Raw genomic sequence first — 144,179 nt, forward strand, 5'->3', positions numbered from 1 at the left:
CTTGAATCATTATCAACCTTCGGTAAACTGGAAATAATAAAAAATAAAAGCTGACGATTTTACTTAGTCTAAGAGAACACTGGATTCGTGACAATCTCCGAAAGCCGGCATCAAACTGTTAAAATTGAAATTTTATCGCAGATGCCAGCTTATTTTAAAATATTTCATTTGACTTTCTAATGAACACAGTTTTGTAGCTTTTGTCTCGCCGCTCAGACAGATGAGTTATTTCCAAACAATGATACAAAAGTTTGGACCGCTGATGGAAGGAAGATCCCTTGTGTACGGCAACAAGAATAAGGGAATTTCCAAGAAATGCTGTTGTTGAAGCCCACTCACTAAAGAGAGGGAGCGTAGGAGTTCTTGTATTGTTTTCGTCTACGTTCCACCTCTAGTGAGATTTGTTGTCGACATTATCCGTTTCCTTTTTCTTCTCGTGTATCTGTGATTCCAACGAGAAATATTTGTCTAAACTGCTCACACCAAGCCACGATCACTGAAACCCCACTTCTTTAAAATTAGTCACATAAATACCAATTAACCAGCGTTTATTCATTTAAAAATGCCTTGAGAAATTTTCTGTTGTTTCAAAAACTGATTTTTTTATCTGAAACCTATTTGGTGCCTCACGTATGAAATAGCAAGAAAATGAAATTGTATAGACACCTGCTTCAGTTTTTACAGAGCACTGAACAAAGAGTCTCTTTACCTGGATCATTTCATCCGGATAATTTCAAGCGAATATTTTGGTATGAAGGTTTTCTTTTATGTAGTAAGTGATTGAGGTCTTCTTGTTGCGATTCTCTTGAACGATTGAAAATTCTCTTCTCGCAATGAAAGTTGTTATCCAATATTGAAGTAAACATGATAATTTATTGATGGAGATGGAAATGAAGGGATGGGTGGTCAAAACCTGTCAAGACTCGATGAACAATTCTTTTCATTCTAGTTTTTTTAGCATCACTTGTGAACATTAAGTTGCGCACTGCTCTTCCTCTAACCAACTCTAACCAATCTTTCAAGCTCCACTGTAAAACTTTGCTTTAAATCTGTTATTATATTGATCGACGGGGAACCAGCTGATGGACAAACCAAACGAGTGACTATTACTTAAGAGATGCAAAAATTTATGCAATTCTCTGATACGGTTTAGGAGTTTATCCAGGAAATTTTCAATTTGCCCTTTAAATTCTCCTTGATTATTCCGAACAGCAACTGCAGCTGAACCTCTAAACAGTTACGAGTGGGCCGAAACCAGTTTTTTTATCTCAATTAGTAGAGATTAGTTTAAAAAAAATTAGTACTTAAAGGTAATATTGTTGGCAAAACAAAGACATCGGCAATGTTTCTGTTTGACAATGCGATAAGGGAACTCTTTCTTGCCACCCTTTATAAAAGATGAATTAAGTAGTACATAATATACATTGTCATTTAAGGGCCGATTATTAAGTGAAGATGTTCTTCCTTTATTGTATTCAATACTAAACTAAAGATCTGTGTAAAGTTCAGACTTGACACATAATCAGCCTCAGCAAACTGAAAATAAAAAGTTCAAGCTAGCGACTTTATTTGGCCTAAGCAAGAAATCGTCTAAGGAAAGAAATTCGTGACAATCTCCGAATGTCTCAAATGATTGAGATTCTAATTTTTGTCACAGATGCCAGCTTATTTCAAAATATTTGAGTTAAATTTGCCATGAACAAAGTTTTGGAGGCTATTTTTCTTGTTTTTGTATCCCCGGACTAAAATCTCAAATAAAAACCGTGACAGGATGTTAAGCTTCTAAACCATGTTTTTTCAATTTTACGGAATTTGTTCTCTTGCTTTCTTCAGAATATTCAAAATGATCGTCGTTTGTAATATTTTTAATGGCGCAATGTTCTAGACTCTCCTCTGATCACGACGGTTACTCCTTAAAACTGAAGGGAACAAAATAATTTATCAATTGCGGCTGGAAATCAATGGATATATATGTACAAATTGTTAAGGCGCCTCACGAGGATTGAATCTAATTTACCTCAAGATGACGAGGATAAAAATTAAGCAGCACGTTGAGCAATAAAGCGTCAACATCAAGCAATTTCCCTAAAGAAGCAAACAAAGGTGGAAATTGCTTAACATAACATAAAAATATGTCGAGAACTCTCTGTAACTACTCCAATGTTCCTGAACCACAAACATCATGATCCAAAAAGTAGCATAGAGAGGCTGGCTAACAAGACCAACCAACAGATCAAGTTGTTGCCAGACAACGACACAAGAGTTTCGACATCGGATGAGGGAAGATTCTTTGTGAAGAGCAACGAAGATAACAGAATCGCCAAGAAATGCTATTATGGAGATCAGTACTGTAGATTGTTAGGAGAGGATTTTTAAATTAAGGTCGAAGTACACCAACCAGGGAGGGACAGAGATGTAGTTCTTAAAATGTTTTGGTCAGTGTTCCACCTCTACTGGTATTTGTTGTCGACTTCATTCTGTTTTCGTTTCCTATTTCTTGGAGTAGGGTATCCGTGATTGCAACGAGAAATATTTCGTTTAAACAGCAACACAACAACGATCACTAAAACCTTACTCAGTTCCTACATAATATTCAGATAGACTTTCTCATCATCTTTTACTCGTTTGCGGAAAACATCACAGAGAAAACTGTCTGTTGTGTCAAAAAGCCTATATTTGTCGCTTTAACTTGTCACGTACACCTCATATGAAATTGGAATAAGGGGCAAATATATGAAAACACCTGTCACATTAATATTGTTTTCTCTGTGCGACAAACTACCCCTCTTTACTCAGCCTACGGGCAGGCACTCATTATTAACGCTTCAGTACGAGTTACTTGGCTCGTGAATAAGTTTGAGGCCTTGAGCAACACGTGGGCAGAGGAGCGACGTGCCGCTATGCTAATAACGAGGAACAGCTCGTAAGCTGGCCTAGTTTTATTGATAGGGTGTTAATCAAATGTCTATATAATTTGTTAAGTTGAGGCCTGACTTGTCATCAGCCTCAGTGATTTAAAAATAAAGAAACTAAATCAGCCGGTTATAGTCTATTTTATTTCATACGGATTCTTAAAATTTGTTAACATACACAAGCAAGGGAACCATCTTTACATATTCATAAGCATTACGGAAAATTTTCTGATAACAAGACAAATTCGAGACTAAACGTCGACCAATGCAACTCGTTTCGCAATATGGCGTCGATAACAAACCTCTTTCTTTAAGTTTATAAAAAAACGTTGACTTTAAAAAACTCTTTTAACTACTCTTTGAAGTTTTATCCAGTACTTTTATATTGCTAAAAGAAGATTAAACATGAAATTAAAATGCATGCATATCTTTCTTTAATTATGCCTTGCCTTATTCAAGTTGATTGGCAGCAAGCTAACACGAAAAATACTTAACGTATATGCACGATCCTTCGCAGTAAAGCACTATTTGAGCAATAGTGAAAATCAGACCTGAAAAAAATTTCAGGCCTGTACGGGATTCGAACCACTGACCTCTGCGATACTAGTGCAGCGCTCTACCAATTGAGCTAACAAGCCAACTGGGAGCAGGCCATCAAATTAATTCGACATAAACCCGTAGATGATAAATCAAACAACAACAAACATATGAAACATATGTATGAACTGCGGTTATGAAACGTATATGCACGATCCTTCGCAGTAAAGCACTATTTGAGCAATAGTGAAAATCAGACCTGAAAAAAATTTCAGGCCTGAAAAAAATTTCAGGCCTGCTCCCAGTTGGCTTGTTAGCTCAATTGGTAGAGCGCTGCACTAGTATCGCAGAGGTCAGTGGTTCGAATCCCGTACAGGCCTGAAATTTTTTTCAGGTCTGATTTTCACTATTGCTCAAATAGTGCTTTACTGCGAAGGATCGTGCATATACGTTTCATAACCGCAGTTCATACATATGTTTCATATGTTTGTTGTTGTTTGATTTATCATCTACGGGTTTATGTCGAATTAATTTGATGGCCTGCTCCCAGTTGGCTTGTTAGCTCAATTGGTAGAGCGCTGCACTAGTATCGCAGGGGTCAGTGGTTCGAATCCCGTACAGGCCTGAAATTTTTTTCAGGTCTGATTTTCACTATTGCTCAAATAGTGCTTTACTGCGAAGGATCGTGCATATACGTTTCATAACCGCAGTTCATACATATGTTTCATATGTTTGTTGTTGTTTGATTTATCATCTACGGGTTTATGTCGAATTAATTTGATGGCCTGCTCCCAGTTGGCTTGTTAGCTCAATTGGTAGAGCGCTGCACTAGTATCGCAGAGGTCAGTGGTCCGAATCCCGTACAGGCCTGAAATTTTTTTCAGGTCTGATTTTCACTATTGCTCAAATAGTGCTTTACTGCGAAGGATCGTGTATATACGTTTCATAACCGCAATTCATACATATGTTTCATATGTTTGTTGTTGTACGAAAAATACTCTTGAAAAGAGATGGTTGGTATTTCTATTGCCTTTCTTTCAGTTTTTTCCGTAAGAAAAGCTATTTAGTGCACACAACAAGCAATTTTTTTAATGAATACTCGATTAAAAGTGAGAGCCTCACAGGGCTTTGCGTTACAGAAATCAATAGCATTGTTCAATGATTGACATTAATCAATATATAAAACATAAATTAACAGGGAAAATATTCAAACACAAAAAACATAAATTAACGGATAAAATGTCCACAACAGACTATGTACAAACTTCGAACAACAATATTATTTGAGCTTTTTATTTCTTTCTATCTAATAACATATTTGACGGGCGTTTTCATATAATAATTGTGTAATCACTTTCAGCTTTAAAAATACTATATATAAGTCGAAGATGACCTAACTCCATGGACAGCAAAGTGCTTGTCTGATTGTCTGCTTCACTGCTTGTCTTACTTCACTTATCTTCCAGCAGTAAAGGAACGGGTTTACCGTCGAGTTAAAGTAAACTAAGAAAAATGCTGCCCCCTCAATATTACTAAGTGTGATGAATATGTTTTACTGTAAGTGATTACAGTTTCCATGATAAAGTATGGTACATAACAAACTACCAATGCTAACTGCACCCACAGTGCACTGTACACTGCCTTTTTGTATCGCGCCATGTTCAGTGCATTTGTTTGGCTCGGCTGTTGTTGGACATGATCTTGTACTTGAGCCTGATGATGACTGAGACCCCGAAAAATTTTTATATACGAGGCGACTGAAATAACAAGGCAAGATGGTACAACTATATGGCCAGACCAACTGATTATACGGTAATCTAATGTGTAGCATAAAGCAGCGACACTAGATACAATCCAAAAGGCAGTTACAATGATGTATGTGCGCTTCAAAGTTACAATTTGTCTGTATCTCAGCCCCAACAGCAGGGCGAGAAGTCTGTCCGCGCTTATGGCCGTCATCGTCATCAACGAAACTCCACATAATGCGATGCCTGTGATGGCGGCGGCGTCAATTGCGTATCGACAGAGATTCCATTGTTCGTGAACCACAGACATTAAAAGAATAGTACTCAGAGGCTGGGTAACAAGACCAACCAACAGATCAGTTGTTGCCAGACAACGATACAAGAGTTTGGACGGCGGATGAAGGGAAGATTCTTTGTGAAGGGCAACGAGGATAAGAGAATTGCCAAGAAATGCTGTGATGGAGAGGAGAATGCCAACTGCTGCGAAAAGTAAGTATACTGATTCTTTTTGGCGCCCAGTAACCAGAGAGGGGGAGCAATGTACTTCTTGAAATGTCTTGGTCTGTAATCCAACTCCAGTGAAATCTGTTGTTGACATTATTCTGTAATCGTTTCCTTTTTCTTGGACTACGGTTATCTGTGATTGTAACGAGAAATATTTAATCTAAACAGCTACACAACGACGAAGTACATCCTAGATAATAATCATATAAAGACCTACTCATAACTGTTCACTCGTTTTAAAGTCGTCAGAGAAATTGTCGCTTTAACTTGTCAGGTACACCCCGTATGAAATAAGAATAATAGGCAAATATATAAAAACACCTGCAACATTATCTGTGTTTTCTTTGTGGGACAAACAATCCCACTTAACTTAGCCTACATGCAGGCATTCATTATTAACGCTTCAATGCGAGTTACTTGACCAGTGAATAAGGTTGAGGCCTTGAGCAACACGACTCGTGGGCGAAGGAACGACGTGCCATAGTGCTAATAACCGAGGAGCTGCTCGCAAGCTGGCTTGGTTTCATTGATAGAGTGTCAATCAAATGTCCATATCATTTGTGTAAAGTTGGAGGCTTGAATCATTATTAGCCTCAGCAATCGAATAAAAAGAAGATTCAAGCTAAGGATGTCCAACCCATGTTAATCATTCCAGAAAATTCGAATGCATACATCGATTACAAAGTTGACGTATGGCCACACATGCAAACTTATTTAAAATATTTTAATTCAACCGTGTAATTAGTAACATTTTGTGGCTCTTTTACCTCCCTTTCGTATCCGACAAAAACTAGAGCAAAGAATAAGAAGAGCAAAAAATTACGAGAACAAACAACTTTCTGTCGTTTCTTTCACAGATCTGTTGTTGCCACATAACGATACACGAGTTTCGTTGGCGGATGAAGGGAAGATTTTAAGTAAAGGGCAAAAAGGATAACAAAATTGCTAATAAATGCTGTGATGGAAAGGAAAATTTGGACTGCTGAGAAAGAAATGAATTGCCTTTGTCGTCCATCCATCGAAATAGGGTTGCATAGAAATGAGGCTATGTTCACGCGGTGCTGAACGAGTTTTCGACCGGCTGAAAAACTCGACCGGACATTCTGTTCACACGGAATTGTGCGAAAGTTTCCTTTTTTAAGATGGAACTGATAACCGGATGAAGTTTGCGACACCCGTTACACAAATTATATGGACATTTGATTGACACCCTATCAATAAAACTAGGCCAGTTTACGAGCTGGTCCTCGTTATTAGCATAGCAGCACGTCGCTGTACGTGACAAGTTAAAGCGACAAAAATAGGCTTTTTGACACAACAGACAATTTTCTCTGTGATGTTTTCAAACGAGTGAAAGATGATGAGAAAGTCTATCTGATTATTATGTAGGAACTCAGTAAGGTTTTGGTGATCGTTGTTGTGTTGCTGTTTAGACGAAATATTTCTCGTTGCAATCACGGATACCCTACTCCAAGAGATAGGAAACGAAAACAGAATGAAGTCGACAACAAATACCAGTAGAGGTGGAACACTGACCAAAACATTTTAAGAACTACATCTCTTTCCCGACAATAATTTAAAAATCCTCTCCTAACAATCTACAGTACTGATCTCCATAATAGCATTTCTTGGTGATTCTGTTATCTTCGTTGCTCTTCACAAAGAATCTTCCCTCCATCCGATGTCGAAACTCTTGCGTCGTTGTCTGGCAACAACTGATCTGTTGGTTGGTCTTGCTAGCCAGCCTCTCTATGCTACTTTTTGGATAATGATGTTTGTGGTTCAGGAACATTAGAGTAGTTACAGAGAATTCTCGACATATTTTTATCTTATGTTAAACAATTTCCACCTTTGTTTGCTTCTTTAGGGAAATTGCTTGATGTTGACGCTTTATTGCTCAACGTGCAGCTTAATTTTTATCCTTGTCATCTTGAGGCAAATTAGATTCAATCATCCTGAGGCGCTGAAACAATTCGTACATATATATCCATTGATTTCCAGCCGCAATTGATAAATTCCCTTCAGTTTTAACAAGAAACCGTCGTGATCAGAGGAGAGTTTAGAGCATTGCGCCATTAAAAATATTACAAACGACGATCATTTTGAATATTCTGAAGAAAGCAAGAGAACCAATTCCGTAAAATTGAAAAAACATGGTTTAGAAGCTTAACATCCTGTCACGGTTTTTATTTAAGATTTTAGTCCGGGGATACAAAAACAAGAAAAATAGCCTCCAAAACTTTGTTCATGGAAGATGCATTCGGAGATTGTCACGAATTTGTTTCCTTAGACGATCTCTTGCTTAGGCCAAATAAAGTCGCTAGCTTGAACTTTTCATTTTCAGTTTACTGAGGCTGATTATGTGTCAAGTCTGAACTTTATACAGATCTTTAGTTTAGTATTGAATACAATAAAGGAAGAACATCTCCACTTAATAATCGGCCCTTAAATGACAATGTATCTTATGTACTACTTAATTCATATTTTATAAAGGGTGGCAAGAAAGAGTTCCCTTATCGCGTTGTCAAACAGAAACATTGCCGATGTCTTTGTTTTGCCAACAATATTACCTTTTAGTACTATTTTTTTTAAACTAATCTCTACTAATTGGGATAGAAAAACTGGTTTCGGCCCACTCGTAACTGTTTAGAGGTTCAGCTGCAGTTGCTGTTCGGAATAATCAAGGAGAATTTAAAGGGGAAATTGAAAATTTCCTGGATAAACTCCTAAACCGTATCAGAGAATTGCATAAATTTTTGCATCTCTTAAGCAATAGTCACTCGTTTGGTTTGTCCATCAGCTAGTTCCCCGTCGATCAATATAATAACAGATTTAAAGCAAAGTTTTACAGTCGAGCGTAAAAGATTGGTTAGAGTTGGTTAGAGGCAGAGCAGTGCGCAACTTAATGTTCACAAGTGATGCTAAAAAAACTAGAATGAAAGGAATTGTTCATCGAGTCTTGACAGGTTTTGACCACCCATCCCTTCATTTCCATCTCCATCAATAAATTATCATGTTTACTTCAATATTGGATAACAACTTTCATTGCGAGAAGAGAATTTTCAATCGTTCAAGAGAATCGCAACAAGAAGACTTCAATCACTTACTACATAAATGAAAACCTTCTTCATACCAAAATATTCGCTTGAAATTATCCGGATGCAATGATCCAGGTAAAGAGAGACTCTTTGTTCAGTGCTCGGTAAAAACCGAAGCAGGTGTCTATATATTTTCATTTTCTTGCTATTTCATACGTGAGGCACCAAATAGGTTTTAGAAAAAAGTCAGTTTTTGAAACAACAGAAAATTTCCCAAGGCATTTTTAAATGAATAAACGCTGGTTATTTGGTCTTTATGTGACTAATTTTAAAGAAGTGGGGTTTCAGCGATCGTGGCTTGGTGTGAGCAGTTTAGACAAATATTTCTCGTTGTAATCACAGATACACGAGAAGAAAAAGGAAACGGATAATGTCGACAACAAATCTCACTAGAGGTGGAACGTAGACGAAAACAATACAAGAACTCCTATGCTCCCTCTCTTTAGTGAGTGGGCTTCAACAACAGCATTTCTTGGAAATTCCCTTATTCTTGTTGCCGTACACAAGGGATCTTCCTTCCATCAGCGGTCCAAACTTTTGTATCGTTGTTTGGAAATAACTGATCTGTCTGAGCGGCGAGACAAAAGCTACAAAACTGTGTTCATTAGAAAGTCAAATGAAATATTTTAAAATAAGCGGGCATCTGTGATAAAATTTCAATATCAACGGTTTGATGCCGGCTTTCGGAGATTGTCACGAATCCAGTGTTCTCTTAGACTGAGTAAAATCGTCAGCTTTTATTTTTTATTATTTCCAGTTTACCGAAGGTTGATAATGATTCAAGTTTGAACTTCATGCAGATCATGATAAGGACATTTGAAAAGCACCCTATCAAACAAAGAGAGATTGTTTGCCGCACTTTCAAAAATGATACGATAGATGTCTCCATATTTGGCGTCCCTTTTATTAACATTTCATACCATTTGAGACACTTCACAAGTTCCGAAAAAGAGTAACTTTTTAGACACAATAGACAACTGATGTCTCATAAACTTTGACAAAGTTTTGACAACTAATTCGTTCGTCAGTACACTACATGAAGAACGCGGTAATTTTACGGTCGAGCTTGAAAGATGATATGATGGCAGAGTATCGATGATCATCGATACTCTGCCATTGGTCGCCACCTGAGAGATGCCCATGGAACATTGACTTACTCAATGAGAGCCAGTTTAGAATGCTTAAAAAATGCAGCACGAAATGGGATTGTCTTGTTTATGAAATGTTGTACATAAGAACAATAAGGCCCAATTTAAACACCCAGAGCGATTCCATTAGGGCTAAACTCTTTGTTTAGCTTTTAACGTTTTGTAATTTATTCACCGCTTCATTATATGTATGCTCGATTTTATTATTTTAGTTTACTTGATAATGACGTTCTGGAAACGTCGAAACGTCGTGTCATGCTTTATAATATTTTATCGCAGTTTTTCATTGTCAAATGTTTTACCAAATCTTTACTTATTCGGATCAATAAATTGTCAGTAAATTTCCTTTTACATGAAAGTTTACCTAACACGAAAGTATTTTCTTGGTATTCTTGTGAACCAGACATTGGAAGAAAACAAATTCGATCTAGGGTCCGGTAAACTACCTTCGGTTCTTCATTATCAGGGATGGTCACTATGAATTCGCTGGCTAAATGAGGAGAACCAACGGACAAAGGTAAAAAAAACGTAGAAAATGGTTTGCTCGCGTAATATTCTGCTTTTGTTTACAATTTCGGTTCAAGTACTTGTCAGATACGTAAAGAAGAGAGAAAAACTGCAAAGCGCAATTAACTACATGGATAAAATTCAAACATTTTACAAAAAGTTCGCAGCTGGGACCAAAATTTGATTTTGAATAGTTTGGTGCGTTTCGGAGATTGTTAAAAATTCAATTTTTTCAAAGATCGATTAAAATCACTAGTTTAAACTATTTATTACGCTTGGTGAGGCTGCAGGTAATGATGCAAGTTTCATCCCCACAAATAATTATATGACAGGAACACTTAATTAGCATCCTCTCAGTGGAGGTTCAGTGACAAATGTCTCCAAATTTGCCTTTCAGTGTTATTTCTTAACTGAGGTACCTCGCAGGTTCCAGGCATTTTTTGACACACAAAGAATTAAACACTGGTGAGGAATTTTGGTTTACGGTAGACTATCTTTAGGAAGTAGGATTTCAGTGATCGTCGTTGTGTTGCTGTTAAGAAAAAATATTTCTCGTTGCAATCACAGATAATCTCACCCTAAGAAAAAGGAAACAGAGAATGAAATAGCAAAAGTAGAGAATGAAATAGGAAAAGCGGTTTGATAGCAAAACATCTTGTTACGGTTTTTTTTTAATTTTAGTCCGGGATGCAAAAGGAAGAGAAAAAGAAGCTGGAAATCTATTTAATAACAAATTTAATTTAAACATTTTAAAAGAAGTTGCTCCTGCGACCAAAACTTGAATTTGAATAATATAATGCATTCGGAAATTGTCACGAATCCAATTTTTTCCTAGACCAACTAAATCGTTATCTTGAACTTTTATTTCCAGTTTTTCTTGGTTGAAAATGATTCAAGTCTTAACTTCATGCAAATGATATGGACACTTGGTTTGCACCTTTTCAGAGATATTTGATGCTGGTGAAGAAGGATTGTTTGTCGACTTGTTAAAAAAAAAATGACAACACAGATGTCTTCTCATTTTCTTCTTATTGCTTTTTCATACCTGAGGCACTTCATAGATTCCAGAAAAAAAAAAACTTATAATACCTTTATACACTATAATCACTAAAAGTACAAACGACAAAATGCTTTAAAATCGATGAAAAATACGTCAAAATGTTTAGTAAAAGTCTAAGAAAAACTCATGGATACACACTTCGTTTAATGACTAATTCAAGATTATTTACAAAGAATATAATTGATAAAATTTGTATAAGAAAATTCCATAGAAATATAATATTATGTATATAACAAAAGGCATTCAGCTTGAAAATTGCCCTAAAAAAATTAAAAAAAAATTAATTAAAAAGACTCATTTTTTGGACACAAAAGACAATTTTTCTGACGCATCATCAATGAGTAAACGCTGCTGAGGAAGTCTTCAAGTGAATTACAGAAGCAATGTTTCATTGATCGAGGCTGGGTGTGTACTGTTCAGACGAAATACCAACAACAAATTTCACTGGAGGTGGAACACAAACGAAAACATTTGAAGAACTGCTATACTCCCCTTCTTCGGTTGGAACGCTTCAACAAGGATCAATTCCTTTCTCAGCAGTCGCATGTCTTCTCAATTTTATACGATAAAGCAACATTAAGCAGTATTGGTGTTCCACCTCTACTGGTATTTGTTGTCGACTTCATTCTGTTTTCGTTTCCTATTTCTTGGAGTAGGGTATCCGTGATTGCAACGAGAAATATTTCGTTTAAACAGCAACACAACAACGATCACTAAAACCTTACTCAGTTCCTACATAATAATCAGATAGACTTTCTCATCATCTTTTACTCGTTTGAAAACATCACAGAGAAAATTGTCTGTTGTGTCAAAAAGCCTATTTTTGTCGCTTTAACTTGTCACGTACAGCGACGTGCTGCTATGCTAATAACGAGGACCAGCTCGTAAACTGGCCTAGTTTTATTGATAGGGTGTCAATCAAATGTCCATATAATTTGTGTAAAGTTGAGGCCTGACTTGTCATCAGCCTGAGCAAGCTAAAAATAAAGAAACAAAAACAACCGGTTATAGTCAATTTTATTTCATACGAATTCTTAAAGTTTGTTAACATACACAAGCAAGGGAACCATCTTTACATATTCATAAGCATTACGGAAAATTTTCTGATAACAAGACAAATTCGAGACTAAACGTCGACCAATGCAACTCGATTCGCAATATGAAGTCAATAACAAGCCTCTCTCTTTAAGTTAGTAAAAAACGTTGACTTTAAAAAACTCTTTTAACTACCCTTTGAAGTTTTATCCAGTACTTTTATATTGCTAAAAGAAGATTAAACATGAGATTAAAATGCATGCATACCTTTCTTTAATTATACCTTGCCGTATTCAAGATCATTGGTGGTTAGCTAACACGAAAAATACTTTTGAAAAGAGATGGTGGGTGTTTCTATTGCCTTTCTTTCAGTTTTTTCTGTAAAATAGCTATTAAGTGCACACAACAAGCAATTTTTTTTAATGAATACTCGATAAAAAGTGAGAGCCTCACAGGGCTTTGCGTTACAGAAATCAATAGTATTGTTCAATGATTGACATTAATCAATATATAAAACATAAATTAACGGGGAAAATATTCAGAACACAAAAAACATAAATTAACGGATAAAATGTCCCCAACAGACTATGTACAAACTTCGAACAACAATATTATTTGAGCCTTTTATTTCTTTCTATCTAATAACATATTTGACGGGCGTTTTCATACAATAATTGTGTAATCACTTTCAGCTTTAGAAATACTATATATTAGTCGAGGATGACCTAACTCCATGGACAGCAAAGTGCTTGTCTGATTGTCTGCTTCACTGCTTGTCTTACTTCAGTTATCTTCCAGCAGTACAGGAACGGGTTTACCGTCCAGTTAAAGTAAACTAATATAACTGCTGCAAACCTCAATATTACTAACTGTGATGAATGTTTTACTGTAAGCGATTACAATGTCCACTATAAAATATGGTGCATAACAAACAACTAATGCTAACTGCACCCACAGTGCACTGTACACTGCCTTTTTGTATCGCGCCATGTTCAGTACATTTGGTTGGCTCGGCTGTTGTTGGACATGATCTTGTACTTGAGCCTGATGATGACTGAGACCCCGAAATATTTTTATATACGAGGCTACTGAAATAACAAGGCAAGATGGTACAACTATATGGGTAGACCAACGGATTATACGGTAATCTAATGTGTAGCACAAAGCAGTGACACTAGATACAATCCAAAAGGTAGTTACAATGATGCATGTGCGCTTCAAAGTTACAATTTGTCTGTATCTTAGCCCCAACAGCAGGGCGAGAAGTCTGTCCACGCTTATGGCCGTCATCGTCATCAACGAAACTCCACATGATGCATAGCCTGTGAGGCCGGTGGCGTCAAGTGCGTATCGACAGAGATTCCATTGTTCGTAAACCACAGACATATTGTGAATAGTATTCAGAGGCTGGGCAACAAGACCAATCAACAGATCAGTTATTGCCAGACAACGATACAAGAGTTTGGACGGCGGATGAAGGGAAGATTCTTTGTGAAGGGCAACGAGGATTGAGAATTGCCAAGCAATGCTGTGATGGAGAGGAGAATTCCAACTGCTGCGAAAAGTACGTATACCGATTCTTTTTGGAGCCCACTAACCAGAGAGGGGGAGCAATATAGTTCTTTAAATGTCTTGGTCTGTAATCTAACTCCAGCGAAATTTGTTGTTGACATTATTCTGTGATCGTTTCCTTTTTCTTGAACTGCGGTTATCTGTGATTGCAACGAGAAATATTTAATCTAAACAGCTACACAACCACGACGTACAACCTACATAATAATCATATAAAGATTTACTCATAACTGTTCACTCGTTTTAAAATCATCAGAGAAATTGTCGCTTTAACTTGTCAGGTACACCCCGTATGAAATGGGAATAATAGGCATATATATAAAAACACCTGTAACATTATCTTTGTTTTCTTTGTGAGACAAAAAATCCCACTTAACTTAGCCTACATGCAGGCATTCATTATTAACGCTTCAATACGAGTTACTTGACCCGTGAATAAGTTTGAGGCCTTGAGCAACACGACTTGTAGGCGAAGGAACGACGTGCCATGATAGTGCCAATAACCGCGTAGGACCTGCTCGCAAGCTGGCTTGGTTTCATTAATAGAGTGTCAATCAAATGTCCATATCATTTGTGTACAGTTGAGGCTTGAATCATTATTAGCCTCAGCAATCGAATAAAAAGAAGATTCAAGCTAAGGATGTTCAACCCATGTTGATCAGTCCAGAAAATTCGAATGCATACATCGATTACGAAGTTGATGTATGGCCACACATGCAAACCTATTTAAAATAGTTTAATTCAACCGTGTAATTAGTAACATTTTGTGGCTCTTTTACCTCCCTTTCGTATCCGACAAAAGCTAGAGCAAAGAATGAGAAGAGCAAAGAATTACGAGAACAAACAACTGTCGTTTCTTTCACAGATCTGTTGTTGCCACATAACGATACACGAGTTTCGTTGGCGGATGAAGGGAAGATTTTAAGTGAAGGGCAAAAAGGATAAGAAAACTGCTAATAAATGCTATGATGGAAAGGAAAATTTGGACTGCTGAGAAAGAAATAAATTGCCTTTCTCGTCCATCCATCGAAATAGGGTTGCATAGAAATGAGGCTATGTTCACGCCGTGCTGAACGAATTTTCGACCGGCTGAAAAACTCGACCGGACATTCTGTTCACACGGAATTGTGCGAAAGTTTCCTTCTGTTAAGATGGAACTGATAACCGGATGAAGTTTGTGACACCCATCAGTGATTTTACCATCTCCTCCTGCGCACACCGTTTCTTTAACCAAGTGCAAAATGACGTCTAGAACTGAAGAGAAAAGCCAATTCGCATAGTAGCACGGATAACGAATATTTCACTTGGACGGATGAGGAGACAGCACTACTGCTTAATGTTGCTTTATCGTATAAAATTGAGAAAACGTGCGAGGGGAAATAATGGGAATCGATACTAACAAGGTATGAGGAATTACAAGAACTTTTCATTGAAAGATATCCAAACAACGATGAATTCGAAGTAGACCCAGCACAGTTTCCAAACTGTAAGGATACTAGCATATTCTCCAAGAAGAAATAGTCGTGAAGTTGAAGAGGATACAGTTCGGTTATCGAAAAGCGGTAGATCCTGTAAGAGTGGCAACAATACTATTTGACGAATACGCTGAACTATGGTCTGGATGTCCGGCTGTTGAAGCTATGGATAATGGCATTGAGACCGCAGAAGAGATACTCGGTAATGATAATCCTGACGAAAGTGAATCGGGTCTACTACTTTTCGCAGTGAATGACCCTGCAAGGGAGAATAACACTGGTGAGACAACCTCGGATGATAATGCAAATGATACAGTTAAAAAACTGTTGATGCAAGAAGAAACTTAATTTCTAAGCTAAAAGAGAAAAAAATTCCAAGCTAAGGAGAAGACCACAACAACAGAACAGAATGTTAGCCCTTGGACACGAAGAACTTCAGTTGAGAAAGAGAATAATCGATAAGCTTGAAAATTCAAGAGAAAAATACATGATTTATGATTTTTTTTTTTATTCTTAAGATTCGCTGACAGGCAGGGACACCACAACAGCTTGCGCCAATCACTACGGGCCCGGTAAACCCACCCATCCCACCCAGGGGAGGACATCCATCACACAGTAATCTCGTTTGTGGGAAATTAACGTCTCCTACCCCCAACCCTGCAGGAGACGGGACCTCCATTCATTCGTCCCTATCCGAGAAGACTAGAATATCTAACCATTTCTTGATGTTATAGAAAGGTAGCAATTTCTTCTCAATTATTTTAAGACCCTGAGTGTTGGTCCGGCCGGGGCTCGAACTCTCGACCTCCCTCACAACAGTCCAGCGCTCTATCCATTAAGCTAACCGGGAAAGTGTGCCAAGTTTTGCCGTTAATTTACATTCTTTAAGCACCACATTGCAGAATGGATTCAACATGCTGGGGATGATGATGCAGCAGAATCATCAGCAGAACCAGCATCTCCAGTACAATCATCCCCAACATCAGCAACAGCAAAGCAACATGTCAGGTGTTTGGCATTTACAAGATCCTTCTCATTTTAATAAGTGTTAACATTAACATTCACAGTGTCTACGCTAACTGTTGGATTGTGCGCTGTTTTAGCACTCTGTTAACAAATTTGAGTTGCGTTTATTATATGCACTGCCAGTTTGCCTGCTCACAAGGCAGAGAGACATTGGTTGGCTTACCTTGTTATCGCACTATTTACCCCAAAGATTTTCTGTTTTTGTATGCATTATACTGTACCAGGAACGATTTCTTCAATATAATTAGTTAAATTTCGTCTATGTTACTTGTCATTAATAGTTGTTGAGTTTCATGTTTGTAAGCTAGCACTCCCTTTCTAGCTTCATAAGGTTCATGCTTGTTGAATAATATTAAACCACAAGAATGTTTTTCATCTTTATTTTATTAACTAGTAAGATCAACACAAGTATCTTGGAATAAAAACATGTCCAAGCTGGACAGAGCTGATATCTTGCTGTACTGGTATGAACAGGAAACTATCTGACAATATCAAAGGCAAGGATAGAAGTAATTTTGAATGTTTTAAAACTACAACAGAGTGTCAAATGGGGTCGGTTAGGTGTAATCTCTGAAACATGTGATCTCTGTAATGTGAGTATATTGCGGAAGTGTGGCAAGACATTCCCGCATACCTCTCTGAGGCTATTGAATCCATACAAAAAAGAGCCTTAAAAATCATATTCCCAAAGTTTAGTTATCAATAAGCCCTAGACCAAGCAAAATTGTCATTGTTGGTAGATCGTAGGATATTCGTTTGTAAAAAGTTGATGGCGGAAATGAGGAATAAAGACCAACCCATATCTTTCTTAGCTCCACAAGCTATAACAAGTTCTACACCTCAACAGCTCCTATGCATTGTGGAAAGCCATGAGCATCATAAAAATTGGCAACTGCGTCACACACTTCTTGTTCTGATTTTGGTAATCTAATGTAATCAGGCCCAAGGACGATTGAAATGCATCTGCAAACTGTTCGAGCAGTTTCAGACACAGTTGATTTTCCAATGCCGAATGCATTAGCAATCTTGCAGTATCTCCCCTCGTCCGATAAATAGTACAAAGTTACAGCTAACTGCTTCTCAACATCAACTGCAGATCTCACATTTGTAGACTGCTTCTGCAAAAAAAAGGTTTGACCTTATCACAGAGTTTCATGAAACTCTCCTTGGACATTCGAAAGTTTTCACGCCACTCATCCGACACGACAGTATTGTTGACAAAATTGTCTCACCAAAGTGATGTTCTCCCAGGTCTAATCCAGTGTTTTCGCTGCTTCGACGTCTTCGATTTACAGATAGATGAGCAACGATTAACTTGATTTTCTGACATTAACAAGATACCAACACAACGTCGCCTACGTGCGTGGTAAGCTCGGCATGTCCTACACATTTGCAAGATAATATTACGTAACAAAGCTGTAACATTGCCGAGTACCGCAATCACGTTCGATCGAGTACCATCTTCGTATAAAATTGTAAAACATATTATTTAACTTATAACGAATATATGAAGTTCATATATTTTGAACTGCGGTTGTAGATACATATGATGCAGTAGAGAGCGTTATTTACGCAATAGCGAAAATCAGACCTGAAAAAAATCAGGCCCGTACGGGATTCGAACCACTGACCTCTGCGATACTAGTGCAGCGCTCTACCAATTGAGCTAACAAGCCAACTAGGAGCAGGCCGTTAAGTTGATTCGTAATAAACCCGTGAAGATAAATCAGATACAACGAATATATGAAGTTCATTTATTTTGAAGTATAGTTTTGTCAAATAGAAACGATCACCGAACTCTTCCTTTTTTCAACCATATTCACGGAGAGACCTCCTCATTCAAAATGCGTCTGTTGTATTAAAAAAGTCATTTTATTCCTTGAGCTTGTCATTACATTAGGTATGCAATAACATTAAGAGACAGCTTTAATATTACTTTTCTCAGAGTGTGACAAACAAACCCTCTTTATTTGGATCAACTTTAGATGCAAGGGAACTTATTAAGTGCCATATTATTTGTGAGAGGTTCACAGTGTAATCATTATCAGCCTCGGCAAACTGAAAATGGAAAAAGTTCTCAACTCAACATTAAATACATTATGTCATTCATCAGCATGGAATCGAAATTTACATAATTCTTAATAATAGAGTATTATCGTTTGTCTCACGATATAGTCACTTATGATGTGGATCGCGACGTTTTGACTGCACACTATTAGCCTTCATCAGGCGATAAGGTCGACTGGTTTTGGGTCTTCTTATAAAGCACAATGCTCCCCTGTGATTGGTTGGTATTCCACCGCTGTGATTGGCGTGTTTCGGTCACTGATATTAGTAGGTTGTTTTCTCGGCAGTCCGCTGTCGTGCGGCTATCCTGTCGTTGTGTTTTTTGATCGTGGCCATCCACACTTCAGGAATTTCCATTCCACTGTGCCTATTGATGTTGTAAAGGTGAAGTCTTATGTGAATAGCCTTTGACCCTGCAGTGTACCAGTGAGGATCAAAATCAATAAACTTAACCTCATTCCAAAGCGGCGGTGCGCGGTGTTGTGGGCGTGCTCTGAAACGTGCTCTGAAGAGCTGTCGACAACGTCCTTCAACAGGCTAAGTTACCAGAGTATATCATTACGAAGGAACTGTCAGACGCCCTTAAAAGCTTAAAAGAGGTCGATTCCATCATGTTTCTCCCAGCTGACAAAGGGCGTGCTAGCATAGTCATGGATTCCAACACCTACCAAGTTAAGATGTCCAACCTTATCGAGAACGGACCATACCAGCTCCTAAACAAAGACCCGACTGACCGCTTGACCAGGAAGTTGTCCGAGAGCCTTGAAACGCAGTGGAAATCTATCGGAGGCCTTTTATAACAAGATCAGACCTCGCAACAAACAGCCGCCTAGAATCTACGGTTTACTGAAGATCCACAAGGCCGACGAACCGTTTAGAGCTATTGTGTCATGCGTTAGCACCTTCGCAGATGACCTGTCCGCCCACCTATTTAATATCTTGTCTCCTTCAACAAGTAACTCGAATTTCAAAGTGACCAATTCAGCTCACTCTGCATCCCCCATCAGCAGTGAGACTATCCTAGACTGACCGTTAACATGTAATTTCAGGAAATCGATCGATCTGAAGCTGAAGATAACTCTGAAATAACCGGTTATGGTCAAATTTATTTCGTACACATTCGTTAAAGGATGTATTATATTTGGAAACAGATTTATCATAAAGAATGAAGCCCGTATGCCTCAAAATAATAATAATAATAATAATAATGCATGTATATTTGAAATATTTGCTCCTTTGCTTTTATTTTATTTAATTTTTTTTCCGGCTTGAGCAAATCAGCTTCAAGGAAGCGATTGAACATCAAAAGACAAAACAATGAAAAAGGAAATTTTAACTGAACTTAATCTAGGACAATTACACCTCTTGAAAGCGAGAGACAGTATCAGTAGTGTTCCATGGTCAGTGAAACATTCGGATTCAACCAAATTACACGCACACAAAACAGATACAACTCGACACTCGACCATGTGCTTTTTTAATTCCCCTAATTCCTTTCGGCCGTACACGATTACAACAGTATCTATACCACAAAATATTCTCAGACATTTCGTTACTTAAACACTCATTTTCTTGTTTCTTTTCTAAAGGCTTTTTGTTACTGTAAGCGACGAGAGATGTTTTCGTTTGACAGCACCTGCCAGCCCACGATCACGCAAACTTCGCTTTCTAAACTTCATTTACTTAAAAAGTTCCTCAGTTAGTGCACTCATTTAAAATGCGAATTCGCAATACTTCTTCTGTCGCAAGAGATGCCAATTTCTTCCCAGGAGTTGCATTAAATGCAAGACTCTTTACAAATTTCTCTGTAACACGTAATTCTGTCATGTCATTCCGTCGATATATCGTAAACGTTCTCTCTATAGATACAAAAGTTTAACGTTACAGCATCATGAAGGATAGAAAAATCCCGCAGGAAAATTTTCCCGCAAATTATCTTCGATAATAAATGATGGAACAGAGAATTAACTCTGAAGCGTAAATTAAAGTGCTAAGGGTTCCCGTATACCCTTTACTAGGGCTAACACTCAGTGGGTTTTTCATGGGTTTCACTTAGCACTTTAATTAGTTCTTAGACTTTAGTTACACTTTGGTTAATTCTCTGTTCCATCATTTGTGTTCTTAGTGCTATGCGGCACAATATTTATATATGTACCCTTACATTTATATCTTTGACAATAAGTGAGGCAGGATGTTTTTTTTTTCCAAATTCTTATAATAATATACCAGTAATGGGGAGCATCGAAGATCTACAAATGTTTTTGTCTGTGCTTCACCTTCGGTTAGATTTGTTGTGGCCATCAATCTTCACTTGTTTTGTCTTTTTTCCTTCAGGTTACGTATAATTGCAACGGATATGTTTAGTATTGAGAGTCCCTTCCCATCCTAGATCACCTAAAATTTACTTTCATCCGATTGCAAAAGCCAAGTGCATGATGGGTTTTATTAAAGGTGGGTGTAGAAGAGAGCTCAAAAGGGACCTTGTGAAGACCCTATGTCTATAGCTATCACTGGTAAGATCACATGTCTGCTATGCGTCTTAAATGTGGGCTCCCCAATCTCCCACACTAATAGCGTCGAGATTTAAAACATCCAGCGCAGAGCCACACGATTCATAAGCAAAGATCCTGGCCTCTCTTGCAAGGAACGTCTATTAGAACTGAACTTACTTCCCCTGAACTATTGTCTGGAATATCTAGACACTGTCTTTTTCTTTAAAGGCAAATGAGGTTTAATTGATCCGAAAAGAAACGACCTCCTCGAGTTTTGTAGTGAGTGCTCGCGCAGTGGCGTCTCTGGTCTTTTTCTCAAAAATATGAAAACTAAAACCTCACTCTATAGAGATTCCTTTTTTGTCAGAATCTGTAACATATGGAACGCCTTTCCAGATAACAAAAGAGTGGAAAAGGAACTACCGTCTTTCGTCAAAAAACAAAAATTCTTCTATAACCTAAGACTTAGCAAAGTTGTCAATGAAGACGACATCCATTCCTTTAAATTAGTTCGTGTAAAATGTCGTCGTTTCAATGCTCTTAATTCTTGTACATGTTAACCAACTGAGTGTTTATTTATGTTTAACCAACTTTTTTTTTTTTTTTCTTTTTTTTTTTTAGCGTGGGGGGCTTGTAAGTGGGTTGGGTTTCAATTTTGTCTGTTTGTAGGTTATAGGGGAAGGTAATTTACCTAGTAGGGGACAACCTTGTCCTATTGTAAATTTACCCGCCTTTGGAAAATTGTTACATAAATGAAAACAATTAAATAAATAAACAAATTTGTTACTTAATAAATATTCGTTTTGTTGTTCCTCATGATTATTTGTAATTGCATGTAACGAGATATATTTTTGTCTCAATTATAATCTATAGTCCAATTTTGGTTTCAAGATGATGTCCGTCTTGCATAAGCTTGACCTGCTATCGGCGTTGTTGGTTCGTGTTCTTGTTTGTATCCATTTGTTTTCATAATCAATCCTAACCTGAACTGAAAAATTCAGCGTTGAAGACACTGGAAGCTTTTTCAATACTAATGTATTTCAAAGGATGTCTGTATAAGTTACACATTCCAGTTATACACCTCAGGACCTTTCACTTGACTTCCTAGAGCTTTTTCTTTCAACTTTTTGAAGTTGGTAAGAAGTAGCAAATTTACAAAATGTAACTGATATATTTTTAATTCGAAACTGGGCGCTCGAGGAGCTTCGTATCGAGCGTTTTACTTGAGCATTCACAATGCGTAAAATTTATACGAAACGACATCCGGGACCAGGGTGGGTAATTTTCGATATCGCTCCCTCTAGTGCCACTATTTGAGATATTTCTTCCTATGTTTATCTCTACTTGAATTGCAGACATTTCTCCTTGAAGAGTTTACGTTTCTTGTTCTAAAATTGGTTTCCTTCTCATTTTTTGTACAGACCTGACTCTTGTTTTACGTGTACTTTTCTTTCGTGTTGCATTATTTTTAATAAGATCATGGACTTTCGATAACGTTGGTACGTTTTTACTTAAATGGCTCCGTACATAACTCTGCTGTTTTCTACTTTTCTGAGAGGAACGTTTTAACATCTTCACTGGTACTCTGCTTGGTTCACGATCACGTTTATAGCCATGGCATTCACACAAAACACGAGTACAATTATAATATACATACTTCGCATGACGAGATCTCAATTGTTGTACTTTTTATTGACACTGTAACATCATTATGTTCATGTACATTAGTCATACTGACAACTTTTTCAAGTAGATCACAGTCATCAAGAGTATTCATCATGTCTTCTTCTAAGTACATACAACTTCATGAGAAGAGCAAACCAACGTTCACGATCGCTTGTACAATAATAGTGATGATGTACGAAATACCAAATCGTACTTTACAAGTATTGAACCCAATAAAAACCAGCAACAGAAACAGGATATATAAGGGAAGAGCTAAGCTTAAATGTTTAACCTTGTTATTCAAATTGCTTCAGTCAGTATTATCCAACTCGCTGTTGTTAGCGCCACCTTCGAAGTTGTGTTCACGAACATTCTTGATTTTTTCAGCAAGTTAGGTGTTCGTCTAAGCATCATAGTTTGTTGTTGAATCGGCTGTCACAGTTATGCCAGCATTTTCGTAGTTTGAACTCACATATAGCTCATTCGTTACCTCGTGAGAACTTGTAAAGAACATTGTACATTTAGCTAGCTCTCAAGCTCTAGAATTTGTGGATCGGCCCATTCCGTAAACGCTCGAGATCATTTGGTGTGGCCTTACCACGAACGTGTGCGTTTGTATGTGAGATGAGCGTACAAGACAGGAATCTTTGTCAAGCGGTCTTAACAAAACACAGCATTCTGTAAATTATGCTCTTTACGAAGAGCGAGCACATGACAACGCAAGTTGTCGCACTCTCACCCCCAGTTTCCGCGGTTTACGCAAGGAACCCCTGGGACCATGACCTCCCGCTTAGCTCAATGGATAGAGCGCTGGACTGTTGTGCGGGAGGTCGAGGGTTCGAGCCCCGGCCGGACCAACACTCAGGGCCTTAAAATAATTGAGAAGAATTTGCTACTTTTTTATAACATCAAGAAATGGTTAGATGTTCTAGTCTTCTCGGATAGGGACGAATAAATGGAGGTCCCGTCTCCTGCAGGGTTGGGGTAGGAGACGCTAATAAAAAAAATAAAAATAATAATAAAACAGTTTTTAACGTGGAGAAACACTTAGCTAGAAGCTAGTTTACAGGTTTTCCACCAAACAACCGAAACAAATAATTCAAATTGAAAATAACATAAATAAGAATCCCAACTGACCGGAGGCAAACCAGTTGGCTATATTACAAGCATGAACGAGGATTTAAAACTCGGGGCTACTGAGAAACAAATCCAGGTAGTGGCCAGGGTGGGACTTTAACCCGGGAGCGGCGGATCGCAAGTCCGACACGCTGACCACTCGACCACGCTGCCTTCGTTAATTTCCCACACACGAGATTACTGTGTGAGGGATGTCCTCCCCTGGGGTGGGATGGGTGGGATGGGTGGGATATTGGGCGCACTTAATTTGGAGCCTCGCTCTGTTGTGTGATCCTCACCACACTCTGATGAAAGTGATTAAAATAAATAAAAAGCCCGAGTAATGAAATCCAGAGAGGTCTTTACCATAGAAGTTCAACCTGGTATCGTCTCGGTTGATTTTATTTCTGATAAATGTATACTACACTCTTCGTGGTAAAATAATGGATAAAAGAACTCTTCGCAAACTAAATATCTCGTAACTAACCCTCACATCTCGTAAATATTTCTCTGGGAGAAGTATTTTGGTTAAATAAATCAGAACAAGGCAAAAACTAATACTTTCTATAAACTAAATTATTCAAAGATGACCTTCATTTTTCGTAAACATATAATGTTACTCACACTTCCCCGTCCAAGAGTGTCGGTTACAAAATAAAGCTTTTTCAAAGGGTTTCACGAAAGCTCGGTGATGTCTGCTTTTCTTATATAATTACCCTTTAACTACAACCAATCGATTTAAACGCATTTGATATTGCGTTTTGCTATTAGATCTGACTGGCCACTTCTATGTCCTCTCACTTCGTTTTCAGTGACCCTTCTTTTGGTTTCCTTGCGAAAACAATTCAAAAAACAAAAGAAAAAAATCTCAGAGCCTTCAACCCACACTATGGCGTCAACGTGGTCGTATGAAAATTACGACTGAGTTAAATGACTAAAGAAACCGGTGCACAAAAAACGGAGACTGGGGACATATTCCCACCGTAGTCACGTGGGTACATAGAGCTTCCTTCATCCGCTTCCAGGCCTCATCTGTTTCACCATCTTCCTCATCATATTCCTGTTCAAAAATGACAACAAAAGAGTTCGAGTGAAACTGCTGAAACAGATGAGGATGAGTGCAAGTAAGTAGGTCTTTTCCAAAGCCTATCTGTTGTTTATAGGAGACGGGCTGATAGCAGGAAAGAAAGGGAATTTATAAAAGAAATAATTGTTACCGGATCGCATTGAGTTTCTCTTCCACCGACTCCCACGGATTGCGTTCTTCACTGAATTCAAGAAGCTCTAGAGACAAAGCTAAGATTAAGTCTAAGAACATAAAGAACCTTACCAGCTGTTAAGGTATCAGAATGCAAAATTAACGATGTTTCCTTTTTCAACTGAGTATCAAACTGAGAGAAAGGCCTACTTCAGCTCTAGAGAGTAAAAAATAACAAACAAGACTACAATAAAAAAACCCTGAATTTTCAGATTGCTACATATTAAAATACAGGTGGAAGCAGTCCTACTCGAATACTTCACACAGACCTTGCGCGAGTTTCATTTCACTGATCCAGTCTCCCTCTTTGTAATACTTTATACGCAAATTCTGCATAAAAAAGGAAAGATATAAAAATAAATCAACCATTCAGCTCATTCCTCAGTTGCAGAGGAATGCAAGTATTCATAAGCTCCTACTTTCTCTGCCAGTTTGTTTTTCCATGACGGCCACACTCACATGTAACAGTAACGCATACTGCCACTTAGCGCTGGTCACGCACGCTGGCGCACACCAACAGTGTTATGCTTACTTACCAGGAAAGGAAACCTTTCCATGCGAGTTAGCTGTAAAATACGATCCGCATCATATTCTAAACGAGCGACTTTCTTGGCCTGTGTGTAGGTTGTACTCATCTGAGCAATGAGAATGTTGAAGAGAATCACAATCACAGTCCCCATGTAGGTCATCGTCAACAGAATAGAGAGCCAACTGCAAAATAAAAAAATAAAAAGTTATAGGTACTCATGTCGTTAAATCCACTTTTACTTTAAGTGTAATTAAGTCTTCCGACGGTCATGAAATCCAGACAAATCAAAAGTGGGGAAACATTTCCCACTTATTAAAGAAATTTCAACTTACTTGAGATTTGAGTAGTCGGCAGCTATTGGTGTCTGATCAGGCAGTGCGCGAAAGCCACTCAATAACACATCTCCGAAGTCACTTATGTTAAGAGAAAAATATTTTTAGGTTAGATTGCAACACATAAACCGTGTTGAAGCTGAATTAAAATTTTAGGCATTTCGTTAAGCTTCCTTTAACAGTAATAGTTTTCTTAAAGAGCGCACTATGAAGGTCAAACAATCAAATAACTCAACAGTAGTGTTAAATAAACATAATTCACCCAGAAAGTATAGGACACACCTAAACTGTTGGTTTTCAGTGGAGTAACTTAGTGATAAAGACAAAGCACCACAGAAGGAAAGAAAGATCACAATAAAAACTGCCATGGATCTCGTGACGTCGTGTAAAATGGTCTTCGCCAGGGTCTGTGTGTATAATCCTGTTGTCCTAGTAAAGATCAACGGCTTTATTAGATCAAAGAAAAATATTACGAGGCAGTGAAATAATAAAATCCTTCAAAAACCTTACTCAAATAACAATAGTTTTCGAAAATCTTTAGAGAACTTTTAAAGGGGGGATAGACGCGAGGTCCTGCATCTCCATGCCAACTAAGAGGCCATTTAAACCAAGTAATTTGAATAAATTATATCAACAAACTTGAAATGGTAAATTGGCCACCGTTACGATTATAAAAGCTGACGTTTCGAACGTTAGCCCTTCGTCGAACCAAGCTTTCCGTGAGCTTTAAATGTTTCGATATTATAATCTACCTCTTCCTGGACTGCTGATAAAGAATAACATAATTTATTAATGATAATAATCGAACTTTCTTCTCTTGGCAGTTTTTTTTTTCGTTTTCTGAAACATTTTTTTGTGAAACTTCTGAAAGCCATCATTAGGTTTTCAAATTGTAGATGTGGCATTTCTTTGCAAATTTAATTTTTGAGTCTCGTTTAACAAAAACTAAAACCTCAGCCAACTATACGAGTGAGATTCACCAATAAGATTCCCACTATAAACTTTCCTCATTCTAATTTGCAAACTTTGAAGTTTACGTTGTCAGGCAAGAAAGCTTAAAGATCCTTAGGAAGTTGAACAAGAAAGCTAAAGAAGCCACCAGCCACTGAGCTTTATTTTGTGTGTACCGTAAGGTTATTATACACAGGATCAGCAGTAGGCCTAACCAGTCAAACAGGGTCATCCACTCTGTGAAGTACGAGTTCCCCTCTCTAAAGGAAACCAGACAAAAAATTTTTTTCATTCAACTACTTAAATTCTTGTATTTTTCACCTTTCACTCAGGTCCCACCAATTTTCTATATTTGAATCACACACCACCTACAATTACTCTACTTACTTTGACAGAAGGACAAAAGGCTTATGTTCGGAATTGATTGTGTGCTAATTAACTCAACCTCTAAACTACTATGAAGTCTTCCCTTCCTAATCTATAACAACTTTTTGCAAGGAGAAAATGTCCTTAAATTTAATAAAACATCATCATTGTGTCTTAGTCTGATTTCAGCTCTCACTAAAATTGCATACTTACATTCTCATTCGATTAATTTCTTCACATATGTAAAAGACCACCATAATAAGGGTGAAAATCTCACAAAATCCCCGCAGTGAGTCTGCTTCACCCCCATATTGCAAGGGGTCCACTGTCGTGGAAGCATGCAGCAGAGAATATGACAAACACAACAAGAAAATCACATACAATGCTGCTTGAAGGCTGTGGAAAAAAATGCGGTTACAGATTTTATATTAAGTACTAGTATGTCTTACATGATATTAAAACATTATTTTCCTTTTATTTGTGTTCTTTTTTAACTGCTAATAATAAAAGCTAAACTGGCCATATCATGCTATCTAGCTAAATCACAAAATAATCAAGTTCCTCCTTGGCAAAGAGAAAGGTAACTACTTTTAATAAACACCCTGATAGATGATTTTTCTTATTTTATACTTCATATATTTTTCTTCCCTTATAAATCCACTCTAGCAACTTTAGTCATCAGTGAGACAATTTGTCTGTTTAAGTGAATTAAATGATATTGACAAGCAAACTATTCAATTTTTTCACTGTGATTGCATGATATGCATCTAAATTTCAACAATTACCTCAGAAACAAATGTCCATAACTTTTCCATTTTGTTTTAACCAGCATTCTGACCACGGGATGTTGCAGAGCTTCCTGAAAAAACTTAAATGTCTAGGCAAGAATATAAATGTTCCAAAACTGGAACAACAAGAAATTTTCTTGCTTGTAGCATACCAAAATATTCTTATTGTAGGTGTCGGTTGTTCTTCAACTCTTAAGTGCATTTGTTGAAACAAACATGGCAGGACAACTAAACAAAGAATAATAATTTTTTTAAAATTTTATCCTTGCCTTATTTCTGTTCTTTGCAATGACATGTAAACAAGACTTGTCCCTACAGTTGAAATATTTGTTTTCTGTCTGTCCTTGCCCATCTGGCAAGCTGACTTTTGGTGGCCGTCCTCCCTCATCACCATCCAACACTTCATAATAAAAATGATAGTCCAAAGGATCATCTGTGATTGTACGCCAGGCACCCTCAACTACCTCCTTCTCTTTTTCATTTTCATAGCTATCTTTGCGTTTTGGAAGATGTGGCCAGTGAGGCAGCATCATCTGATCCAGTACAGCTACTAATGTTTTCTGTGGAAAGTACATAGTTACATAGAGTGTATACCAGCTGTACATTTCTGAATTGTTACTTAAATGTAAAATATTACAGCTGATAGATTGAGGTCTTTGTTGATGACATGAAGAATTCAGGATGAAGGAAACAATTTACAGAAAGAGATCTGTTCATAACCAATGATCATGAAGTACTTTAATCATGTGCTGTTTAAAGGAACAGTCCTGCATTTTTAGTTGATAAATACACAAATTTAAAATACGTACCTTCATTTTAGGGTTCTCAATAATGGACTTAAAGCTAAAGAAAGATGGGTGAGGATTTGCCACATCAAATGGTCTCCAAACAAATAATCTCTGTACCCTGATGACAACAAGATAGTACTATAACATGTCAAAAAATGTAAATTCCACAACACTTAGACTTTGAAAATATATATAATTCCAATTTTTCAGCCTCTTTCATAATTTCATTTCTTCCTTGGAAAATGCTTTGTAAATTAAACAGCATTAGAAGAAACCTGAAACTGAACTTAACCCTTGTGGGGTTGTAGTAATTGAATAATGTAGCTTAGTGTTGGACTTTTCCAGGTGAGCAAGTGAGCAGAAAAAGTTGACTGACTGTCTACCTTGCTTGAAAGCTCTATTTTGAGAACATTCCCCCGCAATTTAACAAGTGGGAACAATCTCTTTAAAGTTTCAGTAAGCATGCACTTACTTATTGTGCCACATCATCCTGATTAAATATGCAGCCACCTCATCATTTTCAGCTAATAAAGTCAACTCAATTGGTAACATAGTTCTCTTTTTCCTAACTACTTCTGTCTGCATGGTTAAAAGCACAGGATACTTCTTCACAAGTGTTTTGGTGACATGTAAAAATCCCAGTTCTGAGGTGTAGTGCAGCAATGTTTTCCTTGCTTTGTCTTCTTCATCTCTGAATGTCTGATATTTGTTATTTGCATTTAGCTCACTTTCTAAAATAATCTCCAAAAGACTATTTATCTGCAAGACAACAACATTCTAGGTGTAATTATGAATGAATAATGGATTTCATCATCTCAATGTTATCATCACACTTAAGTTGGAAAGAAATTCAATTGTTTCATAGCTTTGTAGCTTTGTAGAAGGCAACATGGTCAAGTGGTCAGCGTGTCGGACTTGCAATCCGCTGCTCCCGGGTTCAAGTCCCACCCTGGCCACTATTTGGATTTGTTTCACGGTAGCCCCGAGTTTCAAATCCTCGGCCATGCTTGTAATATAGCCAACTGGTTTGCCTTCGGCCAGTTGGGATTCTTAACAGCGTTACTTTCAATTTGAATTATTTGTTTAAGTTGTTCTGTGGAAAACCTGTAAACTAGCTTCTAGCTATGTGTTTCTCCATGTTAAACTGTTTATTATTATTTTATATTTAACCTTATAGGCTCAATCATGTATACATGTGAAGTTCTAATTTTCTAACTGGTACTGCACACTGAGTACATGATCACTATGTCTAATGCCACCTGATTTTCTTCAGTGTTCATACACCCTTCAGTGCCAAATAATTATAAAATTACTTTACATATAATCCCCACATATAAATTATATATTTTTACCTTCTGTTCAAGGCCTAACAATCTATCAGGATTATCTTTGTACTGTTTAGATGCTGGCCACTCTCTAAGCATCACAAGTGCTGGATCTGCACTGTCCAATTCTCCATTATCTCTGTACTTCTGGGCCAGTCTTTCAACAGTAACTATATCCATGGCTCTACTCCATGACAGTCCGTGACTCTGCCTTAAACGAACCTACACACAAACAGATGACAGGTGTTTTTCTTTTACATTGGATTAGTAGGACAGCCGCAAATGGTAAACAAGAAAAGCCTGGTTAGCATTTCGTTGCAAAATCTTTCTCCACTACCTTGTCATTTACCTGTTTAAAAAATATCAGAGGAACCAAGAATAGTTTTCAAGAGAAAGCTCTGTGTTCTACAGTTATCCATTACAAGTGATCACATCTGCAAATACCAAAGACAGGTTCCCATATGTACTTTCGATTCGCCATTGTTGTTCACAAAGGTGCAACGCTCAATTATGAGCCAAAGTTTAAAATTCTTCGGACTTTATGGTTCAAAATGTTGTTAAGATCTAACTGATAAAGATTTACCTTTTTGGATTTATTTATCTAAGCTTACCTTTCGCCAGAACTCCTGATCGTATTCATTTTGAAAACCATCTTCTTGATGATGATTAATGTCAACTTCAGGCTGAGGTTCGTGTTTATTGTTAACAATTTTTCCGTTACGCTCTAACAGGTCTTGGTCTTCTTTACTCATATTTGAATCACTAAGAGTCAGCCGTAGCTCTTCATTTAAATGCAGCTCTTGCAGCCTCTGGTGGTTTCTCGGTGACAGAGCTAAATAATGTATACGCATGCGCTAGGTTTTGCCAGGGAAAGGCGGAAACACGGATTTTGAGTCGTTCACATGGTATTCTGTTGCTTCGAGGCGTCGTTTTCTTTTACAGAACAACCTCCAAAAACTTGGTACACCCCCTAAAAACTTTCCAAAATCAATTATCTTCTTAAAACCTCTGGAAATAGGAAAATGCCTCCGACGAAAACAGAGTTCCTCGGCTTTAAAAGTCAGCTCTTATCATTTTCCCGCTAATTTCGCTAAATGTTAGACCTAGGACACTGGAGCCCGCGTTGTTGACCGCATACCCTCTGACATATCGTTTCATTATTCAGCTCTGTCACCACTGTCACAGACGGTACAGACAGTACGGGCAACACAGCGGTCGCTCATTAAGCATACGCAAATGGATCAGTCAGGGGGATTTCTGCTGGCCATTTTCCACTCAAAATAATCAAGGCACCTGCACTGGTCGCAGTCGTGGAGAGATTTGTAGATAGTTGTTACTTTCAAATGTTTTGCGATTGAGCAAGAGAAGGATATGGACTTACGAACATCTAACTGAACAGGGGCGTAGCTAGGGGGCAGGGGGTGATCTTGAAGTGCCCATCTACCCCCCTTTTCAACTTTGTAGGCCTTTTTTAAATCAAACACAGCGTGGTGGTCGACATGAAAATCTGGCGAGTACCCTCTGTTTGACAAAGCGTGACCCCCCCCCCCCTTTGAAAATCCCGGCTACGCCCCCGCTGAATCAATAATTTGTCATTAGCACAAGGGAAATATTTGGATGCTAGGGTGTAGGTTACCTTTGATTGTCTTAGAATGGTAGGAGATTATACGAATTATTTCTTTCCCAAATTTGGAACAGTTGCAACTTCATAGTCCGTCCATACGCCTCTTGCCTATAGTTTACAGGGAATTGCACACGCCACAGATTCACCCGATTCATTTGGTTGCACCTTCTTGCATCAAACCCTGCCGACCAATGCAAACCAAGCAGCGCCAAGCGTTACAAAAACTATACACGCACAGAATTTCGACATAAACAAGAATGCACGCTTTAACTGTTACCCACTGCCAGCAGATCAGATCATGGCATCAACACGATCATGCGCGCTTTGGAGAATACGCTTTGTGTGCGTGGTCATCTCAGTCTTTCGCGCATCTTAAATCAAAACAATAAAATAATCTCTCGCATTTGCTTTTGTTCTAGGCAAATTCAGAGGTGAAATAAAATTCTCACGTCACATTTTTTTACAGGCATCCAACTCATGATCATTTCGCACGTCTTCCCCGGCTTGGTAGATATCATAGCTTATATCCGAAAGTGCTCTCTTGTACTTGTTGTAAACGGTTGGCTGTTGCACTTTAGGTTACATATCTCAAGGGTAGAGTCAAACCAGTCAGTTTCAGTCACACTTGCAATTGTATAATTCGAGTTCAACGACGAACCTTAGTAGGTAGGGCTTGTTTGTTCGTCTCTCTGTATCCTCACCCATCCGAATTCAAGAAGTCAGAAATGAAGTACGTCATGTTTCTGCACACTGAAGGCGAAAAGATCAAAGCTAGAAAATTAAGAGATTACTTGCAGGGTAGGCTGTGGAACATAGCAGATTTGAGAACTATCGCCCAAATATCGGCAGAGGAACAGGATTTCAGATGTGAACTTCGCTGCCATGGGGACTGCGTCGTTTTGGTAGCATCACACCACACCTCTTCCCTTATCAAAGGAAGACAACAAGAAGCTGACGACGATTCGCTCACTTTTGATGGAAAGGTAATAAACGAAGAGTTCACGGGAAACAAAGAATTTATTGACAAACTGATAATTGTATACTTGACAGACGAAAGGGCCAGTGATGATTGGATCCCAGACGATCTTGATGAAAAGAGAATCTTTAATCTGCAGGGCGAAAAAATTGTGGAAAGTCCGTTGCTGTACCAGCTTGAATATTCCATAAGGAAAATATTGCTTGGAGATTCCTTTGTGATGTAAAAAAAGAACCGTTTCATAGAATACGAGACAGTGAAGCTGAAAGACGTTTAGTAAGAACTCCGATTTGATCTACTTTTGTGCTGTTGGGGAGAATTTGCTCCAGTGCTTTGTGTTACAAATTGCATATTTTAAGGTCATATCATGGGTGTGCAATCAGAAATAGTTACTGCCGAAACACGTATAAGTAAAAAGTTCGAAAACTAATTTTCTTGACATTGGATTAGAATGTAATTACGTAATAATTAACTACTAAGAGATATGTAATCTATCTTACGGATGGAACGAAATGCCACGGAAACTACAATCGAAAGATGGATAAAACGTTACATTCATGATCAATATGTGTGAGAAAATGACACAATAGTTGAGTAAATCAGTGATCAACACGACAGACTGACAACGCTACATTTGTGCAATCAATTCACGATTGTAAAAGTACTGCTTAATTTACAAACTTGCGTGAAAAATAAAATGTCACTGTCATAAACTTATGCAAACAAAAAAAAAAACAAACAAAAAAAGGTGTTAATTGCTTAAACATATTAAGGAGAAGGCGAGAATTACACAGTAATGAATATTTCCTATGAAGGCTCTATGACTAGGTTTACACTAGAGGAGAGTTTTCCGGATTCGTAAATGTTTCCGGATTTATCAATTTTGGAGTATTCGGATTCGTAGGCGTTTACACTGAAACGATATCCGGATTCCTGACCGTTTACACACAACGACAACTCCGGGAACATTCGAAATAGAATGGTTACCAAGCCCAGTGGTGTTTCGTCGTTCGATCGACAAAGTGAAAATGCCTCCCCCAAAAAAGGCTAGAGTAGATCCAGATGCCACTGAGCCAAATTTGAGTTGGACAGATGCCAAGCAGTCTAAGTCGACGGCGATTAAGTGTGGCTGGCGTTAAACTTCCTTGCAATAATAATTTTCGTTTCTTCAGAAATACTACGGTACACATGATAAAATTTATCGCCTGAACCTGCAACAAGATTAGGCAACCGGAGACCGCCAGCAATGTTAGCACCAGATCCATTTTGGTTTCACCGCAAGCTCAAAAGATTGCAGGTGGAAATAATATCCGGATTCGAGAAAAAAAGCGGTTAGACGACAAAACTTTCCGGATTCAAAAGTTATCGGATTCAAAGTTCCCACTTTAAATTCCGGATTCAAAATCTCCGGAGACACGACCAAACCGGGAAGTTTTTATTTCGGATTCGTCCACTTTCGTGTAAACGGCAGAATGAATCCGGTACTAACACGTTTCGGATTCATTACGAATCCGGAACAATTTCCTCTAGTGTAAACCTAGACTATATCTCTATGAGATCTTTACCAGGCTCGAGAAATGTTTGGATCTTCAGAGAATACTCCAGTTTCGCGTTCTGTGCTGATAACCGCTGTTCGAATGTTTGCAGATACTGCCAAGCGTGAAAACGAGGCTAACCCTGTATCATATCATTGTAGTATACAAACAAACCAAGTGCGAGCGTGTAAAAATCTTGATTTTTCTAACTTATAAGAGCTCTTTGTAGTAAACATTTACGTCGAAAAATGCGGCGAAGGCTGCCTGATGGACACAATTCAGAAGATAGAGGACTTTCAAAAGCTTACACTGAAATATTTGAGAGAAATATTGAAAGTAGAAAACCAGCCGTGTGGCGGCAAGAAGGCTGATCTTGTCCTAAGATGTCAAGCTATTTATCAAAGAAAAGTGGTCTGCGTCGAGCTGGCAACGTTTCAAAACAAGAACAGCCATTGATATCGTTGATTTCGAACACCAAAAGTGACCACGAAATAACGTACGAAGTTTTGTCTAGAGATCAAGCCCCTCGGAGATGTGAGTGGAGCAAGGACTTGCGAAATATACCGTCGTTCAACCTCGTAAACTCTACGACTATGGAATATGGATGGCTCTGCTCCTGAAAAATATAAACACCAAAGTTTAAAGTAATCTTGAGTTCAACTTGATACTTTGATAGTCTTATATTAATAAAGAAATATTCCAAATCTTCAAAGCTAAGTGAATCGCACGAAAAGAAACATTGCAATTTGCTCAACTTAAGTTATAACTTATATAGCTTACATAAAACTCAAGAGCTCACTAAAAGCTCACATTTTACGGGCAGTCTTATGGGCATACTTTATTTATTTATTTATTTATTTATTTATAATAACTTCATTTGCCTAAATAATAAGATAATAATAATAATAATAATAATACAGACAGATAACAATAGAAATAACATCGAGATGCAAAAAGGCAAAAAGGGTCAAGCCAGAGAGGAACTCTTTCTGATAAGCTTGAAAGAGTGCAAAGGAATGCTTCCAGGTGGATCCTTGGTAGTTCTATCGACTATAGTGAACGTTTGAAGTATCTTGGCTGGCCAACACTCAACTCGCGTCGTGAATTTCTTAGTTTAGTGCAATTATTCAAATTCATTAATGGTTTTTCAAGAGTAGACTTATGTAATTACTTAACTTTCTCCAATAGTCGGACGAGATCTACCAACAATGTCAAAATCTGGACGCCTTATGCTCGAACAAATATCCTCAAGAACTCTTTTTGGTATAAATATATAAAAATCTGGAATGACTTGCCAAGTGACATAGTTAGCTCTAGCTCTGCTAGTAAGTTTAAAAAAAAACTGAAAGAACACATTTTTAAATAATATCAATAATATTGCACCAATACAAAAACATGCCTAGTCGTAGCCTGTACCGCGTTCTTCCTGGAGGTTTACATAGGTCATTTTCCTTAAAATGATGGCCGCATACGACCGTTGAAGGTTTCACGTAAAAGCCGTCTCTGCCGTGCTGCCGCTTGATTAAGTTGCACCATCGATTTCGAAGCGATGGCTTGGTTGGAAACTTTAAAAAGTGAATTTTCGATGGTGTTCCGTCGCTTAGATATTCAAAATTATTACAAGCTACAACTGAACACTGCTTCCCTCGGCTTCTATGTTTTCTGTGGAGCTTTGGTTCGTTCATAGTGCTTAGAGAGCCAACAACAAATCTAAAACGAAACTTTCGCGCTGTTTTTTTTCAAGTGTTATACAGGGATAGCCTCGATTTCAGGTTTAAATTTGCGCCTGCAGTGCATGTACAGCGGCATTTCGCGGAACGAGCAAAGGGAGTATTCGAAACTTACGCCTGGTTGCACATGAACAGAACTTTAAAACAGTAGCGAGTGAGGGTGGCATTTCACGTTGAAGCAAGATAACTTGGAAAGCGAACTCTAGTATTTTTGATAAAGGCTGATAGTTTCGAAAGAAACTGTTTGGGGCTGCGTCGGTGGGAGAAACGAAATAATTTGGATATATCACAGGCGGCCCAAGCTCTCTTTGAAAACCCCATATAGATATATCAACAAAGTTGAAATGGTAAATTGGCCACCAAAACCACAGGCAGCCCAAGCTCTCTTTGAGAACCACACAAGGAACACAATTTACATATCGATTTATAAGGATTTGTATGGGATTTTCGACAAGATAGCCATAGAGATAGTTAAAAGTGAGAATATTAAATAAAAATGGCTTACCTTATTCCATACGTGTCTTGCTTGCTCCTGGTGTCGTTATTTTACCGATTTCACTTGATTTAATCGATTTTTTTTTTAAATCCTGGTTTAAGAAGAGAAAACCAGGATCAAAAGTAACCCGCTTAAATCAAGTGAAATCGGTAAAATAAAGACACCAGGAGCAAGGAACACTCGTATAGAATAAGTTAAGCCAAATTTATTTAATATTTTCACTTTTAACTATCTCTATAGCTATCTTGTAGAAAATCCCATACAAATCCTTATAAATCGATATGCAAATTGTGTGGTTCTCAACGAGAGCTTGGGCCGCCTGTGCCGTAACGATTACAAAAGCTGACGTTTCGAGCGTTAGCCCTTCGTCGGAGCGAATAGAGGAATTGTGGGTTGCGTGTGCTTTTAAAGGCAGAAAATGGAGCTACGTTATTGGTGGGAACATGGCAACGAGAAAAACACGAATAAATTAGTGGAATGAAAAGCGTTCGTTGATCCCTGTGGGATTTAGACTGCCGGTTTGAAAGATGAGCTTTTGTTCAAGAGTTTTACGGCTTTCCGTGCTACCTAGTGTAAGGAAAGACCGCAGATTGCCATATGTTGCTTAGAATGATTAGGTAAATTAAAATGTCTAGCGACTGGTTTCGATGTGTCCTTGTCATTCCTTTCCACGTCTCGAAAGTGTTCTCGGAATCGGTCACCTAGTCTTCTGCCTGTTTCACCGATGTATATCTTTTTGCAATAAGTGCAAGTTATGCAATAGATTACATTGGCGGAGGTGCACGTGAAGTGATCGGTGATCTAAATGGATCGTTTAGGTCCCGACCGCGCCCAACTTATTGGGCCGTTTAGGCCCAACTTGTTGGATTGTTTAGGTCCCCACCGCGCCCAAGTTATTGATCGACATTCAGCAATACAAACGTCGCATAAGGAAGATTCCGACCGCATTCCATTCACTCTCACGTTTCACCCTCACAAGCACTCAGTTAATTCCATCATTCTTAAAAACTTAAAATTACTTCAAAACGATCCAGAGACAAGCACTATCTTTTCGCAGCCTCCGCTCATTTCATTCAAACGCGACAAAAACGTTGGCAATTTTTTGGTCAGAAGTTCTTTTCAGACTAATGACCAACCAGGCAATTTTAAATGAGCTCGTGCACGATGCAAAACGTGTCCTTTCATTCAAGACACTGATAAAATATCGGGACCTAAACGATCTATTAAGATCACCGATCACTTCACGTGCACCTCTGCCAATGTAATCTATTGCATAACTTGCACTTATTGCAAAAAGATTTACTTCGGCGAAACAGGCAGAAGACTAGGTGACCGATTCCGGGAACACCTTCGCGACGTGGAGAGGAATGACAAGGACACATCGAAACCAGTCGCTAGAAATTTCAATTTACCTAGTCATTCTAAGCAACATATAGAAATCTGCGGTCTTTCCTTCCACTTAGGTAGCACGGAAAGCCGTAAAACTCTTGAACAAAAGCTCATCTTTCAAACCGGCAGTCTAAATCCCACAGGTATCAACGAACGCTTTTCATTCCACTAATTTATTCGTGTTTTTCTTGTTGCCATGTTCCTGCCAATAAAGTAGCTCCATTTTCTGCCTTTAAAAGCAAACAAAACCCCTAATTCCTCTATTCGCTCAGACGAAGGGCTAACGCTCGAAACGTCAGCTTTTATAATCGTAACGGTGGCCAATTTACCATTTCAACTTTGTTGATATATTCAAATTATTTCGTTACCCCCACCGACGCAGCCCCGAACAGTTTCTTTAGAAACTATCAGCCTTTATTCATTTGTAAGAATCTGTAACATATGGAACGCCTTACTGTTATAGTATGGAGATGTTCTGTATTGAGTGTCGGTTTGTTGTGAGCCCGCGTAGTATGCAGCGGTAATGTTACCATGTGCTCTTATTAATATAATCTTGCTGTTGACCCGCCTCTTGTGTGCGTACTCTTCTGCAACTCCAAAAACATAGCACTTACCAGATAAAAAAAGAGCAGAAAAGGAAATACCGTCTTTCGTCAAAAAACTAAAATCTTTCTTTGATCTAAGACTTAGCAAAGTTTTCAATCAAGACGACATCCGTTCCTTTAAATTAGTTTGTGTAAAATGTGGTCATTTCAATGCTCTTAATTCTTGTACATGTTAACCAACTGTTTTTTTTTTTTTTTTCTTAGCATTGAGGCTTTGGGTTGGGTTTCAATTTTGACTGTTTGTAGAGGATAGGGAAAGGTAATTTACCTAGTAGGGGACAACCTTGTCCTGTTGTAAATTTACCTGCCTTTAGCAATTTATTACATAAATGAAAAATAATTAAATAAATAAACAGATTTGTTACCTAATAAACATTTGCTTTGTTGTTCCTCATGGTTATTTGTAACTGCATGTAACGAGATATATAATTGTCTCAATTATAATCTGTAGTCCAGTTTTGGTTTCAAGATGATGTCCTTTTGCATAAGCTTGACCTGCTATCGACGTTGTTTGTTCGTGTTCTTGTTTGTATCCATTTGTTTTCATAATCAATCCTAACCTGAACTAAAGATATAAAAAACTTAACGTTGAAGACACTGGAGGCTTATACAATACTTATGTATTTCAAAGGATGTCTGTATAACTCACATATTCCAGTTATACACCTTAGGACCTTTCACTTGACTTCCTAGAGCTTTTTCTTTCAGCTTTCTGAAGTCGGTAAAAAGTAGCAAATTTGCAATATATAACTGGTATATTTTTAATTCGAAACTGGGCGCTCGAGGAGCGTTCACCCGGCCTTCGTATCGAGCGTTCTACTAGAGCATTCACCATGCGTAAAATTTATACGAAACGACATCCGGGACCAGGGTGGGAAATTTTCGATATCGCTCCCTCCAGTGCCACTATTTGAGATATTTCTTCCTATGTTTTTCTCTACTTGAATTGTAGACATTTCTCCTTGAAGAGTTTACGTTTCTTGTTCTAAAATTGGCTTCCGTCTTATTTTTTGTAGACCTGACTCTTGTTTTACGTGTACTTTTCTTTCGTGCCGCATTATTTTTAATAAGATCATGGACTTTCGATAACGTCTGTACGTTTTTACTTAAACGGCTCCGTACATAACTCTGCTATTGTCTACTTTTCTGAGAGGAACGTTTAAACATCGTCACTGGTACTCTGCTTGGTTCAAGATCACGTTTATAGCCATGGCATTCACACAAAACACGAGTACAATTATAATATACATACTTCGCATGACGAGATCTGAATTGTACTTTTTATTCACACTGTAACATCATTATGTTCAAGTACATTAGTCATACTGACAACTTTTTCAAGTAGATCACAGTCATCAAGAATTCGCTACCTTTCTATAACATCAAGAAATGGTAAGATGTTCTAGTCCTCTCGGATAGGGACGAATAAAAAAAAAATAATAAAAATAATAATAAAGAGTTTTTAACGTGGGGAAACACTTAGCAGGTTTTCCACCAAACAACTGAAACAAATAATTCAAATTGAAAATAACATTATTAAGAATCCCAACTGACCGAAGGCAAACCAGTTGGCTATATTACAAGCATGGCCGAGGATTTGAAACTCGGGGCTACTGAGAAACAAATCCAGGTAGTGGCCAGGGTGGGACTTGAACCCGGGAGCGGCGGATCGCAAGTCTGACACGCTGACCACTCGACCACGCTGCCTTCGTTCATTTTCCACACACGAGATTACTGTGTGATGGATGTCCTCCCCTGGGGTGGGATGGGTGGGATGGGTGGGATATTGGGCGCACTTAATTTGGACCCTCGCTCTGTTGTGCGACCCTCACCACAGTCTGGTGAAAGTGATTAAATAAATAAAAAGCCCGAGTAATGAAATCCAGAGTGGTCTTTACCGTAGAAGTTCAACCTGGTATCGTCTCGGTTGAATTTATTTCAGTTCCATGTATACTACACTCTTGAATAAAAGTATCCGTGGTAAAATAATGGATAAAAGAACTCTTTGCAAACTAAATATCTCGTAATTAACCCTCACATGTCGCTAATATTTCTTTGGGAGAAGTATTTTGGTTAAATAAATCAGAACAAGGCAAAAACTAATACTTTCTATAAACTAAATTATTCAAAGATGACCTTCATTTTTCGCAAACATATAATGTTACTCACACTTCCCTGTCCAAGAGTCTCGGCTACAAAATAAAGCTTTTTCTAACGGTTTCACGAAAGCTCGGTGATGCCTGCTTTTCTTATATAATTACCCTTTAACTACAACCAATCCATTTAAACGCATTTGATATTGCGTTTTGCTATTAGATCTGACTGGCCACTTCTATGTCCTCTCACTTCGTTTTCAGTGACCCTCCTTTTGGTTTCCTTGCGAAAACAATTAAAAAACAAAAGAAAAAAATCTCAGAGCCTTCAACCCATACTATGGCGTCAACGTGGTCGTATGAAAATTACGACTGAGTTAAATGACTAAAGAAACCGGCGCACAAAAATGGAGACTGGGGACATATTCCCATCGTAGTCACGTGGGTACGTAGAGCTTCCTTCATCCGCTTCCAGGCCTCATCTGTTTCACCATCTTCCTCATCATATTCCTGAACAAAAATTACAACAAAAGAGTTCGAGTGAAACTGCTGAAACAGATGAGGGTGAGCGCAGGTAAGTAGGTCTTTTCGAAAGCCTATCTGTTGTTTATATGAGACAGGCTGATGGCAGGAAAGAGAGGGAATTTTTAAAAGAGTAATTTTTACCGGATCGCATTGAGTTTCTCTTCCACCGACTCCCACAGATTGCGTTCTTCACTGAATTCAAGAAGCTCTAGAGACAAAGCTAAGATGAAGTCTAAGAACATAAAGAACCTTACCAGCTGTTAAGGCATAAGAATGCAAAATTATGATGTTTCCTTTTTCAATTGTGTATCAAACTGAGTGGATGGCCTACCTCAGCTCCAGAGGGTTAGAAAATAAGAAACAAGATTACAATAAAAAAAATTGAGCTTTAATTTCAGGTTGCTACATATTTAAATACAAGTGGCCGGGAGGCAGTCCTATTCAAATACCTCACACATACCTTGCGCGAGTTTCATTTCGCTGATCCAGTCACCCTCTTTGTAATACTTTACACGCAAATTCTGCATATAAAAGAAAAATATAAAACTAAATCAACCATTTGGCTCATTCCTCAGTTGCAGAGGAATGCAAGTATTCATGAGCTCCTACTTTCTCTGCCAGTTTGTTTTTCCCTGACGGTCACACTTACATGTAACACTAACGCATGCTGCCATTTAGCGTTAACCACGCACGCTGGCGCGCACTAATAGTATTATGCTTACTTACCAGGAAAGGAAACCTTTCCATGCGAGTTAGCTGTAAAATACGATCCACATCATATTCTAAACGAGCGACTTTCTTAGCCTGTGTGTAGGTTGTACTCATCTGCGCAATGAGAATGTTGAAGAGAATCACAATCACAGTCCCCATGTAGGTCATCATCAACAAAATAGAGAGCCAGCTGCCAAAAGAAAAAAAAATGATAGGTACTCATGTCGTTAAATTCACTTTTACGTTTAGTGCAATAAAGTCTTCCGACGGCAATGAAATCCAAACAAATCAAAGGAGAGGAAACATTTTCGACTTGTTAGAGAAATTTCAACTTACTTGAGATTTGAGTAGTCGGCAGCTATTGGTCGCTGTTCAAACAGTGCGCGAAAGCCTCTCAATAACACATCTCCGAGGTCACTAATGTTAAGAGAAAAATATCTTTAGGCTAGGCTAGACTGCAACACATAAACCGTACTGCCACACAACCTGGAGTCTGCGCTCGACAGCCGGGCGTGTAAAAGCTACAAAAAAGTGAACGGTTTATAAGGGCTAGAATCAACGTGACTGAGGTTGAATTAAAATTTAAGACATTTCGTTAAGCTTCCTTTAGCAGTAACGCTTTTGCGGTGTTACCATATACATTTGATTCAACCGAAAGAACGCACTACGAAGGTTAAACAATCAAATGACTCAACAGTAGTGTTAAATAAACATATTTCACAAAAAAAGTATAGGACACACCTAAACTGTTGGTTTTCAGTGGAGTAACAGAGTGATAAAGACAAAGCACCACAGAAGGAAAGAAAGATCACAATAAAAACTGCCATGGATCTCGTGACGTCATGTAAAATTATCTTAGGCAGGGTATGTGTGTATATTCCTGTTGTCCTAGAAAAGATCAATGGCTTTGTTAGATCAAAGAAACAGATTTACGAGGCACTGAAAAATCAAAAGCCTTCGCAAATAACAATAATTTTCGATAGTCTTCCAAAAACTTTTAAGGGGGGATAGACGCGAGGTTATCCATCTCCATGGCAACCAAGAGGCCGTTTACACCAAGCTTTCCATGAGCTTAAAATGTTTCAACATTACATTCTACCTCTTCTTGAACTGCTGATGAAGAATAACATAATAAATTAATGATGATTATAGGACTTTCTTCTCTCGACAATTTTTTCGTTCATTGAGAAATTAATTGAGAAAAACTTCTGAGAGCCGTCATCATGTTTCCAAAATGGTAGATGTGGTAATGCTGCTGCATTTCTTTGTAAATTTAACCTTTGAGGCTCGATCACCAAAAACTAAAATCAAAACCAATTACGTGAGTACAATTCACAGAAATGATTCCCATAATTAACATTCCTTATTCTAATCTGGAAACGTTCCGAAGACACCTTTCAGTTTACCTTGTCAGGCAAGAAAACTTAAAGATCCTCAGGAAGTTGAACAAGAAAGCTAAAGATGCCACCAGCCACTGAGCTTTACTTTGTGTGTACCGTAAGGGTATTATACACAGGATCAGCAGCAGGCCTAACCAGTCAAACAGGGTCATCCACTCTGTGAAGTACGAGTTCCCCTCTCTAAAGGAAGTCAGACAAAATAAACGTTTTCATTCAACTGATTAATACCTGTGTTTTTCACCCTCACCAAGGTCTCACCAATTTTCTATAATCGAACCACACACCACCTACAATTCTTCCACTTAATTTGACATAAGGACGAAAGGCTTATGCTCGGAATTGATTGTGTGCTAATTAACTCCACCTCCAACCTACTATGAAGTCTTCCTTCCTAATCTATATGAACTATTCCGAGGAGTAAAATGTCCTGATATTTGATGAAACATTATGGTGTCTTAGTCTGATTTCACACTCACTTGCATTGCATACTTACATTCTCATTTCATTAATTTCTTCACACATGTAAAAGACCACCATCATAAGGGTGAAAATCTCACAAAACCCACGGAGTGAATCTGCATCACCCCCATACTGAGTGGGGTCCACTATTGTGGAAGCATGCAGCAGAGAATGTGTTTAAATTGAAGGCTGTGGAAAGACTGCTTGAAGGCTGTGGAAAAAACGTGGAAAGAAGGTGTAGGGAGTAAACTTCAAATTGTATTTGTAAATTTTTATGTCATACATCACTTTCATAAATGGCTGCCGGATTGATATTCTTTTGTTTAAATTCAAATTAGCCTCACTATAGCCTTGCTTGAGATAATGCATTCTTTGGAATTTTGAACAGGAGAACAAGGCCAGAAAGGCCTCAAATTAGCCTCACTAAAGCCTCGCTTGAGATAATGCATTCTTTAGAATTTTGAACTGGAGAACAAGGCCACAAAGGCTAATTTAAATTTAAACAAAAGAATATCAATCTGACAGCCATTTATGAAAGTGGTCAATTACTTGATTTTAACTCCAATTATTTTTCATGGAGTATAGCACTACCTATCCTGACATCTAGCTTTATCAAAATCTATAATTTTTTTCTTGGTAGAGATAAGAGATGGGGAGTACATCATTGATTTCCCATTTCTCTAAAAGTCCACAGTGGAGACAACTTCTTCGAGGATAAGATACTAAGATTCATCTGGTAACTTGGTTAATTGTTGTGATAACTTGTCTAATCTACCAGATGCATCTCACCCACCCCTCTCCCCCCCACTTTATCTAACTCAATGCCTAATGTCACTGAGTGTTCACCCCTGTGATTTCCTATGCATAAACATGCACAGAGTGTACCTCAGAAAAAAGCGTCCATAACTTTTCCATTTTGTTTTCACCAACATTCTAACCACAGGATGTTGTAAGGCCTCCTATAAATGAAAACCAAGCATGTTTTGTTTTAGAAAAAAAAATGTGAATGTGATACAAGTACACCTCAGAGATAACTTTTGATATGATAATTTACTTTGGTTCATCCCATGCTCACATTTTTTATGAGAAATAGTTTCAATACACTATTGATCAAAATGAAAATTTAATGTTGCTGTTAACTGTGTCCCATTTCCCATCACCTAAAGCTAAGAAAAGGTAAGCCAGTAAATTTGCAGGCTTGTAACCTTACCTTGTTTTTGCTCTTTGCAATCACATGTAAACAAGAGCTGTCTCTCCAGCTGAAATGGTTGTTGTCTGTCTGCTTTTCTCTGCCAGGGGTTGTATTGAGCTTGGCAGGGCGTCCTCCCTCGTCGCCATCCAAGATATGATAATAAAAGTGATAATCTATGGGATCATCTGTGAATGTCCTCCAAGCTCCTTCAATTCCTTCTTTCTCATGTTCATTTTTGTAACTATCTTTGCGTTTTGGAAGATGCGGCCAGTGAGGATTCTCCATTTGGTCTAGCAGAGCCAAAGTTGTTTTCTGCACAAAACGACATACATGACTTGTATAACACACAAAATATAACAATAAAATTTATACATTAGGATGTAGAGGGATTAAACTTGGTGTCCGCGAAACAGTGCTCGATACAAATAGTAGAGCGGGTACAATGTGTGGTATGCAGAAAAGAACAACTACATATACATCCCTACACAGACCTGTTTCGTGGTTGCCCACTGATGAGTGAGCAACCACGAAGAGTGGGCAACCACGAAACAGGTCTGTATAGGGATGTATATGTAGTTGTTTTTTTCTGCCTACCACAGAGTACATTAGGATGTATGTAGAACAATGAATTCCACAAAAGTGATACTGACTATTAGCCCCCTCTATATTGGATTTCTCTCAATAAATCTCCAATAAGAGCTGCTGCTCAATAAGTCTTTCTCCCCCTTCTTTATCACCTGTCTAACTGAAAGCCTCAGAAATTTGTTGTAGTCTCAAAAGGACAATTTCTTATCATACAACTAGGTCTCCCACATAACTATTTAGCAAACCTGCACAAAATGCCTACATACCTGTCCATGCAGGTTCATTAGGGTACTAGCTAATTTTGGAAATTACTTATTTGTATATAGCGGTAAAATATATAGACTATTCTTAAGTACTACCACAGATATAACACTACCTTATAGACAGAGTGCTTAAGTTAAACTTTCCTATTAAAATGATATTATATGTTAAAACAAAAATTATACATTTCCCACCTTCATTTTAGGATTTTCAATGACAAACTTAAAACTGAAGAAAGATGGTTGAGGTTCTGTCATATCATCTGGTTTCCAAGAAAATAAGCTTTGGACTCTGGGATTGAAATGCAAAGAGATTGTCAGCTAGTGCAATGTACCCATTTTCTGCATTATAATCTGAGGTTTGCCACAAAAATGTTTGGTAAGGTTTCAAACAACGACTGCATGTAATTGTTGAAGATTCATTGAATTTAGACATAACATACACTAGTACACACACATTATTTTGCTCAATATACAACCATCTTAGATTGAACAATCATTGAACTTTACAAGACTAGTATAATTGCAAATTCAGGTCCTTGTGACATTATTTCAAATCATGTTGCCTTACTCAAAGTGACACGTCTGGCTGGTACCATTTTCTCTCTATACCTTTCATACCACGTCATTCGTATCAAATATGCTGCCACCTCATCTTTCTCTGCCAATAGAGCCATTTCAACAGGAAACATGGGTTTTGTTGTCCAAGGTTGTTTTGTCTCCATAGAGAGCAACAATGGACACTTCTTCACAAGTGTTTTGGCGACTTTTAAAAATCCAAGTTCTGCAGCATAGTGTAATAATGTCTTCTTAGTCTTGTCGTTCACATCTCTGAACGTCTCGTATCTGTTGCCCTCATTCAGTTCACTCCTCAACAAAATTTCCAGCAACCGATTTATCTGCAATAAATATATCTTATTAACCAAGCGTGAGGGACGTACTGGGAGAATATCGGCCCGAGGTCTGTACAAAAAAGACCGAGGGCCAATATTCTTCCAGTACGGTCCCAAGCAAGCTTGGTTAATAAGAGATTCATTATACGACTGAAGTTCAAAGGGACACAAGTGCGATATCATTCGGGACCATTCGGGACAGTGCCCGGTCCAATACTGAGAGAATATTGACCAGAAATAGAGCATTTTGATTGGTTGATTTTAGTTATTGGCCCTCTGAGTGCCCAAGTCATGTAATAAGACATCATACTTGTTTTCAAATCTTGCTTTGAAATCAGTAAGATATCACTTTGTTCATTCCATTCCATCAGTCTAGTTATACATTAGTATTCCATTACATTTATCATAGAATCATGTATTATATAGAGGATATTACATGGCCGCGCGGAGATACAAATTTTATCTTTGAGTGCTGAAAGTATCTCTCAATCGTTCGCTGCGCTCACTTGTGAGAGATACTTTCAGCATGAGAAGATAAAATTCGTATCCCCAAGCAGCCATGTAATGTTCTGTTTATTATATTGATACTGATGAAATTTCCAGATAAAAGACAACTTTTTTTATTCATTTTCTAAACAGCAATTGGGTAATTATGTTGGTAACCATGGCCATACCAATATCCTCACACGTGAAAGATAAAAATAGTATCTTCACTGCGTGCGGTGAAGATATGAATTTTTAGTAAAAGGAGAAATCCTGGTATTTCATCAGTATCTATATAATAAAAAAACCATTATAGTCAATTAATATCTTTATTGTATCTATTAATTAAATATTATGATTGCATTCAATTAGATAAGTAGGGAGTAGGACGTGCCTTCCCACTCATGGAGTTAGTATAAATTAAAAGGTTTGGCAGAAATTGATTATCATCAAATAACTAACCTGAAGTAGCACACAACAGACATAAAGTTAACTATAAATATGCACATGCCAAATTTATAGCATAACAATCTATTTAACTGATTTCTGAGAGCATTGTAGAGTATCCTGGAGACTCTGGTGTTCGTGAAGCACTGACATCCAATAAGAAGTTATGAGAGGCTGGGAAACAAGACCAACCAACAGATCAGTTGTGACTAAAAAACTATACAAGAGTTTGGATGGCGGATGAAGGGAAGATTCCTTTTCAAGAGTGACAACTGATAAGAGTATTTCCAAGGAACGCTGTGATAATGAAGAGAATGTAGACTGCTGAGAAAGGAATTTATTCTTGTTGAAGCGTTCCAACCGAAAAAGGGGAGTATAGCAGTTCCTCAAATGTTTTGGTCTGTGTTCCACCTCCAGCGAAATTTGTTGTTGGTATAATTCTGTTTATGTTTCCATTTCCTTGAGGATCATTTGTGATTGAAACAAAAAGTATTTCGTCTGAACCGTACTCACCCAGCCTCGATCAATGCAACATTGCTTCTGTACTTATAGTCACTTTAGGACTTCCTCACCAGCGTTTACACATTCAAAGTGTGTCAGAAAAATTGTCTGTTGTGTCCAAAAAGTGAGTTTTTTTTCTGGAAACTATGAAATGCCTCAGGTATGAGAAAGCAATAAGAAGAAAATGGGGAGACATCTTGTCATTTTTTTTAACAGGGCGAAAAACAATCCTTTTTTACCTGCATCAAATATCTTTGAAAGGGTGCTAACTAAGTATCCATATCATTTGTACGAAGTTAAGACTTGAATCATTTCAGCCATGAAAAACTGGAAATAAAAGTTCAAGATAGCGATTTTACTTGGTCTAGGAAAAAATGATTGGATTCGTGACAATTTCCGAATGCATTATACTATTGAAATTCAAATTTTGGTCGCAGGAGCGAACTTCTTTAAAAATGTTTGAATCAAATTTGTTATTGAAAAGGTTTCCAGCTTTTTCTCTCTCCCATTTGCATCCCGGACTAAAATAAAACAAAAAAAAGAAATACCGTAACAAGATGTTTTACTACCACCGCTTTTGCTATTACATTCTCTACCTTCCTTCTCTTTTTTCCAGTAATAAATGGCAAAATTTTGCCAGTGGGGCAATGTGATATATTTTTCAGTTATTTTGTTTCTTCATCCCTTTGGTTGACGAGATCAGAAAAAGGTCTTAGTATCACGCAAGCTGAGGTGATTCAAATCTTGTTGTTGTTATTATCTGAACCATTAATAACGTTCCTTATAATGTAAGTTATCTTATAATCAAATAATCTTCTCATGTTCCATAATGTGCCTTGATGAAGGCATTAGATAGGAGTGTCGAAACGTTGGGTCTATGAATTGTAACTTCTTGGTTACATCTATTAAATCTTTAATACAGAGTAGCATCAAACCATGTGTGATTGCGAACTTTAATATAACCGATGTTCCGAGACATTTAAGGAAAAAATGAACTTAAAATCTCTAAAACTCATAATTATGGACATTCTTCAAATAAATTCTTTAGGGATCTAACTCCGTGGACGGCAAAGTGCTTGTCTGATTCTCTGCTTCACTACTCTTCCAGCAGTAAAGGAACTGGTTTAAAGTCGAGTCAAAGGAAATCGAGGCAACTGCTACTTCCCTTAAGGTGTGATGAATATGTTTTACTGTTAGCGATTGCAATTGACACCATAGAGTATGGTGCATAACAGACCACTAATACTAACTGCACCCATAGTACACTGTGCACTGCCTTTTTGTATTGCGCCGTGTTCAGTGCATTTGGTTGGCTCGGCTGTGGTTGGACATGGTCTTGTACTTGAGCCTGATGATGACTGAGACGAATATTTTTATATATGAGGCGAGTGAAATAATAAGGCAAGATGGTATAACTACAGAGCCACACAAAATCAGTATACGGTAATCTAATGTGTACCATAAAGCAATGACGCTAGATACAATCCAAAAGAAAGCTACAATGATATGTGTGCGCTTCAAAGTTACAATTTGTCTGTATCTTAACCTCAAAGGCAGGGCGAGAAGCCTGTCCACGCTTATGGCCGTTATCGTCATCAAAGACAATCCACGTAATGCATAGGCTGTGATGGGTGAGGCTGCTTCAAATGCGTATCGACAAAGACTACGATGTGCCTGAACCAAGGACATCCAATAAGTAGCATAGAGAGGCTGGCTGACAAGACCAACCAGCAGATCAGTTGTTGCCAGGCAACGATATAAGAGTTTGGACGGCGGATGCAGGGAAGGATAAGAAGATTCCCAAAAAATGCTGTGATGGTAAGAAGAATGTAGATTGTAAAGAAATAAATTTGAAATTCTTGTTAAAACACACCAACCAGAGAGGGGGAGCAATGTAGTTTTTGTAATGTTTTCGCCTGTGTTCCACCTCCAGTGAAATTTGTTGTCGACATTATTCTGTATCTGTTTCCTTTTTCTTAGGGTGAGGTTATCTGTGATTGCAACGACAAATATTTTTTCTTAACAGCAACGCAACGACGATCACTGAAATCCTCCTTCCTAAAGAAAGTCCACCGTAAACCAAAATTCCTCACCAGTGTTTAATTCTTTGTGTGTCAAAAAATGCCTGGAACCTGCGAGGTACCTCAGTTAAGAAATAACACTGAAAGGCAAATTTGGAGACATTTGTCACTGAACCTCCACTGAGAGGATGCTAATTAAGTGTTCCTGTCATATAATTATTTGTGGGGTTGAAACTTGCATCATTACCTGCAGCCTCACCAAGCGTAATTAATAGTTTAAACAAGTTATTTTAATCGATCTTTGAAAAAATTGAATTTTTAACAATCTCCGAAACGCACCAAACTATACAAATTCAGATATTGGTCCCAGCTGCGAACTTTTTGTAAAATGTTTGAATTTTATCCATGTAGTTAATTGCGCTTTGCAGTTTTTCTCTCTTCTTTACGTATCTGACAAGTACTTGAACCGAAATTGTAAACAAAAGCAAAATATTATCCAAGCAAACCATTTCCTACATTTTTTTTTTTTAACTTTGTCTGTTGGTTATCCTCATTTAGCCAGCGAATTCACAGGGATCATCCCTGATAATGAAGAAACGAAGGTAGTTTACTGGACCCTAGATCCAATTTGTTTTTTTCCAATGTCTTGTTCACAAGAAGACCAAGAAAATACTTTCGTGTTAGGTAAAGTTTCATGTAAAAGGAAATTTACTGACAATTTATTGATCATGTAAAGATGAAATGAACAACTTTTAAAAATCGAGTTTCCAGATAGGATTTGAACCCACGACCCTCCGAGATCTAGTCGGATGCTCTAACCGCGCTAGCTGATGTTTGGCTGTGTAGCCACGTGATGCGGTTCAAGTCAATACCCACTAATTGACCCTTGCTCACCATAGAGTCTCCTGTAGCTCAGTGGTTAGAGCATCCGACTAGATCACAGAGGGTCGTGGGTTCAAATCCCATCTGGAAACTCGATTTTTAATTTCTTGATCGAGATGGAAAATAAAGGGATGGGTTTTCAAACCTATCAATGACTCGATGAACAATTTATTTCGTTGTAGATTTTTATTACTTTATCATCGTTTATAAAACCTTAGTTTCACTAAGCTCCGCCTTTAGCTATCGTTAGCCATCTTTCAAGCTCGAACGTAAAATTACTGCGTGCTTCATGTACTGTACTGACGAACGAATTAGTTGTCAAAACTTTGTCAAAGTTTATGAGACATCAGTTGTCTATTGTGTCTAAAAGGTTACTCTTTTTCGGAACTTGTGGAGTGTCTCAAATGGTATGAAATGGTAATAAAAGGCACGCCAAATATAGAGACATCTATCGTATCATTTTTGAAAGTACGGCAAACAATCTCTCTTTGTTTGATAGGGTGCTTTTCAACTGTCCTTATCATGATCTGCATGAAGTTCAAACTTGAATTATTATCAACCTTCGGTAAACTGGAAATAACAAAAAATAAAAGCTGACGATTTTACTTAGTCTAAGAGAACACTGAACTCGTGACAATCTCCGAAAGCCGGCATCAAACCGTTGAAATTAAAATTTTATCACAGACGCCAGCTTATTTTAAAGTATTTCATTTGACTTTCTAATGAACACAGTTTTGTAGCTTTTGTCTCGCCGCTCAGTCAGATCAGTTATTTCCAAACAACGATACAAAAGTTTGGACCGCTGATGGAAGGAAGATCCCTTGTGTACGGCAACAAGAATAAGGGAATTTCCAAGAAATGCTGTTGTTGAAGCCCACTCACTAAAGTTTAAGAGAGGGAGTATAGGAGTTCTTGTATTGTTTTCGTCTACGTTCCACCTCTAGTGAGATTTGTTGTCGACATTATCCGTTTCCTTTTCCTTCTCGTGTATCTGTGATCGCAACGAGAAATATTTGTCTAAACTGCTCACACCAAGCCACGATCGCTGAAACCCCACTTCTTTAAAATTAGTCACATAAAGACCACCTAACCAGCGTTTATTCATTTAAAAATGCCTTGGGAAATTTTCTGTAGTTTCAGAAACTGATTTTTTTTCTGAAACCTATTTGGTGCCTCACGTATGAAATAGCAAGAAAATGAAATTGTATAGACACCTGCTTCAGTTTCTACAGAGCACTGAACAAAGAGTCTCTCTTTACCTGGATCATTTCATCCGGATAATTTCAAGCGAATATTTTGGTATGAAGAAGGTTTTCTTTTATGTAGTAAGTGATTGAAGTCTTCTTGTTGCGATTCTCTTGAACGATTGAAAATTCTCTTTTCGCAATGAAAGTTGTTATCCAATATTGAAGTAAACATGATAATTTATTGATGGAGATGGAAATGAAGGGATGGGTGGTCAAAACCTGTCAAGACTCGATGAACGATTCCTTTCATTCTAGTTTTTTTACCATCACTTGTGAACATTAAGTTGCGCACTGCTCTGCCTCTAACCAACTCTTACCAATCTTTCAGGCTCGACTGTAAAAGCTTGCTTTAAATCTGTTATTATATTGATCGACGGGGAACTAGCTGATGGACAAACCAAACGAGTGACTCTATTGCTTAAGAGATGCAAAAATTTATGCAATTCTCTGATACGGTTTAGGAGTTTATCCAGAAAATTTTCAATTTCCCCTATAAATTCTCCTTGATTATTCCGAACAGCAACTGCAGCTGAACCTCTAAACAGTTACGAGTGGGCCGAAACCAGTTTTTCTATCTCAATTAGTAGAGATAAGTTTAAAAAAAATTAGTACTTAAAGGTAATATTGTTGGCAAAACAAAGACATCGGCAATGTTTCTGTTTGACAATGCGATAAGGGAACTCTTTCTTGCCACCCTTTATAAAAGATGAATTAAGTAGTACATAAGATACATTGTCATTTAAGGGCCGATTATTAAGTGGAGATGTTCTTCCTTTATTGTATTCAATACTAAACTAAAGATCTGTATAAAGTTCAGACTTGACACATAATCAGCCTCAGCAAACTGAAAATAAAAAGTTCAAGCTAGCGACTTTATTTGGCCTAAGCAAGAGATCGTCTAAGGAAACAAATTCGTGACAATCTCCGAATGCATCAAATGATTGAAATTCTAATTTTTGTCACAGATGCCAACTTATTTCAAAATATTTGAGTTAAATTTGCCATGAACAAAGTTTTGGAGGCTATTTTTCTTGTTTTTGTATCCCCGGACTAAAATCTCAAATAAAAACCGTGACAGGATGTTAAGCTACTAAACCATGTTTTTTCAATTTTACGGAATTGGTTCTCTTGCTTTCTTCAGAATATTCAAAATGATCGTCGTTTGTAATATTTTTAATGGCGCAATGCTCTAAACTCTCCTCTGATCACGACGGTTACTACTTAAAACTGAAGGGAACAAAATAATTTATCAATTGCGGCTGGAGATCAATGGATATATATGTACGAATTGTTAAAGCGCCTCCCGAGGATTGAATCTAATTTACCTCAAGATGACGAGGATAAAAATTAAGTAGCACGTTGAGCAATAAAGCGTCAACATCAAGCAATTTCCCTAAAGAAGCAAACAAAGGTGGAAACTGCTTAACATAACATTAAATATGTCGAGAATTCTCTGTAACTACTCTAATGTTCCTGAACCACAAACATCATGATCCAAAAAGTAGCATAGAGAGGCTGGCTAACAAGACCAACCAACAGATCAGTTGTTGTCAGGCAACGGCACAAGGGTTTCGACATCGGATGAAGGGAAGATTCTTTGTGAAGGGCAACGAAGATAACAGAATCGCCAAGAAATGCTATGATGGAGATGAGTACTGTAGATTGTTAGGAGAGGATTTTTAAATTAATGTCGAAGTACACCAACCAGGGAGGGACAGAGATGTAGTTCTTAAAATGTTTTGGTCAGTGTTCCACCTCCACTGGTATTTGTTGTCGACTTCATTCTGTTTTCGTTTCCTATTTCTTAGAGTAGGGTATCCGTGATTGCAACGAGAAATATTTCGTCTAAACAGCAACACAACAACGATCACCAAAACCTTACTGAGTTCCTACATAATAATCAGATAAACTTTCTCATCATCTTTCACTCGTTTGAAAACATCACAGAGAAAATTGTCTGTTGTGACAAAAAGCCTATTTTTGTCGCTTTAACTTGTCACGTACACCTCGTATGAAATTAGAATAAAAGGGAAACATATAAAAACACCTGTAACATTAATATTGTTTTCTCTATGCGACAAACTATCCCTCTTTACTCAGCCTACGGGCAGGCACTCATTATTAACGCTTCAGTACGAGTTACTTGGCTCGTGAAAAAGTGTAAGGCCTTGAGCAACACGTGCGCAGAAGACCGACGTGCCGCTATGCTAATAACGAGGACCTGCTCGTAAGCTGGCCTAGTTTTATTGACAGGGTGTCAATCAAATGTCCATAACATTTGTGTAAAGTTAAGGCCTGACTTGTCATCAGCCACAGTCAGCTAAAAATAAAGAAACTAAAACAACCGGTTATAGTCAATTTTATTTCATACGCATTCTTAAAGTTTGTTAACATACACAAGCAAGGGAACCATATTTACATATTCATAAGCATTACGGAAAATTTTCTGATAACAAGACAAATTCGAGACTAAACGTCGACCAATGCAACTCGTTTCGCAATATGGCGTCAATAACAAGCCTCTTTCTTTAAGTTAGTAAAAAGACGTTGACTTTAAAAAACTCTTTTAACTACTCTTGGAAGTTTTATCCAGTACTTTTATATTACTAAAAGAGGATTAAACATGAAATTAAAATGCATGCATATCTTTCTTTAATTATGCCTTACCGTATTCAAGATCATTGGTAGTCAGCTAACACGAAAACTACTCTTGAAAAGAGATGGTTGGTGTTTCTATTGCCTTTCTTTCAGTTTTTTCCGTAAAATAGCTTTTTAGTGCACCCAACAAGCAATTTTTTTTAATGAATACTCGATTAAAACTGAGAGCCTCACAGGGCTTTGCGTTACAGAAATCAATAGTATTGTTCAATGATTGACATTAATCAATATATAAAACATAAATTAACGGGGAAAATATTCACAACACAAAAAACATAAATTAACGGATGAAATGTCCACAACAGACTATGTACAAACTTCGAACAACAGTATTATTTGAGCTTTTTATTTCTTTCTATCTAACAACATATTTGACGGGCGTTTTCATACAATAATTGCCGTGTAATCACTTTAAGCTTTAGAAATACTATATATATGACCTAACTCCATGGACAGCAAAGTGCTTGTCTGATTGTCTGCTTCACTGCTTGTCTTACTTCACTTATCTTCCAGCAGTAAAGGAACGGGTTTACGGTCGAGTTAAAGTGAATTAAGATAACTGCTACACACTTCAATATTACTAAGTGTGATGTATATGTTTTACTGTAAGCGATTACAATGTCCACTATAAAGTATGGTGCATAACAAACAACTAATGCCAACTGCACCCACAATGCACTGTACACTGCCTTTTTGTATCGCGCCATGTTCAGTACATTTGGTTGGCTCGGCTGTCGTTGGACATGATCTTGCACTTGAGCCTGATGATGACTGAGACCCCGAAAAATTTTTATATACGAGGCTACTGAAATAACAAGGCAAGATGGTACAACTATATGACCATACCAACTGATTATACGATAATCTAACGTGTAGCATAAAGCAGCGACACTAGATACAATCCAAAAGGTAGTTACAATGATGCATGTGCGCTTCAAAGTTACAATTTGTCTGTATCTTAGCCCCAACAGCAGGGCGAGAAGTCTGTCCACGCTTATGGCCGTCACCGTCATCAACGAAACTCCACATAATGCATTACCTGTGATGGCGATGGCGTCAAATGCGTATCGACAGAGATTCCATTGTTCGTGAACCACAGACATAAAATGAATAGTATTCAGAGGCTGCGCTACAAGGCCAACCAACAGATCAGTTATTGCCAGACAACGATACAAGAGTTTGGACGGCGGATGAAGGGAAGATTCTTTGTGAAGGGCAACGAGGATAAGAGAATTGCCAAGAAATGCTGTGATGGAGAGGAGAATGCCAACTGCTGCGAAAAGTACGTATACTGATTCTTTTTGGAGCCCACTAACCAGAGAGGGGGAGCAATTTAGTTCTCGAAATGTCTTGGTCTGTAATCTAACTCCAGCGAAATCTGTTGTTGACATTATTCTGTAATCGTTTCCTTTTTCTTGAACTGCGGTTATCTGTGATTGTAACGAGAAATATTTAATCTAAACAGCTACACAACGACGACGTACATCCTACATAATAATCGTATAAAGACTTACTCATACCTGCTTACTCATTTTAAAATCGTCAGAGAAATTGTCGCTTTAACTTGTCAGGTACACCCTGTATGAAATAGGAATAATAGGCAAATATATAAAAACACCTGTAACATTATCTTTGTATTCTTTGTGGGACAAAAAATCCCACTTAACTTAGCCTACATGCAAGCATTTATTATTAACGCTTCAATACGAGTTACTTGACCCGTGAATAAGTTTGAGGCCTTGAGCAACACGACTTGTAGGCGAAGGAACGACGTGCCATGATAGTGCCAATAACCGAGGACCTGCTCGTAAGCTGGCCTAGTTTTATTGACAGGGTGTCAATCAAATGTCCATAACATTTGTGTAAAGTTAAGGCCTGACTTGTCATCAGCCACAGTCAGCTAAAAATAAAGAAACTAAAACAACCGGTTATAGTCAATTTTATTTCATACGCATTCTTAAAGTTTGTTAACATACACAAGCAAGGGAACCATATTTACATATTCATAAGCATTACGGAAAATTTTCTGATAACAAGACAAATTCGAGACTAAACGTCGACCAATGCAACTCGTTTCGCAATATGGCGTCAATAACAAGCCTCTTTCTTTAAGTTAGTAAAAAGACGTTGACTTTAAAAAACTCTTTTAACTACTCTTGGAAGTTTTATCCAGTACTTTTATATTACTAAAAGAGGATTAAACATGAAATTAAAATGCATGCATATCTTTCTTTAATTATGCCTTACCGTATTCAAGATCATTGGTAGTCAGCTAACACGAAAACTACTCTTGAAAAGAGATGGTTGGTGTTTCTATTGCCTTTCTTTCAGTTTTTTCCGTAAAATAGCTTTTTAGTGCACCCAACAAGCAATTTTTTTTAATGAATACTCGATTAAAACTGAGAGCCTCACAGGGCTTTGCGTTACAGAAATCAATAGTATTGTTCAATGATTGACATTAATCAATATATAAAACATAAATTAACGGGGAAAATATTCACAACACAAAAAACATAAATTAACGGATGAAATGTCCACAACAGACTATGTACAAACTTCGAACAACAGTATTATTTGAGCTTTTTATTTCTTTCTATCTAACAACATATTTGACGGGCGTTTTCATACAATAATTGCCGTGTAATCACTTTAAGCTTTAGAAATACTATATATATGACCTAACTCCATGGACAGCAAAGTGCTTGTCTGATTGTCTGCTTCACTGCTTGTCTTACTTCACTTATCTTCCAGCAGTAAAGGAACGGGTTTACGGTCGAGTTAAAGTGAATTAAGATAACTGCTACACACTTCAATATTACTAAGTGTGATGTATATGTTTTACTGTAAGCGATTACAATGTCCACTATAAAGTATGGTGCATAACAAACAACTAATGCCAACTGCACCCACAATGCACTGTACACTGCCTTTTTGTATCGCGCCATGTTCAGTACATTTGGTTGGCTCGGCTGTCGTTGGACATGATCTTGCACTTGAGCCTGATGATGACTGAGACCCCGAAAAATTTTTATATACGAGGCTACTGAAATAACAAGGCAAGATGGTACAACTATATGACCATACCAACTGATTATACGATAATCTAACGTGTAGCATAAAGCAGCGACACTAGATACAATCCAAAAGGTAGTTACAATGATGCATGTGCGCTTCAAAGTTACAATTTGTCTGTATCTTAGCCCCAACAGCAGGGCGAGAAGTCTGTCCACGCTTATGGCCGTCACCGTCATCAACGAAACTCCACATAATGCATTACCTGTGATGGCGATGGCGTCAAATGCGTATCGACAGAGATTCCATTGTTCGTGAACCACAGACATAAAATGAATAGTATTCAGAGGCTGCGCTACAAGGCCAACCAACAGATCAGTTATTGCCAGACAACGATACAAGAGTTTGGACGGCGGATGAAGGGAAGATTCTTTGTGAAGGGCAACGAGGATAAGAGAATTGCCAAGAAATGCTGTGATGGAGAGGAGAATGCCAACTGCTGCGAAAAGTACGTATACTGATTCTTTTTGGAGCCCACTAACCAGAGAGGGGGAGCAATTTAGTTCTCGAAATGTCTTGGTCTGTAATCTAACTCCAGCGAAATCTGTTGTTGACATTATTCTGTAATCGTTTCCTTTTTCTTGAACTGCGGTTATCTGTGATTGTAACGAGAAATATTTAATCTAAACAGCTACACAACGACGACGTACATCCTACATAATAATCGTATAAAGACTTACTCATACCTGCTTACTCATTTTAAAATCGTCAGAGAAATTGTCGCTTTAACTTGTCAGGTACACCCTGTATGAAATAGGAATAATAGGCAAATATATAAAAACACCTGTAACATTATCTTTGTATTCTTTGTGGGACAAAAAATCCCACTTAACTTAGCCTACATGCAAGCATTTATTATTAACGCTTCAATACGAGTTACTTGACCCGTGAATAAGTTTGAGGCCTTGAGCAACACGACTTGTAGGCGAAGGAACGACGTGCCATGATAGTGCCAATAACCGAGGAGCTGCTCGCAAGCTGGCTTGGTTTCATTGATAGAGTGTCAATCAAATGTCCATATCATTTGCGTACAGTTGAGGCTTGAATCATTATTAGCCTCAGCAATCGAATAAAAAGAAGATTCAAGCTAAGGATGTTCAACCCATGTTAATCAGTCCAGAAAATTCGAATGCATACATCGATTACGAAGTTGATGTATGGCCACACATGCAAACTTATTTAAAATATTTTAATTCAACGGTGTAATTAGTAACATTTTGTGGCTCTTTTACCTCCCTTTCGTATCCGACAAAAACTAGACCAAAGAATAAGAAGAGCAAAAAATTACGAGAACAAACAACTTTCTGTTGTTTCTGTCACAGATCTGTTGTTGCCGCATAACGATACACGAGTTTCGTTGGCGGATGAAGGGAAGATTTTAAGTGAAGGGCAAAAAGGATAGGAAAATTGCTAATAAATGCTGTGATGGAAAGGAAAACTTGGACTGCTGAGAAAGAAATAAATTGCCTTTGTCGTCCATCCATCGAAATAGGGTTGCATAGAAATGAGGCTATGTTCACGCAGCGCTGAACGAGTTTTCGACCGGCTGAAAAATTCGACCGGACATTCTGTTCACACGGAATTGTGCGAAAGTTTCCTTCTGTTAAGATGGAACTGATAACCGGATGGAGTTTGTGACACCCGTCAGTGGTTTTACTATCTCCTCATGCGCACAACGTTTCTTTAACCAAGTGCAAAATGGTGTCTAGAACTGAAGAGAAAAGCCAATTCAGATAGTAGCACGGATAACGAATATTTCACTTGGACGGATGAGGAGACAGCACTACTGCTTAATGTTGCTTTATCGTATAAAATTGAGAAAGCGTGCGACTCTGAGAAAGGAATTGATCCTTGTTGAAGCGTTCCAACCGAAGAAGGGGAGTATAGCAGTTCTTCAAAACTTTTCGTTTGTGTTCCACCTCTACTGAAATTTGTTGTTGGTATTTCGTCTGACCAGTACACACCCAGCCTCGTTCAATGAAACATTGCTTCTGTAATTATATTCACTTTAAGACTTCCTCACAAGCGTTTACTCATTGATGATGCGTCAGAAAAATTGTCTTTTGTGTCCAAAAAATGAGTCTTTTTAATTAATTTTTTTTCAATTTTTTTAGGGAAATTTTCAAGCTGAATGCCTTTTGTTTTATACATGATATTAAATTTTTATGGAATTTTCTTATACAAAATTTATCAATTATATTCTTTGTAAATAATCTTGAATTAGTCATTAAACGAAGTGTGTATCCATGAGTTTTTCTTGGATTTTTACTAAACATTTTGACGTATTTTTCATCGATTTTAAAGCATTTTGTCATCTTTTTTGTAAATACTTTTAGTGATTATAGTGTATAAAGGTATTATAAGATTTTTTTTCTGGAACCTATGAAGTGCCTCAGGTATGAAATAGCAATAAGAAGAAAATGGGAAGACATCTGTGTTGTCATTTTTTTTCTAACAAGTCGACAAAAAATCCTTCTTTACCTGCATCAAATATCTTTGAAAAGGTGCAAACCAAGTGTCCATATCATTTGCTTGAAGTTAAGACTTGAATCATTTTCAACCAAAAAAAACTGGAAATAAAAGTTCAGGATAGCGATTTTAGTTGGTCTAGGAAAAAATTGGATTCGTGACAATTTCCGAATGCATTATACTATTCAAATTCAAATTTTGGTCGCAGGAGCGAACTTCTTTTAAAATGTTTGAATTAAATTTGTTATTAAATAGGCTTCCAGCTTCTTTTTCTCTTCCTTTTGCATCCCGGACTAAAATTAAAAAAAAAAAAACCGTAACAAGATGTTTTGCTTGCAAGATGAGTTGCGTTTATTATATGCACTGCCAGTTTGCCTGCTCACAAGGCAGAGAGACATTGGTTGGCTTACCTTGTTATTGCACTATTTACCCCAGAGATTTCCTGTTTTTGTATGCATTATACTGTACCAGGAACGATTTCTTCAATATGATTAGTTAAATTTCGTCTATGTTACTTGTCATTAATAGTTGTTGAGTTTCATGTTTGTAAGCTAGCACTCCCTTTCTAGCTTCATAAGGTTCCTGCTTGTTGAATAATATTAAACCACAAGAATGTTTTTCATCTTTATTTTATTAACTAGTAAGATCAACACAAGTATCTTGGAATAAAAACATGTCCAAGCTGGACAGAACTGATATCTTGCTGTACTGGTATGAACAGGAAACTATCTGACAATATCAAAGGCAAGGATAGAAGTAATTTTGAATGTTTTAAAACTACAACAGAGTGTCAAATGGGGTCGGTTAGGTGTAATCTCTGAAACATGTGATCTCTGTAATATGAGTATGTTTCGGAAGTGTGGCAAGACATTCCCGCATAGCTCTCTGAGGCTATTGAATCCATACAAAAAAGAGCCTTAAAAATTATATTCCCAAATTTTAGTTATCAACAAGCCCTAGACCAGGCAAAATTGTCATTGTTGGTAGATCGTAGGATATTCGTTTGTAAAAAGTTGATGGCGGAAATGAGGAATAAAGACCACCCCATATCTTTCTTAGCTCCGCAAGCTATAACAAGTTCTACACCTCAACAGCTCCTATGCATTGTGGAAAGCCATGAGCATCAAAAAAAATTGGCAACTGCGTCACACACTTCTTGTTCTGATTTTGGTAATCTAATGTAATCAGGCCCAAGGACGATTGAAATGCATCTGCAAACTCTTCGAACAGTTTCAGACACAGTTGACTTTCCAATGCCGAATGCATTAGCAATTTTGCAGTATCTCTCCTCGTCCGATAAATAGTACAAAGTTACAGCTAACTGCTTCTCAACATCAATTGCAGATCTCATATTTGTAGATTGCTTCTGCAAAAAAAAGGTTTGACCTTATCACACAGTTTCATGAAACTCTCCTTGGACATTCGAAAGTTTTCACGCCACTCATCCGACACGACAGTATTGTTGACAAAATTGTCTCACCAAAGTAATGTTCTCCCAGGTCTAATCCAGTGTTTTCGCTGCTTCGACGTCTTCGATTTACAGATAGATGAGCAACGATTAACTTGATTTTCTGACATTAACAAGATACCAACACGACGTCGCCTACGTGCGTGGTAAGCTCGGCATGTCCTACACATTTGCAAGATAATATTACGTAACAAAGCTGTAACATTGCCGAGTACCGCAATCACGTTCCATCGAGTACCATCTTCGTATAAAATTGTAAAACATATCATTTAACTTATAACGAATATATGAAGTTCATATATTTTGAACTGCGGTTGTAGGTACATATGATGCACGATCCTCGCAGTAGAGAGCGCTATTTATGCAATAGCGAAAATCAGACCTGAAAAAAAAAATCAGGCCTGTACGGGATTCGAACCACTGACCTCTGCGATACTAGTGCAGCGCTCTACCAATTGAGCTAACAAGCCAACTAGGAGCAGGCCGTTAAGTTGATTCGTAATAAACCCTTGAAGATAAATCAGATACAACGAATATATGAAGTTCATATATTTTGAACTGCGGTTGTAGATACATATGATGCACGATCCTCGCAGTAGAGAGCGCTATTTATGCAATAGCGAAAATCAGACCTGAAAAAAAATCAGGCCTGTACGAGATTCGAACCACTGACCTCTGCGATATTAGTGCAGCGCTCTACCAATTGAGCTAACAAGCCAATTATCTGATTTATCTTCACGGGTTTATTACGAATCAACTTAAATGGATCGTTTAGGTCCCGACCGCACCCAACTTATTGGGCCGTTTAGGCCCAACTTGTTGGATTGTTTAGGTCCCCACCGCGCCCAAGTTATTGATCGACATTCAGCACTACAAACGTCGCATAAGGAAGATTCCGACCGCATTCCATTCACTCTCACGTTTCACCCTCACAACCACTCAGTTAAATCCATCATTCTTAAAAACTTAAAACTACTTCAAAACGATCCAGAGACAAGCACTATCTTTTCGCAGCCTCCGCTCATTTCATTCAAACGCGACCAAAACATAGGCAATTTTTTGGTCAGAAGTTCCTTTCAGACTAATGACCAACCAGGCAATTTTAAATGCGCTCGTGCACGATGCAAAACGTGTCCTTACATTTACAACACTGATAAAATATCGGGATCTAAACGATCTATTAAGATCACCGATCACTTCACGTGCTCCTCCGCCAATCTAATCTATTGCATAACTTGCACTTATTGCAAAAAGATTTACATCGGTGAAACAGGCAGAAGACTAGGTGACCGATTCCGAGAACACCTTTGCGACGTGGAGAGGAATGACAAGGACACATCGAAACCAGTCGCTAGACATTTTAATTTACCTAATCATTCTTAGCAACATGTAGAAATCTGCGGTCTTTCCTTACCCTTAGGTTGCACGGAAAGCCGTAAAACTCTTGAACAAAAGCTCATCTTTCAAACCGGCAGTCTAAATCCCACAGGTATCAACGAACGCTTTTCATTCCACTAATTTATTCGTGTTTTTCTCGTTGCCATGTTCCCACCAATAAAGTAGCTCCATTTTCTGCCTTTAAAAGCACACACAACCCACAATTCCTCTATTCGCTCCGACGAAGGGCTAACGCTCGAAACGTCAGCTTTTATAATCGTAACGGTGGCCAATTTACCATTTCAACTTTGTTGATACATTCAAATTATTTCGTTACCCCCACCGACGCAGCCCCAAACAGTTTCTTTAGAAACTATCAGCCTTTATTCATTTGTAAGAATCTGTAACATATGGAACGCCTTACTGTTATAGTATGGAGATGTTCTGTATTGACTGTCCGTTTGTTGTGAGCCCGCGTAGTATGCAGCGGTAATGTTACCATGTGCTCTTATCAATATAATCTTGCTGTTGACCCGCCTCTTGTGTGCGTACTCTTTTGCAACTCCAAAAACATAGCACTTACCAGATAACAAAAGAGCAGAAAAGGAACTACCGTCTTTCGTCAAAAAACTAAAATCTTTCTTTGATCTAAGACTTAGCAAAGTTTTCAATCAAGACGACATCCGTTCCTTTAAATTAGTTTGTGTAAAATGTCGTCATTTCAATTCTCTTAGTTCTTGTACATGTTAACCAACTGGTTTTTTTTTTCTTAGCTTGGAGGCTTTGGGTTGGGTTTCAATTTTGTCTGTTTGTAGAGGATAGGGAAAGGTAATTTACCTAGTAGGGGACAACCTTGTCCTATTGTAAATTTACCTGCCTTTAGCAATTTATTACATAAATGAAAAATAATGAAATAAATAAACATATTTGTTACTTAATAAACATTTGTTTTGTTGTTCCTCATGGTTATTTGTAACTGCATGTAACGAGATATATAATTGTCTCAACTATAATCTGTAGTCCAATTTTGGTTTCAAGATGATGTCCTTTTGCATAAGCTTGACCTGCTATCGACGTTGTTTGTTCGTGTTCTTGTTTGTATCCATTTGTTTTCATAATCAATCCTAACCTGAACTAAAGATATAAAAAACTTAACGTTGAAGACACCTGAGGCTTATACAATACTTATGTATTTCAAAGGATGTCTGTATAACTCACATATTCCAGTTATACACCTTAGGACCTTTCACTTGACTTCCTAGAGCTTTTTCTTTCAGCTTTCTGAAGTCGGTAAAAAGTAGCAAATTTGCAATATATAACTGGCATATTTTTAATTTGAAACTGGGCTCTTATGGAGCGTTCACCCGGCCTTCGTATCGAGCGTTCTACTATAGCATTCACCATGTGTAAAATTTATACGAAACGACATCCGGGACCAGGGTGGGAAATTTTCGATATCGCTCCCTCCAGTGCCACTATTTGAGATATTTCTTCCTATGTTTTTCTCTACTTGAATTGTAGACATTTCTCCTTGAAGAGTTTACGTTTCTTGTTCTAAAATTGGCTTCCGTCTTTTTTTTTGTAGACCTGACTTTTGTTTTACGTGTACTTTTCTTTCGTGCCGCATTATTTTTAATAAGATCATGGACTTACGATAACGTCTGTACGTTTTTACTTAAACGGCTCCGTACATAACTCTGCTGTTTTCTACTTTTCTGAGAGGAACGTTTAAACATCGTCACTGGTACTCTGCTTGGTTTACGATTACGTTTATAGCCATGGCATTCACACAAAATACGAGTACAATTATAATATACATACTTCGCATGACGAGATCTGAATTGTACTTTTTATTCACACTGTAACATCATTATGTTCAAGTACATTAGTCATACTGACAACTTTTTCAAGTAGATCACAGTCATCAAGAATTCGCTACCTTTCTATAACATCAAGAAATGGTAAGATGTTCTAGTCCTCTCGGATAGGGACGAATAAAAAAATAGTAATAAAAATAATAATAAAGAGTTTTTAACGTGGGGAAACACTTAGCAGGTTTTCCACCAAACAACTGAAACAAATAATTCAAATTGAAAATAACATTATTAAGAATCCCAACTGACCGAAGGCAAACCATTTAGCTATATTACAAGCATGGCCGAGGATTTAAAACTCGGGGCTACTAAGAAACAAATCCAAGTAGTGGCCAGGGTAGGACTTGAACCCGGGAGCGGCGGATCGCAAGTCCGACACGCTGACCACTCGACCACGCTGCCTTCGTTCATTTTCCACACACGAGTTTACTGTGTGATGGATGTCCTCCCCTGGGGTGGGATGGGTGGGATATTGGGCGCACTTAATTTGGAGCCTCGCTCTGTTGTGCGACCCTCACCACAGTCTGGTGAAAGTGATTAAATAAATAAAAAGCCCGAGTAATGAAATCCAGAGATGTCTTTACCGTAGAAGTTCAACCTGGTATCGTCTCGGTTGAATTTATTTCAGTTCCATGTATACTACACTCTTGAATAAAAGTATCCGTGGTAATATGATGGATAAAAGAACTCTTTGCAAACTAAATATCTCGTAATTAACCCTCACATCTCGTAAAGATTTCGTTGGGAGAAGTATTTTGGTTAAATAAATCAGAACAAGGCAAAAACTAATACTTTCTATAAACTAAATTACTCTAAGATGACCTTCATTTTTTGCAAACATATAATGTTACTCACACTTCCCTGTCCGAGAGTGTCGGTTACAAAATGAAGCTTTTTCAAACGGTTTCACGAAAGCTCGGTGATGTCTGCTTTTCTTATATAATTACCCTTTAACTACAACCAATCGACTTGAACGCATTTGATATTGCATTTTGCTATTAGATCTGACTGGCCACTTCTACGTCCTCTCACTTAGTTTTCAGTGACCCTTCTTTTGGTTTCCTTGCGAAAATGGAGACTGGGGACATATTCCCAACGTAGTCACGTGGGCACACAGAGGTTCCTTCATCAGCTTCCAGGCCTCATCTGTTTCACCATCTTCCTCATCATATTTCTAAACAAAAAATACAACAAAAGAGTTCGAGTGAAACTGCTGAAACAGTTGAGGGTGAGCGCAGGTAAGTAGGTCTTTTGGAAAGCCTCTCTGTTGTTTATAGGAGACAGGCTGATGGCAGGAAAGAGAGGGAATTTATAAAGGAATAATTGTTACCGGATCGCATTGAGTTTCTCTTCCACCGACTCCCACGGATTGCGTTCTTCACTGAATTCAAGAAGCTCTAGAGACAAAGCCAAGATCAAGTCTAAGAACATAAAGAACCTTACCAGCTGTTAAGGCATAAGAATGCAAAATTATGATGTTTCCTTTTTCAATTGTGTATCAAACTGAGTGGATCGCCTACCTCAGCTCCAGAGGGTTAGAAAATAAGAAACAAGATTATAATAAAAAACCTTGAGCTTTAATTTCAGGTTGCTACATATTTAAATACAAGTGGTCGGGAGGCAGTCCTATTCAAATACTTCACACATACCTTGCGCGAGTTTCATTTCGCTGATCCAGTCACCCTCTTTGTAATACTTTACACGCAAATTCTGCATATAAAAGAAAAATATAAAACTAAATCAACCATTTGGCTCATTCCTCAGTTGCAGAGGAATGCAAGTATTCATGAGCTCCTACTTTCCCTGCCAGTTTGTTTTTCCCTGACGGTCACACTTACATGTAACACTAACGCACGCTGCCATTTAGCGTTAACCATGAACGCTGGCGCGCACTAACAGTGTTATGCTTACTTACCAGGAAAGGAAACCTTTCCATGCGAGTTAGCTGTAAAATACGATCTACATCATATTCTAAATGAGCGACTTTCTTAGCCTGTGTGTAGGTTGTACTCATCTGCGCAATGAGAATGTTGAAGAGAATCACAATCACAGTCCCCATGTGGGTCATCATCAACAAAATAGAGAGCCAGCTGCCAAAAGAAAAAAAATGATAGGTACTCATGTCATTAAATTCACTTTTACGTTTAGTGCAACAAAGTCTTCCGACAGCAGTGAAATCCAAACAAATCAAAGGAGAGGAAACATTTTCGACTTGTTAGAGAAATTTCAACTTACTTGAGATTTGAGTAGTCGGCAGCTATTGGTCGCTGTTCAAACAGTGCGCGAAAGCTTCTCAATAACACATCTCCGAGGTCAGTAATGTTAAGAGAAAAATATCTTTAGGCTAGGCTAGACTGCAACACATAAACCGTACTGCCACACAACCTGGAGTCTGCGCTCGACAGCCGGGCGTGTAAAAGCTACAAAAAAGTGAACGGTTTATTAGGGCTAGATTCAACGTGACTGAGGTTGAATTAAAATTTAAGACATTTCGTTAAGCTTCCTTTAGCAGTAACACTTTTGCGGTGTTACCATATACATTTGATTCAACCGAAAGAACGCACTACGAAGGTTAAACAATCAAATGACTCAACAGTAGTGTTAAATAAACATATTTCACAAAGAAAGTATAGGACACACCTAAACTGTTGGTTTTCAGTGGAGTAACAGAGTGATAAAGACAAAGCACCACAGAAGGAAAGAAAGATCACAATAAAAACTGCCATGGATCTCGTGACGTCATGTAAAATGATCTTAGCCAGGGTATGTGTGTATAATCCTGTTGTCCTAGAAAAGATCAATGGCTTTGTTAGATCAAAGAAACAGATTTACGAGGCACTGAAATATCAAAATCCTTCAAAAGTTTTCGCAAATAACAATAATTTTCGAAAGTCTTCCAAGAACTTTTAAGGGGGAATAGACGCGAGGTTATGCATCTCCATGGCGACCAAGAGGCCGTTTACACCAAGCTTTCCATGAGCTTAAAATGTTTCAACATTACATTCTACCTCTTCTTGAACTGCTGATGAAGAATAACATAATAAATTAAGGATGATTATCGGACTTTCTCCTCTCGACAATTTTTTCGTTCATTGAGAAATTAATTGAAAAAAACTTCTGAGAGCCGTCATCATGTTTCCAAAATGGTAGAATTGGTCATGCTGCTGCATTTCTTTGTAAATTTAACCTTTGAGGCTCGATCACCAAAAACTAAAATCAAAACCAATTACGTGAGTAAAATTCACAGAAATGATTCCCATTATTAACATTCCTTATTCTATTCTGGAAACGTTCCGAAGAAACCTTTCAGTTTACCTCGTCAGGCAAGAAAACTTAAAGATCCTCAGGAAGTTGAACAAGAAAGCTAAAGATGCCACCAGCCACTGAGCTTTACTTTGTGTGTACCGTAAGGGTATTATACACAGAATCAGCAGCAGGCCTAACCAGTCAAACAGGGTCATCCACTCTGTGAAGTACGAGTTCCCCTCTCTAAAGGAAGTCAGACAAAATAAAGGTTTTCATTCAACTGATTAATCCCTGTGTTTTTTCACCTTCCCCAAGGTCCCACCAATTTTCTATAATCGAACCACACACCACCTACAATTCTTCCACTTACTTTGACATAAGGACGAAAGGCTCATGCTCGGTAATGAATGTGTGCTAATTAACTCCACCTCTAAACTACTCTGAAGTCTTCCTTCCTAATCTATATGAACTTTTGTGTGGAGTAAAATGTCCTGTCGATATTTGATAAAACATTATGGTGTCTTAGTCTGATTTCACACTCACTAGAATTGCATACTTACATTCTCATTTGATTAATTTCTTCACATATGTAAAAGACCACCATCATAAGGGTGAAAATCTCACAAAACCCACGCAGTGAATCTGCTTCACCCCCATACTGGGTGGGGTCCACTGTTGTGGAAGCATGCAGCAGAGAATGTGACAAACACAGCAAGAAGGTCACATAAAATGCTGCTTGAAGGCTGTGGGAAAAACGTGGAAAGTTTTAAGTTAGAGTTTTAAGTTTAAGTTTAATTCATTCGCCACAGGAAAGGCAGAAGAGAGGAACAGAACTTTCGTTTCAATTGACACCTAACCCCTTTATTACCCACCCATCCCACCCCGTGAGGACATCCATTACACAGTAATCTCGTGTGTGGGAAATTAACGTCTCCTACCCCAACCCTGCAGGAGACGGGACCTCCATTTATCGTCCCTATCCGAGAAGACTAGAAAGTCTAACCATTTTCAGATATTATTACAAAGGCAGCACTTTCTTCTCAGTTAATTAAAGACCCTGAATGTTGGTCCGGCCGGATTTGAACTCACGACCCCCCGCACAACAGTCCGGCGCTCTACAAATTGAGCTAACCGGGAGGCGGTTAGCTCGATTGAAAAGAAGGTGTAGGGTGTAAACTTCAAATTGTATTTGTAAATTTTTATGTCATACACCACTTTCATAAATGGCTGCCAGATCGATATTGTTTTGTTTAAATTCAAATTAGTCTCACTAACCTTGCTTGAGATAATGCATTCTTTGGAATTTTGAACAGGAGAACGAGGCCAGAAAGGCTAATTTAAATTTAAACAAATGAGTATCAATCCGCCAATCATTTATGAAAGTGGTCAATTACTTGATTTTAACTCCAATTATTTTTCATGGAGGATAGCACTACGTATCCTGACATCTAACTTTATCAAAAACCTATCATTTTCTTCTTGGTAGAGGTAAGAGATGGGAACATCATTGATTTCTCATTTCTCTAAAAGTCCACAGTGGAGACAACTTCTTTGAGGATAAGATCCTAAGATTCTTCTGGTAACTTGGTTAATTGTTGTGATAACTTGTCTGATTTACCAGATGCATCTCACCCACTCCCCCCCCTTTATTGAACTCAATCCCTAATGCCACTGAGTGTTCACCCCTGTGATTTCCTATGCATAAACATGCACAAAGTGTACCTCAGAAAAAAGTGTCCATAACTTTTCCATTTTATTTTCACCAACATTCTAACCACAGGATGTTGTAAGGCCTCCTACAAATGAAAACCAAGCATGTTTTGTGTTAGAAAAAAATGTGAATGTGATTACAAGTACAGCTCAAAGATAACTTTTGATAAGATATTTTAGTTTTGGTTCATCCCATGCTCACATTTTTTATGAGAAGTAGTTTCAATGCTGATCAAAATAAAAATTTAATATTGCTGTTAACTCTGTCCCATCTCCCATAACCTAAAGCTAAGAAAAGGTAAGCCAGTAGATTTGCAGGCTTGTAACTTCACCTTGTTTTTGCTCTTTGCAATCACATGTAAACAGGACCTGTCTCTCCAGCTGAAATGGTTGTTGCCTGTCTGCATTTCTCTGCCAGGGGTTGTATTGAGCTTGGGAGGGCGTCCTCCCTCGTCGCCATCCAAGATATGATAATAAAAGTGATAATCTATGGGATCATCTGTGATTGTCCTCCAAGCTCCTTCAATTCCTTCTTTCTCATGTTCATTTTTGTAACTGTCTTTACGTTTTGGAAGATGTGGCCAGTGAGGATTCACCATCTGGTCTAGCAGAGCCAAAGTCGTTTTCTGCCCAAAACAATATAATCATATAACATACACACACACACAAACAATGCAATATAACTATAAAATTTATACATTAGGATGTGTATAGAATGACAAACTCCAAGAATGTCATACATTAGCCCCCTCTCTATTGGACTTCTCTCCAGTAAATCTAAAATAAGAGCTGCTCCTCAATGAGTCTTTTTCCTTCCTTCCTTTATTACCCATTGACCTGAAAGCCTTGGAAATTTTCATTAGTCTCAATAATAGGACAACTTCCTGTCATGCAAAAAGGTCTCCCTTATTTTAGCAACCCTGCACATGATGCCTATAGGTATATAGCTCAGTCCAGGTTAGTTAGGATTAGGTCATTTTTTTCCATATATTTACACATTTGTATACCTGTAACATAATTTATTTAGACTACCGTATTCTTAAGTACTACATAACCTTAGATACGACACTACCTTACTAACAGAGTGCTTTATTCTTATATTATAATAAGTTAGATATTCTAATTTAAATGATAATATATGTTAAAGCAAAATTATAAAATTCTCACCTTCATTCTAGGATTTTCAATGACAAACTTGAAACTAAAGAAGGATGGTTGAGGTTCTGTCATATCATCTGGCCTCCAAGAAAATAAGCTTTGGACTCTGGGATTAAAAGGTAAAGAGATATTGTCTAAGATTGTATTGTAACCATTCTCTAGGTTAGGTTTCAAACAAAACATATTCTTTTTTATCTTATCAATGCATCCTCTTTTGAGTAAATAATTGGCTCACTACTGACACAGTAACTGTATGTAACTGTTACAGAGTCAGTCAATGATTAGACATATATATATATAAATGTAAAAATGTAAAAACCTTATCCTTGAATCGGAGAGTGCTCTACAATCATATGGAGCTTTGTAAACGATTATTTAGGAAAATAGAAATTAAAACTTGCTACTACAGATCTGTTTCGAAAGGGTTAAAAGTCCTCTACCTGACGAGAGAGGACTTTTTAACCCTTTCGAAACAGATCTGTAGTACCAAGTTTTAATTTTTATTTTCCTAAATAATCGTTTATATATATGATTATATGATCCAATCCTGATATCCTTGAACCTTCAATGGAAACTGAAAGAGGTTTAAGTTATTGAGAGTTTGACTTATCCGGAGTACAAAACAAGGGACCAAATAAGGGAAAAATAGTCTTACATATTTTTTCCATTTCTTCAGTATACATTTTAATGAACTTTAGCGAGGGTTTGAGTCATCCAGATTTGACTGTTTGTGTACATAACTTAAATTATTTGCTACTGCATAAATAAATTAAATTAGTAATTACAAACAATAGATTCAATCAAATTATTCAATTGAAACTTAGAGTTATTATATACCTCTATAAAAATACAGGCTAATTAACATCTTAGGCCAAGCAATCATTTGACTTCATAAGTATAATTGCAAGTTTAGGCCCTCATAATTCTTGCAAATCATATTGTAGCCCAATTCAAAGTTATACTTATATCTTAAGTACCATTTTCTCTTTATATACCTTTCATACCACATCATTCGTATCAAATATGCTGCCACCTCATCTTTCTCTGCCAATAAAGCCATCTCAACTGGAACCATGGCTCTTGTTGTCCTTGGTCGTAATGTCTCTATCGAGAGCAATGATGGACATTTCTTCACAAGTGTTTTGGTTACTTTTAAAAATCCAAGTTCTGCAGCATAGTTAGTCTCCCTCGCAGCCGTTTTTAGTCTCGTCACGCAACGCTTCTCCCCACAAACGGCTGCTCACATTCGAACAACATTCCTTTCCGCTACTTCAACCAATCACTATTTGGGTTACATATGTTGAGAACTGTACGCGCCAAAGTAGTCTAACCAATCATATTGTTTGTTTTATCTTCGAGTTCAAAGCTTTGAAAATGGCGTCCTTTGAAGAAGCGTTTAATGTTGTTTGTAATACATTTCGAATTCCTAGTTTAAATGTGCAGCAAAAAACTGGAATTAGGAAAATAGTTGAGGAAAGAAAGGATGTATTTGTCAATCTTCCTACTGGTTTCGGGAAATCTCTCCTGTATGAAGCACTACCACTCTTGTTTGATCTTACCTCACAAGAGCCTGGTCATATTGTCGTGATTTCTCACCGTTGGGGAAAGCCTTATGAACGACCAAGTGTCCCATTTGAGGGAGCTAGGGCTAAAAGCTGGTAACTTAAGTTCACTTGAGGGTGGTTAACGCACTCGTGTCGAAAGCGGCGAATATTCCTTAGTTTACGGATCCCCTGAAGCGTGGTTAAGGAACGAACGCTGGAGATTTATGCTGACGAACTCTGTGTATTCCAAAAAACTCTGTGCCATTGCCGTCGATGAAGCGCATGTTGTAAGGCAGTGGTAAGTGTTTCAATAAAAACGAGTCTGCAGCAAAATGTTATTTTACATGTATGTTTTAAATTAAGCAGTATAAAGGAAAGGACAATAAGAATGTAAATATTGTAAATAGAAAATGTAAATAGTTTAGTCAATGTTAGTATTACACTGTGGTCTTATTTTGGTTATCGTTATTTTATTCTGTCTGTGTTATATTACACATGATCACCTGTAAAAATATTGTGTCTAAATACAAGACATTATCATCGTAGTATACACTTCTGAATGCTTCAGATTACCAATAAAATTGATATTGGGTGCCATGGTGTAGCCTATTTGATTGTCACTACTACATAGATAAAAGCTAAACTTTTTAAAATTTTATACCCCTAGACACTAAAAGGAAGTAAATGTCCCATCAACCTATTAAAACTATGCTTGAAACTAATGTCATTTAGGGAACTTAGTCTGACAGGACCTGTCCCGACACAAATAAAACCTAAAAGTTCTAAGATGGTAGACCCCCCTAAAATGGAGATAAATGTCCCATCAACCTATTAAAAACCAATGCTTGAAGCTAACGTCATTTGAAGAACTCAGTCCAATAGGACCTTGAAAGTCCTGGCAATGTTAAAGGAGCTAGAGACTACAGCTTTCTGCATGTTCCTTAGCACTGAATGACATTAGCATTATTATTATTATAAAATTATTAAAATTAATAAAGTTTTCATTATATTATTATTATTATTAGAAATTTCATTATAGATTTATGCTGTCTATTTTCCTTTTGATGTGTTGGGCAACATCACAAGATAATTAAATGGAAGCCTTCTGTGAGTCTTACTTCAACCTTCTGAACATGAAAAATGTAGTAGAAATTAAGGAAAGTCAAAATAAATCAAATGTTGCTGATGTTGTGCAGTATATGGATAAGGACATGGAACTGGAATTCTATTTTGGCTGGCTTACTGATGAACTGAAACAGAGTCAGGAAAAACAGAAAGAACTATTATTTATTGCCAGACTATAAGATAATGTGGTTTACTTTATGCTACCATTAATGTTTTACTTTAATGTTTATTGGAAATGATTCAAAACATGTGCTAGTTGAAATGTTGCAGTCCTGCACTCCTGAAACCATTAAGGATAACATTTTGGAGTCCTTTCACAGAGTGGTGGAAATCATTGTGGGGGAGGGGGTTCAGGAGAACAGTACAGCTTCTTTGGCCCTCCCAAATTGTGGTAAGAAAATGAGTGATCTAATAAATTCATCATATTTTTAAATCAGATTACTGGTCAATTTCATTGTCTGATTAGTGACATAAATTGTGTGCTACTCATACTCTATCATAGCAATTGAAAGTTTTGTCATGTGAAGTCACAAAAGATGGAACATCTGAGATTAGTTACATTTCACTTGTGAAGAAAATACTGTATACATGTACATGTAATAGAGAAAAGTAATTTATGATAATGGTCTGAAGTTTGATTAAGAATGCTATGAAAGATTCCATGGGTTATATTGACCAATTGATTCCTTGAAAATTGAATCTCTTCATTGGTGCTGCTGCCAGTATCAAATTGTATTCTTCTTGCATATTGAGCAAAAATGTTAGACTGCTATTAGTCATTATTCAGTGAGATTGCAAATCTTTCAGACTTTTGAATAGATCAGATTTGTATGAAGACATTTATATCAACTTCATTTATATCAGTAGTTGCAGCACCTGGGTACTTCTTGGGTTAAAATCTGGGCTAACAGACTTTTTCAGGGTCCTGTTTTGACATTTTTTGGCTGTAACAGTTTGTCATCATTGGCACATACTTGTCACTAGGCTCTAATGTATTATACATTTGTGTTGTTCCAGACTATTCATAGACTACTTAACACTGTAGTGGCATACTGAATAGACAGTGTGAATTCTCAAAAGCTATGGACTACAGAATTCAATTTCCCATGAGGCAACAAAAAAAATGTTTTGTTTACTGTCTATCTAGCTCTGATACCCCTGAGCATGTTTTTCTTGTGTTTGTTTATCCACTGATAATTTTGAGGCATCTAAATCAATACACCATTAGAACCAATAGGAAATCTTGCCGGACTATAACGTCCCTCTTGGCTGGTCGTGGTAGAAATATTAGAATTGGCTGTAGCATTAGAGGTACAAGTCGTATTGATCGGATCGAATTGTAAACATTTCGAGAATTTCCCACGGCGCGAAGCTTGGATTTCTCCACCGTCGCTCTCAACGCTCAATAAGAGCTTCTTTCTGGGAAGTTCTCGATCCTTGAAGATTCCCTTCAATTCATCTTTGAACTCTTCAAGATGAACAGAGGCCTTTTTGAACTTGATCAATCGTCGGTAGCAAGCTTTACAAACTGACAACTCGCTGGTCGCTGAATAGCAGCTCACATTCACATCCAGACAGGAACTAATATTCGCCGGAAAATCAAAAGAACTTTTTCCAAAAACATAAATTTTTTCTTTTGTCTCAACTGAGGTGGAACAAATAAAAGAACGATCACTTTGCAAAACCTTCTTCAGGGTTTCCTCCAGCAAGAAACTACGATGAAATGCAGAATTTGAAAAAGCGGGAATAACGATAGTGATTACAATCTCTTGTGCTCTGATTGGTCGCATAAGAAACAATGTCAGCGATTTCATTGGTGCAAAGACAACAAAGGGAAAGGAATGTTGTTCGAATGTGAGCAGCCGTTTGTGGGGAGAAGCGTTGCGTGACGAGACTAAAAACGGCTGCGAGGGAGACTACAGCATAGTGTAATAATGTCCTCTTGTCCTTGTCGTTCACATCTCTGAATGTCTCGTATCTGTTGCCCTCGTTCAGTTCACTCCTCAACAAAATTTCCAGCAACCGATTAATCTGTCAGAAGACATTATACCTGTTTTCAGCAAGGTATCACTATGTTAATCCCATTCTATAAGTCTAGTTACACACAAATATTCCATTTTTTATCATAGCATGATATATAATAACAACATAGTCTATTGGTATCTTTAAGGTATCTATTAAAATAGTGATTTATTAGAACATTACAAAGTATCTTAGAGATTCTGGATATAATTTAAGTGCTAAAACTCATTATACATTTTATTAACACTGAGGAAACACTGGTGGGGAAACAAACAGGGCAACCCCCATTTTAAACAAAATTAATGTACCAGCTCTTCCATGCCTAGGAACTTCTCAGGATTATCTTTGTACTGTTTGGAGCTGGATCCTCACTGTCTAGTCCCCCGTTATCCTTGTATTTCTGAATCAGTCTTTCAACTTGGACTTCATCCATAGCTCTGTTCCATAACATTCCATTACTCTGCTTCTGACTAACCTACAGAGTGGAGTTTATGTTAGGAGGCTCGACAGCGGTTTCTGACCGCGCAAGATTCGAAAGTTTTCGCTCAGATATCGTTCTTGGCGAACTTGATGTTTCAATGTAGAACGTAACGTTTTGCGAGCAGGAAAAGTGGGAAAAATTGAAAATTGGGAAAGTGAAAATTGGGAAAGAAATTGAAAATTGGGAAAGTGATGATCTAGTAAGACAAAACATTTAGCCAAGATTTCTGTACAGTCCCATTCTTCATTGTGGATACAGTTATTGGATAAAGAAGACAACAGCGAATACAATAGATTACCCTTGAGACAACGGCTTTGTTCTACGGAAATTTGCGACAATTACATGGTGTAAGGTATTCATTGCGAAGCATAGTAGTGGTGCGTCAGTATAAATGGTCTTCGCTATTGAATTGCTTGCAAAGATGAGCTGACTGAGAAGTAAATTTTTTTAACGACAATCTCGCCTTCAAGACGGGTAAAGAAATATGAACATGACGAAAGATCCGGTGGTACTTATCTTGTTTACATTTACCATCCCCTGCGTGATATCCATTTCTTATGTATCTCCTTTCATAACCACCACTGTGTCAGTGTGGTGTGTTTTAAAAAGCAGTTTTTTTTAAACTGGTCGTTATCACAGCGGCTTTGTTTATTGCTTAATGAGAAATTTGGCCTCAACTTCACAACAACAATTTCTCTATCTTTTTACCGAAGTAATATATCTCTCGATGTGTCGTCAAGCTAGAACACCAAGAGATCCGTTTATTCCCGTCCAGGCCTCATCTGTTTCACCATTTTTCTCATAACGTCCCTGGAAAGAGAAACTCGCAATAAGAAAAACTGCTGACACACAAAAAAAGGAAGGGTGGGGGGGGGGGGGGGAGAAATAAGTCAGCTTACTGACGAACAACGGGAAATCCAATAATTCAACTTTGATTTATATTGTTCCCCGTGATCCTCTCAATCAACCTAATTCAGACTTGATCCCTCACGTTTTCCGAATGTAGACAGTTCGGTCGTGTTTTTTCGAATGCGCTCTTTGTGGTTGATGGCGCTAATAAAGAAGCTGATTGTGAAAAAAAGTAGGCATTGGAGACATAGTGGCTACCTTATCTCTATAAGTTTCCCTTCCACCGACTCCCAGGGATTACGATCTTCACTGAATTCAAGAAGCTCTGCAAACAAACCAAGATAATATGTAACGACATAATGAAATTTCTCGGCATTACAGTTTCAGGATGTTTTGCTACTCAAAGCCTGCCTCCACGGACGAATTGAAACTAAAATATTAGAAGAAACTGCTCTGTTCCGACTGCCACATAGCTTGCAAAAAAGAGAAAGGCTTAGAGCATAAGCAGCCAGTTTTATCTTGTCCACGAGTTAGCAACAGCAACTTTTTTCCCTCTCTAATCTTAATTTCTTAGCCGACGTTCCACTGACAACACTTGAAGATGACATGTTTAATTAAGAAACATCTATCCCAAGTATTTCCATACCCACCTTTTGCGAGTTTCATTTCACTGATCCATTCTCCCTCTTTGTAATACTTCATGCGTAAATTCTGCAGGGAGAAACTTCATTGTCAACTAGAACAACTAATTCTTCCCGTCCTCTCTCTCTAACTCACATTGGTACGTACCCACAGCACATTTACTGGGATTTCATTAATTTCGGAAGTAGGCGGAAGACAATTCAGCGGTAATCGAGGCAGATTTGTCGCCAGTCTTTCTCTTCTGTCCATTCAACATGGCGCACAGCGAAACGATCGTGTTGTTGATTGAATTGTTAGAACTGGTTACAAAAGTCACTCAACAACCAAAAAAGAGACAAAATATCGACAAAAACACCTTTATTGATGACTGCCTTTAGAATATATTGATTGTTTAAAAAAATTCACGCAAAAACTGGGAGGCAGAATGGCCAAAGTAGGCGGCTCCATTGTGGAGATTAGCCGCAGGAATAGCCCTTTTTACAGTTACCGGCGCCATATTGGATGTGTAACCGCGCAAACATGATAGCGAGGTCAGTGTTGAGTCGCGTTGCGAGTTCTAGTGAGAGTTTAGTGAAATGTGGTGGTGTTCTGTCCTTTTCATCGAGATATTTCGACAATGAACGATACTTTCCCTACGCAGGATATTCCTCCTTCTTCTTCGAAAAGAAGAGGAAGACACTGTGCCGCTTTTTGGTTGTGCTAATAGCTATTATGACACAACAGGCAATCCAACAGGTCTGCATTTCTTCTCGTTTCCGAATGACTTCCAGCAGCGAATCAGATGGTGCAATCTCCTGAATCGCCAGCATGGAAAGGACGGATTCTTCATCACAAAATCAACTTCTTTGTGCTCAGAACATTTCAAAAAAGAAGACATGCGAAAAAACGTGGGCAGGTCGCTGGAAATTGGTGAAAGGTTTATAATGTTTGTACGGTTGTTTTGTTGCTTGGATACCAAAAGAAAATGGAGCTTTGATTTTCGGTATTGTAGTGTTTATGCTGGGATTTTTTTCTCCTTAGTAAAAAGGTGACATTTATATTTCTTTGTGCACTGTGGTCTTATACGATATCTGTGAACTGAATGTAAAATTATAAAATTATAATGTAAAATTAAAATGTAAAATTAAAAATTTAATAAAATCATGAGTTTATTATTATATATATGGGCAGAACCATCTCGATTAAACTAGTCAGTACCGAAAAAAACACGGAAAATGCCTGCTTAAAGGGTCCCAGTAGCAACTGTGACAACTCAAGAAGAGTCATTTGAAGTTGAACAGGAATTATTTCCCCAAGAAGTTGAAGCAGCTGTGTCAACTGTCAATGCTGCTTCATCTTCACCAGCCCTGCAACAATCAGTTGTTCTTAAGCTGCAATGGGAAATAGAGCCACTGCAAGTACAATTAGCTGACTTGAAAGAAAAACTAAGTGAAGTTGAAAATGAGGGGGATATTTATTGGCGTGCCAATTTTCAATTGACAAAATTAAAGATGAGTCTGCGGTTCTATTTTATACTGGATTCCCAAACTATGGAGCACTCATAAGCTTCTATAATTTTATTGACCCAGTGCTGGCAAAGATGCAGTACTGGAAGGGAGAGAAATTGTCGAAAGAGAGTCAGCCATACCAAACAGATGATAACAGAAGTAAGCTGGGGCCTTCAAGAAATTGTCATTCTTGGATGAATTTTTGCTCATACTTATGAGACTAAAGGCTGGGTTATTTGTACAAGATCTTGCTGATAGATTTGGGATCAGCAAGAGCCTGGTGTCCAGAATCTGCATTACATGGATTAATCTTAACTATGTGGAACTGAAAGAACCTTTCCCATTTCCAGCACAAGAACTTGTTCACAAAAATATGCTGCAAGAGTTTGCTCAATATGCAACAACTGGGATTATTTTAGACTGTACAGAACTGTTTATTTTTTCTCCTGTGAATAATAATGTTAATTATTGTCAATAGGCTCTTCGAAATGTTATGTTTGAAGAATAGAATTTTGAAGCTCCTTCCCATAAAGACATAGTTTAACTCGCGTTTTATTGTCATGCCAATCACTTCCCTTATTTACACAATGTACAATGGTACCTTATCTTGATTTTACAAGCCCAACATCATCTTTTTTTCCCTGAGTACTAACAACATTAATATTAATATTTCTTAATGTAAGGAAAGATTACACCTAAATCAATTTGAATATTAAATTTGAGCTGGTGAAGGTGAAGCAGCATTGACAGTTGACACAGGTGCTTTAACTTCTTGGTGAAATAATTCCTGTTCAACTTCAAATGACTCTCCTTCAGTTGTCACAGCTGCTACCGGGACCCTTTTAGCAGGCATTTTCCATAGTTTTTTCGGTACTGACCAGTTAAATCGAGATGGTTCTGCCCATATATATAATAATTAAACTCATCATTTTATAAATTTATAATTTTACATTTTAATTGTACATTACAATTTTATAATTTTACATTCAGTTCACAGATATCGTATAAGACCACAGTACACAAAGAAATATAAATATCACCATTTTAATAAGGAGAAAAAAATCCCCCCCCCCCAAAACAAAAATCCCAACACAAACACTTCAATACCGAAAATCAAAGCAGGCATTTTCTTTCGGTATCCAAGCAACAAAACAACCGTACAAACATTATAAACCTTTCACCAATTTCCAGCGACCTGCCCACGTTTTTTCGCATGTCTTCTTTTTTGAAATGTTCTGAGCACAAAAAAATTGATTTTGTGATGAAGAATCCGTCCTTTCCATGCTGGCGATTCAGGAGATTGCACCACCTGATTCACTGCTGGAAGTCATTCGGAAACTAGAAGAAATGCAGACCTGTTGGATTGCCTGCTGTGTCATAATAGCTATTAGCACAACCAAAAAGCGGCACAGTGTCTTCCTCTTCCTTTCGAAGAAGAAGAAGGAATATCCTGCGTAGGGAAAGTATCGTTCATTCTGGAAATATCTCGATGAAAAGGACAGAGCACCACCACATTTCACTAAACTCTCACTAGAACTCGCAACGCGACTCAACACTAACCTCGCTATCATGTTTGCGCGGTTACACATTCAATATGGCGCCGGGAACTGTAAAAAGGACTATTCGCCGGTAGCCGGCTTCTAATGAAATCCCAGCATCAATGTGATCGCTCTTCGTGTCAATCACACACGCTGGTTTGTACCCTTTAAAGACAAATGGCGTCGCATCGCCTGATGGTTATACTAACCAGAAGAGGAAATCTCTCCATGCGCGTGAGTTGTAAAATCCGATCCACATCATATTCCAGGCGAGCGACTTTCTTGGCCTGAGTGTAGGTCGTGCTCATTTGTGCAATGAGAATGTTCAGTAGAATTACAGTCACTGTTCCCATGTACGCCATCATCAGTAGAACTGACAGCCAGCTGCAAGAAAAGAATAAAGTTTGACTTACCTAACGATCACCAATATACAAACTCCAGATGTGACCAAAACCTGATTGAGGGGGGCTTTGGGATTTTAGGTTTTGACTGTTTTTTGGATCAGTTTTTCGGTTTTTGGGCCAAAAAGGTTCGGTTTTTCGGTTTTGAAGTTCAGACCAGTTTGCGGATTTTACGTGTTTTTGCATTCGGTTTTCGGTTTTCACGAAAACTCTGATGGGGTTTTCGCTTTTTCCTTTTTGACTCATTTAAAGATGAAAATGTAGCGGTTTTGTCAGGTTTACATGCGGTTTTCGGTTTTGCTGCCTTTTTTCGTCAGTTTTTCGGTTTTTGAGGTTTTTTTCTCCGGTTTTGCGGTTTCCCAGAGGCCCCAATGCCCCCCTCCTGATTCTCTATTACAGATCTGCTTCTCTGAAGTGCTACTACACAAATGGAAGCAGTTGTTACGTGCTAATAACAGTACTGTAACGGCATCAACAAATAGTGTCACTAACTTGAATGTAGCGTAATCTTCCACCATCGGATACTGCTCGGACAGAGCACGAAACCCGCTCAACAAGACGTCTCCAAAACCACTAAAAGCAACATTTAAAATCAAAATTACTATGTTTAACTTAGGTTTTTGCACTACACACGCGTTATGTTTACCATCCAAGCTCCCGGATCAGTAAATTGCTCTTTAAAAAGGGCAAGAAAAGTTTGAATAAATGCATAACCTAGCCAGTAAAGAGCAGATCAAACTAATTCCAATAGAAGTTTCACTGACTTGAAAGAAACCACAGCCTTGATTCTATCCAGTACAACTTCAGAGCGTTGTTAAGGAGATATACTCAACAGAGACGCACCTGCGAAGTTCCTGGTTTTCCCTGGATCCGGAGTAACAGAGTGATAAAGTCAATGCACCACAGAAAGAGAAAAAGATCACGACAAAAACTGCCATGGATCGTGTGACGTCATGTAAAATAATCTTGGCCAAGGTTTGTGTGTATAATCCTGTAGTCCTGCGAAAGATATAATCCCGAAGTGATTCATAAATCTCATATATAGCACTCGGTTTGCGCTGACTCAAAATACTTAGAAATTGCGTGAGGTTTTATTTTATTTTATTTTATCTTTATTTAAACACGATCAATTCATCAACCTATAAAAATACATATCACATACGCTAAGATATTTAAAATGAAAACTACATACCATAACACTAAAGCTGTTTTCGGTGAATGCCGCGCGTTAGACTTAAAGAATGTCATTGATCTCACGTTTAAATAAGGTCGACTGCCCATCACGGTTCTTTAATAACTAATGACCAGCAATCGGAAATTGTTCTCAAAATCTAAGAAAACGAGACCACCTATACAATCTGAACTATAATATATCGAAGAAGAACTGCTAAGCGATCCCGAGGAGATTTTATAACTTTCAAGTACAGCGCTCAGTTTACGCTTGGCTAAGTGTCAGTATAAGATTGAGGTCAGATTGACGAAGGGATGAGTTTTAAGTCATCAGTGCTCCTTCCGAACTAAAGTAATCAATTGAGAGTTGCAGGTTACCTTGACACACATGAAAACTTAAAGATCCTCATGAAGTTGAACAAGAAGGCCAAAGATGTCACCATCCATTGAGCTTTATGATCCACGTATCGTAGTGGTATTATACACTAGATCAACAACAGGCCTAACCAGTCAAACAGGGTCATCCATTCTGTGAAATAAGAACGCCCCTCTCTGCAAGAAATCAAACAAACAAATTCCATGACTTCTCTCATCTTTTAAAATTTTTGAGATGTTATTTTTTTCTTCAAACGTGGTGTCTTTAATCAAAATATTGCATCAAGTAGGAAATCTTGATGAAATTTCTGCAGTAACCCTTGATCACCATGGTTACTTACATTCTTATCTGATTTATTTCCTCACAGATGTAGAAAACAACCATAAGTAGGGTAAAAACCTCACAGAATCCACGCAGCGAGTCCAGTGCACCACTGTACTGGGTGGGGTCCCATCTGGTAGAAGCATGCAGCAGAGAATATGACATGAACAGCAAGAAGATGCATAACAATGCTGCTTGAAGGCTATAAAGAAGGAAAAGTAATTAAATCGATTACCTCTGCAGGCTGGAGTAAAATGGATAAAGGGCAAGGGATTGGAAATGAAAATATAGACATAAACGTTAAGTTTTTGGTAACAGTGTCTAATACTCAGTTCTCAGTGTTATCAACCTTTGAGAAATCAAAGGCTTTGAAATTTGGACAGTATCGTGCATTTACACTGTCCACAAAATCTATAATAAGCCTGCAGAGCAGGTGTAATTTGGGCAAACCAGTGCTGAGTATTTTCTTAGCAAAATATGGCTGCCATCTTTGATTTTAATGGCAACAGAAGGTTGGGGAGAGAAAGAAATCTGTACTAAGGGGTTGAGTGACAATCAAAAGTAAGGAGAGGGGCTGGTGTGGGGGTGTGCCCATTCCCACTTCGGCCACCCCCCCCCCTACCATCAAGTCTGACACCTAGTTAAACATGGCCAGTTAAATAAATAATGGCACGCTTTTAACATTAACTCACCCTGATAAGACACCTGCACTACAGGCTAAACTATAATGAGACTTAATCATACTGCAGAGAAGTGCTTTCACGTGCTTATTATGTGTGCAGTGGCATAAATAATCTAAATAAAAATTGTCTTCAATTTGTTACCTGTACTTAGAGATACATCAATACATAATTCAATACCTACTGGTATGTGAATAACTTCTCAGATTTACAGTATGAAGCCTGCAAACACAATTGATTTACCTGAGGAAAAAGTGCCCATAACTTCTCCATTTTGTTTTGATCAACATTCTGACCACAGGATGTTGCAAAGCCTCCTAAAAATGACAATCAATAACTAATTTCTGCCCAAAACAATTTTGGTGTAAGATTGATCTAAGATTCAAACTCCTGTTATAGTACGTAATTGATACAATTATATCTATATCAATGTTTCTACTTTATCTCAATGTATTTCAGTAATGGTGCTTTTACATATTTCACCAAGAAATTGTCCATAGGTTTGACTGTCTCTAGATTAATCTTACCTTGTTGTTGCTCTTTGCAATCGCATGTAAACAAGAATCCCCTCTCCAGTTAAAATATTTGTTCTCTATCTGCTGGTGTCCATCAGAAGCCAAAATCTTTGGGGGTCGTCCACCTTCATCTCCATCCAAAATGTGATAATAAAAATGATAGATCAGTGGATCATCTGAAATTGTATTCCAGACTCCTTCAATTGCTTCCCTCTTCTCTTCAGTTTCATAGTTTTCTTGTCGCTGGGGAAGATATGGCCACTGAGGATTCATCATCTGGTCTAATACAGCCACTACTGTTTTCTGTATGCAAAACAATGACATGTTTCATTAAAACAGTTCTATTGAACATGTAAGTTAAAAGATATTGAAAAATAATAAAATTATAATACCAAAACAGTAATACTCAGTCTGATCTTTACCACAATGCTGCATGCCACAACATAATAATAATAATAATAATAATAACATCTTATTAATAATTATTAATAATAACAATGATAGTGATGAAGATGATTACATTAATGATGATGATGACAACAAAAATGATGTAGATTATGGTGATAGTCTTTTCTGTCCTACGAACATGGTAAGTGTGCAGAGAAAGTAATTGGCATCTGGGTAGTCATTCCCTCACTCACCTGAATGCCAGACTCACTTCTCTAAAGAGTTTCTAGATGGAAAGTTGTCCAAATTTTCAAAACAAAATCAAAGGGTTTAGTGCAGAAGTGTTACTTACGTTAGATATATAACTGGCTTCAGAATAATTATTGATGAGCTTCAGAAGAGAGAATATAAATGGAAGCACCACCCTCCCTATCACGTTTTGGAATTAGTTAAAGAAAATGGTTTCCCCATTACTTTTTTTTTTATTAAAAATGGTACTTTTGAGCGCCTATGTAATGTATTATGCATATTAAACTCCAGGATGCATCAGCAACTTTTTATAACCTAACAATCCAATTACCAGATCAAAAAGTAAATCTAAGGTCTATTTGACTGTATGCCATAACAACAAGCTCACCGTCATCTTGGGGTTCTCAATAATTGCCTTGAAACTGAAGACCGATGGTTTAGGATTGGTTACTTTGCCTGGTGTCCAAGAAAATAAGGTTTGAATACTGAAAGAAACAGACAAAATAACTCATCATTTCAAAAGTAATTTCTAGAGCTCTGTTTGATCAAGTTTCTCAAACAAAGCTCTCTTGTCCAGTCTTCATCAAGAAAAGAATTCTATTCATTTGAAAACTGAAACCTCATTCATCTTTATGCTCAAATGACTGGAAAAATGATAAATTGTTGGACCTTAACTTCTACCTTGTAGAAATTATATGCATGTTTATTTACATATTAAGTGTGTTTCTACCTTTCATTAGAAATTACTCTGATCAAAAAAGCAGCTACATGGTCTTTCTCTGCTTCTATTGCCAATTCCACTGGTAACATGGCTCTTTTCTTCACAGGTTCCAACTGATCTTTTGTTGTCATGGTCATCAGCTGAGGATACTTCCTCACAAGTGTTTTGGTGACTTGTAAAAAGCCAAGCTCTGCTGCATAGTGCAGCAGGGTAGATCCTGTATTGTCACAGTCATCTTGAAACACCCTGTATCTGTTCCCTGAGTTAACTTCACTTACTAAAAGAATCTCCAAAAACCGATTTATCTACGAAACACATCATCAAAAGCATCATAAGTATTACACATTTACCAAAAATGTTGTAAACTAGTTGGGTGGAGCAGAATCCAACAATTCAGTGGGTTTTTGTAGAGGGCATTCTGGTGCACTGTAAGGGTGATTTTTCATAAGAAGGAATTTGCTTAAATTTAAACAAACATCTTCGCAATTCATAACCTCACGTACAGTGTAATCATCTCTCGCTGTGAAGCAAAAATCACCCTAATAGTCGCGCTCTTTGGCGACCAAAGTTCTGCATATGGCTACTTCGGCAGTCTAAATCCCACAGGGATCAACGAACGCTTTTCATTCCACTAATTTGTTCGTGTTTTTCTCGTTGCCATGTTCCCACCAATAACGTAGCTCCATTTTCTTCCTTTAAAAGCACACACAACCCACAATTCCTCTATTCGCTCCGACGAAGAGCTAACGCTCGAAATGTCAGCTTTTATAATCGTTACGGTGGCCAATTTACCATTTCAACTTTGTTGATATATCCAAATTATTTCGTTACCCCCACCGACGCAGCCCCAAACAGTTTCTTTAGAAACTATCAGCCTTTATTCATGGCTACTGAAGAAATGAGTTGAGTCACCACTTGGTCTGCGCTACAAAAAGTTAACGTTGAGCCCTGTAGAAGAAAGACAAGTAGGTTCATTCATGCAAACCGATATCAACTTACCAGTTGCTCAAGTCCACGAAGTTTACCGGGATCGTCTTTGTATCGTTCGGATGTGGGCCACTTTTTCAACATTAAAAGTGCTGGATCCTCACAGTCCAGTTCGCCGCTTTCCTTGTACTTCCGAATCAATTTTTCAACGCGAACTTCATCCATAGCTCTGTTCCATGACAACCCTTCATTCTGCTTTTCATGAATCTTGATAAAAGGATCAAGCTAATGGTCAACAAAATATTTAACATATCGCAAAATATTTTACAGAAAGCTGAAAAATACATTACAAAACTCGGCATTTAATATAGATATATATATATATTTAAAATTCATTACCTTAAACCAGAACTCTTCGTCAAATTCATCTCCCATGAAATCTTGCTGATAGTCACGACAGCGATCAATTGCACGATCATGCTGATCTCCTGGGACGTTGCCTTTTCCAGCTCGCTCTCCTTTACTCATTCCTGGATCTTTTAACACTAGCCACATTGAAGTTATATGTACTAAACAAAAACCATCTTTTGGGTAAATAAATGGAACGTTTTTGCAAGCAGGCTCTTTTTTGTTAGTCGGTACCTCAACAGCCGGACGCACACTACAAGAAAGCCAAGTCATCCCCAGGAATTATCCGCTTTTCAGTTGAAAACCGAGTGGCCACTGGGCAGTAGTTTGGGCAAAGATTAAAGTCTCATTTTCAAAGCGAGTCCTAGTGCTCATCGTATGTTGTATATTGATAAAATGTTTTCATTCATATGTAAATTAAAATCATTTTCACAAGAATGGTTAAGCATTAGGCCTCGTTTTGAAAAAGGGCCAAATTAAAGGTAATTCGGAAATGGCCTATACTTTGCCACGAGCCTTTGTAAAGTAAAATTTTAGAGCTTAACTGAACACACAAATAATCCATTACATAAACTTTCCCTTTCAGAAAAAAATTTGACTACAGACCAAAGATTGCTGTTACATGTAAATCCAATACCTTCGATTAGATTGGAATTGTCTACGTAGCACCGCTAATGAAGGTAAATGCCACATGGTAAACAACTCTAAAAATATCTAAAATCAACGCGGGTGGAAAGTTGTGAAAGACGTGTAAGAACGTAATCGCTACGTGCGATATCAAAGCCAGAGTGATTTAATATTTTGTGAGAAATTCCAAACTCCAAAAGTGAAGCATGAGCACGAGTTTTGGCCGGCACTCCCTCCATTGTGCTTCAACTATTTCGAGGTGCTAGGAAAATCCGATCACAGTAAAGCCTTCACATGGTTAATTATTTCACTTACAGTTCACCATTCATTTCAAGTGCATTTAACGTATTTTCCTATCGTATATATCAGAGTAATAGCAAAGAATTTTTTCACTGCCTCGACGACTGTTCTTGTCGGCAAGTAATAAGAGCATCTGAAGGAAAGTGGAGTAAGCTAATTCGTTTCTATCTCCAAACTCAAGTACATGTCAAGAATGAAATGCTCATTGTTTTTGTTTACTGAAAGCGATAGCAAGAAGGCATGGCGTCTTATGAGTTATTTTCAAGGTAAGCTTGGAAGGATTTCAGAAGTGAGAAGTATCAAGAACATTTTGGTGAGGGAACAAGATTTCAAGGAAGTACTGAGCGACAGTGAATGTGTTGTGTTGGTTGGGACACGCCAAGCTTTGTCCCTCATCCAAAATAAGCAGCAAGAAGAATACGCTGATTACATCACATTTGACGGGAAAATTATGCATGAAGAGTTCACAGAGAATAAGGAACTAGTCAAGAACAGACTCCTCATCGTTAACTTTATGGAAAGAACCGAGAATGACTGGATACCGAAAGGTTTTGATGAAAAGAGAATTTTTCATGTAGAAGATGGAAAAGTTCCTCCCGATGGAACTCCAACATTGAGCCACCTGGAATATCGCATAAAGAAAATATTGCTTGGAGATGACTTTTTGTACTGAGCTTAAGGACCATGATAATTGATTGTACTTGTTTGTGATGATACCTTTTTCCTAATCGATAGTTTAAATTTGAACAGTGCGATGGTACGTTACACCAGTGGCTTGACTGTGTGATTAAATAACTAAATTGTATGTTTCAAGGAGACCTCAATTCTAAAAAAATTATTTATGTCCTTACATACAGAGCTTCTGAACAGAGTGAGGTAGAATAAATTGAGCAATGAAACTAAGTCTCACATTCTTTGAATTTCCTTTTAACGAATGTTCATGGTCTTGAGGAGTTAATGTTTGTCTGATTGTGTCACAAAAAAAGTCAAAGATATTGGCATTTTATGCGTTTTTTTTAGGCATTTATCGTGGGTGTCCTGATTAATCTCTGTTCAGAGCTACCAGATCCAGTTCCTGATCATACAAATAATAGGAAAAACTGATTTACCATCCATAAGGCTTCCTTTCTATAACGAGATTACAAAACACAGTAGCAGCGCATAAGATTGAGCATAAGAAACCATGAAAGTGAAATGGTAAACCTCGTTTCCAGGGTCTTTCTTCTTCCAGTACGACCATAACTGATCACGGCGCGGGTTGCGCACATCTTGTACCCAGATCTCGCGCCACCGAGTGATTGTCGCTCTCAAGGCGGGAGACACACAAATACTGTGGCATCAAATATTACGTTATTTGCGATGTGGATGACTGCGATGAAGAAATCTTTGCATATGTTTTCTATTTTCTAATCTAAAGATGTACTGATTGGCTTCAATGGTGCACTTTATTGGGCTTACAAAGAAAGAAAAGAAAGTAATATTTGATCTGCGTACGAGAACTTTACTCCCTCTTCAAGTTTACTTTCTAGAGAAATAACAATGTAATTATTTCTCAAGTACCATGGAATCTCATTCGTCCACTTTGTAGCCCTACTAGGTCAAAAAAACAGAAAATAGAAGGTTTTGGCGCAAAGTCCTTTCTAAACGTATAAAAACAGGTACAGCGGGGATTCAGATTCTTCAGTAACCCTTATGGCAGTTGAATACCAAAACCTTTGCTCATTTTGAAAGTCTACTTCAGTCATTGCTAATTCAGCTCTCATTGAATTCGTTGAGATTTTATGATACTGTATCTCATGTGTCTAACTCGAAATTACACGCGAGTTTTAGTCCAGTTACGCAATCCTCAAGATGGTCACTGAAAGGAAGGATTTCCTCTCTGAATTTCTTCACCTTACAGATTAAATATTCTTCTTTCTTCCAAACCAGTTGGAATCCAATTAACAAATGGTAAACACCACAACATACACTATTGAGTTATGGATGCGCGCGGGAGGTTGCTAAGCACGAAAGAAGTGTAAGAGTCGCTCTCGGCTATCGCCTCGAGCGACTCTAGCTTCTTGAGTGCTTAACAAACCTCCCAAGTGCATCCATAACTCAATAGTGTACGGTGTGGTGTTTACCATTTGTTTTATAACATAACATTGATACATTGTAGCTAAAGAGTTCCCTTTTATTTAACAAATCTTACGCGACCAGAAAAAACAAGCGTGCGCGGAAAAATAGTCTTTGCATTTGTTCACGTCAGCAGCGTACACCCATGGGCAAATGGGGGACGCTAAATTGACCAATCAGAGCGCGCGCTTTACTTTGGTTATGTTATAATTAACAAATGAAACCTGCCCCCAATATATTTGGTGGAGGACCCGTCTTCAACAAAAGCGGTGAAGCACTCGTTATCTACAAGTTGGTAAAGGACGCTTTTGTAATTCCTACAATTGTAAGTGGAACTTCGCTTTTTATCAGCATGCTTTTCCGTTGCAAGCTAATTTGACTTTCTAAATCTGACTACGGTGGCTAATTTACTATTTCTAAATCTGATGACGGTGGCTAATTTACCATTTCAACTTTGTTGATATATCCAAATTATTTCGTTTCTCCCACCGACGCAGCCCCAAACAGTTTCTTTCGAAACTATCAGCCTTTATAAATCTGAGTGGTAGCCGAGTTCTTTTCTAATAATTTAGTCAACGTAGAATGTAACAGTTTATTTAGTGTATAGATCAGTTACCTTCTGATTTGATTATCGCTTTTAATGGTCAATTTCATGGTTTGGATTTTCAATAACGCGTCTGTAACGTTTTTTCTTTATTAGTACCGTTTTCGATTACGTTGCTTTCATTTTTGGGAAATTTGGCTCATGTAGTATCTCTTAAATATTCATCCTGATATCATTTTTGAAAGTGCGGCATTCATCCTGATATCATTTTTGAAAGTGCGGCAAACAATCTCTCTTTCTTTGATAGGGTGCTTTTCAAATGTCCTTATCATGATCTGCATGAAGTTCAAACTTGATTCATTATCAACCTTCGGTAAACTGGAAATAATAAAAAATAAAAGCTGACGATTTTACTTAGTCTAAGAGAACACTGGATTCGTGACAATCTCCGAAAGCCGGCAACAAACCGTTGAAATTGTAATTTTATCACAGATGCCAGCTTATTTTAAAATATTTCATTTGACTTTCTAATGAACACAGTTTTGCAGCTTTTGTCTCGCCGCTCAGACAGATCAGTTATTTCCAAACAATGATACAAAAGTTTGAAGCGCTGATGGAAGGAAGATCCCTTGTGTACGGCAACAAGAATAAGGGAATTTCCAAGAAATGCTGTTGTTGAAGCCCACTCACTAAAGAGAGGGAGCATAGGAGTTCTTGTATTGTTTTCGTCTACGTTGCAACGAGAAATATCTGTCTAAACTGCTCACACGAAACCACGATCGCTGAAACCCCACTTCTTTAAAATTAGTCACATAAATACCACCTAACCAGCGTTTATTCATTTAAAAATGCCTTGAGAAATTTTCTGTTGTTTCAAAAACTGATTTTTTATCTGAAACCTATTTGGTGCCTCACGTATGAAATAGCAAGAAAATGAAAATGTTTAGACACCTGCTTTAGTTTTTACAGAGCACTGAAAAAAGAGTCTCTCTTTACCTGGATCATTTCATCTGGATAGTTTCAAGCGAATATTTTGGTATGAAGAAGGTTTTCTTTTATGTAGTAAGTGATTGAAGTCTTCCTGTTGCGATTCTCTTGAACGATTGAAAATTCTCTTTTCGCAATGAAAGTTGTTACCCAATATTGAAGTAAACATGATAATCTATTGATGGAGATGGAAATGAAGGGATGGGTGGTCAAAACCTGTCAAGACTCGATGAACAATTCTTTTCATTCTAGTTTTTTTAGCATCACTTGTGAACATTAAGTTGCGCACTGCTCTGCCTCTAACCAACTCTAACCAATCTTTCAAGCTCCACTGTAAAACTTTGCTTTAAATCTGTTATTATATTGATCGACGGGGAACCAGCTGATGGACAAACCAAACGAGTGACTATTGCTTAAGAGATGCAAAATTTATGCAATTCTCTGATACGGTTTAGGAGTTTAAAGGGGAAATTTTCAATTTCCCCTTTCAATTCTCCTTGATTATTCCGAACAGCAACTGCAACTGAACCTCTAAACAGTTACGAGTGGGCCGAAACCAGTTTTTCTCTCTCAATTAGTAGAGATTAGTTTTAAAAAAATTAGTACTTAAAGGTAATATTGTTGGCAAAACAAAGACATCGGCAATGTTTCTGTTTGACAATGCGATAATGGAACTCTTTCTTGCCACCCTTTATAAAAGATGAATTAAGTAGTACATAAGATACATTGTCATTTAAGGGCCGATTATTAAGTGGAGATGTTCTTCCTTTATTGTATTCAATACTAAACTAAAGATCTGTATAAAGTTCAGACTTGACACATAATCAGCCTCAGCAAACTGAAAATAAAAAGTTCAAGCTAGCGACTTTATTTGGCCTAAGCAAGAGATCGTGTAAGGAAACAAATTCCTGACAATCTCCGAATGCATCAAATGATTGAAATTCTAATTTTTGTCACAGATGCCAACTTATTTCAAAATATTTGAGTTAAATTTGCAATGAACAAAGTTTTGGAGGCTATTTTTCTTGTTTTTGTATCCCTGGACTAGAATCTCAAATAAAAACCGTGACAGGATGTTAAGCTACTAAACCATGTTTTTTCAATTTTACGAAATTGGTTCTCTTACTTTCTTCAGAATATTCAAAATGATCGTCGTTTGTAATATTTTTAATGGCGCAATGCTCTAAACTCTCCTCTGATCACGACGGTTACTCCTTAAACCTGAAGGGAACAAAATAATTTATCAATTGCGGCTGGAAATCAATGGATATATATGTACAAATTGTTAAAGCGCCTCACGAGGATTGAATCTAATTTACCTCAAGATGACGAGGATAAAAACTAAGCAGCACGTTGAGCAATGAAGCGTCAACATCTAGCAATTTCCCTAAAAAAGCAAACAAAGGTAGAAATTGTTTAACATAACATAAAAATATGTCAAGAACTCTCTGTAACTACTCTAATGTTCCTGAACCACAAACATCATGATCCAAAAAGTAGCATAGAGAGGCTGGCTAACAAGACCAACCAACAGTTCAGTTGTTGCCAGACAACGACACAAGAGTTTCGACATCGGATGAAGGGAAGATTCTTTGCGAAGGGCAACGAAGATAACAGAATCGCCAAGAAATGCTATTATGGAGATCAGTACTGTAGATTGTTAGGAGAGGATTTTTAAATTATTGTCGAAGTACACCAACCAGGGAGGAACTGAGATGTAGTTCTTAAAATGTTTTGGTCAGCCGGTTCCACCTCTATTGGTATTTGTTGTCGACTTCATTCTGTTTTCGTTTCCTATTTCTTGGAGTAGGTTATCCGTGACTGCAACGAGAAATATTTCGTCTAAACAGCAACACAACAACGATCACTAAAACCTTACTCAGTTCCTACATAATAATCAGATAGACTTTCTCATCATCTTTTACTCGTTTGAAAACATCACAGAGAAAATTGTCTGTTGTGTCAAAAAGCCTATTTTTGTCGCTTTAACTTGTCACGTACAGCGACGTGCCGCTATGCTAATAACGAGGACGAGCTCGTAAGCTGGCCTAGTTTTATCGACAGGGTGTTAATCAAATGTCCCTGTAATTTGCGTAAAGTTGAGGCCTGACTTGTCATCAGCCTGAGCAAGCTAAAAATAAAGAAACTAAAACAACCGGTTATAGTTAATTTTATTTCATACGAATTCTTAAAGTTTGTTAACATACACAAGCAAGGGAACCATCTCTACATATTCATAAGCATTACGGAAAATTTTCTGATAACAAGACAAATTCGAGACTAAACGTCGATCAATGCAACTCGATTCGCAATATGAAGTCAATAACAAGACTCTCTATTTAAGTTAGTAAAAAAACGTTGACTTTAAAAAACTCTTTTAACTACCCTTTCAAGTTTTATCCAGTACTTTTATATTGCTAAAAGAAGATTAAACATGAAATTAAAATGCATGCATATCTTTCTTTAATTATGCCTTGCCGTATTCAAGATCATTGGTGGTTAGCTAACACGAAAAATACTTTTGAAAAGAGATGGTTGGTGTTTCTATTACCTTTCTTTCAGTTTTTTCCGTAAAATAGCTATTAAGTGCACACAACAAGCAATTTTTTTTAATGAATACTCGATTAAAGGTGAGAGCCTTACAGGGCTTTGCGTTACAGAAATCAATAGTATTGTTCGGTGATTGACATTAATCAATATATAAAACATAAATTAACGGGGAAAATATTCACAACAAAAAAAACATAAATTAACGGATAAAATGTCCACAACAGACTATGTACAAACTTCGAACAACAATATTATTTAAGCTTTTTATTTCTTTCTATCTAATAACATATTTGACGGGCGTTTTCATACAATAATTGTGTAATCACTTTCAGCTTTAGAAATACTATATATAAGTCGAGGATGACCTAACTCCATGGACAGCAAAGTGCTTGTCTGATTGTCTGCTTCACTGCTTGTCTTACTTCACTTATCTTCCAGTAGTAAAGGAACGGGTTTACCGTCGAGTTAAAGGAAATTAAGATAACTGCTGCAGACCTCAATATTACTAAGTGTGATGAATATGTTTTACTGCAAGCGATTACAATGTGTCCTATAAAATATGGTGCATAACAAACAACTAATGCTAACTGCACCCACAGTGCACTGTACACTGCCTTTTTGTATCGCGCCATGTTCAGTACATTTGGTTGGCTCGGTTGTTGTTGGACATGATCTTGTACTTGAGCCTGATGATGACTGAGACCCCGAAAAATTTTTATATACGAGGCTACTGAAATAACAAGGCAAGATGGTACAACTATATGGGTAGACCAACGGATTATACGGTAATCTAATATGTAGCATAAAGCAGTGACACTAGATACAATCCAAAAGGTAGTTACAACGATGCATGTGCGCTTCAAAGTTACAATTTGTCTGTATCTCATCCCCAACAGCAGGGCGAGAAGTCTGTCCACGCTTATGGCCGTCATCGTCATCAACGAAACTCTACATAATGCATGGCCTTTGAGGCCGTTGGCGGCAATTGCGTATCGACAGAGACTCCATTGTTCGTGAACCACAGACATATTATGAATAGTATTCAGAGGCTGGGCAACAAGACCAACCAACAGATCAGTTATTGCCAGACAACGATACAAGAGTTTGGACGGCGGATGAAGGGAAGATTCTTTGTGAAGGGCAACGAGGATAAGAGAATTGCCAAGAAATGCTGTGATGGAGACGGGAGAATGCCAGCTGCTGCGAAAAGTACGTATACTGATTCTTTTTGGAGCCCACTAACCAGAGAGGGGGAGCAATATAGTTCTTTAAATGTCTTGGTCTGTAATCTAACTCCAGTGAAATTTGTTGTTGACATTATTCTGTGATCGTTTCCTTTTTCTTGAACTGCGGTTATCTGGGATTGTAACGAAAAATATTTCATCTAAACAGCTACACAACGACGACGTACATCCTACATAATAATCATATAAAGGCTTACTCATAACTGTTCACTCGTTTTAAAATCGTCAGGGAAATTGTCGCTTTAACTTGTCAGGTACACCCCGTATGAAATAGGAATAATAGGCAAATATATAAAAACACCTGTACCATTATCTTTGTTTTCTTTGTGGGACAAAAAATCCCACTTAACTTAGCCTACCTGCAGGCATTCATTATTAACGCTTCAATACGAGTTACTTGACTCGTGAATAAGTTTGAGGCTTCTAGCAACACGACTTGTAGGCGAAGGAACGACGTGCCATGATAGTGCTAATAACTGAGGACCTGCTCCCAAGGTGGCTTGGTTTCATTGATAGAGTGTCAATCAAATGTCCATATCAGTTCTGTACAGTTGAGGCTTGAATCATTATTAGCCTCAGCAATCGATTAAAAAGAAGATTCAAGCTAAGGATGTTCAACCCATTTTGATCAGTCCAGAAAATTCGAATGCAGACATCGATTACGAAGTTGATGTATGGCCACACATGCAAACTTATTTAAAATATTTTAATTCAACCGTGTAATTAGTAACATTTTGTGGCTCTTTTACCCCCCTTTCGTATCAAACAAAAACTAGAGCAAAGAATAAGAAGAGCAAAAAATTACGAGAACAAACAACTTTCTGTCGTTTCTTTCACAGATCTGTTGTTGCCACATAACGATACACGAGTTTCGTTGGCGGATGAATGGAAGATTTTAAGTGAAGGGCAAAAAGGATAAGAAAATTGCTAATAAATGCTGTGATGGAAAGGAAAATTTGGACTGCTGAGAAAGAAATGAATTGCCTTTGTCGTCCATCCATCGAAATAGGGTTGCATAGAAATGAGGCTATGTTCACGCGGTTCTAAACGAGTTTTTGACCGGCTGAAAAACTCGACCGGACATTCTGTTCACACGGAATTGTGCGAAAGTTTCCTTCTGTTAAGATGGAACTGATAACCGGATGAAGTTTGTGACACCCGTCAGTGGTTTTATTATCTCCTCATGCGCACACCGTTTCTTTAATCAAGTGCAAAATGGCCTCTAGAACTGAAGAGAAAAGCCAATTCAGATAGTAGCACGGATAACGAATATTTCACTTGGACGGATGAGGAGACAGCACTACTGCTTAATGTTGCTTTATCTTATAAAATTGAGAAAACCTGCGACTGCTGAGAAAGGAATTGATTCTTGTTGAAGCGTTCCAACCGAAGAAGGGGAGTATAGCAGTTCTTCAAATGTTTTCGTTTCTGTTCCACCTCCAGTGAAATTTGTGGTTGGTATTTCGTCTGAACAGTACACATCCAGCCTCGATCAATGAAACATTGTTTCTGTAATTATATTCACTTTAAGACTTCCTCACAAGCGTTTACTCATTGATGATGCGTCAGAAAAATTGTCTTTTGTGTCCAAAAAATGAGTCTTTTTAATTAATTTCTTTTTTAATTTTCTTAGGGCAATTTTCAAGCTGAATGCCTTTTGTTTTATACATGATATTAAAATTTTATTGAATTTTCTTATACAAATTTTTTCAATTATATTCTTTCCAAAGAAGAATTAGTCGTTAAACGAAGTGTGTATCCATGAGTTTTTCTTGGATTTTTACTAAACATTTTGACGTATATTTCATCGATTTTAAAGCATTTTGTCATTTTTTTTGTAAATACTTTTAGTGATTATAGTGTATAAAGGTATTATAAGTTTTTTTTTCTGGAACCTATGAAGTTTCTCAGGTATGAAAAAGCAATAAGAAGAAAATGGGAAGACATCTGTGTTGTCATTTTTTTTCAACAAGTCGACAAACAATCCTTCTTCACCTGCATCATATATCTTTGAAAAGGTGCAAACCAAGTGTCCATATCATTTGCATGAAGTTATGACTTGAATCATTTTCAACGAAGAAAAACTGGAAATAAAAGTTCAAGATAACGATTTTAGTTGGTCTAGGAAAAAATTGGATTCGTGAGAATTTCCAAATGCATTATACTATTCAAATTCAAATTTTGGTCGCAGGAGCAACTTCTTTTAAAATGTTTGAATTAAATTTGTTATTAAATAGGCTTCCAGCTTTTTTTTCTCTTCCTTTTGCCCCCCGGACTAAAATTAAAAAAAAAAAACCGTAACAAGATGTTTTGCTATCAAACCGCTTTTGCTGTTTCATTCTCTACCTTTGCTATTTCATTCTCTGTTTCCTTTTTCTTAGGATGAGGTTACCTGTGATTGCAACAAGAAATAAAATATCTTAACAGCAACACAACGACGATGACTGAAATCCTACTTCCTAAGGAAAGTCCACCGTAAACCAAAATTCCTCACCAGTGTTTAATTCTTTGTGTGTCAAAAAATGCCTGGAACCTGCGAGGTACCTCAGTTAAGAAATAACACTGAAAGGCAAATTTGGAGACATTTGTCACTGAACCTCCACTGAGAGGATGCTAATTAAGTGTTCCTCTCATATAATTATTTGTGGGGTTGAAACTTGCATCATTACCTGCAGCCTCACCAAGCGTAATAAATAGTTTAAACTGGTGATTTTAATCGATCTTTGAAAAAATTGAATTTTAACAATCGGCGAAACGCACCAAACTATTCAAATTCAAATTTTGGTCCCAGCTGCGAACTTTTTGTAAAATGATTGAATTTTATCCATGTAGTTAATTGCGCTTTGCAGTTTTTCTCTCTTCTTTACGTATCTGATAAGTACTTGAACCAAAATTGTAAACAAAAGCAAAATATTACGCAAGCAAACCATTTTCTACATTTTTTTTACCTTTGTCTGTTGGCTATTCTCATTTAGCCAGCGAATTCATATTGACCATCCCTGATAAGGAAGAACCGATGGTAGTTTACTGGACCCTAGATCCAATTTGTTTTCTTCCAATGTCTTGTTCACAAGAGGACCAAGAAAATACTCTCGTGTTAGGTAAACTTTCATGTAAAAGGAAATTTACTGATAATTTATTGATCGAGATGGAAAATAAAGGGATCGGTTGTCAAACCTATCACTGACTCGATGAATAATTTATTTCATTGTAGATTTTTATTATATTTATCATCGTTTATAAAAACCTTAGTTTCACTAAGCTCCGCCTTAAGCTATTGTTAGCCATCTTTCAAGCTCAACCGTAAAATTACCGCGTGCTTCATGTAGTGTACTGGCGAACGAATTAGTTGTCAAAACTTTGTCAAAGTCTATGAGACATCAGTTGTCTATTGTGTCTAAAAAGTTACTCTTTTTCGGAACTTGTGAAGTGTCTCAAATGGTATGAAATGATAATAAAAGGCACGCCAAATATAGAGACATCTATCGTATCATTTTTGAAAGTGCAGCAAACAATCTCTTTTGCTTGATAGGGTGCTTTTCAAATGTAATTTTCATGATCTGCATGAAGTTAAAACTTGAATCATTATCAACCTTCGGTAAACTGGAAATAATAAAAAATAAAAGCTGACGATTTTACTTAGTCTAAGAGAACACTGGATTCGTCACAATCTCCGAAAGCCGGCATCAAACCGTTGAAATTGAAATTTTATCACAGATGCCAGCTTATTTTAAAATATTTCATTTGACTTTCTAATGAACACGGTTTTGTAGCTTTTGTCTCGCCGCTCAGACAGATCAGTTATTTCCAAACAATGATACAAACGTTTGAACCGCTGATGGAAGGAAGATCCCTTGTGTACGGCAACAAGAATAAGGGAATTTCCAAGAAATGCTGTTGTTGAAGCCCACTCACTAAAGAGAGGGAGCATAGGAGTTCTTGTATTGTTTTCGTCTACGTTCCACCTCTAGTGAGATTTGTTGTCGACATTATCCGTTTCCTTTTTCTTCTCGTGTATCTGTGACTGCAACGAGAAATATTTGTCTAAACTGCTCACACCAAGCCACGATCGCTGAAACCCCACTTCTTTAAAATTAGTCACATAAAGACCACCTAACCAGCGTTTATTCATTTAAAAATGCCTTGGGAAATTTTCTGTTGTTTCAAAAACTGACTTTTTTCTGAAACCTATTTGGTACCTCACGTATGAAATAGCAAGAAAATGAAATTGTATAGACAACTGCTTCAGTTTTTACCGAGCACTCAACAAAGAGTCTCTCTTTACAAGGGTCATTTCATAGACTTTCTCATCATCTTTTACTCCTTTGAAAACATCACAGAGAAAATTTTCTGTGGTGTCAAAAAGCCTATTTTTGTCGCTTTAACTTGTCACGTACACCTCGTATGAAGTTGGAATAAGAGGCAAATATATAAAAACAACTGTAACATTAATATTGTTTTCTCTGTGCGACAAACTATCCCTCTTTACTCATCCTACGGGCAGGCACTCATTATTAACGCTTCAGTACCAGTTACTTGGCTCGTGAATAAGTTTGAGGCCTTGAGCAACACGTGGGCGGAGGAGCGACCTGCCGCTATACTAAAAACGAGGACCTGCTTGTAAGCTGACCTAGTTTATTGACAGGGTGTCAATCAAATGTCCATATCATTTGTGTAAAGTTAAGGCCTGACTTATCTTTAGCCTCAGTCAGTTAAAAATAAAGAAACGAAAACAACCGGTTATAGTCAATTTTATTTCATACGAATTCTTAAAGTTTGTTAACATACACAAGCAACGGAACCATCTTTACATATTTATAAGCATTACGGAAAATTTTCTGATAACAAGACAAATTCGAGACTAAACGTCGACCAATGCAACTCGTTTCGCAATATGGCGTCAATAACAAGCCTCTTTCTTTAAGTTAATAAAAACACCTTAACTTTAAAAAACTCTTTTAGCTACTCTTTAAATTTTTTATCCAGTACTTTTATATTGCTAAAAGAAGAGTAAACATGAAATTAAAATGCATGCATATCTTTCTTTAATTATGCCTTGCCGTATTCAAGATCATTGGTGGTTAGCTAACACGAAAAATACTCTTGAAAGAGATGGTTGGTGTTTCTATTGCCTTTCTTTCAGTTTTTTCCGTAAAAAAGCTATTTAGTGCACACAACAAGCAACTTTTTTTTAATGAATACTCGATTAAAAGTGAGAGCCTCACAGGGCTTTGCGTTACAGAAATCAATAGTGTTGTTCAATGATTGACATTAATCAATATCTAAAACATAAATTAACGGGGAAAATATTCACAACACAAAAAACATAAATTAACGGATAAAATGTCCACAATAGACTATGTACAAACTTCGAACAACAGTATTATTTGAGCTTTTTATTTCTTTCTATCTAATAACATATTTGACGGGCGTTTTCATACAATAATTGTGTAATCACTTTCAGCTTTAGAAATACTATATATAAGTCGAGGATGACCTAGCTCCATGGACAGCAAAGGGCTTGTCTGATTGTCTGCTTCACTGCTTGTCTTACTTCACTTATCTTCCAGCAGTAAAGGAACGGGTTTACCGTCGAGTTAAAGTAAACTAAGCCAACTGCTGAACACCTCAATATTACTAAGTGTGATGAATATGTTTTACTGAAAGCGATTACAATGTCTACTATAAAGTATGGTGCATAACAAACAACTAATGCCACCTGCACCCACAGTGCACTGTACACTGCCTTTTTGTATCGCGCCATGTTCAGTACATTTGGTTGGCTCGGCTGTTGTTGGACATGATCTTGTACTTGAGCCTGATCATGACTGAGACCCCGAAAAATTTTTATATACGAGACGCCTGAAATAACAAGGCAAGACGGTACAACTATATGGCCAGACCAACTGATTAAACGATAAGTTAATGTGTAGCATAAAGCAGTGACACTGGAAACAATCCAAAAGGTAGTTACAATGATGCATGTGCGCTTCAAAGTTACAATTTGTCTGTATCTTAGCCCCAACAGCAGGGCGAGAAGTCTGTCCACGCTTATGGCCGTCATCGTCATCAACGAAACTCCACATAATGCATTGCCTGTGATGGCGGCGGCGTCAATTGCGTATCGACAGAGATTCCATTGTTCGTGAACCACAGACATTAAAAGAATAGTAGTCAGAGGCTGGGTAACAAGACCAACCAACAGATCAGTTGTTGCCAGACAACGATACAAGAGTTTGGACGGCGGATGAAGGGAAGATTCTTTGTGAAGGGCAACGAGGATAAGAGAATTGCCAAGAAATGCTGTGATGGAGAGGAGAATGCCAACTGCTGCGAAAAGTACGTATACTGATTCTTTTCGGCGCCCACTAACCAGAGAGGGGGAGCAATGTAGTTCTTGAAGTGTATTGGTCTGTAATCTAACTCCAGAGAAATTTGTTGTTGACATTATTCTGTAATCGTTTCCTTTTTCTTGAACTGCGGTTATCTGTGATTGTAACGAGAAATATTTAATCTAAACAGCTACACAACGACGACGTACATACTACATAATAATCATATAAAGATTTACTCATAACTGTTCACTCGTTTTAAAATCGTCAGAGAAATTGTCGCTTTAACTTGTCAGGTACACCCCGTATGAAATAGGAATAATAAGCAAATATATAAAAACACCTGTAACATTATCTTTGTTTTCTTTGTGGAACAAAAAATCCCACTTAACTTAGCCTACATGCAGGCATTCATTATTAACGCTTCAATACGAGTTACTTGACCCGTGAATAAGTTTGAGGCCTCTAGCAACACGACTTGTAGGCGAAGGAACGACGTGCCATGATAGTGCCAATAACCGAGGACCTGCTCGCAAGCTGGCTTGGTTTCATTGATAGAGTGTCAATCAAATATCCATATCATTTGTGTACAGTTGAGGCTTGAATCATTATTAGCCTCAGCAATCGAATAAAAAGAAGATTCAAGCTAAGGATGTTTAACCCATGTTGATCAGTCCAGATAATTCGAATGCAGACATCGATTACGAAGTTGATGTATGGCCACACATGCAAACTTATTTAAAATATTTTAATTCAACCGTGTAATTAGTAACATGTTGTGGCTCTTTTACCTCCCTTTCGTATTCGACAAAAACTAGAGCAAAGAATAAGAAGAGCAAAAAATTACGAGAACAAACAACTTTCTGTCGTTTCTTTCACAGATCTGTTGTTGCCGCATAACGATACACGAGTTTCGTTGGCGGATGAACGGAAGATTTTAAGTGAAGGGCAAAAAGGATAAGAAAATTGCTAATAAATGCTGTGATGGAAAGGAAAATTTGGACTGCTGAGAAAGAAATGAATTGCCTTTGTCGTCCATCCATCGAAATAGGGTTGCATAGAAATGAGGCTATGTTCACGCCGTGCTGAACGAGTTTTCGAGCGGCTGAAAAACTCGACCGGACATTCTGTTCACACGGAATTGTGCGAAAGTTTCCTTCTGTTAAGATGGAACTGATAACCGGATGAAGTTTGTGACACCCGTCAGTGGTTTTACCATCTCCTCATGCGCACAACGTTTCTTTAACCAAGTGCAAAATGGTGTCTAGAACTGAAGAGAAAAGCCAATTCAGATAGTAGCACGGATAACGAATATTTCACTTGGACGGATGAGGAGACAACAATACTGCTTAATGTTGCTTTATCGTATAAAATTGAGAAAACTTGCGACTGTTGAGAAAGGAATTGATCCTTGTTGAAGCGTTCCAACCGAAGAAGGGGAGTATAGCAGTTCTTCAAATGTTTTCGTTTGTGTTACACCTCCACTGAAATTTGTTGTTGGTATTTCGTCTGAACAGTACACACCCAGCCTCGATCAATGAATCATTGCTTCTGTAATTATGTTCACTTTAAGACTTCCTCACCAGCGTTTACTCATTGATGATGCGTCAGAATAGTTGTCTTTTGTGTCCAAAAAATGAGTCTTTTTAATGAATTTTTTTTTTAATTTTTTTAGGGCAATTTTCAAGCTGAATGCCTTTTTTTTTTTTATACATGATATTATATTTTTATTGAATTTTCTTATACAAGTTTTATCAATTATATTCTTTGTAAATAATCTTGAATTAGTCATTAAACGAAGTGTGTATCCATGAGTTTTTCTTGGATTTTTACTAAACGTTTTGACGTATTTTTCATCGATTTTAATGCATTTTGTCATCTTTTTTGTAAATACTTTTAGTGATTATAGTGTATAAAGGTATTATAAGATTTTTTTTCTGGAACCTATGAAGTGCCTCAGGTATGAAAAAGCAATAAGAAGAAAATGGAAAGACATCTGTGTTGTCATTTTTTTTTTCAACAAGTCGACAAACAATCCTTCTTCACCTGCATCATATATCTTTGAAAAGGTGCAAACCAAGTGTCCATATCATTTGCATAAAGTTAAGACTTGAATCATTTTCAAACAAGAAAAACTGGAAATAAAAGTTCAAGATAGCGATTTTAGTTGGTCTAGGAAAAAATTGGATTCGTGACAATTTCCGAATGCATTATACTTTTCAAATTCAAATTTTGGTCACAGTAGCGAACTTCTTTTGAAATGTTTGAATTAAATTTGTTATTAAATAGGTTTCCAGCTTCTTTTTCTCTTCCTTTTGCATCCTGGACTAAAATTAAAAAAAAAAACCGTAACAAGATGTTTTGCTATCAAACCACTTTTGCTATTTCATTCTCTACCTTTGCTATTTCATTCTCTGTTTCCTTTTCCTTAGGGTGAGGTTATCTGTGATTGCAACGAGAAATATTTTTTCTTAACAGCAACACAACGACGATCACTGAAATCCTACTTCCTAAAGAAAGTCCACCGTAAACCAAAATTCCTCACCAGTGTTTAATTCCTTGTGTGTCAAAAAATGCCTGGAACCTGCGAGGTACCTCAGTTAAGAAATAACACGGAAAGGCAAATTTGGAGACATTTGTCACTGAACCTCCACTGAGAGGATGTTAATTAAGTGTTCCTGTCATATATTTATTTGTGGGGTTGAAACTTGTATCATTACCTGAAGCCTCACCAAGCGTAATAAATAGTTTAAACTAAAGATTTTAATCGATCTTTGAAAAAATTGAATTTTTAACAATCTCCGAAACGCACCAAACTATTCAAATGCAAATTTTGGTCCCAGCTGCGAACTTTTTGTAAAATGTGTTAATTTTATCCATGTAGTTAATTGCGCTTTACAGTTTTTCTCTCTTCTTTACGTATCTGACAAGTACTTGAACCGAAATTGTAAACAAAAGCAAAATATTACGCAAGCAAACCATTTTCTACATTTCTTTTACCTTTGTCTGTTGGTTATCCTCACTTAACCAGCGAATTCATAGTGATCATCCCTGATAATAAAGAACCGAAGGTAGTTTACCGGACCCTAGATCCAATTTGTTTTTTTCCAATGTCTTGTTCACAAGAAGACCAAGAAAATACTTTCGTGTTAGGTAAACTTTCATGTAAAAGGAAATTTACTGACAAATTATTGATCGAGATGGAAAATAAAGGGATGGGTTGTCAAACCTATCAATGACTCGATGAACAATTTATTTCATTGTAGATTTTTATTATTTTTATCATCGTTTATAAAACCTTAGTTTCACTAAGCTCCGCCTTTAGCAATTGTTAGCCATCTTTCATCCTCGACCGTAACATTACCGCGTGCATCATATCGGGTACTGACGAACGAATTAGTTGTCAAAACTTTGTCCAAGTTTATGAGACATCTGTCTTCTATTGTGTCTAAAAAGTTACTCTTTTTCGGAACTTGTGAAGTGTCTCAAATGGTATGAAATGGTAATAAAAGGCACGCCAAATATAGAGACATCGATCGTATCATTTTTGAAAGTGCGTCAAACAATCTCTCTTTGTTTGATAGGGTGCTTTTCAAATGTCCTTGTCATGATTCGCATGAAGTTAAACCTGAATCATCATCAACCTTCGGTAAACTGGAAATAATAAAAAATAAAAGCTGACGATTTTACTTAGTCTAAGAGAACACTGGATTCGTGACAATCTCCGAAAGCCGGCATCAAACTGTTGAAATTGAAATTTTATCGCAGATGCCAGCTTATTTTAAAATATTTCATTTGACTTTCTAATGAACACGGTTTTGTAGCTTTTGTCTCGCCGCTCAGACAAATGAGTTATTTCCAAACAATGATACAAAAGTTTGGACCGCTGATGGAAGGAAGATCCCTTGTGTACGGCAACAAGAATAAGGGAATTTCCAAGAAATGCTGTTGTTGAAGCCCACTCACTAAAGAGAGGGAGCATAGGAGTTCTTGTATTGTTTTCGTCTACGTTCCACCTCTAGTGAGATTTGTTGTCGACATTATCCGTTTCCTTTTTCTTCTCGTGTATTTGTGATTGCAACGAGAAATATTTGCCTAAACTGCTCACACCAAGCCACGATCGCTGAAACCCCACTTCTTTAAAATTAGTCACATAAATAGCACCTAACCAGCGTTTATTCATTTAAAAATGCATTGAGAAATTTTCTGTAGTTTCAAAAACTGATTTTTTATCTGAAACCTATTTGGTGCCTCACGTAGGAAATAGCAAGAAAATGAGACTATTTGTTCAGTTTTTACCGAGCACTGAACAAATAGTCTCTCTTTACCAGGATCATTTCATAGACTTTCTCATCATCTTTCACTCGTTTGAAAACATCAGAGAGAAAATTGTCTGTTGTGTCAAAAAGCCTATTTTTGTCGCTTTAACTTGTCACGTACACCTCGCATGAAATTGGAATAAGAGGCAAACATATAAAAACACCTGTAACATTAATATTGTTTTCTTTGTGCGACAAACTATCCCTCTTTACTCATCCTACGGGCAGGCACTCATTATTAACGCTTCAGTACCAGTTACTTGGCTCGTGAATAAGTTTGAGGCCTTGAGCAACACGTGGGCGGAGGAGCGACCTGCCGCTATACTAATAACGAGGACCTGCTCGTAAGCTGACCTAGTTTATTGACAGGGTGTCAATCAAATGTCCATATCATTTGTGTAAAGTTGAGGCCTGACTTGTCATTAGCCTCAGTAAGCTAAAAATAAAGAAACTAAAACAACCGGTTATAGTCAATTTCATTTCATACGCATTCTTAAAGTTTGTTAACATACACAAGCAAGGGAACCATCTTTACATATTCATAAGCATTACGGAAAATTTTCTGATACCAAGACAAATTCGAGAATAAACGTCGACCAATGCAACTCGTTTCGCAATATGGCGTCAATAACAATCCTCTTTCTTTAAGTTAGTAAAAAAACGTTGACTTTAAAAAATTCTTTTAACTACTCTTTGAAGTTTTATCCAGTACTTTTATATTACTAAAAGAAGATTAAACATGAAATTAAAATGCATGCATATCTTTCTTTAATTATGCCTTGCCGTATTCAAGATCATTGGTGGTTAGCTAACACGAAAAATACTCTTGAAAAGAGATGGTTGGTGTTTCTATTGCCTTTCTTTCAGTTTTTCCCGTAACATAGCTATTTAGTGCACACAACAAGCAATTTTTTTAATGAATACTCGATTAAAAGTGAGAGCCTCAGAGGGCTTTGTGTTACAGAAATCAATAGTATTGTTCAATGATTGACATTAATCAATATATAAAACATAAATTAACGGGGAAAAAATTCACAACACAAAAAACATAAATTACCGGATACAATGTCCACAATAGACTATGTACAAACTTTGAACAACAATATTATTTGAGCTTTTTATTTCTTTCTATCTAATAACATATTTGACGGGCGTTTTCATACAATAATTGTGTAATCACTTTCAGATTTAGAAATACTATATATATGACCTAACTCCATGGACAGCAAAGTGCTTGTCTGATTGTCTGCTTCACTGCTTGTCTTACTTCACTTATCTTCCAGCAGTAAAGGAACGGGTTTACCGTCGAGTTAAAGTGAATTAAGATAACTGCTGCACGCTTAAATATTACTAAGTGTGATGTATATGTTTTACTGAAAGCGATTACAATGTCCACTATAAAGTATGGTGCATAACAAACAACTAATGCCAACTGCACCCACAGTGCACTGTACACTGCCCTTTTGTATCGCGCCATGTTCAGTACATTTGGTTGGCTCGGCTGTTGTTGGACATGATCTTGTACTTGAGCCTGATGATGACTGAGACCCCGAAAAATTTTTATATACGAGACGCCTGAAATAACAAGGCAAGATGGTACAACTATATGGCCAGACCAACTGATTAAACGATAATTTAATGTGTAGCATAAAGCAGTGACACTAGATACAATCCAAAAGGTAGTTACAATGATGCATGTGCGCTTCAAAGTTATAATTTGTCTGTATTTCAGCCCCAACAGCAGGGCGAGAAGTCTGTCCACGCTTATCGCCGTCATCGTCACCAACGAAACTCCACATAATGCATTGCCTGTGATGGCATGGGCATCAAATGCGTATTGACAGAGATTCCATTGTTCGTGTACCACACACATTAAAAAAATAGTATTCAGAGTCTGGGTAACAAGGCCAACCAACAGATCAGTTGTTGCCAGACAACGATACAAGAGTTTGGATGGCGGATGAAGGGAAGATTCTTTGTGAAGGGCAACGAGGATAAGAGAATTGCCAAGCAATGCTGTGATGGAGAGGAGAATGCCAACTGCTGCGAAAAGTACGTATACTGATTCCTTTTGGAGCCCACGAACCAGAGAGGGGGAGCAATGTAGTTCTGGAAATGTCTTGGTCTGTAATCTAACTCCAGAGATATTTGTTGTTGACATTATTCTGTGATCGTTTCCTTTTTCTTGAACTGCGGTTATCTGTGATTGTAACGAGAAATATTTAATCTAAACAGCTACACAACGACGACTTACAACCTACATAATAATCATATAAAGACTTACTCATAACTGTTCACTCGTTTTAAAATCGTCAGAGAAATTGTCGCTTTAACTTGTTAGGTACACCCCGTATGAAATAGAAATAATAGGCAAATATATAAAAACACCTGTACCATTATCTTTGTTTTCTTTGTGGGATAAAAAATCCCACTTAACTTAGCCTACATGCAGGCATTCATTATTAACGCTTCAATACGAGTTACTTGACCGGGAATAAGTTTGAGGCCTCTAGCAACACGACTTGTAGGCGAAGGAACGACGTGCCATGATGGTGCTACTAACAGAGGACCTGCTCGCAAGTTGGCTTGGTTTCATTGATAGAGTGTCAATCAAATGTCCATATCATTTGTGTACAGTTGAGGCTTGAATCATTATTAGCCTCAGCAATCGAATAAAAAGAAGATTCAAGCTAAGGATGTTCAACCCATGTTAATCAGTCCAGAAAATTCGAATGCATACATCGATTACGAAGTTGATGTATGGCCACACATGCAAACTTATTTAAAATATTTTAATTCAACCGTGTAATTAGTAACATGTTGTGGCTCTTTTACCTCCCTTTCGTATCCAAAAAAAACTAGAGCAAAGAATAAGAAGAGCAAAAAAGTTACGAGAACAAACAACTTTCTGTCGTTTCTTTCACAGATCTGTTGTTGCCACTTAACGATACAAGAGTTTCGTTGGCGGATGAAGGGAAGATTTTAAGTGAAGGGCAAAAGGGATAAGAAAATTGCTAATAAATGCTGTGATGGAAAGGAAAATTTGGACTGCTGAGAAAGAAATGAATTGCCTTTGTCGTCCATCCATCGAAATAGGGTTGCATAGAAATGAGGCTATGTTCACGCCGTGCTGAACGAGTTTTCGAGCGGCTGAAAAACTCGACCGGACATTCTGTTCACACGGAATTGTGCGAAAGTTTCCTTCTGTTAAGATGGAACTGATAACCGGATGAAGTTTGTGACACCCGTCAGTGGTTTTACTATCTCCTCATGCGCACACCGTTTCTTTAACCAAGTGCAAAATGGTGTCTAGAACTGAAGAGAAAAGCCAATTCAGATACTAGCACGGATAACGAATATTTCACTTGGACGGATGAGGAGACAGCACTACTGCTTAATGTTGCTTTATCGTATAAAATTGAGAAAACGTGCGACTGCTGAGAAAGGAATTGATTCTTGTTGAAGCGTTCCAACCAAAGAAGGGGCGTATAGCAGTTCTTCAAATGTTTTCGTTTGTGTTACACTTCCAGTGAAACTTGTTGTTGGTATTTCGTCTGAACAGTACACACCCAGCCTCGATCAATGAAACATTGCTTCTGTAATTATATTCACTTTAAGACTTCCTCACCAGCGTTTACTCATTGATGATGCGTCAGAAAAATTGTCTTTTGTGTCCAAAAAATGAGTCTTTTTATTAATGAATTTTTTTTTAATTTTTTTAGGGAAATTTTTAAGCTGAATGCCTTTTGTTTTATAAATAATATTAAAATTTTATGGAATTTTCTTATACAAATTTTCTCAATTATATTTGTAAATAATCTTGAATTAGTCATTAAACGAAGTGTGTATCCATGAGTTTTTCTTGGATTTTTACTAAACGTTTTGACGTATATTTCATCGATTTTAAAGCATTTTGTCATTTTTTTTCTAAATACTTTTAGTGATTATAGTGTATAAAGGTATTATAAGTTTTTTTTTTCTAGAACCGATGAAGTGCCTCAGGTATGAAAAAGCAATAAGAAGAAAATGGGAAGACATCTGTGTTGTCATTTTTTTTTTAACAAGTCGACAAACAATCCGTTTTTTACCTGCATCAAATATCTTTGAAAAGGTGCAAACCAAGTGTCCATATCATTTGCATGAAGTTAAGACTTGAATCATTTTCAACCAAGAAAAACTGGAAATAAAAGTTCAAGATAGCAATTTTAGTTGGTTTAGGAAAAATTTGGATTCGTGACAATATCCGAATGCATTATACTTTTCAAATTGAAATTTTGGTCGCAGGAGCGAACTTCTTTTAAAATGTTTGAATTAAATTTGTTATTAAATAGGCTTCCAGCTTCTTTTTCTCTTCCTTTCGCATCCCGGACTAAAATTAAAAAAAAAACCGTAACAAGATGTTTTGCTATCAAACCGCTTTTGCTATTTCATTCTCTACCTTTGCTATTTCATTCTCTGTTTCCTTTTTCTTAGGGTGAGGTTATCTGTGATTGCAACGAGAAATATTTTTTCTTAACAGCAACACAACGACGATCACTGAAATCCTACTTCCTAAAGAAAGTCCACCGTAAACAAAAATTTCTCACCAGTGTTTAACTCTTTGTGTGCCAAAAAATGCCTGGAACCTGCGAGGTACCTCAGTTAAGAAATAACACTGAGAGGCAAATTTGGAGACATTTGTCACTGAACCTCCACTGAGAGGATGCTAATTAAGTGTTCCTGTCATATAATTATTTGTGGGGTTGAAACTTGCATCATTACCTGCAGCCTCACCAAGCGTAATAAATAGTTTAAACTAAAGATTTTAATCGATCTTTGAAAAAATTGAATTTTTAACAAACTCCGAAACGCACCAAACTATTCAAATTCAAATTTTGGTTCCATCTGCGAACTTTTTGTAAAATGTTTGAATTTTATCCATGTAGTTAATTGCGCTTTGCAGTTTTTCTCTCTTCTTTACGTATCTGACAAGTACTTGAACCGAAATTGTAAACAAAAGCAAAATATTACGCAAGCAAACCATTTTCTACATTGTTTTTTACCTTTGTCTGTTGGTTATCCTCATTTAGCCAGCGAATTCATAGTGACCATCCCTGATAATGAAGAACCGAAGGTAGATTACTGGACCCTAGATCTTGTTCTCAAGAAGACCAAGAAAATACTTTCGTGTTAGGTAAACTTTCATGTAAAAGGAAATTTACAGACAATTTATTGATCAATTTTTTTTAAAAATCGAGTTTCCAGATGGGATTTGAACCCACGACCCTCCGTGATCTAGTCGGATGCTCTAACCACTGAGCTACAGGAGACTCTATGGTGAGCAAGGGTCAATTAGTGGGTATTGACTGGAACCGCATCACGCGGCTACACAGCCAAACATCAGCTAGCGCATAGAAGCTCACTAACAGCATCACGCTGTCACATTAAAGCATCACATGCATTAAAGCATCACATGCAGCCAACCAGCCTCCAAAGTGAGCATGTAAAGATGAAATAAACAATTTTTTTTTTAAAAATCGAGTTTCCAGATGGGATTGATCGAGATGGAAAATAAAGGGATGGGTTGTCAAACCCATCAATGACTCGATGAACAATTTATTTCAATGTAGTTTTTATTATTTTTATCATCGTTTATAAAACCTTAGTTTCACTAAGCTCCGCCTTTAGCTATTAATTGTTAGCCATCTTTCAAGCTCCACCGTAAAATTACCGCGTGCTTCATGTAGTGTACTGACGAACGAATTAGTTGTCAAAACTTTGTCAAGGTTTATGAGACATCAGTTGTCTATTGTGTCTAAAAAGTTACTCTTTTTCGGAACTTGTGAAGTGTCTCAAATGGTATGAAATAGTAATAAAACGCACGCCAAATATAGAGATATCGATCGTATCATTTTTGAAAGTGCGTCAAACAATCTCTCTTTGTTTGATAAGGTGCTTTTCAAATGTCCTTATCATGATCTGCATGAAGTTCAAACTTGAATCATTATCAACCTTCGGTAAACTGGAAATAATAAAAAATAAAAGCTGACGATTTTACTTAGTCTAAGAGAAGACTGGATTCGTGACAATCTCCGAAAGCCGGCATCAAACTGTTGAAATTGAAATTTTATCGCAGATGCCAGCTTATTTTAAAATATTTCATTTGACTTTCTAATGAACACAGTTTTGTAGCTTTTGTCTCGCCGCTCAGACAGATCAGTTATTTCCAAACAATGATACAAACGTTTGAACCGCTGATGGAAGGAAGATCCCTTGTGTACGGCAACAAGAATAAGGGAATTTCCAAGAAATGCTGTTGTTGAAGCCCACTCACTAAAGAGAGGGAGCGTAGGAGTTCTTGAATTGTTCTCGTCTACGTTCCACCTCTAGTGAGATTTGTTGTCGACATTATCCGTTTCCTTTTTCTTCTCGTGTATCTGTGATTGCAACGAGAAATATTTGTCTAAACTGCTCACACCAAGCCACGATCGCTGAAACCCCACTTCTTTAAAATTAGTCACATAAATACCAATTAACCAGCGTTTATTCATTTAAAAATGCCTTGAGAAATTTTCTGTTGTTTCAAAAACTGATTTTTTATCTGAAACCTATTTGGTGCCTCACGTATGAAATAGCAAGAAAATGAAAATGTATAGACACCTGCTTCAGTTTTTACAGAGCACTGAACAAAGAGTCTCTTCACCTGGATCATTTCATCCGGATAATTTCAAGCGAATATTTTGGTATGAAGGTTTTCTTTTATGTAGTAAGTGATTGAAGTCTTCTTGTTGCGATTCTCTTGAACGATTGAAAATTCTCTTCTCGCAATGAAAGTTGTTATCCAATATTGAAGTAAACATGATAATTTATTGATGGAGATGGAAATGAAGGGATGGGTGGTCAAAACCTGTCAAGACTCGGTGAACAATTCTTTTCATTCTAGTTTTTTTACAATCACTTGTGAACATGAAGTTGCGCACTGCTCTTCCTCTAACCAACTCTAACCAATCTTTCAAGCTCCACTGTAAAACTTTGCTTTAAATCTGTTATTATATTGATCGACGGGGAACCAGCTGATGGACAAACCAAACGAGTGACTATTGCTTAAGAGATGCAAAAATTTATGCAATTCTCTGATACGGTTTAGGAGTTTATCCAGGAAATTTTCAATTTCCCCTTTCAATTCTCCTTGATTATTCCGAACAGCAACTGCAGCTGAACCTCTAAACAGTTACGAGTGGGCCGAAACCAGTTTTTCTATCTCAATTAGTAGAGATTAGTTTAAAAAAATTAGTACTTAAAGGTAATATTGTTGGCAAAACAATGACATCGGCAATGTTTCTGTTTGACAATGCGATAATGGAACTCTTTCTTGCCACCCTTTATAAAAGATGAATTAAGTAGTACATAAGATACATTGTCATTTAAGGGCCGATCATTAAGTGGAGATGTTCTTCCTTTATTGTATTGAATACTAAACTAAAGATCTGTATAAAGTTCAGACTTGACACATAATCAGCCTCAGCAAACTGAAAATAAAAAGTTCAAGCTAGCGACTTTATTTGGCCTAAACAAAAGATCGTCTAAGGAAACAAATTCGTGACAATCTCCGAATGCATCAAATGATTGAAATTCTAATTTTTGTCACAGATGCCAACTTATTTCAAAATATTTGAGTTTAATTTGCCACGATTAAAGTTTTGGAGGCTACTTTTCTTGTTTTTGTATCCTCGGACTAAAATCTCAAATAAAAACCATGACAGGATGTTAAGCTACTAAACCATATTTTTTCAAATTTACGAAATTGGTTCTCTTGCTTTCTTCAGAATATTCAAAATGATCGTCGTTTGTAATATTTTTAATGGCGCAATGATCTAAACTCTCCTCTGATCACGACGGTTACTCCTTAAAACTGAAGGGAACAAAATAATTTATCAATTGCGGCTGGAAATCAATGGATATATATGTACAAATTGTTAAAGCGCCTCACGATGATTGAATCTAATTTACCTCAAGATGACGAGGATAAAAACTAAGCAGCACGTTGAGCAATAAAGCGTCAACATCAAGCAATTTCCCTAAAGAAGCAAACAAAGGTGGAAATTGTTTAACATAACATAAAAATATGTCGAGAACTCTCTGTAACTACTCTAATGTTCCTGAACCACAAACATCATGATCCAAAAAGTAGCATAGAGAGGCTGGCTAAGAAGACCAACCAACAGTTCAGTTGTTGCCAGACAACGACACAAGAGTTTCGACATCGGATGAAGGGAAGATTCTTTGCGAAGGGCAACGAAGATAACAGAATCGCCAAGAAATGCTATTATGGAGATCAGTACTGTAGATTGTTAGGAGAGGATTTTTAAATTATTGTCGAAGTACACCAACTAGGGAGGGAAAGAGATGTAGTTCTTAAAATGTTTGGTCAGTGTTCCACCTCTACTGGTATTTGTTGTCGACTTCATTCTGTTTTCGTTTCCTATTTCTTGGCGTAGGGTATCCGTGATTGCAACGAGAAATATTTCGTTTAAACAGCAACACAACAACGATCCCCAAAACCTTACTCACTTCCTACATAATAATCAGATAGACTTTCTCATCATCTTTTACTCGTTTGAAAACATCACAGAGAAAATTGTCTGTTGTGTCAAAAAGCCTATTTTTGTCGCTTTAACTTGTCACGTACAGCAACGTGCCGTTATGCTAATAACGAGGACCAGCTCGTAAGCTAGCTTAGTTTTATTGATAGGGTGTCAATCAAATGTCCATATAAAGTTGAGGCCTGACTTGTCATCAGCCTGAGCAAGCTAAAAATAAAGACACTAAAACAACCGGTTATAGTCAATTATTATTTCATACGAATTCTTAAAGTTTGTTAACATACACAAGCAAGGGAACCATCTTTACATATTCATAAGAATTACGGAAAATTTTCTGATAACAAGACAAATTCGAGACTAAACGTCGACCAATGCAACTCGATTCGCAATATGAAGTCAATAACAAGCCTCTTTCTTTAAGTTAGTAAAAAAACGTTGACTTTAAAAAACTCTTTTAACTACCCTTTGAAGTTTTATCCAGTACTTTTATATTGCTAAAAGATTAAACATGAAATTAAAATGCATGCATACCTTTCTTTAATTATGCCTTGCCGTATTCAAGATCATTGGTAGTTAGCTAACACGAAAAATACTTTTGAAAAGAGATGGTTGGTGTTTCTATTGCCTTTCTTTCAGTTTTTTCCGTAACATAGCTATTTAGTGCACACAACAAGCAATTTTTTTTAATGAATACTCGATTAAAAGTGAGAGCCTCACAGGGCTTTGCGTTACAGAAATCAATAGTATTGTTCAATGACTGACATTAATCAATATATAAAACCTAAATTAACGGGGAAAATATTCAAACACAAAAAACATAAATTAACGGATAAAATGTCCACAACAGACTATGTACAAACTTCGAACAACAATATTATCTGAGCTTTTTATTTCTTTCTATCTAATAGCATATTTGACGGGCGTTTTCATACAATAATTGTGTAATCACTTTCAGCTTTAGAAATACTATATATAAGTCGAGGATGACCTAACTCCATGGACAGCAAAGTGCTTGTCTGACTGTCTGCTTCACTGCTTGTCTTACTTCACTTATCTTCCAGCAGTAAAGGAACGGGTTTACCGTCGAGTTAAAGTAAACTAAGATAACTGCTGCAGACCTCAATATTACTAAGTCTGATGAATATGTTTTACTGTAAGCGATTACAATGTCCACTATATAGTATGGTGCATAACAAACAACTAATGCTAACTGCACCCACAGTGCACTGTACACTGCCTTTTTGTATCGCGCCATGTTCAGTACATTTGGTTGGCTCGGCTGTTGTTGGACATGATCTTGTACTTGAGCCTGATGATGACTGAGACCCCGAAAAATTTTTGTATACGAGGCGACTGAAATAACAAGGCAAGATGGTACAACTATATGGCCATACCAACTGATTATACGGTAATCTAACGTGTAGCATAAAGCAGCGACACTAGATACAATCCAAAAGCTAGTTACAATGATGCATGTGCGCTTCAAAGTTACAATTTGTCTGTATCTTAGCCCCAACAACAGGGCGAGAAGTCTGTCCACGCTTATGGCCGTCATCGTCATCAACGAAACTCCACATAATGCATAGGCTGTGAGGACGGTGGCGTCCTTTGCGTATCGACAGAGATTCCATTGTTCGTGAACCACAGACATATTATGAATAGTATTCAGAGGCTGGGTAACAAGACCAACCAACAGATCAGTTATTGCCAGACAACGATACAAGAGTTTGGATGGCGGATGAAGGGAAGATTCTTTGTGAAGGGCAACGAGGATAAGAGAATTGCCAAGCAATGCTGTGATGGAGAGGAGAATGTCAACTGCTGCGAAAAGTACGTATACTGATTCTTTCTGGCGCCCACTAACCAGAGAGGGGGAGCAATGTAGTTCTTGAAATGTCTTGGTCTGTAATCCAACTCCAGTGAAATCTGTTGTTGACATTATTCTGTAATCGTTTCCTTTTTCTTGGACTACGGCTATCTGTGATTGTAACGAGAAATATTTCATCTAAACAGCTACACAACGACGACGTACATCCTACATAACAATCATATAAAGACTTCCTCATCACTGTTCACTCGTTTTAAAAACGTCAGAGAAATTGTCGCTTTAACTTGTCAGGTACACCCCGTATGAAATAGGAATAATAGGCAAATATATAAAAATACCTGTAACATTATCTTTGTTTTCTTTGTGGGACAAACAATCCCACTTAACTTAGCCAACATGCAGGCATTCATTATTAACGCTTCAATACGAGTTACTTGACCCGTGAATAAGGTTAAGGCCTTGAGCAACACGACTCGTGGGCGAAGGAACGACGTGCCATAGTGCTAATAACCGAGGAGCTGCTCACAGGCTGGCTTGGTTTCATTGATAGAGTGTCAATCAAATGTCCATATCATTTGTGTACAGTTGAGGCTTGAATCATTATTAGCCTCAGCAATCGAATAAAAAGAAGATTCAAGCTAAGGATGTTCAACCCATGTTGATCAGTCCAGAAAATTCGAATGCATACATCGATTACGAAGTTGATGTATGGCCACACATGCAAACTTATTTAAAATATTTTAATTCAACCGTGTAATTAGTAACATTTTGTGGCTCTTTTACCTCCCTTTCGTATCCAACAAAAACTACAGCAAAGAATAAGAAGAGCAAAAAATTACGAGAACAAACAACTTTCTGTCGTTTCTTTCACAGATCTGTTGTTGCCACATAACGATACACGAGTTTCGTTGGCGGATGAAGGGAAGATTTTAAGTGAAGGGCAAAAAGGATAAGAAAATTGCTAATAAATGCTGTGATGGAAAGGAAAATTTGGACTGCTGAGAAAGAAATGAATTGCCTTTGTCGTCCATCCATCGAAATAGGGTTGCATAGAAATGAGGCTATGTTCACGCGGTGCTGAACGAATTTTCGACCTGCTGAAAAACTCGACCGGACATTCTGTTCACACGGAATTGTGCGAAAGTTTCCTTCTGTTAAGATGGAACTGATAACCGGATGAAGTTTGTGACACCCATCAGTGGTTTTACCATCTCCTCATGCGCACACCGTTTCTTTAACCAAGTGCAAAATGGTGTCTAGAACTGAAGAGAAAAGCCAATTCAGATAGTAGCACGGATAACGAATATTTCACTTGGACGGATGAGGAGACAGCTCTACTGCTTAACGTTGCTTTATCGTATAAAATTGAGAAAACGTGCGAGGGGAAATAATGGGAATCGATACGAACAAGGTATGAGGAATTACAAGAACTTTTCATTGAAAGATATCCAAACAACGATGAATTCGAAGTAGACCCAGCACAGTTTCCAAACTGTAAGGATACTAGCATATTCTCCAAGAAGAAATAGTCGTGAAGTTGAAGAGGATACAGTTCGGTTATCGAAAAGCTGTAGATGCTGTAAGAGTGGCAACAATACTATTTGACGAATACGCTGAACTATGGTCTGGATGTCCGGCTGTTGAAGCTGTGGATAATGGCATTGAGACCGCAGAAGAGATACGCGGTAATGATAATCCTGACGAAAGTGAATCGGGTCTACTACTTTTCGCAGTGAATGACCCTGCAAGGGAGAATAACACTGGTGAGACAACCTCGGATGATAATGCTAATGATACAGTTAAAAAACTGTTGATGCAAGAAGAAACTTAATTTCTAAGCTAAAAGAGAAAAAAATTCCAAGCTAAGGAGAAGACCACAACAACAGAACAGAATGTTAGCCCTTGGACACGAAGAACTTCAGTTGAGAAAGAGAATGATCGATGAGCTTGAAAATTCAAGAGAAAAATACATGATTTATGATATTTTTTTATTTTTAAGATTCGCTGACAGGCAGGGACACCGCAACAGCTTGCGCCAATCACTGCGGGCCCAGTAAACCCACCCATCCCACCCAGGGGAGGACATCCATCACACAGTAATCTCGTTTGTGGGAAATTAACGTCTCCTACCCCCAACCCTGCAGGAGACGGGACCTCCATTCATTCGTCCCTATCCGAGAAGACTAGAATATCTAACCATTTCTTGATGTTATAGAAAGGTAGCAAATTCTTCTCAATTATTTTAAGACCCTGAGTGTTGGTCCGGCCGGGGCTCGAACCCTCAACCCCCCTAACAACAGTCCAGCGCTCTATCCATTGAGCTAACCGGGAAAGTGTGCCAAGTTTTACCGCTAGTTTACATTCTTTAAGCACCACATTGCAGAATGGATTCAACATGCTGGGGATGATGATACAGCAGAATCATCAGCAGAACCAGCATATCCAGTACAATCATCCCCAATATCAGCAACAGCAAAGCATCATGTCAGGTGTTTGGCATTTACAGGATCCTTCTCATTTTAATAAGTGTTGAACATTAACATTCACAGTGTCTACCTCAAATGTTGGATTGTGTGCTGTTTTAGCACTCTGTTAACAAATTTGAGTTGCGTTTATTATATGCACTGCCAGTTTGCCTGCTCACAAGACAGAGAGACATTGGTTGGCTTACTTTGCTATTGCACTATTTACCCCAGAGATTTTCTGTTTTTGTATGCATTATACTGTACCAGGAACGATTTCTTCAATACAATTAGTTAAATTTCGTCTATGTTACTTGTCATTAATAGTTGTTGAGTTTCATGTTTGTAAGCTAGCACTCCCTTTCTAACTTCATAAGGTTCATGCTTGTTGAATAATATTAAACCACAAGAATGTTTTTCATCTTTATTTTATTAACTAGTAAGATCAACACAAGTATCTTGGAATAAAAACATGCCCAAGGTGGACAGAACTGATATCTTGCTGTACTGGTATGAACAGGAAACTATCTGACAATATCAAAGGCAAGGATAGACGTAATTTTGAATGTTTTAATTTTGAATGTTTTATGGGGCCGGTTAGGTGTAATCTCTGAAATATGTGATCTCTGAAATATGGGTATGCTGCAGAAGTGTGGCAAGACATTCCCGCATACCTCTCTGAGGCTATTGAATCCATACAAAAAAGAGCCTTAAAAATTATATTCCCAAATTTTAGTTATCAACAAGCCCTAGACCAGGCAAAATTGTCATTGTTGTTACATCGTAGGATATTCGTTTGTAAAAAGTTGATGGCGGAAATGAGGAATAAAGACCACCCCATATCTTTCTTAGCTCCACAAGCTATAACAAGTTCTACACCTCAACAGCTCCTATGCATTGTGGAAAGCCATGAGCATCATAAAAATTGGCAACTGCGTCACACACTTCTTCTTCTGATTTTGGTAATCTAATGTAATCAGGTCCAAGGACGATTGAAATGCATCTGCAAACTCTTCGAACAGTTTCAGACACAGTTGACTTTCCAATGCCGAATGCAGTAGCAATCTTGCAGTATCTCCCCTCGTCCGATAAATAGTACAAAGTTACAGCTAACTACTTCTCAACATCAATTGCAGATCTCACATTTGTGGATTGCTTCTGCAAAAAAAAGGTTTGACCTTATCACACAGTTTCATGAAACTCTCCTTGGACATTCGAAAGTTTTCACGCCACCCATCCGACACGACAGTATTGCTGACAAAATTGTCTCACCAAAGTGATGTTCTCCCAGGTCTAATCCAGTGTTTTCGCTGCTTCGACGTCTTCGATTTACAGATAGATGAGCAACGATTAACTTGATTTTCTGACATTAACAAGATACCAACAAAACGTCGCCTACGTGCGTGGTAAGCTCGGCATGTCCTACACATTTGCAAGATAATATTATGTAACAAAGCTGTAACATTGCCGAGTACCGCAATCAAGTTCCATTGAGTACCATCGTCGTATAAAATTGTAAAACATATTATTTAACTTGTAACGAATATATGAAATTCATATATTTTGAACTGCGGTTGTAGATACATATGATGCACGATCCTCGCAGTAGAGAGCGCTATTTATGCAATAGCGAAAATCAGACCTGAAAAAAAAAATCAGGCCTGTACGGGATTCGAACCACTGACCTCTGCGATACTAGTGCAGCGCTCTACCAACTGAGCTAAAAAGCCAATTATCTGATTTATCTTCACGGGTTTATTACGAATCAACTTAACGGCCTGCTCCCATTTGGCTTGTTAGCTCAATTGGTAGAGCGCTGCACTAGTATCGCAGAGGTCAGTGGTTCGAATCCCGTACAGGCCTGATTTTTTTCAGGTCTGATTTTCGCTATTGCATAAAAGCTGTTGAGGCGTGGTCGATCGAAAATAGGATGGAACTGAACGGGGATAAATGCAAGGAGATGCGCATTGACTTTAAAAGGAACACTCACAATTTTCCACCAATTGTGATTAATGGCAAGGAACTATCAGTATCAAACAGTGTAAAAATCCTAGGAGTCACTATTAGCTCAGATTTAAAATGGAACGAACATATCTCAGAGTGCATTAAGAAAGCGAACAAGCGCCTTTACTTTATTGTTCTTCTAAAGCGCGCAAACGTTCCACTGAGCGACGTTATAAATCTTTATTGCACCGTGATAAGATCTGTTTTAGAGTACTGTGCGCCAGTTTTCCATCACGCGCTCCCACAGTATCTTAGTGACGACATTGAACGAGTTCAAAAGAGAGCGCTCTCCCTCATTTGTCCTTATGCGTCATATTTCGAATGTTTGGCCAGGTTCGACTTAGTAACCTTGCACGCGAGACGCGTGGCTCGGTGTAGCAAGCTTTTCGAGTCTATCACGTCATGCCCGGATCACAAACTCGTGCCTGTCTTACCTCCTAAGAGAGAACACAGATATAATCTAAGACAGTCCATGGCTTATGCTATGCCTCGTACACATACAAATCGTTTTAAGAACACTTTCATTCCAAGTATGTGTACATAAATTTTTTTTTTAGACTAGTTTGTACATATTCATATATATAGAGTTTTTCGCATTTGTGGTTTTATTATAATTTCAATTGTATTTATTCCTAGTTCTAAGTAATTGTAACGCAATTCAGTCTACGGACTGCCATGTTCGATACTCTAATAAACTATCTATCATCATCTATCCAGCGCTCTCTACTGCGAGGATTGTGCACCATATGTATATTATTTAACTTAGGTACAACGCATCCATGCAGCCGCGCCTTCGCCGTACAAAAATTCGGACCGGCTAAAACTTCGTCCTCGATTTTGGTGTTCAAATTTTTGAAGGCTTAGGCGTCCAAATTTTCGTACGTTTAGCGTGGTGCCATGCGAGCGAAACACCTAAACGCACAAATTTTCGGCCGGTCGAATATTGGTCTGGCACCGTGTGAACGTAGCCTGAGTTCTAAATATGCTTTTGTTTGTGTTCCACCTCCTGTGAAATTTATCGTCGCCATTGTTCTTCCTTTCTTTCTCTTTGCAGAAGGTTTGATGATCAATTACATGCGAGTTTGATAAGTATAGTTTTGTCAAATAGGAACGATCACCGAACTCTTCCTTTTTTCAACCATATTCACGGAGAGACCTCCTCATTCAAAATGCGTCTGTTGTATTAAAAAAGTCCTTTTATTCCTTGAGCTTGTCATTACATTAGGTATGCAATAACATTAAGAGACAGCTTTAATATTACTTTTCTCAGAGTGCGACAAACAAACCGTCTTTATTTGGATCAACTTTAGATGCAAGGGAACTTATTAAGTGCCATATTATATGTGAGGTTCACAGTGTAATCATTATCAGCCTTGGCAAACTGAAAATGGAAAAAGTTCTCAACTCAACATTAAATACATTATGTCATTCATCAACATGGAATCGAAATTTACATAATTCTTAATAATAGAGTATTATCGTTTGTCTCACGATATAGTCACTTATGATGTGGATTTGACTGCACACTATTAGCCTTCATCAGGCGATAAGGTCGACTAGTTTTGGGTCTTCTTATAAAGCAGAATGCTCCCCTGTGATTGGTTGGTATTCCACCGCTGTGATTGGCGTGTTTCGGTCACTGATATTAGTAGGTTGTTTTCTCGGCAGTCTGCTGTCGTGCGGCTATCCTGTCGTTGTGTTTTTTGATCGTGGCCATCCACGCTTCAGGAATTTCCACTCCACTGTGCCTATTGATTTTGTAAAGGTGAAGTCTTATGTGAATAGCCTTTGACCCTGCAGTGTACCAGTGAGGATCACAATCAATAAACTTAACCTCATTCCAAAGCGGTGGTGCGCGGTGATGTGGGCGTGCACTGAAACGTGCTCTGAAGAGCTGTCGACAACGTCCTTCAACAGGTTAAGTTACCAGAGTATATCATTACGAAGGAACTGTCAGACGCCCTTAAAAGCTTAAAAGAGGTCGATTCCATCATGGTTCTCCCAGCTGACAAAGGGCGTGCTAGCATAGTCATGGATACCAACACCTACCAAGTTAAGATGTCCAACCTTATCGAGAACGGACCATACCAGCTCCTAAACAAAGACCCGACTGACCGCTTGACCAGGAAGTTGTCTGAGAGCCTTGAAACGCAGTGGACATCTATCGGAGGCCTTTTATAACAAGATCAGACCTCGCAACAAACAGCCCCCTAGAATCTACGGTTTACTGAAGATCCACAAGGCCGACGAACCGTTTAGAGCTATTGTGTCATGCGTTAGCACCTTCGCAGATGACCTGTCCGCCCACCTATCTAATATCTTGTCTCCTTCAACAAGTAACTCGAATTTCAAAGTGACCAATTCAACTCACTCTGCATCCACCATCAGCAGTGAGACTATCCTAGACTGACCGTTAACACGTAATTTCTGGAAATCGATCGATCTGAAACTGAAGATAACTCTGAAATAACCGGTTATGGTCAAATTTATTTCGTACACATTCGTTAAAGGATGTATTATGTTTGGAAACAGATTTATCATAAAGAATGAAGCCCGTATACCTAAAAATAATAATAATAATAATGATAATAATAATAATAATAATGCATGTATATTTGAAATATTTGCTCCTTTGCTTTTATTTTATTTAATTTTTTTTCCGGCCTGAGCAAATCAGCTTTGAGGAAGCGATTGAACATCAAAAGACAAAACAACGAAAAAGGAAATTTTAACTGAACTTAATCTAGGACAATTACAGCTCTTGAAAGCGAGAGACAGTATCTGTAGTGTTCCACGGTCAGTGAAACATTCGGATTCAACCAAATTACATGCACACAAAACAGATAAAACTCGACACTCGACCATGTGCTTTTTTAATTCCCCTAATTCCTTTCGGCCGTACACGATTACTACAATATCTATGTCCCAAAATATTCTCAGACATTTCGTTACTTAAACACTCATTTGGTTGTTTCTTTTCTAAAGGTTTTTGTTACTGTAAGCGACGAGAGATGTTTTCGTCTGACAGCACCTGCCAGCCCACGATCACGCAAACTTCGCTTTCTAAATTTCATTTACTTAAAAAGTTCCTCAGTTAGTGCACTCATTTAAAATGCGAATTCGCAATACTTCTTCTGGCACAAGAGATGCCAATTTCTTCCCAGAAGTTGCATTAAATGCAAGACTCTTTACAAATTTCTCTGTAACACGTAATTCTGTCATGTCATTCCGTCGATATATTGTAAAAGTTCCCTCTATAGATACAAAATTCTAACGTTACAGCATCATGAAGGATAGAAAAATCCCGCAGGAAAATTTTCCCGCAAATTATCTTCGATAATAAATGATGGAACAGAGAATTAACTCTGAAGCGTAAAATAAAGTGCTAAGGGTTCCCGTAGACATTTCTCCTTGAAGAGTTTACGTTTCTTGTTCTAAAATTGGTTTCCTTCTCATTTTTTGTACAGACCTGACTGTGTGTGACCTGAAGAAAAGTACACGTAAAAGTATACTTTTACGCGTACTTTTCTTTCGTGTTGTATTATTATTAATAAGATCATGGACTTTCGATAACGTTGGTACGTTTTTACTTAAATGGCTCCGTACATAACTCTGCTGTTTTCTACTTTTCTGAGAGGAACGTTTTAACATCTTCACTGGTACTCTGCTTGGTTCACGATCACGTTTATAGCCATGGCATTCACACAAAACACGAGTACAATTATAATATACAAACTTCGCATGACGAGATCTCAATTGTTGTACTTTTTATTGACACTGTAACATCATTATGTTCATGTACATTAGTCATACTGATAACGTTTTCAAGTAGATCACAGTCATCAAGAGTATTCACCATGTCTTCTTCTAAGTACATACAACTCCATGAGAAGAGCAAACCAACATTCACGATCGCTTGTACAATAATAGTGATGATGTACGAAATACCATATCGTACTTTACAAGTATTGAACCCAATAAAAACCAACAACAGAAACGGGATATATAAGGGAAGAGTTAAGCTTAGATGTTTAACATTGTTATTCAAATTGCTTCTGTCAGTATTATCCAATTCGCTGTTGTTAGCGCCACCTTCGAAGTTGCGTTCACGAACATTCTTGATTTTTTCAGCAAGTTAGGTGTTCGTCTAAGCATCATAGTTTGTTGTAGAATCGGCTGTCACAGTTATGCCAGCATTTTCGTAGTTTGAACTCACATATAGCTCATTCGTTACCTCGTGAGAACTTGTAAAGAACATTGTACATTTGGCTAGCTCTCAAGCTCTAGAATTTGTGGACCGGCCCATTCCGTAAACGCTCGAGATCATTTGGTGTGGCCTTACCACGAACGACGTGTGCGTTTGTATGTGAGATGAGCGTACAAGACAGGAATCTTTGTAAAGCGGTCTTAACAAAACACAGCATTCTGTAAATTATGCTGTTTACGAAGAGCGAGCACACGACAACGCAAGTTGTCGCACTCTCACCCCCAGTTTCCGCGGTTTACGCAAGGAACCCCTGGGACCATGACCTCCCGGTTAGCTCAATGGATAGAGCGCTGGACTGTTGTGCGGGAGATCGAGGGTTCGAGCCCCGGCCGGACCAACACTCAGAGTCTTAAAATAATTGAGAAGAATTTGCTACCTTTCTATAACATCAAGAAATGGTTAGATGTTCTAGTCTTCTAGGATAGGGACGAATAAATGGAGGTCCCGTCTCCTGCAGGGTTGGGGTAGGAGACGTTAATAAAAAAATAAAAATAATAATAAAACAGTTTTTAACGTGGAGAAACACTTAGCTAGAAGCTAGTTTACAGGTTTTCCACCAAACAACCGAAACAAATAATTCAAATTGAAAATAACATTATTAAGAATCCCAACTGACCGAAGGCAAACCAGTTGGCTATATTACAAGCATAGCCGAGGATTTGAAACCCGGGGCTACTGAGAAACAAATCCAGGTAGTGGCCCGGGAGCGGCGGATCGCAAGTTCGACACGCTGACCACTCGACCACGCTGCCTTCGTTAATTTGCCACACACGAGATTACTGTGTGATGGATGTCCTCCCCTGGGGTGGGATGGGTGGGATGGGTGGGATATTGGGCGCACTTAATTTGGAGCCTCGCTCTGTTGTGCGACCCTCACCACAGTCTGGTGAAAGTGATTAAATAAATAAAAAGCCCGAGTAATGAAATCCAGAGAGGTCTTTACCGTAGAAGTTCAACCTGGTATCGTCTCGGTTGATTTTATTTCAGTTCCATGTATACTACACTCTTGAATAAAAGTATCCGTGGTAAAATAATGGATAAAAGAACTCTTTGCAAACTAAATATCTCGTAATTAACCCTCACATCTCGCTAATATTTCTTTGGGAGAAGTATTTTGGTTAAATAAATCAGAACAAGGCAAAAACTAATACTTTCTATAAACTAAATTATTCAAAGATGACCTTCATTTTTCGCAAACATATAATGTTACTCACACTTCCCTGTCCAAGAGTCTCGGCTACAAAATAAAGCTTTTTCTAACGGTTTCACGAAAGCTCGGTGATGTCTGCTTTTCTTATATAATTACCCTTTAACTACAACCAATCGATTTAAACGCATTTGATATTGCGTTTTGCTATTAGATCTGACTGGCCACTTCTATGTCCTCTCACTTCGTTTTCAGTGACCTTTCTTTTGGTTTCCTTGCGAAAACAATTCAAAAAACAAAAGAAAAAAATCTCAGAGCCTTCAACCCATACTATGGCGTCAACGTGGTCGTATGAAAATTACGACTGAGTTAAATGACTAAAGAAACCGGCGCACAAAAATGGAGACTGGGGACATATTCCCATCGTAGTCACGTGGGTACGTAGAGCTTCCTTCATCCGCTTCCAGGCCTCATCTGTTTCACCATCTTCCTCATCATATTCCTGAACAAAAATTACAACAAAAGAGTTCGAGTGAAACTGCTGAAACAGATGAGGGTGAGCGCAGGTAAGTAGGTCTTTTCGAAAGCCTATCTGTTGTTTATATGAGACAGGCTGATGGCAGGAAAGAGAGGGAATTTATAAAGGAATAATTGTTACCGGATCGCATTGAGTTTCTCTTCCACCGACTCCCACAGATTGCGTTCTTCACTGAATTCAAAGAAGCTCTAGAGACAAAGCTAAGACCAAGTCTAAGAACATAAAGAACCTTACCAGCTGTTAAGGCATAAGAATGCAAAATTATGATGTTTCCTTTTTCAATTGTGTATCAAACTGAGTGGATGGCCTACCTCAGCTCCAGAGGGTTAGAAAATAAGAAACAAGATTACAATAAAAAACCTTGAGCTTTAATTTCAGGTTGCTACATATTTAAATACAAGTGGCCGGGAGGCAGTCCTATTCAAATACCTCACACATACCTTGCGCGAGTTTCATTTCGCTGATCCAGTCACCCTCTTTGTAATACTTTACACGCAAATTCTGCATATAAAAGAAAAATATAAAACTAAATCAACCATTTGGCTCATTCCTCAGTTGCAGAGGAATGCAAGTATTCATGAGCTCCTACTTTCCCTGCCAGTTTGTTTTTCCCTGACGGTCACACTTACATGTAACACTAACGCATGCTGCCATTTAGCGTTAACCACGAACGCTGGCGCGCACTAACAGTGTTATGCTTACTTACCAGGAAAGGAAACCTTTCCATGCGAGTTAGCTGTAAAATACGATCTACATCATATTCTAAACGAGCGACTTTCTTAGCCTGTGTGTAGGTTGTACTCATCTGCGCAATGAGAATGTTGAAGAGAATCACAATCACAGTCCCCATGTAGGTCATCATCAACAAAATAGAGAGCCAGCTGCCAAAAGAAAAAAAAAATGATAGGTACTCATGTCGTTAAATTCACTTTTACGTTTAGTGCAGTAAAGTCTTCCGACGGCAGTGAAATCCAAACAAATCAAAGGAGAGGAAAAATTTTCGACTTGTTAGAGAAATTTCAACTTACTTGAGATTTGAGTAGTCGGCAGCTATTGGTCGCTGTTCAAACAGTGCGCGAAAGCCTCTCAATAACACATCTCCGAGGTCACTAATGTTAAGAGAAAAATATTTTTAGGCTAGGCTAGACTGCAACACATAAACCGTACTGCCACACACTGCGCTCGACAGCCGGGCGTGTAAAAGCTACAAAAAAGTGAACGGTTTATTGGGGCTAGATTCAACGTGACTGAGGTGGAATTAAAATTTAAGACATTTCGTTAAGCTTCCTTTAGCAGTAACACTTTTGCGGTGTTACCATATACATTTGATTCAACCGAAAGAACGCACTACGAAGGTTAAACAATCAAATGACTCAACAGTAGTGTTAAATAAACATATTTCACAAAGAAAGTATAGCACACACCTAAACTGTTGGTTTTCAGTGGAGTAACAGAGTGATAAAGACAAAGCACCACAGAAGGAAAGAAAGATCACAATAAAAACTGCCATGGATCTCGTGACGTCATGTAAAATGATCTTAGCCAGGGTATGTGTGTATAATCCTGTTGTCCTAGAAAAGATCAATGGCTTTGTTAGATCAAAGAAACAGATTTACGAGGCACTGAAATATCAAAATCCTTCGAAAATAACAATAATTTTCGATAGCCTTCCAAGAACTTTTAAGGGGGGATAGACGCAAGGTCATGCATCTCCATGGCAACCAAGAGGCCGTTTACACCAAGCTTTCCATGAGCTTAAAATGTTTCAACATTACATTCTACCTCTTCTTGAACTGCTGATGAAGAATAACATAATAAATTAATGATGATTATGGCACTTTCTTCTCTGGACAATTTTTTCGTTCACTGAGAAACTTTTTGAAAAAAACTTCAGAGAGCCATCATCACGTTTCCAATATGGTAGATTTGGTCATGCTGCTGCACTTCTTTGTAAATTTAACCTTTGAGGATCTATCACTAAAAACTAAAATCTAAGCCAACTACGTGAGTAAAATTCACATAAATGATTCCCAATATTAACATTCCCTATTCTAATCTGGAAATGTTCCGAAGAAACCTTTCAGTTTACCTTGTCAGGCACGAAAACTTAAAGATCCTCAGGAAGTGGCAAGAAAGCTTAAGATACCACCAGCCACTGAGCTTTACTTTGTGTGTACCGTAAGGGTATTATACACAGGATCAGCAGCAGGCCTAACCAGTCAAACAGGGTCATCCACTCTGTGAAGTACGAGTTCCCCTCTCTAAAAGAAGTCAGACAAAATAAAGGTTTTCATTCAACTGATTAATCCCTGTGTTTTTCACCCTCACCAAGGTCCCACCAATTTTCTATAATCGAACCACACACCACCTACAATTCTTCTACTTAATTTGACATAAGGACGAAAGGCTTATGCTCAGAATTGATTGTGTTCTAATTAACTCCACCTCTAAACTACTCTGAAGTCTTCCTTCCTAATCTATATGAACTTTTGAGAGGAGTAAAATGTCCTGATATTTGATACAACATTATGGTGTCTTAGTCTGATTTCACACTCACTAGAATTGCATACTTACATTCTCATTTCATTAATTTCTTCACACATTTAAAAGACCACCATCATAAGGGTGAAAATCTCACAAAACCCACGGAGTGAATCTGCTTCACCCCCATACTAGGTGGGGTCCACTGTTGTGGAAGCATGCAGCAGAGAATGTGACAAACACAGCAAGAAGGTCACATAAAATGCTGCTTGAAGGCTGTGGAAATAACGTGGAAAGAAGGTGTAGGGAGTAAACTTCAAATTGTCTTTGTAAATTTTTATGTCATACACCACCACTTTCATAAATGGCTGCTGGATTGATATTGTTTTGTTTAAATTCAAATTAGCCTCACTATAGCATTGCTTGAGATAATGCATTCTTTGGAATTTTAAACTGAAGAACAAGGCCAGAAAGGCCTCAAATTAGCCTCACTTACCCACAATTCCTCTATTCGCTCCGACGAAGGGCTAACGCTCGAAACGTCAGCTTTTATGATCGTTACGGTGGCCAATTTACCATTTCAACTTTGTTGATATATCCAAGTTATTTCGTTACCCCCACCGCCGCAACCCCAAACAGTTTCTTTAGAAACTATCAGCCTTTATTCATGGCTACTGAAGAAATGAGTTCAGTCACCACTTGGTCTGCGCTACAAAAAGTTAACTTTGAGCCCTGTAAAAGAAAGACAAGTAGGTTCATTAATGCAAACCGAAATCAACTTACCAGTTGCTCAAGTCCACTAAATTTACCGGGATCGTCTTTGTATCGTTCGGATGTGGGCCACTTTTTCAACATTAAAAGTGTTGGATCCTCACAGTCCAGTTCACCGCTTTCCTTGTACTTCCGAATCAATTTTTCAACGCGAACTTCATCCATAGCTCTGTTCCATGACAACCCTTTATTCTGCTTTTCATGAATCTTGATAAAAGGATCAAGCTAATGGTCAACAAAATATTTAACATATCGCAAAATACTTTACAGAAAGCTGAAAAATAAATTACAAAACTCGGCATTTAATATATATATATATATATATATATATATATATAACTGCAGACAGTACTGTTTCGGCCTTCTGGGCCTCATCAGTGCAGTGCTAATGCTAGGATGGGGGAGAACCGAGACGGTCACCCCAAACGACCCAACCTTTGTGGTATCGTCTATATTTAAAATTCATTACCTTAAACCAGAACTCTTCGTCAAATTCATCTCTCATGAAATCTTGCCGATAGTCACGACAGCGATTAATTTCACGATCATGCAGATCTCCTGAGGACGTTGCCTTTTCCAGCTCGCTCTCCTTTACTCATTCCTGGATCTTTTAACACTAACCACATTGAAGTTATATGTACTAAACATAAACCATCTTTTGGGTAAATAAATGGAACGTTTTTGCAAGCGGGCGTCTTTTTTCTTAGTCAGTACCTCAACAGCCGGACGCACACTACAAGAAAGCCAAGTCATCCCCATCCTCGGAGACCTAGGGGCTGTGGGTCGATTTCAAGTTGGGGCATGAAGAGCCCCTGGGGACATTGTCTTACAAGACTAGTTCCAAACGGTCGCAGTCGTTCTGCCATCTGATTGGTGCCAGAAAATCTTTGTGTTTTTCTGCCCAATCTGAGTGAAGTGTGCTTTAGAGTCCTTCCGTGTGTTTTAACACGGACATATACTAGTAGCTCAGCTGCTCGCTATGTTTGTTTGGACCGTGCGACGGAGATTTGCTTGAGGTGAAAAGTCTCAGTCTCAGCACACAATGTAAGAAAAATCGATCAGATTGTCCGCGAAAACTTACTGGAAATTATACTGAATACTTTCGCAGGTATCACTAGTACTAGAGAACGTGTTTTAAAGTTTGCGAGGTTTGTATACAACACGATGGTTGCAGTCATTGATATGTCGCTTTAAACGTTAAACGAGATTTAAGCTTAAAATCAATATCTAAAATCAACGCGGGTGGAAAGTTGTGAAAGACGTGTAAGAACGTATTCGCTACGTGCGATATCAAAGCCAGAGAAATTCCAAACTCCAAAAGTGAAGCATGAGCCCGAGTTTTGGCCGGCACTCCCTCCATTGTGCTTCAACTATTTCGAGGTGCTAGGAAAATCCGATCACAGTAAAGCCTTCACATGGTTAATTCTTTCACCTACAGTTCACAATTAATTTCACTTGCACTTAACGTATTTGCCTATCGTATATATCAGAGTAATAGCAAAGGATTTTTTCACTGCCTCGACGACTGTTCTTTCCGGCAAGTAATAAGAGCATCTGAAGGAAAGTGGAGTTAGCTAATTCGTTTCTATCTCCAAACTCAAGTACATGTCTAGAATGAAATGCTCATTGTTTTTTTGTTTTTTTTTTACTGAAAGCGATAGCAAGAAGGCATGGCGTCTTATGAGTTATTTTCAAGGTAAGCTTGGAAGGATTTCAGAAGTGAGAAGTATCAAGAACATTTTGGTGAGGGAACAAGATTTCAAGGAAGTACTGAGCGACAGTGAATGTGTTGCGTTGGTTGGGACACGCCAAGCTTTGTCCCTCATCCAAAATAAGCAGCAAGAAAAATACGCTGATTACATCACATTTGACGGGAAAATTATGCATGAAGAGTTCACAGAGAATAAGGAACTAGTCAAGACCAGACTCCTCATCGTTAACGTCATGGAAAGAACCGAGAATGACTGGATACCGAAAGGTTTTGATGAAAAGAGAATTTTTCATGTAGAAGATGGAAAAGTTCCTCCCGATGGAACTCCAACATTGAGCCACCTGGAATATCGCATAAAGAAATTATTGCTTGGAGATGACTTTTTGTAGTGAGCTTAAGGACCATGATAATTGATTGTACTTGTTTGTGATGATACCTTTTTCCTAATCGATAGTTTAAATTTGAACAGTGCGATGGTACGTTACACTAGTGGCTTGACTGTGTGATTAAATAACTAAATTGTATGTTTCAAGGAGACCTCAATTCTAAAAAAATTATTTATGTCCTTACATACAGAGCTTCTGAACAGAGTGAGGTAGAATAAATTGAGCAAAGAACCTAAGTCTCACATTCTTTGAATTTCCTCTTAACGAATGTTCATGGTCTTCAGGAGTTAATGTTTGTCTGATTGTGTCATAAAAAAAGTCAAAGATATTGGCATTTTATGCGTTTTTTTAGGCATTTATCGTGGGTGTCCTGATTAATCTCTGTTCAGAGCTACCAGATCCAGTTCCTTATCATACAAATAATAGGAAAAACTGATTTAGCATCCATAAGGCTTCCTTTCTATAACGAGATTACAAAACACAGTAGCAGCGCATAAGATTGAGCATAAGAAACCATGAAAGTGAAATGGTAAACCTCGTTTCCAGGGTCTTTCTTCTTCCAGTACGACCATAACTGATCACGGCGCGGGTTGCGCACATCTTGTACCCAGATCTCGCGCCACCGAGTGATTGTCGCTCTCAAGGCGGGAGACACACAAATACTGTGGCATCAAATATTACGTTATTTGCGATGTGGATGACTGCGATGAAGAAATCCTTGCATATGTTTTCTATTTTCTAATCTAAAGATGTACTGATTGGCTTCAATGGTGCACTTTATTGGGCTTACAAAGAAAGGAAAGAAAATAATATATGATCTGCGTACGAGAACTTTACTCCCTCTTCAAGTTTACTTTCTAGAGAAATAACAATGTAATTATTTCTCAAGTACCATGGAATCTCATTCGTCCACTTTCTGGCCCTACTAGGTCAAAAAAACAGAAAATAGAAGGTTTTGGCGCAAAGTCCTTTCTAAACGTATAAAAACAGGTACAGCGGGGATTCAGATTCTTCAGTAACCCTTATGGCAGTTGAATACCAAAACCTTTGCTCATTTTGAAAGTCTACTTCAGTCATTGCTAACTCGGCTCTCATTGAATTCGTTGAGATTTTATGATACTGTATCTCATGTGTCTGTCTCGAAATTACACGCGAGTTTTAGTCCAGTTACGCAATCCTCAAGATGGTCACTGAAAGGAAGGATTTCCTCTCTGAATTTCTTCACCTTATAGATTAAATATTCTTCTTTCTTCCAAACCAGTTGGAATCCAATCATTCTTGGTTCTCTTCGTAAAAAAAACTATCACCAATCAGTCCGCAAGTTCTTCGTTTCCTATGAACTCGCCATGTATCACTTTAACGTCGAAAGTGATTAAATCATCTTCGATTTCTTGGCGTTTGTTTTGAATAAGAAACGATGCATGACGAGATCCTGTCAACACAACACAGCTGCTGCGAGAAAGTTCTTTTTTAAAATCCTGTTCCTCTGCCAGAATATCGGTGATATTTCGTAGATCTGCCACTTTTCGCAGCTTTCCTTGTAAGTAATCCTTAAGCTGTTCAGCTTTAGCGCTGTCGCTTTCAGAATACAGGAACAAAACGCATTTCATTTTCAGGGATGAGCGCGTGGACAACTGAGACAGATAAACTCTCTCCCGCGCCCCCCTTGGGGCAAAGGGAAGAGACGGCTGAAATTCAGACTATCAGATCACATCATTGTGTGCACTTTTTTAAAGGTGTACATAAAAGTCAACTGTTGCGACATTGTAAAGGGAAACCTCACCAGGATCTTTGAATCAGAGTCCGTCCGCGAAACTGCGATAACAGCTGTCTAGAAAATTACAAGCAGAGCCCGGCAAAGCTACCGTATTTACCCATGTATAATACGCACTTTTTTCCATAAAAATAACCATCAAAATTGCGGTGCGTATTAGACACGGGTTCCATTGTTTGTCAGGCACGTAATAATTTGCATACATTAAAAACATAACAAAGAAAGTAACAAAATCCTACCAGTGATTGGTTGTCAGTTAAATAATCTACCAAATAGACCACTTTCATAAATGGCGGCTGGATAATATTCTTTTGTTTAAATTCAAATTAGCCCTTCTGGCCTCGTTCTCCAATGCAAAAATTCAAAAGAATACATTATCTCAAGCGAGGCTAGAAGGGCTAATTTAAATTTAAACAAAAGAATATTAATCCGGCAGCCATTTATGACAGTGGTCTATGAAACATTTTCAATTTCGATCCACTAATAAATTAAAGTGACTTTTAAGAAACAGCTGACCGAAGAAAACAACATGTGAGATTGTCACAATCTACCCTGCGAGCAGAGCCTTTTTAACCCGTCCTCGAACCTTGGAGGGTTAAAAAGAAGAAAAGAAGAAAAGGCACTGCTCTCAGGGTAGTCACAATCGTGATCATGGCTACAGAACTTACCACTGTTAAAGGTCAAAGTTACACTGTGTCCGACAAGTTAAGAATTATCCAGTTTGCAGAGGAACATGGCAATCGTGCCGCCGAGCGTGAGTTTGGTATTCACAAGAGTAAAGTTAGACTCTGGCGAAAAAGTAGAGAGAAGCTCGAGAAGTTGCCTCGACTGAAGCGTGCTAACCGCGGAAAGACAGCTACATTTTTTATTTTTAATTATTGACTTATCTATTTTTCAACGGCCGTGAAACTAAATAATAAACAGCAAATCATTCATCAAATTATAGGTTAACATGGTCAGCGTCCCTTTAATCGAGATCGCGATTATTCATTAAAAGGGTACAAAGAAAATATAGCAATACCATAGTCAGTCTGCCATTTACACAATTTCAATTCCGGGAAAGCACTGCTTACCGAAAGCGATAAGCTCTTCTGTTAGAGACAGGCCTCCCTCATTCCTCCTTAACAGACCTTGCACATGGGTTTTCCAGCTTACCTTTCCGAAGAGCGTACGAGTTCCGAATATACTCGAAGATTAACCAAAGATTATCTGAAGGTTTTCGAAGTTACCCGAAGATCCCTGAATTTTTCAAGGCCTCTTTTAACTTAAAACAACTCCGAAGATTTTCTGAGTAGTGTACGAGCTCAGTGCATATACTCCGAAGTTACTCGAGGATCCGGCCTGAGGAACAATCGAACCCCCACGAACATGGTCGAACACCTGTGAGGAATTAAGAAAACGCTGAAGAATCTACTTTTATGTTAGTTACACGGAATTTTTGATGGTGAATTTTGTCTTAGCCAAGTGAAAAGTGCATGGATATTGGGTAAATTCAAATCAGTTTGTTTCCGGTTGGATAGTTAACCACCCGATATCCCACTCCTTTTTCCTCGTCCGAAGAACAAGGAAAGATCGAAAACGCAGGCCTTGTGAAGACTTGGCATGTAGTAAAATACGTTAGTGACGCCATTGTCTAAACATTGATCGCGAAATTATTTTTTTGAGTTAAACTTGAATTAATAACTTGAATTTTGAATAAAAATATCAGATCTACAGCCACAGCATCAGACTTTTGCCCTCACCAGCAAGGTGTCTCACGTGGCCACAGCAATGGGAGGGGGGGGCTGGCCAAAATCATCTTTTTGGATACCCAGGGCCGTTACCACAGTCATTTACGACATCTATGTTTAGCCAAAGGCTATCGCCGGCGATGTCTTTTACGCAGCAGCATTCGTTTAGCGGTATGCGTCCACTCCAACCATCCGTGCCCCTAGGTTTTCCTTTACCGCCGAAACCCATCATTCCTGAATCGTCTAATCCTTTCTTTTAAATGAAGCTAAAAGGAAACATCTCAAAATGTAACGGATGTAAAGGAAGCTTTCAAAAAGACTTTCAACCTGTTGATAGCATGGCAGTCATTGGACGTTTAGAGGTGGACTGGTATCCAAATCTGTACTTAGATGGCACAAAATGTTGGAAGTTAGGAAGAGCACAAAGAAGATAATACCATATTAACACAGCATGTCTGTGCACACGTCGTCCCTGGTTCCATACAGGCCACTGGCAAGGTCTGGTGAGGAGGAATGAGGGAGGCCTGTCTCTAACGGAAGAGCTTATCGCTTTCGTTAAGCAGTGCTTTCCCGGAATTGTAATTGAATAAATGGCAGACTGATTAAGGCATTGCTATATTTCCTTTGTACCCTTTTAATAAATAATCGAGATCGAGATTAAAGGGACGTTGACCATGTTAACCTATAATTTGACGAATGATTTGCTGTTTGTTATTTAGTTTCACGGCTGTTAAAAAATAGATAAGTTTTTAATTAAAAATAAACAAAAGATGAAATAAACAAAGTCGATACAAAACAAATGAAGCCGGGGGTTCAATTGTTCCTCGAGGATCTCCGGGTAACTTCGGAGACCCTCGGATAGTTTTCGGTTAATCCTCGGAGTATTTATTCGGAGCTCGTACACTCTTCGGAAAAATCTTGAAAAAAAAATAGAAGAATTGAAAAAACAAGCCTTCAAAACTCAGTGCTCTCTGGGTAACTTCGGAAACTATCGAATAATCTTCGTGTTAATCATCGGAGTATATTCGGAGCTCGTACACTCTTCGGAAAATCATCGGAGTCGTTTTGAATTAAAAAACAGACGTTGAAATATTCCGGCGGAATTCCGGATTCCGGCTTTTCCAGACTATCTGCTGGCTTGGATTACCGAGAAAACTGAAATAATGGTCTTGCCATTCTGCCATCCATTGTGAGACTGAAGGCCCTCGAACTTGCAAAGAACGAGAAGTACAGCATTCCTGAAGGACATTTTAAAGTTAGCAATCAGTGGTGTCAGCGCTTCATGAAGAGGAACGGTCTGTCACTTCGACAGAAAACAACATTCGCACAACGTCTGCCAGATGACTGACGAAGAGAAGATCGTCCGATTTCATCGCTGCATTATTGATCGCTGTAAAGAAAACAGCTTCCCACTTCATCTCATTGCTAACATGGACGAGACTCCCTTCACCTTCGACATTCCACCGAATCGTACCGTCAACAAAACCGGCGAGAAAACCATCAAAATACGTACCACGGGAAATGAGAAGAATCGAGTGACAGTTGTTTTGGCGTGCTGGGGCGATGGATCAAAACTGAAACCGATGGTAATCTTCAAGAGAAAAACCATTCCTAAGATCAAGAACAAGCATGGAGTTTTTGTTTCAACCCAAGAGAAAGGATGGATGGATTCAGAACTTATGAAAGTATGGATCGAAAAAGTGTGGTATGCGCGAATTGGTAGCCCGGGGAGGAGAAAGAGCTTGCTTGTTTACGACTCAGGTTGAAGCTCACTTGACAGATCCTGTCAGAAAGCGTCCTTGGATTCCGCGTCCTTCAAACGTGAGAGGACTACTCTTGCTTTGATTCCTGGTGGGTTAACTTCCCTTCTCCAGCCGCTCGATGTATCTTTGAATAAACCATTTAAAGATGGAGTCCGAAAGCAGTGGATGGCTGATGGAATTCACGAATTTACCGCCCATGGACGACAAAAGAAGGCTTCCGAGGAACTGATCTGTTCGTGGATTTCGCAAGAATTCCGTCCGAAATGATCGCTGCCTCTTTCCTGAAATGTGGGATCACAAACAATTTAGATGGCACACAAGGTGAATTAGTTTACAATTCAACCAAGAACAATGATGAACTTGATGATTCAGTCATCGAAAATCTATTTGAATCGGACAGCGAGTCGAAATTCCAAGGTTTCGTTGTTTAATTCAAAGACACTAAACACTCCACTTCATTTAAATCGTACGCAAGGCAGTATTAAATAATCAAGCTACCAGCAGTGCGGTGTGTAGAAATAATGTTTATAAATTGCTGTTATGATAATAATCAAAATTGTGAATTTCGGTATATCAATAAGGACTTCAAGTTGCATTTTTGGTAAAACGTTTGACTGTTATTGAATAGAAAAGCTTGTTATTATGTGCTCGGTGCGTGCGATATTTGTAGTCGAAATGGTTGTAAACATATTATTAATGAATTTCCAGCTAATTAAATGAAAAGATAGAAGTTTTAATTCTTGGTGTTTGTCTTGAAATCTTTTTTTTTTTTCAGAAAAAGAGGTCAAAAATTATGGTGCGTATTATACACGGGTGGGTATCATGCACGGGTAAATACGGTAATCGAAATCGGAAATGAAAGGATGGATGGTGAAAAAACTAGGGCCTTACGCTACACAGAAATCGATAGTATTGGTTGATGATTGATATAGATCAACGTAAAAAAGGATAAACTAACAGAGAAAATATTCACAACGTAAAACAACGTAAATTAACGGGTTAAATATTCATAACAGACTGTACAAACCTCGAACAACAATATTATTTGAGCTTCTTATTTCTTTCTATCTAATAACAAATTCGAAGAGTGTCCTCTTCTACTTATACAAATATTTCTCAAGGAGGATCTAACTCTATAGAAAGCAAAGAGCTTGTCTGATTTTCTGCTTCAGTGCTTGGGTTACTTCACTAGTCTTCCAGCAGTAAAGTGTTGTAGAGTGTTTTAAAAGATTGCTATTTCGAGTATTTTTAGGTTCACCTTTTGTTTTACTGAGTCTCGCCATTTTGCGTCTATGTGTTGTTTTGGCAGATCTATAGTTTTGATCTTTTAGTTTTAGTGTGTGCTTGAACTTGGCTCAGTTCGCGGATTTCCTTCTTACCGTGCTAGACGTTTTAATCGCTTGTTATGGTTGGAAATAGCTAGTTTCATAGGTTGTCATGTTTGGGTTGGTAAAGCTGGCCTTAAATTTTACCCACACTGAGATCCTGTTTGTGCGCGTGATTTGCGCGTGATTCTCGTGCGCAGCTCGATCATTGGCGTTTAATTGGTTCCTTGGTGCTCGCCAAGTACTTCGGAGCGAGCCACCCGATTTTCCCCTTTGCAAAACAACAAAAACACTGCGGAAACTCTCACGGTCAGCTAACCTAAACGTGTCTACGATTTTCCTACTTAAAGCGTTGGTTCCTCACGCTAATGCATGACGATTATTAAATGCATAGAGCGCTGCTGTAGTGGCTCTCCAAAAGAAAATAAAAGAAGAAAAGTACAGAGTCTTAGTACCTTTCGTTGATAGCCAAGCGAGTGGTTAGAACCCGTCCCCAACATATTTGGTGGAGGACCCGTCTTCAACAAAAGCGGTGAAGCACCCGTTATCTACAAGTTGGTAAAGGACGCTTTTGGAATTCCTACAATTGTGAGTGGAACTTCGCTTTTATCAGCATGCTTTTCCGTTGCAAGCTAATTTGACTTTCTAAATCTGAGTGGTAGCCGAGTTCTTTTATAATGATTTAGTCAGCGTAGAATGCAACAGTTTATTTAGTGTATAGGTCAGTTAGCTTCTGATTTGATTATCGCTGTCAATGGTCAATTTCATGGTTTGGATTTTCAGTAACGCTTCTGTAACGTTTTCTCTTTATTAGTACCGTTTTCGATTACGTTGCTTTCATTTTTGGGAAATTTGGCTCATGTAGTATCTCTTAAATATTCATCCTGATTACTAGGCAGCGAGTGCGAGCCCTGGCGGAAGAAGCCGTTCGCCAGGAAACTTTAGCTGTGAGTTCGGGTTCGAATGAGTGGCCAGCCCCTCCTCCACCGGTCAGAAATCGGGAGTACCAAAATTATATATTATAAATTATAAATTTTTATATACGAGGCGATTGAAATAACAAGGCAAGATGGTAACTCGATCATTATTTGATCATACCAGACGATTACACGGTATAGCATAAAGTCGTGACACTAGCCTGACACAATCCAAAAGAATTCATAATATAACCAAAGTAAAGCGCGCGCTCTGATTGGTCAATTCAGCGTCCTCCATTTGCCCATCGGTGTACGCTTCTGACGTGAGCAAATGCAAAGACTATTTTTCCGCGCGCGCTTGTTTTTTCTGGTCACGTAAGATTCCGTAAGATTTGTTAAATAAAAGGGAACTCTTTAGCTACAATGTATCAATGTTATGTTATAAAACAAATGGTAAACACCACAGCGTACACTATTGAGTTATGGATGCACTTGGGAGGTTTGCTAAGCACTCAAGAAGCTAGAGTCGCTCTCGGGTATCGCCTCGAGCGACTCTTACGCTTCTTTCGTGCTTAGCAACCTCCCGCCTGCATCCATAACTCAATAGTGTACGCTGTGGTGTTTACCATTTGTTAATTTTATCATGAGGTATGTGCGTTTCAAAGTTATAACTGTTTGTCTCTTAGCCCCAACAACAAGGCAAGGAGACTGTCCACGCATCGTAAACAAAGATAGCAAATAACGCGTAGCTTGTAATAATGACTGCGTCAAATGCGTAGCAGCGGGCAGCGACTCCGGTGTTCGTGAAGCACTGACATCCAATAAGAAGTTATGAGAGGCTGGGAAACAAGACCAACCAACAGATCAGTCGTGACCAAAAAAACTATACAAGAGTTTGGATGGCGGATGAAGGGAGGATTCCTTTTCAAGAGTGACAACTGATAAGAGTATTTCCAAGAAACGCTGTGATAATGAAGAGAATGTGGACTGCTGAGAAAGGAATTTATTCTTGTTGAAGCGTTCCAACCGAAGAAGGGGAGTATAGCAGTTCCTCAAATGTTTTGGTCTGTGTTCCACCTACAGCGAAATTTGTTGTTGGTATAATTCTGTTTATGTTTCCATTTCCTTGAAGATCATTTGTGATTGAAACAGAAACTATTTCGTCTGAACCGTACACACCCAGCCTCGATTAATGCAACATTGCTTCTGTAATTATAGTCACTTTAGGACTTCCTCACCAGCGTTTACACATTCAAAGTGTGTCAGAAAAATTGTCTGTTGTGTCCAAAAAGTGAATTTTTTTTCTGGAAACTATGAAGTGCCTCAGGTATGAAAAAGCAATAAGAAGAAAATGGGGAGACATCTTGTCATTTTTTTTAACAGGGCGACAAACAATCCTTTATTACCTGCATCAAATATCTTTGAAAGAGTGCTAACTACGTATCCATATCATTTGTACGAAGTTAAGACTTAAATTATCTCAGCCATGAAAAACTGGAAATAAAAGTTCAAGGTAGCGATTTTACTTGGTCTAGGAAAAAATGATTGGATTCGTGACAATTTCCGAATGCATTATACTATTGAAATTCAAATTTTGGTCGCAGGAGCGAACTTCTTTGAAAATTTTTGAATCAAATTTGTTATTGAAAAGGTTTCCAGCTTTTTCTCTCTCCCATTTGCATCCCGCACTAAAATAAAATAAAAAAAAAAAATACCGTAACAAGATGTTTTACTACCACCGCTTTTGCTATTACATTCTCTACCTTCCTTCTCTTTTTTCCAGTAATAAATGGCAAAATTTTGCCAGTGGAGCAATGTGATATATTTTTCAGCTATTTTGTTTCTTCATCCCTTTGGTTGACGAGATCAGAAAAAGGTCTTAGTATCACGCAAGCTGAGGTGATTCAAATCTTGTTGTTGTTATTATCTGAACCATTAATAACGTTCCTTATAATGTAAATTATCTTATAATCAAATAATCTTATAATGTTCCATAATGTGCCTTGATAAAGGCATTAGATAGGAGTGTCGAAACGTTGGGTCTATGAATTGTAACTTCTTGGTTACATCTATTAAATCTTTAATACAGAGTAGCATCAAACCATGTGTGATTGCGAACTTTAATATAACCGATGTTCTGAGACATTTAAGGAAAAAATAAACTTAAAATCTCTAAAACTTATAATTATGGACATTCTTCAAATAAATTCTTTAGGGATCTAACTCCATGGACGGCAAAGTGCTTGTCTGATTGTCTGCTTCACTACTCTTCCACCAGTAAAGGAACTGGTTTAAAGTCGAGTCAAAGGAAATCGAGGCAACTGCTACTTCCCTTAAGGTGTGATGAATATGTTTTACTGTTAGCGATTGCAATTGACACCATAGAGTATGGTGCATAACAGACCACTAATGCTAACTGCACCCATAGTACACTGTGCACTGCCTTTTTGTATCGCGCCGTGTTCAGTGCATTTGGTTGGCTCGGCTGTGGTTGGACATGGTCTTGTACTTGAGCCTGATGATGACTGAGACGAATATTTTTATATATGAGGCGAGTGAAGTAATAAGTCAAGATGGTATAACTACAGAGCCACACAAAATCAGTATACGGTAATCTAATGTGTACCATAAAACAATGACGCTAGATACAATCCAAAAGAAAGCTACAATGATATGTGTGCGCTTCAAAGTTACAATTTGTCTGTATCGTAACCCCAAAAGCAGGGCGAGAAGCCTGTCCACGCTTATGGCCGTTATCGTCATCAAAGACAATCCACGTTATGCATAGGATGTGATGGGTGAGGCTGCTTCAAATGCGTATCGACAAAGACTACGATGTGCCTGAACCAAGGACATCCAATAAGTAGCATAGAGAGGCTGGCTGACAAGACCAACCAGAAGATCAGTTGTTGCCAGGCAACGATATAAGAGTTTGGACGGCGGATGCAGGGAAGGATAAGAAGATTCCCAAAAAATGCTGTGATGGGAAGAAGAATGTAGATTGAAAAGAAAGAAATTTGAAATTCTTGTTAAAACACACCAACCAGAGAGGGGGAGCAATGTAGTTTTTGTAATGTTTTCGCCTGTGTTCCACCTCTAGTGAGATTTGTTGTCGACATTATTCTGTATCTGTTTCCTTTTTCTTAGGGTGAGGTTATCTGTGATTGCAACGAGAAATATTTTTTCTTAACAGCAACACAACGACGATCACTGAGATCCTAATTCCTAAAGAAAGTCCACCGTAAACCAAAATTCCTCACCAGTGTTTAATTCTTTTTGTGTGTCAAAAAATGCCTGGAACCTGCGAGGTACCTCAGTTAAGAAATAACACTGAAAGGCAAATTTGGAGACATTTGTCACTGAACCTCCACTGAGAGGATGCCAATTTAGTGTTCCTGTCATATAATTACTTGTGGGGTTGAAACTTGCATCATTACCTGCAGCCTCACCAAGCGTAATAAATAGTTTAAACCAGTGATTTTAATCGCTCTTTGAAAAAATTGAATTTTAACAATCTCCGAAACGCACCAAACTATTCAAATTCAAATTTTGGTCGCAGCTGCGAACTTTTTGTAAAATGTGTGAATTTTATCCATGTAGTTAAATGCACTTTGCAGTTTTTCTCTCTTCTTTACGTATCTGACAAGTACCTGAACCGAAATTGTAAACAAAAGCAAAATATTACGCAAGCAAACCATTTTCTACATTTTTTTTACCTTTGTCTGTTGGCTATCCTCATTTAGCCAGCGAATTCATAGTGACCATCCCTGATAATGAAGAACCGAAGGTAGTTTACTGGACCCTAGATCCAATTTGTTTTCTTCCAATGTCTTGTTCACAAGAAGACCAAGAAAATACTTTCGTGTTAGGTAAACTTTCATGTAAAAGGAAATTTACTGACAATTTATTGATCGAGATGGAAAATAAGGGGATGGGTTGTCAAACCTATCAATGACTCGATGAATAATTTATTTCATTGTACATTTTTATTATTTTTATCATCGTTTATAAAAACCTTAGTTTCACTAAGCTCCGCCTTTAGCTATTGTTAGCCATCTTTCAAGCTCGACTGTAAATTACCGCGTGCTTCATATCGTGTACTGACGAACGAATTAGTTGTCAAAACTTTGTCAAAGTTTATGAGACATCAGTTGTCTATTGTGTCTAAAAAGTTACTCTTTTTCGGAACTTGTGAAGTGTCTCAAATGGTATGAAATGTTAATAAAAGGCACGCCAAATATAGAGACATC

General features: G+C 37.8%; 10 protein-coding genes, 1 long non-coding RNA gene and 2 pseudogenes across 16 annotated transcripts; all 13 read right to left on the minus strand.

Moving 5' to 3' along the window:
• Nucleotides 1-4,520: 4,520 nt before the first annotated feature.
• Nucleotides 4,521-6,825, minus strand: LOC148721085 (melanocyte-stimulating hormone receptor-like). 2 transcript variants are annotated; one of them, XM_088739076.1, is made up of 2 exons: nucleotides 6,020-6,825; nucleotides 4,521-5,831 (listed from the first exon to the last, which is right to left on the minus strand). In XM_088739076.1, the coding sequence occupies exons 1-2, from the start codon at nucleotides 6,026-6,028 to the stop codon at nucleotides 4,953-4,955; spliced, it is 888 nt and encodes a 295-aa protein (XP_088595202.1). In that variant the 5' UTR covers nucleotides 6,029-6,825; the 3' UTR covers nucleotides 4,521-4,952. The 2 variants fall into 2 exon arrangements, with proteins under 2 accessions (XP_088595202.1, XP_088595203.1); XM_088739077.1 differs by having other exon boundaries at nucleotides 5,916-6,825.
• Nucleotides 6,826-24,343: 17,518 nt separating this feature from the next.
• Nucleotides 24,344-31,118, minus strand: LOC148721086 (uncharacterized). Of its 3 annotated transcripts, XM_088739513.1 has the most exons (14): nucleotides 30,908-31,118; nucleotides 30,324-30,518; nucleotides 29,444-29,730; nucleotides 28,993-29,089; nucleotides 28,453-28,743; nucleotides 28,181-28,254; nucleotides 27,609-27,791; nucleotides 27,116-27,289; nucleotides 26,361-26,507; nucleotides 26,079-26,159; nucleotides 25,754-25,928; nucleotides 25,487-25,547; nucleotides 25,177-25,243; nucleotides 24,344-25,019 (listed from the first exon to the last, which is right to left on the minus strand). In XM_088739513.1, the coding sequence occupies exons 1-14, from the start codon at nucleotides 31,046-31,048 to the stop codon at nucleotides 24,971-24,973; spliced, it is 2,022 nt and encodes a 673-aa protein (XP_088595639.1). In that variant the 5' UTR covers nucleotides 31,049-31,118; the 3' UTR covers nucleotides 24,344-24,970. The 3 variants fall into 3 exon arrangements, with proteins under 3 accessions (XP_088595639.1, XP_088595637.1, XP_088595638.1); XM_088739511.1 differs by lacking the exon at nucleotides 27,116-27,289; XM_088739512.1 differs by lacking the exons at nucleotides 27,116-27,289; nucleotides 30,908-31,118 and adding an exon at nucleotides 30,646-30,804.
• A 9,426-nt stretch (nucleotides 31,119-40,544) lies between these two features.
• LOC148721087 (uncharacterized) lies at nucleotides 40,545-46,553 on the minus strand (annotated as a pseudogene). Its single transcript, XR_015992955.1, has 12 exons — nucleotides 46,473-46,553; nucleotides 46,072-46,197; nucleotides 45,050-45,343; nucleotides 44,725-44,798; nucleotides 43,874-44,050; nucleotides 43,387-43,560; nucleotides 42,722-42,868; nucleotides 42,317-42,397; nucleotides 41,996-42,170; nucleotides 41,730-41,790; nucleotides 41,411-41,477; nucleotides 40,545-41,254 (listed from the first exon to the last, which is right to left on the minus strand). The product of XR_015992955.1 is annotated as an uncharacterized LOC148721087 (transcript).
• Nucleotides 46,554-54,700: 8,147 nt separating this feature from the next.
• Nucleotides 54,701-56,836, minus strand: LOC148721088 (melanocyte-stimulating hormone receptor-like). Its single transcript, XM_088739774.1, has 2 exons — nucleotides 56,529-56,836; nucleotides 54,701-56,438 (listed from the first exon to the last, which is right to left on the minus strand). The coding sequence occupies exons 1-2, from the start codon at nucleotides 56,538-56,540 to the stop codon at nucleotides 55,449-55,451; spliced, it is 1,002 nt and encodes a 333-aa protein (XP_088595900.1). The 5' UTR covers nucleotides 56,541-56,836; the 3' UTR covers nucleotides 54,701-55,448.
• A 102-nt stretch (nucleotides 56,837-56,938) lies between these two features.
• LOC148721089 (melanocyte-stimulating hormone receptor-like) lies at nucleotides 56,939-59,759 on the minus strand. The gene is made up of 2 exons (XM_088739635.1): nucleotides 58,767-59,759; nucleotides 56,939-58,676 (listed from the first exon to the last, which is right to left on the minus strand). Exons 1-2 carry the CDS (start codon nucleotides 58,776-58,778, stop codon nucleotides 57,687-57,689), a joined length of 1,002 nt encoding a protein of 333 aa, XP_088595761.1. The 5' UTR covers nucleotides 58,779-59,759; the 3' UTR covers nucleotides 56,939-57,686.
• Nucleotides 59,760-65,223: 5,464 nt separating this feature from the next.
• Nucleotides 65,224-72,590, minus strand: LOC148721090 (uncharacterized). Its single transcript, XM_088739273.1, has 12 exons — nucleotides 72,378-72,590; nucleotides 71,392-71,488; nucleotides 70,557-70,850; nucleotides 70,237-70,310; nucleotides 69,075-69,257; nucleotides 68,584-68,757; nucleotides 67,909-68,055; nucleotides 67,504-67,605; nucleotides 67,184-67,358; nucleotides 66,918-66,978; nucleotides 66,599-66,665; nucleotides 65,224-66,442 (listed from the first exon to the last, which is right to left on the minus strand). Exons 1-12 carry the CDS (start codon nucleotides 72,455-72,457, stop codon nucleotides 66,397-66,399), a joined length of 1,500 nt encoding a protein of 499 aa, XP_088595399.1. The 5' UTR covers nucleotides 72,458-72,590; the 3' UTR covers nucleotides 65,224-66,396.
• Nucleotides 72,591-76,905: 4,315 nt separating this feature from the next.
• Nucleotides 76,906-87,372, minus strand: LOC111347709 (uncharacterized). The gene is given in 14 exon segments (XM_088737744.1): nucleotides 76,906-77,364; nucleotides 77,662-77,728; nucleotides 78,054-78,114; nucleotides 81,280-81,454; nucleotides 81,964-82,044; nucleotides 82,315-82,470; nucleotides 83,020-83,193; nucleotides 83,358-83,540; nucleotides 84,262-84,335; nucleotides 84,546-84,836; nucleotides 85,558-85,654; nucleotides 85,900-86,195; nucleotides 86,890-87,102; nucleotides 87,217-87,372. Coding segments are annotated over 14 exon segments (2,073 nt in total). The 3' UTR covers nucleotides 76,906-77,315.
• Nucleotides 87,373-92,542: 5,170 nt separating this feature from the next.
• LOC148721091 (uncharacterized) lies at nucleotides 92,543-93,776 on the minus strand. Its single transcript, XR_015993442.1, has 2 exons — nucleotides 93,499-93,776; nucleotides 92,543-93,185 (listed from the first exon to the last, which is right to left on the minus strand). It is a non-coding gene; the product is annotated as an uncharacterized LOC148721091 (long non-coding RNA).
• An 88-nt stretch (nucleotides 93,777-93,864) lies between these two features.
• Nucleotides 93,865-97,198, minus strand: LOC148721092 (melanocyte-stimulating hormone receptor-like; annotated as a pseudogene). The gene is made up of 2 exons (XR_015993441.1): nucleotides 95,952-97,198; nucleotides 93,865-95,705 (listed from the first exon to the last, which is right to left on the minus strand). The product of XR_015993441.1 is annotated as a melanocyte-stimulating hormone receptor-like (transcript).
• A 3,777-nt stretch (nucleotides 97,199-100,975) lies between these two features.
• Nucleotides 100,976-103,605, minus strand: LOC148721093 (melanocyte-stimulating hormone receptor-like). The gene is made up of 2 exons (XM_088739723.1): nucleotides 102,164-103,605; nucleotides 100,976-102,079 (listed from the first exon to the last, which is right to left on the minus strand). Exon 2 carries the CDS (start codon nucleotides 102,038-102,040, stop codon nucleotides 101,090-101,092), a length of 951 nt encoding a protein of 316 aa, XP_088595849.1. The 5' UTR covers nucleotides 102,041-102,079; nucleotides 102,164-103,605; the 3' UTR covers nucleotides 100,976-101,089.
• Nucleotides 103,606-107,334: 3,729 nt separating this feature from the next.
• On the minus strand, nucleotides 107,335-108,520 carry LOC148721094 (melanocyte-stimulating hormone receptor-like). The gene has a single exon (XM_088739234.1). It carries the CDS (start codon nucleotides 108,402-108,404, stop codon nucleotides 107,454-107,456), a length of 951 nt encoding a protein of 316 aa, XP_088595360.1. The 5' UTR covers nucleotides 108,405-108,520; the 3' UTR covers nucleotides 107,335-107,453.
• Nucleotides 108,521-115,685: 7,165 nt separating this feature from the next.
• Nucleotides 115,686-118,232, minus strand: LOC148721095 (melanocyte-stimulating hormone receptor-like). Its single transcript, XM_088738259.1, has one exon. The coding sequence runs from the start codon at nucleotides 116,828-116,830 to the stop codon at nucleotides 115,814-115,816; it is 1,017 nt and encodes a 338-aa protein (XP_088594385.1). The 5' UTR covers nucleotides 116,831-118,232; the 3' UTR covers nucleotides 115,686-115,813.
• Nucleotides 118,233-126,324: 8,092 nt separating this feature from the next.
• Nucleotides 126,325-128,696, minus strand: LOC148721096 (uncharacterized). Its single transcript, XM_088738260.1, has 5 exons — nucleotides 128,496-128,696; nucleotides 128,100-128,180; nucleotides 127,778-127,952; nucleotides 127,192-127,572; nucleotides 126,325-127,035 (listed from the first exon to the last, which is right to left on the minus strand). The coding sequence occupies exons 1-4, from the start codon at nucleotides 128,579-128,581 to the stop codon at nucleotides 127,489-127,491; spliced, it is 426 nt and encodes a 141-aa protein (XP_088594386.1). The 5' UTR covers nucleotides 128,582-128,696; the 3' UTR covers nucleotides 126,325-127,035; nucleotides 127,192-127,488.
• Between the last annotated feature and the right edge of the window lie 15,483 nt (nucleotides 128,697-144,179).

The sequence above is a fragment of the Stylophora pistillata genome, chromosome 11, assembly GCF_964205215.1.
Source record: "Stylophora pistillata chromosome 11, jaStyPist1.2, whole genome shotgun sequence".
Lineage (NCBI taxonomy): Eukaryota > Metazoa > Cnidaria > Anthozoa > Scleractinia > Pocilloporidae > Stylophora > Stylophora pistillata.

Coding starts and splice junctions, on each gene's coding strand:
- LOC148721093 (XM_088739723.1), bottom strand. CDS start 102,040: ATGTCAACAACAAATTTCTCTGGAGTTAGATTACAGACCAATACACTT.
- LOC148721096 (XM_088738260.1), bottom strand. CDS start 128,581: ATGGCAGTTTTTATTGTGATCTTTCTTTCCTTCTGTGGTGCTTTGTCT. Junction 128,181..128,495: donor ACTGAAAACCAACAGTTTAG/GTGTGTGCTATA, acceptor TCTTAACATTAG/TGACCTCGGAGATGTGTTAT. Junction 127,573..127,777: donor TGGAAAGGTTTCCTTTCCTG/GTAAGTAAGCAT, acceptor TTTTATATGCAG/AATTTGCGTGTAAAGTATTA.
- LOC148721095 (XM_088738259.1), bottom strand. CDS start 116,830: ATGAAATATTTCTCGTTACAATCACAGATAGCCGTAGTCCAAGAAAAA.
- LOC148721090 (XM_088739273.1), bottom strand. CDS start 72,457: ATGGTTCCAGTTGAGATGGCTTTATTGGCAGAGAAAGATGAGGTGGCA. Junction 70,311..70,556: donor TTGCAAAGAGCAAAAACAAG/GTGAAGTTACAA, acceptor TTTCATTTGTAG/GAGGCCTTACAACATCCTGT. Junction 68,056..68,583: donor AAGTTTTCTTGCCTGACGAG/GTAAACTGAAAG, acceptor GATCTTTTCTAG/GACAACAGGATTATACACAC.
- LOC148721086 (XM_088739513.1), bottom strand. CDS start 31,048: ATGAGTAAAGAAGACCAAGACCTGTTAGAGCGTAACGGAAAAATTGTT. Junction 29,090..29,443: donor AGGATGATGTGGCACAATAA/GTAAGTGCATGC, acceptor TGTTGTCATCAG/GGTACAGAGATTATTTGTTT. Junction 27,792..28,180: donor TATGGACATTTGTTTCTGAG/GTAATTGTTGAA, acceptor TTTTTTCCACAG/CCTTCAAGCAGCATTGTATG.
- LOC148721094 (XM_088739234.1), bottom strand. CDS start 108,404: ATGTCAACAACAAATATCTCTGGAGTTAGATTACAGACCAAGACATTT.